Source organism: Nelusetta ayraudi, unplaced genomic scaffold (assembly GCF_046127955.1).
Source record: "Nelusetta ayraudi isolate G7.1 ecotype Tasmania unplaced genomic scaffold, CSIRO-AGI_Nayr_v1 ptg000016l, whole genome shotgun sequence".
In the NCBI taxonomy this organism is placed as follows: domain Eukaryota; kingdom Metazoa; phylum Chordata; class Actinopteri; order Tetraodontiformes; family Monacanthidae; genus Nelusetta; species Nelusetta ayraudi.
The window spans coordinates 1,010,352-1,121,330 of NW_027466066.1; the positions used below are offsets into that span (position 1 = coordinate 1,010,352).

The 110,979-nt window shown below is 45.0% G+C and overlaps 9 protein-coding genes across 11 annotated transcripts in view; 7 read left to right on the forward strand and 2 right to left on the reverse strand.

The window, feature by feature from the left end:
* Positions 1–7,581, forward strand: part of csnk1da (casein kinase 1, delta a) — a 15,648-nt gene extending 8,067 nt beyond the window's left edge. Inside the window, exons 3-9 of the mRNA XM_076023679.1 lie at positions 1,502–1,650; positions 2,393–2,621; positions 2,722–2,892; positions 3,025–3,173; positions 4,231–4,399; positions 4,539–4,651; positions 5,666–7,581. Coding sequence (XP_075879794.1) covers positions 1,502–1,650; positions 2,393–2,621; positions 2,722–2,892; positions 3,025–3,173; positions 4,231–4,399; positions 4,539–4,651; positions 5,666–5,716 — 1,031 coding nt within the window. The 3' untranslated portion in view covers positions 5,717–7,581. The remainder of the gene's footprint in view (positions 1–1,501; positions 1,651–2,392; positions 2,622–2,721; positions 2,893–3,024; positions 3,174–4,230; positions 4,400–4,538; positions 4,652–5,665) is intronic.
* Positions 7,582–19,512: 11,931 nt separating this feature from the next.
* Positions 19,513–26,149, forward strand: slc16a3a (solute carrier family 16 member 3a). The gene is made up of 5 exons (XM_076023680.1): positions 19,513–19,811; positions 21,247–21,390; positions 21,987–22,600; positions 22,709–22,889; positions 23,338–26,149. Exons 1-5 carry the CDS (start codon positions 19,589–19,591, stop codon positions 23,706–23,708), a joined length of 1,533 nt encoding a protein of 510 aa, XP_075879795.1. The 5' UTR covers positions 19,513–19,588; the 3' UTR covers positions 23,709–26,149.
* A 2,018-nt stretch (positions 26,150–28,167) lies between these two features.
* Positions 28,168–34,419, forward strand: dus1l (dihydrouridine synthase 1-like (S. cerevisiae)). Of its 2 annotated transcripts, none has more exons than XM_076023681.1 (14): positions 28,168–28,313; positions 28,945–29,196; positions 29,479–29,587; positions 29,703–29,753; positions 29,854–29,966; positions 30,061–30,143; positions 30,366–30,469; positions 30,591–30,738; positions 31,519–31,615; positions 31,807–31,895; positions 31,993–32,168; positions 32,260–32,297; positions 32,426–32,501; positions 32,974–34,419. In XM_076023681.1, exons 2-14 carry the CDS (start codon positions 28,960–28,962, stop codon positions 33,147–33,149), a joined length of 1,497 nt encoding a protein of 498 aa, XP_075879796.1. In that variant the 5' UTR covers positions 28,168–28,313; positions 28,945–28,959; the 3' UTR covers positions 33,150–34,419. The 2 variants fall into 2 exon arrangements, with proteins under 2 accessions (XP_075879796.1, XP_075879797.1); XM_076023682.1 differs by lacking the exon at positions 28,168–28,313 and adding an exon at positions 28,440–28,737.
* Positions 34,420–35,165: 746 nt separating this feature from the next.
* LOC142886638 (tryptase-2-like) lies at positions 35,166–37,554 on the reverse strand. The gene is made up of 5 exons (XM_076023683.1): positions 37,394–37,554; positions 36,925–37,096; positions 36,409–36,680; positions 35,955–36,094; positions 35,166–35,463 (listed from the first exon to the last, which is right to left on the reverse strand). The coding sequence occupies exons 1-5, from the start codon at positions 37,443–37,445 to the stop codon at positions 35,296–35,298; spliced, it is 804 nt and encodes a 267-aa protein (XP_075879798.1). The 5' UTR covers positions 37,446–37,554; the 3' UTR covers positions 35,166–35,295.
* Positions 37,555–38,258: 704 nt separating this feature from the next.
* cln3 (CLN3 lysosomal/endosomal transmembrane protein, battenin) lies at positions 38,259–46,956 on the forward strand. Its single transcript, XM_076023684.1, has 15 exons — positions 38,259–38,466; positions 38,554–38,590; positions 38,947–39,043; positions 39,198–39,281; positions 39,577–39,656; positions 40,489–40,574; positions 41,127–41,199; positions 42,145–42,288; positions 42,379–42,521; positions 43,377–43,429; positions 43,513–43,581; positions 43,668–43,723; positions 43,817–43,910; positions 44,544–44,684; positions 45,483–46,956. The coding sequence occupies exons 1-15, from the start codon at positions 38,427–38,429 to the stop codon at positions 45,597–45,599; spliced, it is 1,314 nt and encodes a 437-aa protein (XP_075879799.1). The 5' UTR covers positions 38,259–38,426; the 3' UTR covers positions 45,600–46,956.
* Positions 46,957–47,391: 435 nt separating this feature from the next.
* LOC142886641 (serine/threonine-protein phosphatase 4 catalytic subunit B) lies at positions 47,392–53,190 on the forward strand. Its single transcript, XM_076023685.1, has 9 exons — positions 47,392–47,783; positions 48,414–48,698; positions 50,080–50,131; positions 50,214–50,264; positions 50,478–50,579; positions 50,688–50,861; positions 50,978–51,104; positions 51,255–51,444; positions 52,121–53,190. Exons 2-9 carry the CDS (start codon positions 48,589–48,591, stop codon positions 52,248–52,250), a joined length of 936 nt encoding a protein of 311 aa, XP_075879800.1. The 5' UTR covers positions 47,392–47,783; positions 48,414–48,588; the 3' UTR covers positions 52,251–53,190.
* A 1,015-nt stretch (positions 53,191–54,205) lies between these two features.
* aldh3b1 (aldehyde dehydrogenase 3 family, member B1) lies at positions 54,206–60,388 on the forward strand. Of its 2 annotated transcripts, XR_012926439.1 has the most exons (11): positions 54,206–54,443; positions 55,316–55,485; positions 56,087–56,197; positions 56,323–56,443; positions 56,863–56,948; positions 57,026–57,107; positions 57,590–57,982; positions 58,642–58,808; positions 58,906–59,005; positions 59,587–59,826; positions 59,899–60,388. XR_012926439.1 is itself a non-coding variant. In XM_076023687.1 (10 exons), exons 2-10 carry the CDS (start codon positions 55,324–55,326, stop codon positions 59,769–59,771), a joined length of 1,407 nt encoding a protein of 468 aa, XP_075879802.1. In that variant the 5' UTR covers positions 54,207–54,443; positions 55,316–55,323; the 3' UTR covers positions 59,772–60,388. The 2 variants fall into 2 exon arrangements, 1 of the variants encoding a protein (XP_075879802.1); XM_076023687.1 differs by having other exon boundaries at positions 54,207–54,443; positions 59,587–60,388.
* An 837-nt stretch (positions 60,389–61,225) lies between these two features.
* On the reverse strand, positions 61,226–80,533 carry rarab (retinoic acid receptor, alpha b). Its single transcript, XM_076023686.1, has 9 exons — positions 79,404–80,533; positions 69,211–69,365; positions 68,613–68,754; positions 67,452–67,612; positions 67,169–67,345; positions 65,861–66,065; positions 65,360–65,427; positions 65,080–65,170; positions 61,226–64,038 (listed from the first exon to the last, which is right to left on the reverse strand). The coding sequence occupies exons 1-9, from the start codon at positions 79,603–79,605 to the stop codon at positions 63,773–63,775; spliced, it is 1,467 nt and encodes a 488-aa protein (XP_075879801.1). The 5' UTR covers positions 79,606–80,533; the 3' UTR covers positions 61,226–63,772.
* Positions 80,534–105,673: 25,140 nt separating this feature from the next.
* LOC142886644 (scavenger receptor cysteine-rich type 1 protein M130-like) lies at positions 105,674–109,524 on the forward strand. The gene is made up of 5 exons (XM_076023690.1): positions 105,674–106,042; positions 106,152–106,187; positions 106,264–106,557; positions 107,513–107,635; positions 107,731–109,524. The coding sequence occupies exons 1-5, from the start codon at positions 106,000–106,002 to the stop codon at positions 108,078–108,080; spliced, it is 846 nt and encodes a 281-aa protein (XP_075879805.1). The 5' UTR covers positions 105,674–105,999; the 3' UTR covers positions 108,081–109,524.
* Positions 109,525–110,979: the final 1,455 nt, after the last annotated feature.

Consider the following 110,979-nt stretch of genomic DNA (forward strand, 5'->3'; position numbering starts at 1 on the left):
TGTAGAAGGAAATGCCAGATGGTCGCCCCCCGCTGACCCCCCTCCCTCTGGGCCCTCGGCCAATCAGCAGCCACGACTGACTGACCCAGCTGGCTTCAACAGTCGGCCCGCGCCTCCTCGGAACACTGACGCTGTCCAACTGTCCCCGCACCGTCCCGCTATAGTGGGGCTATTTCCACTCTCCGCGGTGTATAGTCCAGCACCGGCCTGCCCCAGACATCTTAAAAAAAAAAAAAAACAGATTATTTTTACACTGACACACAATAACGTTGACATTAAAATAAGCATGTGGAAAAAAATCTTTCCAAGGGAGCTCAAGTGACGATGTTCAGCTGGTAATTCCCCCAAACCATCTTATTCCTGGAGCTGCAGAGAATGACAGGAGATGGAATTAGTGATTAGGCGCTTATGAAATTGAATTGATACTTATTCCTTCTCTAGGACCATTTTAGAGCTCAGTTCTTAAACAAAAAAAAAGAGTTCCTGCACACATGGCCAACTAGCAGAATGTATTGCGACGTTTCAGCACCGGACTTTTGTCAAACAAATGATAAATAGGAGTGGCTGTGTGACACCAGCCAATCACGTTCCCACACGCCTGACTATAGACAACTTAAATATTGAATATCAACAATATCAAAATGCAATCAGTGGAGACAGCAGCAATATACAAACAAAAATACAATGAATATATATATATATATATATATATATATATATATATATATATATATATAAGGAATAAATAAGTCACTTGGATACATTAGGTCCTAATAGAAGGCAATGGCTAATGGTCACAGTCAAAAAAAAAAAAATACGACAGATACAGTGCAGAGCCAAAATAAGAAAATAGAAGAAAGAGGAACTTGCAATAAAAAGATCTGAAACAGTCTGGACAAATCATGCAGGGCCCAGTTCCTGACAGTACGGAAAGGTTGACAAGGTGTAATTCTTAAGTCGGGTTTAATTAAAAAAAAAAATATATATATATATATATATTTGATCTCCCAAATATTAAGCATTTTTTGTTATTAAACTTAATTATTAGAGAAAATTTTGATTGTGCATGTTGCTTTTCAGTTTGTACCCGTATTTCAACACGGGAAATTATGTATACACGCCATTACCAAAGTAGCCACAGTCTTTCCCCGTTGCAGTGGAACTATGTTTTCTAAGACAGTGGGGAACTTAAGAATCTAAGCAATGTCAAAGATGGAGTAAAATAAATAAATAAATAAAAAACTGTACATATAAAGCAAGAAATTTCACAATGACAAGTTTGTCTCCTCCATATGCATCCCTGTTTCATGAATAATCTTTCCTGCCAACAGTGTCTTATTGTGGAGTGCTACATATTAAGCATTTCAAGTCATTTCAAGCATTCTCACTTCTTCCACTTCAGATAACATCTAATCAACTTGTCTAACCGCAACCCAAAAAAACCCCCACATTTCTAAATCGCCAAATTGCGCTAAATAATGCACCTTTTCCTTCCCTCTAGTGGGCATTCCAACCATCAAGTGGTGCGGTGCCGAGGGCGACTACAACGTGATGGTGATGGAGCTGCTGGGCCCCAGCCTGGAGGACCTGTTCAACTTCTGCTCCAGGAAGTTCAGCCTCAAGACGGTGCTGCTGCTGGCCGACCAGATGGTGAGACGTCCGAGGCGGAGGTTGAAACGCAAACGCTTTAAAAGACCATTAGGTTTTGTTATCTTTAGACAGTTGTTCCCCTCCTTTTCCCAGCCTGGAGGCCAGACGGAGCTTTACCAGCTGCTGGTCCACTTTTTCCCTCTGTGTGTGTGTGGTTGTGCGTGTGTGTGTGTGCGCCACGCAGGAGATGAGTCAGATTAATGATCTCGTACTCGTCAACAAAGGGGAATAAGCGGAAACCTTCGTCCACGTTGTAAAACAACGCGGCTGCCGCGTTGAAACATAATCCAAACTCGTGCTTGAGAGTCGCATCGAAACTTAGATGAGTCAATTCAAACTCCAGAGTCTTTTCTCATCCAAGGCCGCGTTCAGACTGCCAGCCAGAATCCGATTTTCAGCCCATCCAGATTGAAACCGGATGGCTCTTTTGTAGTCTGAACAGTCACAAATCACATGAAATCCAATTTTGACAAAAATGGATTAAAACTGCCTTGGGGTGGGCCTCCGCTCCGACGTCATGGGTCAATAATGTGGCCCAGTCTGAACAGAGCCAGATCCCATTTGGACACTTGCGGAAAACAGTGTGGACAGTCGGCCCTTTAAATCGGATTTGAGAATGAATCTGATTTGAATCCGATTGGCCTGCAGTCTGAACGCAGCCCTAAACTCGCGCCTCTACTTCTTCCTCGACTGTTTTCTTTGTGGACTCTGACGTCACCCCCCCGACCTCTCCCCAAACCAGATCAGCCGCATAGAGTACATCCACTCCAAGAACTTCATCCACCGGGACGTCAAGCCCGACAACTTCCTGATGGGCCTGGGCAAGAAGGGCAACCTGGTCTACATCATCGACTTCGGCCTGGCCAAGAAGTACCGCGACGCCCGCACGCACCAGCACATCCCCTACCGCGAGAACAAGAACCTGACCGGCACGGCCCGCTACGCCTCCATCAACACGCACCTGGGCATCGGTGAGTGACCGCTGCTCATGGCGAGGCAGCACCCTAACCCAAACCCCCCCCCCCCACTAGCCTCCTCTCCTGACCTCCTCTCTCTGCTCTGCGTCTACAGAACAGTCCAGACGGGACGACCTGGAGTCGCTGGGCTACGTCCTCATGTACTTCAACCTGGGATCCCTGCCCTGGCAGGGCCTCAAGGCCGCCACCAAGAGGCAGAAGTACGAGCGCATCAGCGAGAAGAAGATGTCCACGCCCATCGAGGTGCTCTGCAAAGGCTACCCATGTAGGTGCAGCGGCTCCCCGGGGGTGTGCATGAGAATCGCAGCAGCAGCAGCAGCAGCAGCGTGATGCACCACTGACTCATCCTCATGACGACTCTGTGAATCACGCCGTCCTCTCCTTCCTTCCCCTCCAGCCGAGTTCGCCACCTACCTGAACTTCTGCCGCTCCCTGCGCTTCGACGACAAGCCTGACTACTCGTACCTGCGCCAGCTCTTCAGGAACCTCTTCCACAGGCAGGGCTTCTCCTACGACTACGTATTCGACTGGAACATGCTCAAATTTGTAAGTTGTTTTTCTTTTTTTTTTCATTGTCGAACTGGAAGAGTTTGCACTGGTTCAGGGGCAAACTGGTGGACCACTATGGGTTCTAAATGTGCAGCTGCAGATGGATGGAGTGTTTTGGTGACCCTCCTCATAGGAGAAAAAAAATATCATGGGATATATGGGAGACGTGCTTTAATGGCAAAATCAGTGCCTGTGAAGCCCCACGATATTTAGCTCTTTATTGAAATGACTCTTAAAACGCAGAAAAAATGGATGAAATGCAGCTATTTTATGACTTGAGTGCTCTTGCAGTGGGCCGGATTTAAAAGTTTCAACAGGCCGAATATGCACGTTGGGCCTTAGTTTGCCCACGCCTGCACTAGTTAGTCGCTACGTGGTAATTACACTAACTTGAGTGTCACAATACAGAACAAATACCGCAGATGGTAACATTCTTGCGAGTTTGAGTGAGTCGAGTTGAACGGCATTCTGGAAACCTGGGGCACGCCGTTCAGACGACGGCCTCAGCACAGCCGCAAGCTCGTTGCGGAAGACAAGCAAATCTATACGCTAAATTTCACACCGAATCAACAGAAATTTCTAAACTCAACCGCTTCACTTGTTTTTTCTTTTATGAGCCGCGTGCTGGCGTGTCACGTGTCGTGTTTCCACTCCTCGTGGCAGCTGTCACAGTCGTATAAAGCGTTATCGTTGGGTCAGTTGACGGTTTTATTGCCACGTGTTTTTTTTTATTATTATTATTATTGTGGATACAATAAAGTCTGGCGTCATTGAAGTGCAGACTTGAAAGTCCTGCAGCCTGTATAGGAAATTGTATATTTTTTTGGAGATTTGACACCAGAAGGAATTTGTTTTGTTCAGTTTTCCTTATTGTTGAAAGTCCACCAATTGTGATACACTAGCAGTGACTAATGAACTCATGATTGGCTTTTCTGAGAGAAAACAAGACACCCCGTCCCCTCCCCACACAGTGTGTGCAATTTGCAATTCAAATTGCATCACGAGACAGACAACAACTGTGTGTGTGTGTGTGTGTGTGTGTGTGTTGCTGCAGGGCGCTAACAGGGCCGTGGAGGACGCCGAGCGGGAGCGCCGGGAGCGCGAGGAGCGGCTGCGGCACAGCAGGAACCCCGGGGCCAGAGGCATGGCCTCGGCATCGGGACGAGCCCGAGCCGCCCAGGATGTCGCCGCCCCCTCCCCCCTCAACCCCTCCTCACACACGGGTGAGCCACCAACACACACACACACACACACACACACACACACACACACGTCCTTACCACAAAATGACCCAAAGACTGAAATTTTCTCATTGTTTGGGTCGTTAAAGGAACCATAATTAACCTCGCTGCTGTCTTGCAGGTCTGGAGAAGGAGAGGAAGGTGAGCATGCGCCTTCACCGCGGCGCGCCCGTCAACATTTCCTCGTCGGACCTGACCGGACGCCAGGACACGTCCCGCATGTCCACCTCACAGGTAGGACACTGAGTCTGTCGCGGAAGTCGCAGCGCATCACAGTCGGTGTAGGGGGCCGGGGGGGGGACAAACCACAAAAAAACGAGCCACTTCCTGTTTCGCTGCTACCGTAGGCGACAGACTTGTTCTTTGTTTGCACTGTACACAAACGTGTCACTGACGGGAAGAAGCCCCGGGGAAACGCAAGAATGTTTTTTCGAGGCGAGTGAGCGAGCGGGTTCGAGAGTCACAGTGGAGCTTCTCCACCGTCCTGCCGCTAAGTGTGGAGCGTGAATGGGAGTCCTCCGCCTGTGTGCTTCATTGTGCCCTTTGTTCCTTTGTCCGTCGTGGGCCTTGTGCTCCCCCATGAGGTCAAAGTGTGCAATAGCCACAAATAGAGCTGCAACGATCAGCTCTCCACTCCTGCAAAGAAAAGACATATTTGACCTGTATTATTATGTCAATATTATGTATGTAACTTGTGAAATAATCCAACTGTCAATATCTTGTTTGATATCTTAAGTCTATAAATATTTTATTTTATTTCTTTGTTTTTAATGAATATAATCTCCATTTTTTTCCATTGCATCCTTGCTTTAATCATGCAAATTTCACCAATATGGGCTAAATAAAGGCTTTTACACATTCATTTATTGAATAAATTAATTTTCTCTTCTGTAGACAAAAAGTTTGAATTTGAGGCCGTTGGAATTATCGGCAGTCATTTCATTTGTTTTCCCCTTTTAATTTGCGGAAGTGAAAAGGACACAAGTCAAAAGACAGCGGGCTGTGAAACTGTCCTGGGCGCACGTCTCCTGACGGAGGTTTTTCCCACTTTTTCTCACTCCGCTGTAGATGCACAGTTCAAGCACAAAGACAGACAAATGTGCTTGCGATGGTTCAATATGCACGACTCAATCGCAGACTCGACTAAACAGTCACGCGCGTCTCCACGTAACCCGTCCTACTTGTTCTAATATTTGTTCTCCACGGTTTCGCCTTCAATCGACGCTGCTCTCTGTCGCCCCCTTGCAGGCTCTGTCCCGGGTCACACCCAGCGGCCTCCAGTCTGCAGCGCCACGGTGAAAAGCCCCTCCATCCACCTGTGCACCACGGAGGCCTGAAGATGCACCACCTGCAGCATACACACACACACACACACACACACACACACACATGCACGCTCGCTCGCTCACAGACACACATACACACGTACGCACACACACACACACACACACACACACACACACACACACACACACACACACAGCGGACTACCGACCTTTGCACAAGAGTCAGGCTGCACTCTTGTTTACCCGACCGTGAGAGAGATGCACAACTGAAAGCGTGTGCGCGTGTGTGTCTGTGTGCGTGCGTGTGTGTGTGTGTGTGTGTGTGTGTTTGTGTGTGTGTGTGTGTGTGTGTGTGCGCGCGTGACGGAGACGGGCGGGTGGAGTACAGCTTGGTTGTCTTGACCAACTCGGGAAAAGTAGCAGCCTCAGCCCTCCGCTCTTCTTCCCCTGGAAGACGTGGACGCACTCCTCGTCCCTACTGTCGATGAAGCCATGGGGTCACTTTTCTCTGGCATTGATTCTCCATTTTATTTTAATGTGTTTTTTTGTTTTGTTTTGTTTTAATCGCGTTTGATTTTACTCCTCTCAGCATTAATCTCGACTCCAGCTCCGCTGGTCGAACTTCACGAGGGGGGTCTGGACAAATAGAGACCGACGAGTCTGTTAGCTGTTGAACGTAGTACGTTTGGGGAGGGTGGGGGTGGGAGGGCAGGGGGGGGGGGGGGACTTTGTGATAGAGGAAGAGGAAATAGCAGGAAGACACGGCGATCCGTCACGCCAGTGAAAGAAAACCCGTTTAGTGTCCGAAAAAGAGTACCTTGTTTCTTTTCTTTTCATTTTTGTTTTTTTTGTTTTTTTTGTGCGTTAGGTGTTTTAGGCTGAAATGTAATATAGACCGGCGGGGGAGGGGAAAGCCTCCTTGTTTTAAAAATGGGACGAAAGGAATTTTAACGTTCTGTTTCCAAGCGTGAACCAGTATAAGTTAAGGTTCTCTCTCTCTCTCTCTCTCTCTCTCTCTCTCTCTCGCTCGCTCTCTCTCTCTCTCTCTTTTTTTTTTCTTTTTCGTTCTCTCTCTCTCAGCCTCCTCAGGTGTGTTGAAGCAGGATGTTGTCTTGAATTTTTAAAGAAAAATGAACCTTGCAGCAGTGAATAGAGTCGCGGTAGGCAATGAGCTCAGCGTTTTCCTGGAGTCACCGTGGTAACCGAGCCGCAAGTCCCAGTCCCCCCCCCCCACCCCCCCGACTCCACGAGAGTGATCGGCCGAGCTGACCGACGGAAAACCCTGCAGATTGTTGTTTTTGTTTTTGTTTTTTTAAATTTCGAAGTAGAAAATTCTCTATGTGGTAGCCTGGTTGCAAAAGTATTGTAGTAAAAAGGGGGAATGGGTTGTAGTGGTTATTTGTACACATTTGTTCTGTTGTTGTGTGTAGGATGCGCCTACTCGACTTGTGAGTACGGAGGGACTGAGAACGCCTCACTCCTTTTTAGAGCTCCCGCGCGTGAAGTTTTCCCTCGAGGAACATCGACTTCACCTCGTGGGGTTAAACAAAAAAAAGTAATCATGGTTTAACTTGTTTGTCTTCACTGATGATGGCTATGATAAATGCAAGTACACTTTACATGGGAGTATAGTTTTATCAGTATGTCATGCCCGCTTCTCAGTTTATTTTTCTTAATTTTGTCTTGATTTTTTGTTTGTTTTGTTTGTTTTTAACTGTGCAGTGGAGGTGGTTTCTCATGGCCCACAATGCAACTCTTACTGTGGATTCATGGGAAATCGTTCTTCCTACTCCCACCTTAAGACTCTTGCTCCTCATTTGTAATGCCACTGTTTTTGTGTATTTTAAAATTGTGTAAATAAATTAATAAGTACTTGTACATACTTTGTATTTTTCATTGACTAGCTGCCTGGGACTGCCAAAGGGTTCTACTATTGGCTATGTGGTTCTATTGCCATGGTGGGCAAACTTGCAATAGAAAAAAATAACTCTTAAAACACAAAAAAAATAAAATAAAGGAAATACAGCTATTTTATACCTTACTTACTATTAATATCATTTCTTGAAATTCGGCGAGCCGGACTTAAAAGCTTAACAGGTCGCATATGGCCCCCGGGCCATAGTTTACCCATACCGGTTCGACTGTCTTCTACTGTCACGGGTTTCTCTAATGTTAGCATCTCCAAGGACACACACACACACACTCACCCACATTATACACAGGAAGAGTCGCAGTGAGCTCCCCTTCTTTTTTCAGAGCCATCGAGTGGTGTTGATGCTGGCGTGTGAAGTGCTGTGCTGTGCTGTGCTGTGCTGTGCTGTGCTGGGCAATCAACCAAAGTTGCATCGTCCTCAGCAAGGCCAGCCAAGCTCTTTGGATTCACCAGGGGAAGCCTCCTTCCTTGATGTAACTCCATGAATTTCTCTCTCAAAGCTTTCTACATAGCAGAGCGGGTGCGGGGAACGTCTCACGTGGCAAACACATTCAAACATGGATGCGAACAGCTGTTTGCGTATATATAGGTTGATGAGACAAAGGAATGTATATATAGGTAGACTTGGTGACTATTATATAGAACTACTAGGTAAACAATTAGGTAGTTTTGTCTAATCTAAACTCTTATTGAACTTTCTTAGTTCTGTCATATTAACAATATATAAAAAAATAAACTAATTGTCTTGAAGATACTCAAGTTATTGGTGAAACAGCTTAGTTAAATGCATAGATGTCAATGAGGAACTCGCGGCTTCCCTGGTTGTGGTTCTGTAGAAAACAGGAAGTGAGCCCTCGAGGGTGGGACTTGATTGATTACGGAGGAGTCAGTGCAGGTCAAGGGAGCCTGGCAGAATGAGACTTTTGATTCAAGAGCTAGAAAAACTGCATACAGTGTGAATTTAAATACACTAGCTGATTCAGAAAAGCTACAGCTGCTGCAGGTTCAAATTGTCGAGGGCTTCAAGTGCAGTTGGACCCGATGACCCTCTCGTTAGATTCAGCTGTTAAGTGCTGGAAAATATTAGCCTTATAAACCAGTTAAACTGCACTTATGTACAGTGTACAAATGTGATGGGGGGAAAAATAAATAAGCAATTTTAAGACACTCTTGAATCTGCGTCGAATCCTCACTATTTGACGTTCTTGTGCGTGGTGTGAATTATTAGCCCGTTTGAGCAAAGGCAACCGCTTATGTACAAAGTTGAAGATGAAACATTGCGTCTACTTAAATGATCAGAGATCATCAGTTTAACTACTTCTGTTGACCTTTAAGCAACATATCATTTCCTCTTTTTTTAGTTTCACTTCAGCTGTTTTTGTCTGATGACGTTTAAAGCTTACTTGAAAAACAAAAAAAACAAAAAAACAAACTTAAATCAAGTCAGAGTTCCCAAACTCTGACTTGATTGATCCCGAGATGATCCTGTACCGAAAATAACGAAATGGGACCCCCGGATATTATGATAGTGATCATATGAATGAATGAATCAGCGCGCTATCGCTCAATCTCTCTGGGCGTATTAGCGTTTGGCCTCCACTGGGTGTCGCTGTGTCACCGCCGCTGCAATGCTTGAGGACAGTTACACAACAGGTCGTGCGTGTTGCCCCTCCCCGCTGGATGTGCCGGGACCCGTGCTCAGGATGGTAGTCACACACAAGAATGAGGGGAAGAACATGACGTAGGGTGCGTACGTGTGTGTGTGTGTGGCAGGGCGGGAGGGGCATTTACGAGACTGTAAATTGGTAATATATAGATATATATACATATGTACATTACATTAGATTACATAATGTAATGTAAGTTATTGGATTTTGACAGTGGAGGCCTAAATACTCAATGCATCTTGTTCCCTTTTAGAAAGTCAAGTGGACCACAGGGGGGAATGTTGAGAGCAGCAAGACCACCACCACCACACTAAGTTCATTTTATTCACCGATTATTAACACTCTGTCAGTCAGCTCGGTGTGTGTGCGCACGCTCGGCGAGGGTGAGATGGAGTGAAATGGAGACGCACAGATGCAGGCAGATGGTCGGGCCCGCACAACGTCATGATCGTGTTCCGGAGATGCTCGTCCACGCTCCGAGATGACAACCTAGATGGAGAGAATGAAAAAACAAACAGAAAAAAACGAAAACATAATAGCTGAAACAGGTCAGGTTGATCTTTACGGAATTTACTCATGTGAAAACAATCGCACATTGACAATGACCCCGCAAAGATCAGCTCCTGAACTCTTGATACCTATTATGAAAATATGGAAAGAACTTGAAAGTAGTAATCATAGTAAAAGCCTTCAAAAATTTCCGCTTATCTATTCCCGGTGTCAAATTATGGAGCAATCTAAGTCCAAACATCAATCAGATCAAACAAAAATACAAAAATATATTGTTTCACAGATACAAGGGATAATGGTTATTTTTGATTTTCTTGCATTATTATTGACATTCTGATGGGAGATGACAGTATGTGAACGTGAGTGTATGTCTATGTGTATATATATTAAGGAGCTGTCTAACAGCAGTAGGGAAGCCTTGTCAAATTTCCATATTTGAAAAAAAAAAAAAACAAACAAACAAAAAACCATGTCTTAAGGCCTGATTGGAACAGGTGGCACGAGGGCCAGGCTCCTCCGTGCTTCACGCATGATCTCAGCGGAACCAGTAGTAAGTGGTCCGCAGACCTTTGCGATATTAATGGGACACAGCCGTAAAAGGTCAAAGAGTTAGACTTGTACATACAGTTGAAGAGGGTGTCGCAGTGGAGGGGGGGGGGGGGGGGGTCTTATAGGAGTAATGTTTAAAGGCAAGCTGTGGCCTTTTGAACCAGCTACGGGGGTGGGGACATTGTGGTTTGTGTGTGACACCAGCGCGAGTGGGCCGAGATGCAGGCACGTAAAACGGCCGGAGCCCTTTCAATTTATCCTCCTGTTCATATGATGGGGGGGATTAACAGCTATCGTGTGTCCTCAGATGTGTGGGAGGCACAGTCAGTGCTCACCCTTTGAATCACCCCGTGAATAGCAGTGGCCGCGGCGCTGAAGCTAAAAGACATGAACGTTAGCATGTTGGCAACAACCTAGTGATGTTTTTAGTTACGAGTGGCAGACTATGAATGACTGTGTACATAAATTGGCTCATAAGAAGGCTTTAGTACAACTGCAATTCAATGCTAGTAGAAGAATAGTTTCATTTTCTGTTTGTTGAATCATTACTAGCATTTTGTTTCCTGTTTTGACAATGGTGAGCCCTAAAAAATAAACAAACAAACAACAAAACAAAACCTTCCAAAACTCAATAATATGGTTGAATTGTTGTTGTGTGATGTCTGTCTTTTCTTTAGTCTTGTCACGGTCGAGGTCCCTACCTTCTGTTGTTTTAGCGCGTAGTTTTGATAGACGAGCAGTTTAGTCGAAGGCTAAATAATATGTACGATGTGCCATCTAATGGTGCGAAAGAGTATTGCAAACCGCATCCCTGGATTTTGTAGCCAGCAGCCCTTTTCCCCACCAGCTGTGATGTCAGGATGAAATTGCAATTGAAAAGTCAAGAGCAGATTTGAGTCACGTGGACCTGCCCTGTATGTTTGTGTAAACAGCTACACAGTCAATGTGAATGAAAACTGTGATTTCTTTCATATCTAAATACATTTGTATGTAACTTCTACCTTGTCGCATGCTGATCCGTTCCTTTAAATGCTACACGTTGGGCCTGAAAGGAGGTGGTCTGACAACAGACGGACCACGTTGGGCTGATCACCTCAGGGGTGGCCGCAGCCAATCGTCTACCTCCGTCTGACCCTCTAAATCCTCTGCATCCTCGTCTCTCACACCAACTGCCTTCGTTGTCCTCTAATTACATGCATAAATCTGCTTTTTATCCTCTTTCTCCACTCCTCCATTCCTCCTGCCACTTTCAGCACCTCAGCATCTCTCCACCCCATAATATTCACTGTGCCTTTCTCTGTCCATGTCCAGACCGTCTCAGTCTGCCCTCTCTGGCTTTATCTCCAAGACATCTAATGTGCTCTGTCCCTGTGATGTGCTTATCCCTGATTCTATCCACCCTGGCCACTCCCACAGAAGAGCTCTACACCTCCATCTCTGCTCCCTCCATCTCCGCCTCCTGCCTCTTCCTTCCGAGCCACTGTCACTCTAAGTATATTGACATATGTGGGGCAAAAACGCAATGTTCCTCATGCGATGATACTCTGACGTTGCTGAAATTAGCAGAGAACTTCACCGTGTTATCGAGCATGCTGCTATTTTTACCCACATCCACTGGGGAGCTGCAGATAGGAAATAGAGGAGTCGACCGATGGGCAAGTCAAGCAATAAAAGTGGGCTCACTTCCTGTGACATCCTGCTCACCACGTCCTTCTCTCGGCTTGTTTTTTGGGTTGAGAAACAATAAGGAGTCGATGACCTTTGCTATGAGGACTTACATCATCCAATTCAATTCCATCCCACCAAGCAGATTCAGACTTGTAGTTTAGGTAAACTCGAAAATTAGAATGAACCTTTGTGAGTCACTTTGCTTAAATTGTCTTGAACGGCGTTTGGAGGTAACAACTGACGACAGTGTTTAGCACTGTGTATTTTGTCTCTCAGAAAAAGCAGTTTGAAACTGCGTAAATGGCAAGACAGGTGATGGATTTGCAGCATCTTGACATTTACTCCCGATACGTTTACGTTTGCGGCCGTCATGGCAATCCCAATCCCTCCAACAAACACATGGTCCAGTCATGCTTTTGTCTTTCTTTTCTTCTAAGCTGTCATGAATTTTTAGCTGAAACATACAAGCAAACTGGACGGTGGAGATTTCTTGGTAACATGAGAAGGAACGGGGAAATGTTTAAATTGTTGAAAAAAACAAACATTTAAAAGCTCTTATTTTTTTTTAAAATAGTCAAATGAGGAACCTGTTATAAGCTACGGATCAACTAATTTCATTAATTTATTTATCAAGGTTCTCACGTTCAAGCACCAGTTTGTGTGGAGGAGCCTTTCCCCTTGAACCATGGGTGCAAGAACAGCATCAAGAATCTTTCTCTAATGTGGTGGGAACAGAACCTCGATTGGTTCCAGTGTAAAGACCCACATTTAAAAACGCTCTGCTTCTGGTCAAAATGACCGCATGCAGTTCAAACAATCTAAAAGCGCGTGGAATCAATAACTGACAGCTGTTAGCTGTGAGCTCCTGGCAGTTTAGCCACAACTGAACACTATTAATCGTCTGCCTGGCTAATGGCTCCAATTCATATATTATTTACAATGAGTCTAAATAAACCCGGAATGATGCAGCATTGCATAATGCACTGGTGGGCCAGTGAGCGCACCGTGTCCCGGGCTAAATGCGAAAGGCTGTCGGGTAAATCCTTTGAAAAGTTCTGCTGCTTTGCCGGACAGTCGAAATAAGGCTGCGATGAGCTGTGCAATTATTAACTGGCAACACTCGGGAGAGAGCGTGTGTCCAACGGCCATGTGAGTGGAGAAACACAACACCAGCTTCACACTGAGCAAACAAAGGACTTTTTTTTTTTTTTTTTTTTGCACACTGAGGCTCGGAGCCAGTTGGCCGGTGGGGTTAAACCAGGTGTTTCCAAAGAAACTTAATGAGATATTTATTCCATTCAGGGTTTAAATAGAAGAGTCCAGCTGCTGCCCTTTTTCTTTTCTTTTTTTTTAATAGAATATTTGATCCTTTCCTTTAATTAAAAAATTATAAAGATTTCTAGAGTTGTGTGTGAACCTCAGACTAGTTCTGAAACGAGGGACCAGACGAGAAAACCAACCAGCGGATAATCACCCATCCTCCCAGTAAGAACACTTCTGTCCTGTTTTGGAATAAATCTCACGGTTAAGGCCAGCTGCTGCTTTTAGACCACTCTGCCGGGAGAATTTCCATCATGCCTCCAAGTTTTGTCTTCCTCTCCCTCCGCTGAGTTCGCTCCATGCTCCTGCCGGTCTGCATCAGTCAACCGTTTGGTTCTGGTCCAGGTTTGCTGGAGTGCCATTAGCAGGCTCCACTGACAGACAGCGGGAAGGTCTCTGCACATGTACCAGATTCTCCGTGTGTGTGTGCGTGTGTGTGTGTGTGTGCGTGCGCGTTGCTATGGCTCTTCACTCTGAGGCACCTTTTCACCGTGTTATCGCAGCAGGGTGTCAACGAGGACAGTTTACAAGCACGACTTTGACTACGGGCAGAATTAGTGCTCAATTTGAATTCACGTGGACGCTACAAAAAAGTCCCAAATGCCACATAATTTAATCTCTGAACTAGCTGGAGCTAGCACAGTGGAAAAAGTCAGCTGTTAAGGCAAATTATGTCAGGTAAAAAACAACAAAAAAAAACACACACAAGGAGAATGGATGTTGCAATCATGGGTGTTCATGGAGCAACGGCAGGAGAGGTGGGAATGTGACCTGAGTGGCAACAGTGAAAGAGATTTTATTGAAAAACAGGATGTCAGGGCTTTTAAAAAAAAACAAAACACAATGACTTTTTTTTTGGCTAGCAACTCCTGTCTGGGAATGAACATGACAAATGTCTGTCAAGAGTGACTCAAAAGTTGCATTGAATAACAATCCTGGTTGTTACCCTGTTCAGAGTGAGGTCGCATTTCAGAACCGAATCAGATCTGTATCGGACTGAGACTGTCTCTAACCTGATTTGAAATGATCACATTCCACGCGATTGCTGCTGTTCACAATGTTATTGACCAGTCATGTCTGAGCCCACTGTGTGAGCCTAGGTTGCAGTCAGTGTTCTGCTCTCTTTGTTGACCGTCCCTTAATTCCCAGAGGCAGCTGCCGTCATTTGCATAAAATTGGGTGGACATTGTACTGGAGTAGAAAAACCAGAATAGTAGAGGACAGAGTTTAGGCAGGACTTTGCAAATGTTGTGTTCACAGAAGCACGTGACAATAGAGAAGCATCAAATATGAAAGGAATTTAGTTCAAGATAAAAGAAAGCCACGGGTGACTTGTCCAGGGTGTCGCCCTGTCTTTGCCTTATGACAGCTGGGAGAGGCACCAGCAGACCCCTGGGAACCTGAGCTCAGGAATAAGCGGGTGTCGAAAATGGATGGATGGATGGATGGATGAAAGAAAGCCATCAACAATTTATGAACAGTGCAAAAACTGCATCTAAAAAATGTGACCAAAGAAATCTACTGAGAAAATGATAATACAAAGGTCATCAGTGTTGTTATTGGAGTAGACTGCCGCCCAATCGATACGAATAAACAAACAAACAAAACAAATAAATTCGCATTTCAGCAGTTTATTTCACACTAATTGTTTATTTCATTGATTTCATTTACAGACTGAGCTTTCTCACTTTTCTCCCATTTCTCCCATTATGTCACAAACGGCTCTCCATCCACTCCACGGCGTTGTACAACGAGTCAGGAGGCGTTAAAAATAGCCGAGCGGGCGGGCGACTTGGTCACGTCCCCAGCGTGACGTTTGATAGGGGAGGCGCTAGGACCCGGCGGAAAAAAACGTAAAGGGCGGTCCCCGCCTGCGAGGGTTCCGCAGGCAGACGTGCGCTTTGAAACGCGGCTCGCTCCCTGCGTTCCAACCGGCAGACCGGAGGCAGGAAGAGGCGACTCTCCTCAGCAGCAGCGGCAGCATCACCCGGTAAGAGACTCAACAGTTTGCCGTTTAGGCCGCTCGTCCATCAGCTCTCGTCTAAAGACCAGTACAGTGTCACTGATAGCTGGGAGGGGAAAGGCGGAAGACGTTTATACAGCCATTTAATAAATATTTGTGTATATATTTTTATAACAAATGTGTACATACGTTGTTGTTTTTTTTTTGTCTTTTAACCTACCTGGGATTTCCGCAACTTCACATGGCGTGATCGGGCTACGTGACGTAGGTTTTCTCGCGTGATGCCAGCAGCCCCCTCGTACCTGGACTCTTCCAACATCCACATCCGATTCACCGTTTGCCTCATCCGAACGCGACACACTTCAATTTCAAACTGCATTTTGATATTAGCCAACAAGAGGCTTAAATAGTAGCCAGAAAGTTAGAGGGGATCAGAAAAAAAGAAAATCTCAAAATCCATAAGTGGCTTTAAAGGAAATGGGGTTTGACAAAGGCTTATTTGTGAAGATTACTTACTTGTACTGTATAACCTGTTATTGTACAACGGTCACATGGTGACTTTGCATAAAGAAACACTTGCGTCTCATTGACATCTTTAGTTGTGCGTTGTAAATGTGCGTCTGCAGCTAAACCACACACACTCACACACGCTGCTCGATTATGTGACGTCCTGGAAAGGAGATAGAAGAAGCCGCTCCATCCTCAACCGTCTTCAGTCACTGTCCAACCTTGTCCAAGTTGAAAACCCAGCTACTTGTGACAGTGACAGCCTTTTTTTTTTTTTTCTTTTTCTGTTTGTTTATTCAACTGATGAAATGTTGGCAGCGTCACGCCATTCATCGTTTCTGGCACACAGTCTAACTTTTGTTAGCCAAGGAGACTCAGAGGGCGTCATAGACATATAAATACGTCGCAGCTCTGAAACTATATTCCCAGTTATGAAATCGTGCTGTCTCCCCGAGTAATATTGCAGCATATTTCCTGGGGGTTCCTGTCTGGCACACACACACACTGGTGGCCTTTGGTCGTTTTTAGGCTGGTCACATCTCGACCTGTCCAGCGTGATGCCTTGAAATGATCATGTTACCCGGAGACTGTGGATTGGCAGCTGACGCGGCCGGAGCCGGTGCTGTGTCGACAGCAAGTGGCCGCTCGGCCACTCGCCCCTCAACAGGTTGTAAATTAGTAATTTCCTCCCTGTGCGAGGGTGAACGCATGTAAGTAGCTGCGTGCGCGAGGTTTGCGAGTCCTGACGGGCGGCTGTGGGGATGAAAAGCCGACCGAAACGCTGATTAAATTGCTCATTAGTAATTCATGCTGGCCAGTGAAAGTGTGGAGATATTAATGGCTTTTTTTTTTTTTTCAATCTAATTTGGACTCAACTGAGATTTCTCTGTTGCTTGTTGTTTTATAAACTCAAGGCAATTTTGTGTGTGTGTGTGTGTGTGTGTGTGTGTGTGTGTGTGTGTGTGCGTGGCAGTGAGACTGATTAAAATGTTTACAGACATTATGAAGCATTTGATGTAATAATTTTGTTCAAATTTGTCTTGCGTGGGACGGGAGCAATGACTAGATTGAAGAGCCAAGTTTAAAGGTCCCATGTTATGCAAAAACAAACTACACCAGTGCCTTCTAGACAAACTGTGTGTCCGCCCTCTCACATCTTCTGACACTTCTCAGAAAGGGGCAAAAGGGCAGATTCTGTCTATCAGCCCTTGGTGATGTTACAATAGGGCACCAGCACCTCTCCAAAGTTGGTGACGACACACCGGGCCGAATGTTTTCTTCTGAGAAACTGCCTTGCATTTCTTTCCAACCGGCCAATTAAGTCAATTATACAACAGTGTTCCTGTTTTTTTTTTATCAGGAAGCTGCAAACAGAGGGCTAAATAGCCTGTTTTCTGGAGATCTGTAATTAACAACACGATCGTCGGAGGTTTGATCAGAAATACAGATGCCTTTCCGTCACCCCGACTACAGGTCGTTGGTTGTTGCTGCACTTGGGAAGAGATGGTTCGCCAGAGAGCGACCTCAATTTCTGTTTGTTCTTCAGTTAACCTGTTCTTCTGCTCGAAGCGACAATTTATTCTTAAGTAACCTAATCCCTTCCAGCATCATAATGTTGCATAGCATATTTATTTAGCAGAAAGAGCAGTCCTCATTGGCACAATTACCCATTAGCTCTACCAAAGACAGGAAACTGTTTTGCTCTTTTCCCAACTTGTAGTCATCGAGGGTCAAGATGCCGCCTTGGGAGCTTCCAGCTTAATGTTTCAGTGAATTAGACACTCCGATGATTATGTTTCTGCATATCTTATTAACCGTCTAACTATGACTGTGAACATTCAACAAATTGTGAAGCGGCTGCTGACCCGCGGCTCACCTACACCGCCTATTCCCGGCGCTCCCCGCGCCTGCTGAGCTCATCAGCGGCATTTGACGGCAGAAATCTAAACAATGTGTTGGCTGTGAAAAACTGGACCTGTGCGAGCCCCTCTGGAGCCCTGCCACCCAACACCTTTCGGCCATCGTGGAAATTCAATAATGGCAGCGCCACTTACAGTAAAGACCAAGTGGAACAGGGCATGAATCATTTTGTTAAATTTAGCTGTTGATATTCAAAAGAATCTCAAAATGTCCAGAGGAAATGTCGGCTACACCGCGAACCCCGAGCTGCTAAGAAAACATGGGGCCCGGTCCAACTCTGTTGGATTTACACTTGCCCTCATCCATCTATTCATTTGAAAGGCTAATGAAAATTATTTAATTATACATGAGCAAGGAATGCCTAGGGAACATCTGCTTTGATATAACTCACACTAGTGATGCAAATTATTGATTAATTCATTAATCGTTTGTTGGTTGATCGTTCGATTAACGATTTATAATGTGTAAGGAACACATTATTTAACCCTCAAATGACGTTGAGGGTCCAGTGTGACCATTTTTTACATTAGAGAACAGAAAAAACACGTCATTTAACAATAAAAAGCCTGTGTAAAAATGTTGAAGTCATTGCGACTAATTTAATTTAATCGATTAAATGTTAACATCCCTAACTCACACCTTCACAGCACACCCTAAACTGGATTTCTGCATCTTCATCAGCTGCATTAGATGATTCAGTGTTAGTAGCAGCACAAAAATGCCCCCACAAGTCACTATTGTGTGAAAACAAGTGTATCATTGTTAAAATATATATCTCGTTCCAACATTCATTTTCTCACTGGTGTCATGCTCTTTTACTAATGTCAGCATACAATGGGGGAAAAAACAAATCTCCCACTTTATGCCATTTTTGCTTCGGTGCTACGTGCTCTTGCCCGTGATGCTGCAACATCGACTCACATCCTGCTGTGACTCAGACCCAGCTTGTGTCAATAACTAGTCCCTGGATACAAGCGTCACACTGTATTTCTGTGTTTCAACAGTATTTCTGTACAATGTACGGTAGTATTGCCTGAAAAAAAGTTGTAGCCTAAAAAGTAACCTAATCTTTGACATCACTCCGTGACTCAGCAAGTTTAACCTACTGTTCTTACCGAGTTTCCACTGCGCTGTTATTACACGGTAATAAAGCCAGGAAGTTTGTTAATGTTTTTGAACATGTAGTTGAGACTCTGAAGTTCATTCATTGACATCATGACTGTCCAAATGGGTTATCGGGGTGCTAGTCTTCATGGTTTTGTAGATATCTCTTTTATTTTTAGCTGCTAGAAAAAAACATTTTTGTCTTTGGGGAAATTCAGAGCCGCAGTTCCCTGGAAGCTGCTGGATACAATGGAAAGCATTATCAAGCTTTCCCCGTACTGTATCAGGTTCTGTTGCATATTCACAGACTGCCCCTCACCCCCTTGTTAGTGTAGCAGACAAGAATAGACACCTACGTGCTTTTCATGTGGTTGGTGGTCAGGGCTGGGCCAGGGGGGTTGATTAGGGGCTGATGTAAAGTTGGATGACATTTAGATGTGGAGGGTTTTCAGGTTGTTTGCAACACTGTTGTCGCCTCTTCTTCTCACTATATGCATTCATCGGACAAGAAAAAGTCTCATTTCATTCTAAATCTTTCGAAAATGTTAATGTTAGCAGCCTTCCTAGACGTTTGCAGCAGCGTAAGAATCAGGGGGCGCTCCAATTCCTGGTGGTCTTTATTGATCCCTGATTGAATTAGACGTCATTATGAGGAAACTCCATCTGACTCCTTGTTTATGCTTTTCCCTGCCTCTTCAGTTTCTCTGTCGGCTTCTCTTGGAGCGCGTCCCTCCCTAGAGCATCATGGGAGGTGTTGCCTTGGACCTGGACGCGGGAGGCGTGAAGGCCCCAGATGGCGGCTGGGGCTGGGCGGTGCTGGCGGGCTCCTTCGTCATCACGGGCTTCTCCTACGCTTTCCCCAAAGCGGTCAGCGTGTTTTTCAAAGAGCTGATCAGGGAGTTCGGCGTGGGATACAGCGACATGGCGTGGGTCTCGTCCATCCTGCTGGCCATGCTCTACGGCACAGGTAGGAGGTTGATTGGTGCACGGCACAATAATGACTCCCCTTCAGTGGCGGCCGCAGCCAATCATCTGCCCAAAAATCCTCTCCATCTTTTTCTTTCACTACATCCATAAAGCTCAATTCTTTTCTAAAGATCCCTATACTGTATATGTGTATGTATATATGTTATATATGTATATGTACATATATATATATATATATATATATATATATATATATATATATATATATATATATATATATATATATATATATATGTACATATACATATATATGTACACGTACACATATACATATCTACATGTATATACTGTATGTGCCCTTTCTGATTCTGATATTTTTCATTCTGGACTTCAGTGGAACTCGGGCAATTATTAAAAGGACAGCAGCATATTTAGCCCTGTGTTTACAGTCTCCTACAAAAACACTAAATTTTGGCTTCCTTTAACAACTGATGCTTCCTGGTGTAGGAAAGGCATACAATCAAGGGTGCAGGAGGTGGAAGAACCACCCAGCCTGGAGTCTTTTTGCTAAACTGGAAGTGTTGTCAGTGCCATTTGTGACATCACAAAGGGCTGGCTTCCAGAACTGCATGCTGTTGATGTGGTTTAGCGAGCCAAAGAAGAAAAAGATTTTTAGTGGGGTTTTCACTGGCATGTTATTGGTGAAGTAAAGTTTTATGCAAAAAGGGCGAGCTTTGTTAAATAAAGATATGTAGCAAGAAATTGCAACATAATACACATTGAATAACACAGACATTCAGCGTTTCTCAATAGCAGCCGGGTTTCAGGGCAGCCATAGAAAATAATGTGTTAATGTGCCGTGGTGTTAACTAGCGTCCTGGTATCATTGCACAATGTTTTCTAAAAAGGTGCTGACTGGATCGCGCATTGTCCAGTTAGACAACGCCTGTAACACGATATCAGAAGTTGCATAACGCCGATTTGTTGCACAAGGCTGGCACACACAGTCATGTATGAGCGAGTGCCGTTGCACAAAGTGAGCACACACGAATCGAGACACGTCGGCATCGCGGTGCACCATATTGCACAGGATTCGCAAACACAGATACGCGAATCCTGTGCAGACTATTGTGACAGTACATGATCGCAGGTACGGCGTGTGCGTGTGAGTTTTTTTGACTGCTACAAAGCTGTGGTAACCTGCGATTGAAAGTTTCTCGCTGCAACACCCTTAGGTGACAGGACAGAGATTGGAGGCCAGGGGTCATTGAAGGGTCGAGGGTCGTTATCGAAGTCGGTTGGCCTTTGTTTAATGGACTCAGAGGAAGCAGTGCCAATCCATAGAAAGCCTTTCTTTTAAAAACAGGATAGCAGTTTTAACATTCAACGGTAATTGAGCAGATCATCCTTTGCAGCAGTTGCTTTATCGAGTACTTTTCGATGGCTGAATGCTGAATTTGCTGCGCTTCGTCTAGGTCCTCTGTGCAGCATACTGGTGAACCGCTTCGGCTGTCGCCCGGTGATGATGGTGGGAGGCCTCTTAGCCTCACTGGGGATGATCCTGGCCTCCTTCTCCACCAGCATCATCCACATCTACCTCACCACTGGAGTGATCACAGGTGAGAGTCTTGGCCCAAAGCCCGCTAAGCTGATATAGTGTCATTAGTAGCCTGGAGCTCAAACGACGCTCGGGATATTGCACCAAGAAATGTTGCAGACTGTGTGTGAAATGAAGTCTCACACGCTGGACTTCACTCCATGTGGAGCCCCAACTATAAAGTTCTGACTTGTGTTGTTTTTGCTGGAAGTGTCCACATTTCAACAATCACGCAATACTGTTTTTAGAGTTCTAATGTTATAGGGATCTATTGGCAATATTAGCATTTTCGGTTAGATAAAGTAGATATTAGTAGTTAGCAATTTGCTTATAATAAAGCTTTAGATTTACATATGGGGCAGCCCAGAATTTAGATCAGCGTATCAGAAAAATATGAGATCAAATGGGATCAAATCAGAATCAAAAATGTTGCCTGCAATACGCTTTCTTGCCACTAGATGCTACCAAATCTCAGACTCTGAGCCTTTAAATGGGATTAGCAGTGACACTGAATAAATAAATAATTGCCCTGTCATTAGAGAGACTTAATCTCACGTTAATATGTTTAGTCAGGACAATTAGCCGCCTAATGAACCGTCCTCCCCCTCGGTCCTTCAGGTCTGGGCTTGGCCCTCAACTTCCAGCCGTCGCTCATCATGCTCAACCGCTACTTCAACGAGAAGCGCCCGCTGGCCAACGGGCTGTCGGCGGCGGGGAGCCCCGTGGCCCTGTGCTGCCTCTCGCCGCTGGGCCAGGTCCTCCAGTACCACTACGGCTGGAGGGGCGGCTTCCTCATCCTGGGCGGCATCCTGCTCAACTGCTGCGTGTGCGCGGCGCTCATGAAGCCCCTGGTCGCCCCGGCCGTGGACCCGGCGAGGAAGAGCGAGGAGGGGGCCAACGGGACGGAGGAGAAGAAGCACAGCAAGCCCAAGCGCAAGCTGCTGGACTTCTCCGTCTTCAAGGACTGCGGCTTCCTCATCTACACGGTGGCGGCGTCCATCATGGTGCTGGGCCTCTTTGTCCCGCCCGTGTTCGTGGTGAGCTACGCCAAGGAGCTGGGCAACGAGGACACCAAGTCGGCCCTCCTGCTCACCTACCTGGGCCTCGTGGACATCTTTGCGCGGCCCATCTGCGGCGTGGTGGCCGGGCTGAAGTGGGTGCGGCCGCACTGCGTCTACCTCTTCAGCTTCGCCATGATCTTCAACGGGACCACCGACCTCATCGGATCGCTGGTATGGCTTCCCCTCCCCCCCACTGACCCGCGTGACCCCTCAGCGCAGGCAGATTCAGAAGCCTGAATGTCTTTTCCATTCCCCCCCCCTACCCCTTTTCGCCTCCAGTCCAAGGACTACAACGCGCTGGTGGTCTTCTGCATCTTCTTCGGCATCTCCTACGGCATGGTGGGCGCGCTGCAGTTCGAAGTCCTCATGGCGATCGTGGGCACTGAGAAGTTCTCCAGCGCCATCGGCCTGGTTCTTCTCATGGAGGCCATTGCCGTGTTGGTGGGACCGCCTGGCGCAGGTCAGCCATCGGGACAATAGCACGTCCAGACCAAATGTCCTTGAAAATCTAAAAATGCGTTTGAGCCCCAGAGCTGTTTGTCACTGCGGCACAAGCAGCACAAGAGGTGGACAGGAAGGCGGCAGAATATCTTTTGGCATTTTTATACACACAAAAACAGCAGCTAAGCACTTTTCTTAGCATTCCATATAGTTCACCATCATCTCCATGAAACCTTTTAATCATTACACCCCCAAAATCTGGTCAGTCTTATATATTATTCTACTAATCATAATACTAATATTAACTAATACTATATATATTGTTAACAATTGCCAGTTAATAATAAATAGCGTGTCCAATGTTACTTTTTCACTGAGTGTCATTTTATTTTGTATGTTTTGGACAAGCAGATCTAATTGTATCCTCTCATCTCTGTTTCTCCCTCTTTTTTTTTTTTCTCACACAGGCCGTCTCCTTGACGCCACAAAGAACTACAAGTACATCTTCCTGTTGGCGGGAAGCGAGGTCTTCCTCGCGGCCCTGGTTCTGGGCATCTCCAACTTCCTGTTCATGAGAAAAAAGTCCCCCCCGACGCCGCTCGAGGACCTGGCGGCCAAGATGGAGATGTGCGGCGAAGCGCTGGAAATGACGACGGAGGACGGCGAGGAAGAGGACGATCAAGGAGCGAAGGATGTGGTGAAGGAGGAGGTCAAGGGAGGGGAGCGCATGGAGGAAGGTGAGGAGGTCGAAGCCGTTGACTCACAGGCAGAGGAGGAGTTCCTGAAAAAGCCCCAGCTAAACGGCGAGGCCTCCTCCAATTGTAAGACGCGTCTGTGAGACTGCGCACCTCCCCACCCCACCCCACCCCCACCCCCACCGCCCCCAGCCTCTACGTACGCAGCGTGACGTGCTCTTCCAGCTGAGGTGTCCCACTGAGCATCGCAGAGTAGCTCTCCCTCTCTCTCTCCCCCTTCCACTGTTGTTCTCTCTCCGCTCCGGTGCTTCTTGCTGTCACGTGGTTGAAGTTGTTCGAATGGTCCGCGTACGTCTAACACGTGTTTCGCTTCACACCCAGCACTGCACTGCCTCCTGTGAACCCGGCTGTACTTAAAACATTTAAAAAGTTTCACTTTAACATGGTCACCAGCAAACTAAGGGGGAGTATTCCAGCGGCGGTCTATAGTCTTGTTGTGAACAAACCCAAGTGGACGAGGACTTGGTCCGAGCTAGTAAATAAAGCTAATTGTTTTTGTGCCTGAAATTATACACACACAAGTGCCACTTTAACTTTGCTTTGTGCGCATATCTTACCCGTACACATCACCGTGCCGCTTGTCCGTCCGTTTCCTACACAGAGGGGTCTCGAAAGCCGCGGTGAGCTAGCGACTGCCGCATGCTAACCACAGGAAGGCCTGCTAGCGAGAAGTGGTGCAACAGCTCACAGTCGCAGCTGCAAATTGTAATAAATTAGTCAAACCACATTCCTCATATTCAGATTGATGAACAAAAAAAAACAACATTTCTGGATCTTACAAACAGAACGTTTTTATTCCATCACTTTCAAGGCTTCACCCCCTTTTCCAAATGCTTTCTATGGGCTTTTCACCAAGTGGACATCCGAAAGGTGCTCCGTCCGTCTGCCGTGCCCACAGTTCACATTACCTTGCAAACGGGTTTGTTCCCAGTGAAAATATAGAATCGTTGCAACTTTATCCTTTTTTAGAACAAAAGGCTGCTTTTGTCCGACACGAGGCTAAACCTCAAGTGGGAACTCATTTTCTTTTCTTTTTTTTTTTAAACGTGAAAAATGCTGTCGTTCAATGTGGAAAAAAAAAAAGCTGAAACGGCTCGCGGCCTCCAGACGAACCACTGCCATACAAGCAAAGCGAAAGTGCGTGCGAGAGTGAGAGCGCGTTCCTGTTGTGTCAGTGTTAAGTGGTCGCTGTCGGACGCTACGTGCTTGGTGGTGTGTCACTGTTGCGGCTGTTTGGGAGGTTGTCGCTGGTCTTGCTGTCGCTTTGTGATCCTTCCTTTGATTGTAAGCAGGGTCCCGATATAAAAAGAAAAACAGTCTAGTGTATGTTGTGGACGTTACATCCGACTGATTTACGACTTCATTTTCTTGAAGCAGCTGTATGTGTGTGTCGGTGGATGCGTTTCCTTATTATTATATTATTATTCTACTCAATTGATGCCCGTCTGTATTTTCAGTTTGTTTTCCATTTCGTTGTCGGGGGGCGGGAGGGGTTGCACAGATTAACACATCGGTTGGTACACTCTCTGTGAAGTACACGAAATGGTTGACCGAGATGAAACTACATCTGCCTTAGCGCCTGGTTCATCCTCCGTTCTTGTTGTGTGTTGTCAGATTTCGAGAGGTTTCAAGTATTAAAAGTACACAGAAATAATATGTGGTGCAATGTTGACTGAAAAGAAACCAAAACAATTGCCAATTTCTAGACATTTGAAATGAAACGAAATGACTTACTACCTGTGCTTGGCACAAAGATAAATTATTGTTTTGTTGATTATATTGTGAAAGTAAAGGAATTTTGGATCCTGATAAGGGAGCTGACAGTTTCTTTTAGTAGCTGGTACTATATTTTTAGTACCATCAGTGTAGCACGGCAAGTAGAATCAAAAGAGAAATCAACACTTTCTATCTTATGTTGTATTTTATTTAAATAGCACTCCAAAAGGTACCCAAACACGCTTGATGTGAGTTAGAGGAATCATTAAAGGAAATAGAAAACATAAAAGCAACCACGTAAAGAACAACGTTTTGTTTTTTTTGTTTTTTTTCATCTTAATTTATTTGACAGCTGACGCGCTGTGCCACCGATTCATTTTCAGGAAAACCAGCGCAGTAACAATTTCCTGCCTCGCTATCCGGTGCGGCAGGAAATTGCACAGTGTTGCAGAGTGAGTGTAGTGAGTGGGACTTTTCTTTTTGAAGTGTCATACAGCGCAGAGAGCCAGCGGGGCGGCTCTGTCGTTATTTTCTCTTGAAAGTGACGTCATTTCCAAATAAATACACAAATAAATAAATAAAACCCTGCCTGCAATAACTGCTGTAAAAAAAACAAAAACAAGAACCTTTATTTTTTTACTGTCTTTTATTTTCAGATGTCGTGGAGTATTTTGTAAGTTAGGAATGTATTAGGCTCAGCATGATGCTGGTCTATGTATTTATTTTTCATTTCCTATTTAAAAAAAAAATGTGATTCACTGTGATTTGAATAGCTGTATCTGTAATAAAACTGTTTCTCTGACAGTCAGTGTTGTCGCTAAAGCGCCTGTATTTTGTGTGTGTGTGTGTGTGTGTGTGTGTGTGTGTGTGTGTGTGTGTGTGTGTGTGTGTGTGTGTGTATGTGTGTTTTGGAGTCGTGGGTGTGTTTCCTTGTCGACCGCTCTTTCACTTTCTTCTAACCCCCAAACGTATTGTCGAACGTCACTTATACGGGACCAGGAAATGACGCGAAGTGAATTTCTGCTCATGGGCTTCACGGACTATTTGGCCAATGTGGGTAATGCAACTGAGGTCAGAGATAAGAGTGGGGCGGTGGAGTGAAGGAACCAGAGGAGAAGAGGCAACAAGGGGCCGGTCATCACGTTGAACAGAGGAAATGCTTGGAGACACACATTGTGGTGAAGGCGCACATAACTGTCAGTGTACAAGATTAAACAGCGCATTCGGGCCATTTTATAAACAGACGATTCGTGATGAGTCACACTGAGGTATGCAAGTAGGAACACCACAGAAGAAGAAATGTTCCCTCACTGAAGTCAGTGTTGTGCGCCCTTTCACTTCTACATTTGACTCACTTCACCATTGATTTACAACAACATCATGTGTCTTCAGCCATTCATTGAAAGCACCCAGAGATGAGAGCAGTCCATCATTATATTGCTCTGCTTCTTCAGAACCCCTGTGTTAAAACAGGGCTCACTGAGTTCATCTTTAGTCCCTTAGTTTTTGCAGGAAGCTGAAACTTTGCAGGAGGTAGTAAACTAAACTTAAGTATGAGTGCACTGGTTTCTGAAGATCTTTATCCTTTCTACTGGACTGGAGCATTTAAAAATAGATGTAATCAAAAAGGGGAGGGATTTATTTTATCATAAGCAAATACTTCTGAAAAGAATTTGGAACTTTTTGAAATGCAAATGAGCTCTACACGTTTGCATCTGTGAGTAAACTCTCAGAAAAATTAAAAGGGGTTAAATGGCAAAGGACAAAAACTCACGAGTGTAAATTTTAAAAAGTACTTGTGTGTTGCAGGATAACGAGAGGAAGCTGATGCAACTTTTCTTGTTTATGAACTTGTTGCATATGAACAAGCAGCCACCATGTCTGAACACTGTACACCACTCCAGTACTTGAGTTGTTATTCTTAGAAATGTGGGAGGAGGCTGTGGGGCCCAGATGATTTAAAACCAGAAGAAAAAAAAAAAACACTGATGGAAATAGAAGGATGTGGTACACTTCCAAAAACCATACATGAACAATTGCAGCTCCAAGAAAAGGTGAGGGAAAGTTCAGCACTGAGGCCAGTCAGGATTTACAAATAATGCTGGAGATAGAACAGAAATGTACGAGGTCAATATGCTCACTTTCAGCACATCCAAAATGATTCATAACAAACTAAATGGTAAGCAACTAAAATATGAGATTTTTTACTCAAGTGAGAGAAGTTGATTAACGGAGAACATGTCATTCATTTTATTACTGTTTCGATTCAGAGTCCCTGTGGAGATGCTTTGAGATCCTTGAAAATCCATTTAAAAAAAAAATCTGTAAATATATCAAATGAAGAGCTAAATGTCTTCCCATATTGTATCTGCATATGTTTTAAGGTTAAGAATATTACAAAAGATATTTTTGTAACAGCACAACTTACTTTTGCAACCTTGCATGACATTGCATCATTCTGTTGCGCCATTCTCCTTTTGCAATGTCATTGAAACCAGGTGGGGGCAGTGTCAAGATGTTTGACAAGGCGTGTATCGTCACTATAATCCTAAAATGTCAATCACAGGCATGTCACTTGCCTTTAGTGAGAGTGCTGGAGTCTTCAGCTTTTTGATAATGGGTGGACTCTCTTTCATTGGAAACTCAATTAATCAATACTAGGGCACGAGGAAGCAGATTGACGAGCATAAATGCTACTTAAAATATTGACTTTAAACGAAGAAAAAGAAGACAAAGTACCAGAGACCAGTTAAAGGAATAAACAACTCAGATTCTAATTCAAATTAATATTCACCCGTTCAAATGGCACAGCGAAGCATTGTGTTTTAACAGTAGGTGGCAGCACTCGCCCAAAGGCCGGGTCTCAGAGAACGGTAAACGCAGACGCGGTTTCCTGTCGGTGCTATTTCAATGTTGCACACGCGTGGAAAACGCTTCGCCAGGGAAACTTCCTACGTTTCGAGCGTTTACAGGTGAAACACACAATGTTTCGTATATAAATTAACAGGAGCAAAGGGATAGTGAACAAAAGTACACGGTTTTTCAAAAAATGTGAAATGGACAGTATTTTATTGTATGTCAAACTTGTTAAGGTCGTGTGCTGCTGCGTCGGTGCATCATGTGCTACACTCGAAACGACTGCAGTTAGCTTGGCTAGCTACATCGCAGGACTGGCACAGCTGGGACAACAGTGCGGGTTGTAGCTTTTAATGCAGAGAATAAGCCGAGACTGGCAGGAGGAGGCTGAAGACAGTAGCAGTCGAATCCATCGGCAACCACGAGTTGCCAGTTTTACTTTTGTTATTGCCAGGAGAGACTGGTTCTGTTGTTCTCGTTAGTCTGTTAAATGTTCAAAAATAGTTCAAGTCAAATTCAAACTTCGAATTCATTCAAGAGGTCAGTATTATTTCAAAGCCTCCTTGTTTATGTTAGTTTGTTCTAACAGCAAGCTTTTCCGACACCCTAACCCTCAGGCTCTAAGGGGAAAATTAGAATAAAGTAAATATATTATCAAATATTACACATAAAAAAGTGAAAATTCATCAAGTGAATGTGTCTGTGTGCCACTTGGAGCTAATCTCTATCCAATCTCTGTTTTTGCAGGTGGAGTCAGCTGCGATGGCCAAACTTCAGGGCTTTGAGTTCTGGAGGAAGACCCTGAAAGGGGCCCGCTTCGTGGTGGCGCCCATGGTGGACCAGAGCGAGCTGGCGTGGCGCCTGCTGAGCCGCCGCCACGGCGCTCACCTCTGCTACACGCCCATGCTGCACGCCCAGGTGTTTGTCCGCGACGTCAACTACAGGAGAGAGAACCTCTACAGCGAGGTGTGCGAGGAGGACAGGCCCCTCATCGCTCAGGTGAGGATGCAGGGGAACCGGCGGTGAACTCCTGACATTTTAGAGATGTTGATTCAATGCGACGGCGCAGATGTTCTCCTGACTTGGGATGCAAATTATGGATTCATTCGTTAATCGTGAGTTGATTGACCTCATCGATCGATTTATGATTAATTGATAAGCGGCGATTTTTCATGGGACCCTAAATTTCACGATGAAAAATGTGTCAGGAATACATTATTTAAGTTCTGTGTGTGTGTGTGTGTGTGTGTGTGTGTGTGCGTGTGCGTGTGTGTGTGCCAGTTCTGTGCCAATGACCCGGAAGTATTCATTCAAGCGGCCCAGCTGGCTCAGGACTACTGCGACGCCATCGACCTCAACCTGGGCTGCCCACAGATGATCGCCAAGAGAGGTGCGTGCTGGGATTCCAACTAAAAACACACAAACCCTTGAAGTAGCAAATGCTGGTATATAGAGGTTGTGAACATTTGCAAGACAGAAAAACTTAGCGGGTCCTTATTTTGAAGGTCACTACGGGGCGTTCCTGCAAGACGAATGGGAGCTGCTGGAGAAGATGAGTGAGTTTCAACTCGAAATGAAAAAACGTTGCCTCACGAGTGCAGCGTCTTTGCGCTCTCCCCCCCCCGCCCCCCTCACGGTCGCCCTCGTTTCCCACAGTCAAGTTGGCCAACGAGAAGCTCTCGGTGCCCATCACGTGCAAGATCCGCGTGTTCACCGAGGTGGAGAAGACGATCCGCTACGCTCAGATGCTGGAGAGAGCCGGCTGCCAGGTGTGACTACACACACAATTTACTTTAAACGCTTGCAAAGTCGACAACATCGCAGAGACGCCGTTAAACGTGGCGCTGTTCTGTCTCGGCCCAGCTGTTGACGGTGCACGGCAGAACCAAGGAGCAGAAGGGAGCCGTGACTGGCATCGCCAGCTGGGAGCACATCAAGGCGGTGCGGTAAGAAGAACTCCACCTCAAGCCACTGATTGAATTGAATTTCCTGTATTGTTGTCATACAAAGTGCACGATGAAATTGCATCCTCAATAAAAAGGTGACACAAAAGCAGCAGTGATTAAAAAGTTTAAGATTCTGTTGGACTTGCAGTGATTCGCAGTTTATTAGTTGCCTCCTTGGAAAAAAACCTCCGGTGTTTTTTTTTGTTTTTCTCTCTGCTGCAGGCAGGCAGTGAACATCCCCGTGTTTGCAAACGGCAACATTCAGCACCTGAGCGACGTGGAGCGCTGCATTCAGGAGACGGGCGTGCACGGAGTGATGAGCGCAGGTTCGGAGCGACCTCGCCGTCGATCTTTCTCTCCTCACTGTTGCCTGAGTTTTTGTTGTGTGTTGTAGTTGTTGTTTGTTGTTGTTGTTTGTTGTTGACTGTGTTGTCGCGCCACGTTCAGAGGGGAACCTCCACAACCCGGCCCTGTTCGAGGGTTGCAGCCCCCCCGTGTGGGAGATGGCGGAGGAGTACCTGGAGGTGGTGAAGCTGCACCCGCCCTGCAGCCTGTCCTTTGTGCGAGCTCACCTCTTCAAACTCTGGCACCACACGTACGTTCCTCTTTCTCTGTTGTCGTTCAAGCAGGCAGGCGTGCATTGGTGCTATTGGTCCACGTTTGTGGGTATTTTTTTAAATCGATTTTTAAATTTTAATTTTTTTATGTTTGTTGCTGAGTCATTTCCCGGTTGTGCGGCATTTTTATTTTTTCTTCAGGCTTTTAATCAAGTCTTTGGGGCTTCTGTTACCACCACTTGGTTTGATGGGCGCTTTGCATCACATTACATGACATTAACATTCCTTACGCCGGTCACACGCAGAGATAATATATGAATATGTTGCGAATACAGGTTGCTGGTTTATGATTGCTATTTGATTTCATTTGAGTTTTGATATGATTTATTTACTTACTTAATTATAAAATATTAAAAATACAAAATTCAAAAGAGAAAAAAAAACAAGAAGATAAGAAAACAAGGTCAAGCAAACAGCCAAAGAGACAGACAACAGATAAGTAAGTATGTTGGAAAGGGTGGAGGAAGAAGTACAAATTTATCTAGGCCTACCAATTTACTGTAATAAATGGATAATAAATATTTAGATACAACATATACAGCCATACTCATTTTGTAGCCAGGCCATCAACAATAAATGATTTGGGCTTTTATTATATTGTAAGCCAAGTGCTGTGCACCCATGCTTTATTTAGGTTTTTTGCAATGCATTATGAAATTGTGTTTTTTCTATTAGATTATTTAACATTTTTTTCTTTTTTGACGTATTGCATGTAATCATGGTTTACGGATGGACTGTGTGTGCGTGTGTGTCCGCAGGCTGCAGATACACCAGGACCTGAGGGACGACTTGGCTAAAGTCAAGACGCTGGAGGCTTTGGCCAACGTCAGTCAGCAGCTGAAGCTGCGTTGCCAGGTAACGGACGCACCAGCGGGGGAAAAGAAAGCAAATGCAAATGCAAAAAAACAAAATTGGCTGCCGTCAGCGTTCATATTTTCAGGGAGGACTTGGAAAAATCTTAGACTGCAGCACATTGTGTGTGTGTGTGTGTGTGTGTGTGTGTGTGTGTGTGTGTGTGTGTGTGTGTGTGTGTTTCCCGCCTGCAGGAGGAGATCGCCAGTGGGGCAGACGCGGAGCGGAAGGAGGGCGGCCTGCCGTTGCCGCACTGGCTCTGTCAGCCGTACGTCAGACCTCCGTGAGTCGCGTCCCTTTGTTTTTTTTCCTCCCCTCCCCCGTTCCGCCTCCCTCGCTCGCCGAGACGCTTTGAAAAACGACTCGCTGGCGTCACACAGGCCGAAGGACCCGGTGGCCAACGGACAGAGCCACGGCGGCTCGGACGGCGCGAAGACGGCGGTGTGCCAGAAGAGGGCGCTGGAGGACCCGGAAGGAGCCGCCGACACGCTCTCCAAGAACAAGCAGAAGAAGCGGTCCCGGAACCCGCACAAGAACTTCTGCTCGGAGCAGAAACGTGAGTCCGGCCGCCGTCTCTCTCGGAGCCGCCGAGCTTCTCGCCAGCGGCCGGGATGTGAACGTGACTCTTTGTCTTTGCCTCCCCGCAGCCAAGTACATCAAGTGCGAACAGTGTGGCAACCCAAAGGTAGGTGCCAGCGGTGGTGGTGGGAGCATTTCCAGTTCATTTGGAAATGCATTTTAAAGGAAAGAAATCTCAGTTTTTCATTCATTCTGTCATTATTATTGATGGTCGCCCTCCCTCCTTGCTTGCAGGGGAATAAATGTGTCTTCAACTTATGTCGAGGTTGCTGTAAGAAAAAGGCCTACAAGGAGGTGGCAGACTGTCCAAGTAAGCACACACACATACACACAGACTTAAGGTTTAATTTTAAAAGGTAAGAAAATATATATTGAAATATTTTGTGCATGTAAGTGGGACTTTCTTTCATGGATTCACTTCACAGTTAAGGCAGCTTAATGTTCCATATTATTCGAGGCCGGATTATTTTACGTTATCAGAGTTTTGATGAATGTGAAGTGAAAAGAAAACCGCTGTGCTCATTTACATTACACAACAACAGGTCATATACTGAAGCTTCTCAATTCTCATACAGTAGCACCCAGGTTGCCAACCTCTTCAGTAAACGGAAATAGAACAGACCAAGCAGCTAAACGCAAGTGAACGTGCTTTTGTCGCAATGTATTGCGACAAAACCCCTACGTTTCAAACATACCAGCGTTAGAAGTCATTTCATTTAGAAAGTAATAATAAAGTAATAGTAATAAAGTAATAAAGTAATAAATCTTTGTTTTGCTTCCAGGCCACGGGCTCAGGTTCAGGACCAAGGCAGAGAAGCAGAGAGCTGAGAAGGAAAACGAGAAGGTGGACAGCGGCACTGGCGGGACCGACAAGGAGAAGAGCAGCGGCTCTCCGCTGCCCCCAGCGGATCAAAGTGGAGAACAGCAGGGTCGCGGCGAGGCCCGGCAGACGCTATGAGTGGAGGGGTTTCACTGCTACTGTGGACAGTGATTAACTTGCAAACGATCCACCTGCTGGACGATGATGATGATGATGATGATGATCGGTGATGACGACGACGATGATGATGAAGAACCTTCTGGTGGAGCTCGGTGTGAACGAGGAAGGGAAGCCAAAGATCACTCTGGACCCACAAGCTGCTCCAACGACGACTACCGTTCTCCAGGAAGAGGCTGAAAGAGAAATGGACGGGCGCTCATCAGCACACCAAAAAACATGCAAAGATATTTTTTGAGGGGAATTGCAACTTTTTTTGTCATTTTTATATTCCTTTAAATTAAACTGTTAAGTTCCTTATTTTATTTTTTTAAGGATTTTTTATTTTTTATTTTAAAGGTCAAACAACATATTTCAGTGGAGCAGATTCACTTGACTAACTAGATCTTGAGAAAACAGCAGACTTAGCCCTTTGTTTGCAGCCTCCCAGCGTAAAGAAGAAAAAAACACTTGCTGCTGAAACGAAAGCTTTGCTGTACCTGCCACACATTTGCTGGTTGACAGAAGAGGCTGATATAAAGGCATGAAACACTCACTAACCTGTGTAAGTGCCCCTTTGTGACATCACAAAAGGGCATTATTGCAGTGAGATGTTTAGCAAGAAGTTGAAATATGTTGTTTTCTCATCTGGGGAATGAATTAACAGTCTTAAAACACAGATTATTGTTGGAAAACAATAGTTAACTGATTCTTGCATTGCTTGGGGACTTTTTTTTTAACAGGGTAATATTAACCAATATTTCCAATCCAAAGTTGTCAATATAGTGAATAGGTACAGTAACTGCAAAACAATGGAGACGCCTCTTTGCTGAAATGCACCAGTTTGCCTATTTATTTTGTTAGGCCTGCACTGCACCGTCCTTGATGTGCCTTCTGATGAGAATCACCACTGCCTACCCTGATGTCGACTGCAGCCGTGTAGGGGCAAAAAAAGAGGGAAAAGGAAAACACGCTGGTGCTCCATCTGCTATTGTTTAAATCCCACTCAGTAACTTATATGGTGCTAACCAACTGAATAAAAGTGTGCACGGCGCAAGAGGAAACTGACATTTGCGGCAAAGCGCTCTCCGATCCCCGAATCAGATAAGCTGCTAATCAAGTTCATCTCTGTGGGAGTCTCGCAAAAGTCGAGCTGTCTTTTGTTTTTGCTGTTGATAATTTAGCTTTGAGCTAAAAGAAAGAAAAAAAAAAGAGCAACATGCAAAGATGAAATAAATACATTTGTGAAAAATTATGATTTATTTATTTATTTATTCATTTATTTATTTATGTATGTATACACTCCTGATCAAAGTCTTAAGACCGGTTAAGAAATTGCAAGAATTTGCATTTTGCACTGTTTGATCTAAAGGAGGTATAAGTAGAGCTTCATATTGCAAAGAGAAGAAATGGGAGCAAGAGAGAAAAAAAATTAACGCGTTATGGATTGTATTTAACTAATTGCGATTAATGCGTTAACGCTGGCAGCCCTAAATAGCACACAACATTTTTGTACGTAGAACAATTTGTTTGATCTTTGAATGCAATTGACTGACAGTTTGCTGCCTTATAAAACAGTATAAGGCTAAAATTAAAGTGACAATGAAAATGCAAGTATGAAACACAAAGACATAAAACTGTCTCCCAGGTTATGTATCGCTTATACAACCACAACGTATTGTTATTGGTAATGAATGGAAATGTTGTACCAGACCGCTTACTAATAATAAGTCTGTTGTGTTTATTTCAAACTCCAGCTTGTGACCATTTTGGGGAGGGGACTTTTTGTGTTTTTTTTTGCATGGGAGGGTGCATGTTTTCAACCACCTAATTGGCAGTCGATCAATCTTAATTCCTCTGAGGACTGGTGTTAAGCGGCAAAGATTTCATTTTTGAAGAAACGCCACGACTGAGAACTTCAGGTCATGGAAGTCTGATGCCTTGAGACACGTTCTCAGTGTTCACGTGATCAGAAAACAAATAATGAGACTTAAAAACTGATGCTGTCAAGCTTTAATGCGTAAGGAGAATTGCACTGAAGATAAGAGACGCCGCGTAGAAGAGCAGAGAGAAGAAGCTGCGGTGGTGGTGGTGTCCTGTGGGTTCACGCCTCATCGGGGGCCACTCTCTATACCTCTCTGGGCTGGTGGATGTAGCTGTTGATAAAGTGAAGGTACTCGGACACTCGGGTGTAGACGCCGGGGCGGTCCCGGGTGTCGCAGCTCCCAAAGCTGATGACGCCCGCCAGGACGAAGGCCCGGTTTCTGCGGCACACGAGCGGACCACCGTAGTCCCCCTGTGGAAGCACACGGCCCTGCTGAATTAACCCCTGTTATTGTTTTATGTGAGTCCCCTTCCATTTTTATCAATATCACTGAATCCACTGCAATTCAGTGATTGTAGTAGGAAATATCACAGTTATTACAACACAGCCATTGTAATAGTCAGAAAGACCACAGTGCTGCAATGACAGATTGTTATCAAGGCTACCAGTAATCCTAGCAACATAGACTTAAAATACAAATAGTTGCTAATAGTAATAGTTACAATTGAAAACATATTAGATGTATTCATTTTTATTATTGGTGTACTTGGATGCATTAATCTTTGACGCAAAAACACTTAAATGAATAAAAAACAGTTCATAATTTTCCAAGGTAATTAACATTGTAACCGATCACACTGCCCTCTCCATTTAAACCTTGCGTCAGCTGTGTGTTAACGCTCAGCGTGTCCGACGGGGTCACGTGATTGTCTGCCGCTGATGGTTGTTGTGTAGACACTCACGTCGCAGGCGTCCCCCTGTCCGATCATGTCGCTCGCGCACAGCATGTCTCTGGTCAGCCCGGGGTACTTGGCCTCGCACGCACTCTGGGGGACCACGGACACCTGCAGCTGCTGGAGGGTTTCTGGATCCCGCAGTGGAACTGGGCGGCCAGAGTGCGGAGGTGTTATCGGCTGCTGTTATTGGTTTGATATTTGTGGTACACTTTTTTTTTTTTTATCTATCCATTTTAAAATACTTATGAACAATTGCTCAGCAGCCTCACATAGATAACTGTGTGTGTATAAACATGTATATATATATATACATATATAAATATTTATGCATATATAGTATATACATAAATATATATTTTATGCAACAATCACACACACACACACACACACACACACACACACACACACACACACACAAAAAAGAATTTTGAGCTCTCTGTTTGCAGTTTTTTGGACATACCGCCCTTGTCCACGTTCCCCCAGCCTGTGATGAAACACTCAGACGAGGGGCCGAAGGTGTCGGTGCTGCTCGGCAGTTTCACTGGCTTGACCATATTGCCGACCTTGGTCTTCAGCCTAACGAGGGCAATGTCGTGCTTGTAGCCGCCGTTCCAGCGCTGGTAGTTGGGGTGAATCATGAAATACTCGATGCCCTTGTAATAGGCCGATGCTTCTTGCAGGTCGTGCGCGCCGAGGAAAGCCATCGATTTCGACGCCGAGGGCACCGGATTCCTGGAAGACACGCAGAGCACAAGCACACACTTGAAACACATTAAAATGCATTACTACAAACATCTGTAACATACCACTAAAGCAACTTGGTCATTTACATTGCTCTCCCATCAGGCCAGTGTTTGGCTCTTTGAAAGTCAAGTGTCACAGATTTCTATCATCATAGGTACCTGTAGAACTTGAGCAGGTTGTAAAACAGTCTGCAAACATCAATTAATAATGAAATATGAAATATATACAATACCTGTCCAAGCAGCCTGCACTGGTCAGCACCCACTCCCTGTTAAGGAGCGTGCCGCCGCAACGGAATTTTTGGGTCCCGTCAGAGATGTTCAGATGCACCATCCAAGGCCAGTCGCCCTTCTTGACATTGTGCCCCGCGACGATGGAGTTCTTCACCTGAGCCCCGAGTAAACCTGGTGACACAAACACAAACACAGTGGAAACGTATCACACAAAAGAGATTGGATTTGTAAATCTTTTTGTTCAAAACGTACCCATATATTTTTGATGATCGAATGGTGATCAATCATTACAGTCCTTACATTTTAGTCTGGCAGCTTTACTTCAGCTTTACTTCAGCTTTAAAATTTAGAATTTTAGTTCCCCTGTCTAATATTTTGAAAAGTTTGAAGGATTGTCCTGTTTAACCAAAAAACAAAAAAACAACAACAACCCATTTGCATTGCTGCTAAATCAACCACACGAGTCACCTGGAGCATGGTGTACCAAGATCAGCACGACAATCAGTTTGTAGAAAGCCATGGCTCCTGCACCTACCTACCAGCAGCTTGGCAGTCTGCCGGCCTAAGCTGCTCATTTATACCATGCAGAGAGGAAATTCTTATCAGTGCCATCGACCTCCTTTCCTAAAATGAGCACGTAGCACATATACGACTTATCTAGCACTTGCATGTTTTTTTCCGCCGGCAAAGTATTAATAAGCTTCTTGAGTAATTATGATGAGATGAGATATGCAAAAATGTATCTACTTCTGATATTGTTATGTAATATGAATACAGCAACATTTTTGTGTATACAACAATTTGTTTGATCTTTGAATGGAATTAACTCATAGTTTGCTGCTGTATCGAACATTATTTTGCCAAGGTTAAAAACACATTTAAAAAACTTTTCTTATCACAAACTCGGAATTGTTGTTCATATACCAGTTATTGGCCGTGAAAATGAAAACCCTTACAGTGTGTGTTTTCATTTCTTTTTTCATAAAAAAATAAAAATAAATCAATAACGTGTTCAAAAAAATACGTTTTGTTCTATTTTTTTGCCATCTCAAAATGACATAGGAGGATCTAAATGCGACTAACTGAATCGGTTGCTATGAAGCTTCTTGCATTTTCTTAGCAAAATGCCACAGAACTGTGCTTTCTGTGAAGAAAACTGTGACTTGACTAAACTGTCAATGTTTTTATTATTATTATTATTATTATTATTATTATTATTATTATTATTATTATTATTATTATTATTATTATTATTATTATTATTATTATTATTATTATTATTATTATCAGGACCTTTACTTTTCATTTACACGGAACGCTCGGGACAGGTCGTTTGTTTCTTGGGACTCTATTTCTCGGGGGCACCACGCAAGCTACGTCGTCAAAGTTTACAATTTGTCGCCTCAGTGTACGACATCTAGTTGACCATGTCTGCGCAGTATTTTAACGGCAGCTGTTAGCTGTACTGTTTTTCATCCCATCATCATCGCCATTCACCATCATGGAGCGGACCGCCAGCGTCAACGCAGATCCCGTCGACGGTGCGTCCTGACATCTACCGCCAGGCACCCTCATTCAAATATTAAAACACTCTGCTACTGTTGGTCTTCTCATGTCTTATTTTGCAGGTCGTTCGACGCAATGTCGCAACTGGACTGGGTTTTGGTGAGTGTCACGTTTTCACGTAGTTTCTACATGAGAAAAGAAAAGTGACACAGTTAGCTTACAGTCGGACAAGTAAACAGCGAAACCAACACGTCCGCAACTTCCTATCTCTTTTACCTACTCTCTATAGCTCCTCTTGTACCTATATATATATCTCTCTCTCTTTTTTGTTTAATCGAAACATATCATATGTGTCATTTTCTTTTTTGCAAATGGAAGTTTATCATGTTTCTATTCGGTTATGTTTTCATATCTTGTGCGTTTGTTATGTTTTCAAGCACTGACCTATAGTTGTGCGTTTTCAATTGGAATCCGCTCATCCTGTTTCTTCTGTCCCCTCCTCGTGTTGCTTTCAGGCTCCTTGGCTTGTGCAACAACTTTGCTTATGTTGTTATGCTCAGCGCCGCCTACGACATCCTACAAAAGCAAGAGTCCACAAACGCAACAGCGTCGGTAACATGCACAACCTTCAGTTCCCCCCCCAACCTCCCTCCCCTCTTCATATTGGCGTCAATGAAGCCCGTGCAGTCCTAATTGACTAAATCACATGATGCTTGTTTCCCCTTTTTTTTTTTTTTTTTTTTTTTTTTTTAATAAAACCATCAAGGCTTCAGTCACGTTGGATGTGGATTTCCAAGGGAGGAACAGCAGTAACAGCAGCCGCTACGACTGCAACCCCGTCTCCACTGCGGTAACTCCGAGTTCAGTCCAACTTTTAGGCTGACAGAAATGTGCAACCTTGGCGAAAGAAATCAGGTGCTAAAATGAAAGTGTCGGTGAAAGCAGAAATGAAAATGCAAGTCTGAAACACACAACAACAACAACAACAACAAAAAGTCTCCCAGGTCATGTATCGCTTGTACAACTGCAGTTATTGTTACTGGTGATAAATGGGATAAATGTTCCCCTACTGAATTTAAACACTTTACTGGTCCTCCTTGATTACTCGTGATGGGCCGTATGTTTTTTTTGTTTTGTCTCCTCAGGCCGTTCTCTTGGCTGACATCCTCCCATCTTTAGCCATCAAGCTGTTTGCTCCCTTCGTGGTCCACAAGTTGCCCTACGGGTAAGGGACACATTATTCATTCGCGCTCCATTGTGGCGACCTTTTACGAGGATTAATTAACCACAAAAACAAAGAAAACATCTAGAGACTTGGAGGCCTCGACGCAGCCTCCCGCACACACGCTTGACTCCGTCTTCCTGTTCAAGCCGGTGCTTTGTTCCGCCTTCACACAAGTTTGGAACTGAGCAAACACAATACTGTCACTGAGTGCTAATGGAATATCTGGCAGAACAAAAACTGTTTTTGTGACGGAACAAAAACATGTTGTCTTCTCACAGTTTGTCGTTCAGCCGCACATGATTATTAGTAGTTAATGTAATGCTTGTGATGTCACATCTATTTTAAAACTAGTGATATTGCAAATGGAACAGTTGTATCATGCAGACTCTTTTCTGAATTTGAACATTTGCACTTTGTCTTTATTGATTATTTGCCAGTAGATGTTGAGAAATCTCCTGTCAAGAAAAAAAGCAAATATTTAGACTTAATATTTTATTGTATTTTATTTCCTTATTTCCTATATTTTAATCGGTGTAATGTCCATTCTTTTTTTTTTTAAATCATATTGTTGCTGTAATTATACAAATTTACCCAATTTAGGATTAATAAAGACTTGAATGAAATGAACGGATGTTACACAGTCTCTGAAAAATGACTGAAAACAGATATTAGTCATAATATATTTGCACAGATATTCTACCTGTATGCTGCATGCCACAGGCTTTGCCATATTTGGAAACTTTCGTTTTGGTAATTTTGTGTTTTATGCACAACATATGGGCTCTCACAGCTCTCTTCCTTGTTTTTTCACTTCGGTTTCGCTGTGTTTCAGCTTTCGAGTGCTGTTCTGTGCCATCATGGCCGCGGTCAGTTTCCTCCTGGTGTCCTTCTCCTCAGCTGTGTGGATGAGCATTCTGGGTAAAGATTCAGTTTTTCTTTAAATTTAAGATGCTGACCAGTTACTGATTTCAGTCTTATCGTGGCTTCTTCTTTTTCTTTTTTTTCCTCTGAAGAAGCGGTAAATGCTTCTTTGAAACTTCCTGCTAGCTTATCTCAAATGCGCAGCGACAGATGGATGGATGGTCTTTCGCTAAGTCATAACTTCTTTTCCTGAGATGTATATCAAAATGTTACCCATACATAATTTATTATCTCTATTATGTTTATGCAAAGATTGATCAATAGAGTGATATTTCATTTGCTGTTTGTTTTTGTAAGGAAATTAGAATGTTTAGAAGTCTTCTTAATTCAGCATTAAGTAGTTAGCACGTCTGAACGCTTGAACCATGAAACGCAGCCCTAGCCGTGCGTTTATTAGCAGAAAGTCGTTATTCTGTTTGTCAGTAACGGAATACTGCAATATTCAGTTTGGCGCAAGATATTTTCTGGGCCTCACTGAGCGCTGCTGTTCCTCTGTAGTCCAGTGCATCATCAGCGATGGATTTGCCATCAAGTCTCTTTGTCTCTTAGGAGTGGTCTTTGCCAGCATCGGCTCGGGACTGGGAGAGCTGTCCTTTCTCTCGCTCACTGTCTTCTACAGCAGGTGAACGTCGCTTTCATTGCCCCTTCCTGTCACCTCATGTAGAACTGATACTATTAACTGTGCTCTCTGGTACGTGGACCAATATCTATCTATCTACATATATATGTATATTTATGTATGCAAACATATATATCTAAATATATATGTATATGTATATATGTATATGTATGTATATATATATGTATATATATATGTATATGTATGTATATATGTATATGTATATATGTCTGTATATGTATATATGTCTGTATATGTATATATGTATATATATATATATGTCTGTATATATATATGTGTATATGTATATATATATGTATATGTATATATATGTATGTATATATATGTGTATATGTATATATATGTATGTATATATATGTAAATGTATATATATGTATATGTGTCTATATGTATATGTATATATATGTAACTGTATATGTATATGTGTGTGTGTGTGTGTATACAGTATATATATATGGAAATATATATATATTATAACATTTTTGTGTATATATACAGTATATATATAGATAGATATAGATATATCTATAAGCTAATTATAATAATAATATAATTATATAATAATTTTTATTTCTGAAGAGTCGTGAACACACATTGCACCAGTCTGCCTCTGCAACATTCTTTCTCACTATTAGATCCTACTCAATCTTTCACACTGGGCCTTTAATTTTAAACGATAGCGGTTAAGACTGAGGGACCATAATAATAATAATAACAATAATAATAATAATTCAGTGGCTTGGCTGCGTCAGCTGATGTTTCTCGGTTGAATGGCCTGAGGTCGGGTTCTGGATGAATCACCGCAACTGAAAACCAGTCGTAAACAAGACTAATCCCTACCAGCGGCATTGCTCTGATAGCTGAAGAAAACATGTATATTTGTTGGGTCTTGCTTTTTAAACCCAAGATACTGCGTCTGCTTTCCAGGGATGTACTGGGAGGATGGGGCTCAGGTACTGGTGGCGCTGGCGTGGCCGGCGCCCTCCTCTACTTGGCCCTCACCCAGGCCGGCCTGTCGCCTCAAACCACTCTTCTCATCATGCTGGTCGTGCCGCTCGGCATGTTGCTCAGGTACGCGCGGAAACATCCGACACCAGCCGCCGCGTTCTCAGCCTCGGCCGAACGCTAAATTAATCCAAGTCGCCCAACTTCCCTCGCCAGCTACTTCCTCCTCCTCGTGCCTCCCGATGCATTTCCCCAGTGGAGCAGCGCGGTAACAGAGGGCGTGCGTGTGCGCTCCGACGACAGGCAGCAGCTGCTGGATGGAACCACAGAGGAAGAGGAGTGGGAGCGAAGGACCCCGGGTAGGTATGGCGTGCTGCGAGTTGTGCGGCGTCACGAAAAAAGGACTAGGATTAAAAACAAAAAAGAAAAGAGAGTCAAAAGTGGTTGTAATTAAGTCACCGCGCTGCAATTTTAGCTAATCCAGCAGCCAATCTTGAGATAAAGATTTAAATTTTGCGGCCAGTCAGAGCGGGCGGCCTGCGGCCAATCGGATGGAGATAAGAAGCCTGGCCGAGCAGAGTCGATCCAAGATTGAATCACGCTGCCGTTTAACATTTAAACATTTGTATTTGCAGTCGGGCTGTGCGATGAATCGATTTTAAATTGAAATTGCATGTATTAGTCAAGATGATGTTAATAGAAGGAAAAAAAATTGGAAAAAAATCTTTAAATCGTTTTTCCTCTCGCGTGCTTCCAGGCTGCGCGCCTCTAAAATGTGAAAGATTTGCATTTTCCACTTCATTCATTCATCGTTGTTCACCGTGATAGAAAAACCTTTTATTTTGAAAGTGACTTTTGGTGAAAGACAGTTAAGGTTGTCACTTTATCCACAGGGGGCCTCATTTGTGTTTGGTTTGAACGTTTTCACTTTATTCCCAAATAAGGGAACTTCACCTTTGTTTGTGCAGAGCCTGTTCATTTGCAAGTGAAAGTGAGGTTCTCACTCCATTCATCCTTGCACTTCACTCCCAATAGGCAAATTTGTTTGCTATTTCTCCTCAAAAATAAAGATAAAATATTTTTGAAATAATGTATTCCATTGTCTTTTGTAGTTTTACCAAGAAATCAAAATCAAAAATCGAGTTTTCAGAGAAAAAAAAAAAAAACGACCACACAGACCAATCAACAGACTGTGTTCTCCCCCCCCCCATCAGCAACGGAGGCCAGCGGACCACTCACCTTCTCTGAGAAACTGCACGTCATGAGAGTGAGCCCCCTTCAGCCCGTCGGACACAGATACGAGTGTTTGTGTATTTTAGCAATGGCGCTAATCCCAGTCTCTGTGAGCAGGGCCTGCTGAAGTTCGTGCTCCCTTTGGGCCTGGTCTACTTCGCCGAGTACTTCATCAACCAAGGCTTGGCAAGTTCTCACCTCCTGCGGTTGACGGCTTCAGCCGTGTCACCGCCCACTCCGGTGTATTTACGTCTGCGTTGATTCTTTTCCAGATGGAGCTCCTGTTTTTCCCCGGCTTCTTCTTGACCCACGCGCAGCAGTACCGCTGGTCAGCTGACTAAAATCCTTCTTCCTTCTGAATCCACCCGCTGCTTGGCGTTGAAATCGGTGTAAAAACGTCAAACTCTCACGTGCAACTCAGGTACCAGACGCTGTACCAGGTCGGCGTGCTGGTGTCTCGCTCCTCGCTGTGCTGTGTGAAGATCAGGAAGCTGTGGGGCCTGGCGTTGCTGCAGGTGAGCAGTAGCAGTGGAAAAACAGTGTTTTTCAACCTTTTTTTTTTGAGCCATGACACAAAAAAATCCCACAGCAAACCAAAAATATTATAGAATCGCGCTTTTTGGTCTAATAATGACAATATAGTGTCTTCATTTATTTATACTCACCCAGATCGAAACCTGTGCCGGTTTAGATTCACACAAAGCTGATATTCTGGGAGGAATTGAGGGAAGAAAACAGGCTCATATTCCTTTTAAAGCAGAGTCACTCCACAGAGATAATGTGTATTTTCGCTCCATGCCGATCGATTGATTTTTTTTCCATTGTTATGCATTGATATTACACATCCAACATGAAAGTGTGCTAAACCGAACCGAAAAGGTTTGCGCGTGCTATCGAGAACATTAGCTTATGCTGACAAAATCCCAGTCACAGGGGAGTGCAGGTAAACATCACTGAGTGAGTGGCTTCATTAATCAATGCGCGAGTCGGCTTTGGGTTGCATATCAGAACAAACTCAAACAACTTGTATTGTTTTTCCCAATTCTTAATAAAGTTTTGTTAAAAAAAAAAAAAAAAAAAAAAAAAAGGTCAACGTTGGGACTTCCTCGCGTTGGCCAAACCTTCAACCTCTTGTGGCGCCTTTGCAGGTGGCGAACGCGACGCTGCTCCTGCTGGCCGTGCGCTTCCTGTTCCTGCCCAGCGCCTGGCTGGTGTTTGTCATCATCCTCTACGAAGGCCTGCTGGGCGGAGCCGCTTACGTCAACACCTTCTACTTCATCAGCAAGGAGGTCAGGTCATCGCAGCCAGCAGTGTTTGGCCGTCATGAATCCCTAACTTTACGACGGCGTTAACACGCCGCGCAGTCATGGGCAAACTACGGCCCGTTAAAGCTTCTTATAGCGTAAAATAGCTGTGTTTTATTCATTCTTCCAGTGTTTTATGAGTCATTTCAATAAAGAGATACACATTTTCATCAGGAAAAATGGCCGCTTATCAATTCATCGTTAATCGATCGACAAGGTCAATCAACTAACCATTAATGAATTAATCGATCATTTGCAACCCCTACTTTGGTTCATTTTCAGTTGACATTAAAGCACATGTTTTCTACTTATCCCATGATTTTTTTTCCTCCTATGAGGTGGGTCACCTAAACACTCCATCCATCTGCTGCTGCTCCGGCCCCTCTGTCAAATTTTACAACCCATTGTGGCCCCCCAGTCAAAGAGTTTGCCCACCGCTTGTGTAGTGTGAGACATCGTCAGTTTTTTTAAGACAGGATTGAGTCATAAAAGATTTTTCCCAATATAGCATTTTCTTCCCCCCCACAACAGTCAAATTGAACTTCCCACTTTCCCAAAACATCGGCTGCTTTTTTAAAAATATTTTCAGCAATTTTTTGGTGTTTTTTTTTTTTTTTTGCCCAGGTGCTGCTCTCAGCAAAACTGTCTTCCCTTTATGAGTCAACACCTGCACCGACGAATGAGTCACGGCAGAAGCTCCAAAGTGTCTGAAAAGCGCGAGTGACAAACGAGAGGTTTCAATTTTTGTTTTTTTTGTTGCTTTTTTGTGATTTGCTGCCACAGACCGGAGACAGACAGAGGGAGTTCGCCATGGCCGCCGCGTCCGTGGGAGACAGCGTGGGCATCGCTCTGGCCGGACTCGTCGCCTTCCCCGTGCACGGATACTTCTGCTCCCTGTGATCCCGCCCCCACACCGTGACGAGCAGGTGAATAAGCAAGACGTGGGCGCGATTCCATCGGAGATCTTTTCCCTTAAAAAAGCGAAACTGAGTCATTTTTGGGTTGTCTGACAAAACCAGACCTTCCTTTAAAAAAAAAAAAAGAAAAAGAGAGAGAGAAGATATTTTCACATTTTGTGAGCGATGCAGGTTTATCACCGGTGAACATCGCACAGTCTTACTAACTATTGTTTACTGCGACTTCATCTTAACAACTGCTGTCTTTTACCGCGTTGGAAGCAACTGGGATCACGTGTGTGTCATGACCAAACATGTTTTTTTTTTGTTTTTTTTTGGTGAAAGATTATTTAATTTGAGAAACACACATTGTTCCACTTAACTGTAGTGCTGTTGACATTTCGTTTTTATTTTTATTTTTTTTAGGTTTTTGCTTGTGGTGTTGGAGAATCTGTTCAATCATTAATCAAAGTTACAATTTTATTTTCCTCCAAATCTAAGACTCACCTGCACAGAGGGAATCGTTTCAATTGTTTTTGAATTTGAATCCTGCTATTTTTTAACTGTACACTTCACCGGTATATTTACAAACTATGCATGTATCCTGTGGCCTGCAGAGGTAATGTGAGCAGTAAACATATTATTGCTTGTTTTGCACACCACTGCTGCACTGGAGTTGTATTCACGCAGAAATCACACTCTGCGAGATTTGACGCTTTGTTTTTAATTGTCTGTTGTTTGTTTGAATTACGGTGCAATGGATCCTGTGGTTTAGTGATGATCACGTGTTTAAACTGAAGGCCTTTTGCCTTGTGTTTAATTCCTCCCTGGAGAGAAGAAGCCAGCAAAACCTGCACGCGGTTACGAAAGGCTTCAGGTGACGATGTTTTATTTCTAATTACAACTGATTGTGAATCTAACTAATTTCTAGTTTGCCTTTCATATAGTTTGATTTTTTTTTTAAAACACAACTAAGTGAATTACACTTAAAGAAGTTTCATCCATCTGATGAAATTGTTTATTTTTTTAACGCTGAAAAGGTAATTGTTTTACTAACTGACGTATGATGTTGCTTTTTGAGATGTTTTGCAGTTTTTTTAAAGTCCTGATTTAAATGACCAAAAAAAATAAACTTATACTTTCTTTTTTTTTTTTTTTTATGTTTGTTTACATTTTAAATGCTGTAGCAGTGTCCAGAATGGCACAACCTCAGGTCATTTTATTTTCAATAGGCACTGCTTTTTTCAAACATGTGACAGTCTGTGTTGACTGCAAAAAGCATGGCTCTGCCAACATGTAAAAGTTTCAGAACGTTTTCATATTATGACATAAAAATAAATATGACACTGCAATGACATTGATTTTACAGTGCATATCGCCTTTGTTCATTAAGTGTTGATTGTTGTTCTGGGGATAGCAACTTCAGCAATTTATATGGGTATTGTAAAAAAAAAAAAAAAAAAGAAGAAGAAAAAGCTCGAAAAACCAAATTCTGTATTTCTATATTACTTGCTCTTAGAGTTATTTGTCAGAAAGACGAGGTACAAACTAGGAAAGAGATTGCTCGAATCAGAATATTTAAACGCAACAGTTTCTATCTAATAAACATTACACATTATATATAATATAATATAATGTAATATAATATAATATAATATAATTACGCTGGACTACTTAGTGATGTAATTGTAAAACGGTTGACCCTTTTCCGCCGTGTGACGTCACGTTGTTACGTCTCATCAAGTCGACATAATTTTTTTGTATGGATCGTTGTTGCCTTTGTGTGGCTCGGTCGTCCGAGTGAACCAACGTGACATAACAATGATGAGTCATTTTTGTCATTTAAAACCGAGACTAAAACTATACCATAGTTTTGTATTACGTCTCTGGCTAAATTGATATTCGCAGTTGAATGTATTAAAACCCTCCCGCTTTCACTCAATTACGTCAATTCTGAGCGCATTTTGTTCAAGTGAACTCCGTGGGTTGCTGGATGATGGCCGCAAACTGAGCAATGCGCGTTCCCCTCACCGGAAGTGGCAGGGAGGTCCTCCTCACTGTTCAGTGTTCATGAGCACGGCTGGAGTGAACCGGCAAAGACGACGCCGGGGGAAGAAGAGAAGCCGGCGGGCGGCCGTTAAACACACGAACCGCCGAACGAGTCGTTGACGTTCGCTCCCCCACAACGGTAAACGACGTTTTTCCCCCCATTTTTTCCGACCGGTTTCGCGTGACTCTGCCGACGTGATTGCGATAGCGTGTGGCTAGTGTGCTTAGCTCGCCGACGAATTAGCCGAGAACCGCTAACCAGTGACAGCCTCGGGTGTCGAGCTAACGTTCACTTAACCGCGTTCTGATGCGAAACGTCTGTCGAGGCGGTTAAGAGAACACATGTAAGTCTTACTTGTCAGCGACTGTTTAAAATCGACTCCAAACCACCGGCGGAATAGTTTGGCTTGTCCCGAAATATCAGAGTAATTGTTTCGCTGACGTAGTTAGCGGTGATGTAAGCTAAAGTGCTAAGGGTTAGCGCACTGATAAAACTACGCCCAATGGGCCTGCTTTTCGTAACCAATTAGTGCTGTTCGTTGAACTTTTTTACCCGTCTTCAGTTCTGCTAAAAGTCCACTAACTTTATACGACCTCTACCGTTTTTCTTCCCGCTGTGTTTTGGGAAACAGTCTAAAGAAAGCGGGGCCATTATCGGCAGGGAACGGAACAAGACTGTCTTGCACCTAGCACAAATACGTTTCTCAAACATGCAAGTGGGCTCTTTACTGGTTCTTTGTGTAATATTGCTGCTTTTCAATCCTCACAGCTCCTCATCCTGCAACATTCCCCGTGCCAAGCCGCGCCAAGGAGCCCCGGTCTTTATCCGAGGGGAGTGCATCTGTCTGCAAGCAAGAGTGCCATCTCCGACAGCCCCCCCCCACCCCCAAAACAGGAGACAGGAGTGTGTGTGTGTCCGTACTGTGTGTGAGCAGTTTCTCCCTATGTGTGTCACAATGGGGGACATCAGTGACCTGGACCGACAGATAGAGCAGCTCAGACGCTGTGAGCTCATTAAGGAGAATGAAGTCAAAGCACTGTGTGCCAAAGCCAGGTAATGACTGAACTTGACCCGCACTGCAGACCCAATAAAAGGGATGTTACCGAAGCTGGATATGAGCGGCTTTATCAATGTACGCTGACTCCTGCCAGATGAGTTCTGAAGTGTTTTCGCGATAACCGTTGAGGACACGTTACACAACTTTGAACTAGTGAAAAGAAAGCGGAACTGAAAATCATTGGAGCACATGGTGTTTACTAACTTGTTGCCCTTTGTCTGCAAATACGATTGGCAACTTCTGATGTGTAACTTGCGCCGTTCCTAACACTGCTGTGGAATGTGGCCATCGCCTGCAGTGAATACATGCAGTCCAACGTGCCTCCATATGTTGGCACGGGGGGGAGCGGCGCATCGTCTGTCTGAAGTCTGACACTCGGAAACAAATAAAGTGAACGATTCCCATCACGCAGCCGTTACATAACAGTCGCAGCATTATGTAAATTATGGCTTTGGATATTTCTTTGGAAGGAGAAGGAGAGTAACGACGGAAACTTGTTCAAAGGGAATTTGAGCAGCTTGAATTTTTTTTTTTTTTTTTTTCCAAGCCGAGGCAGTCGGAGTGCTTTTTGTGACGGAGCCGATGCCTTGTTTGCAACATCTGTGGTATAAGAAAAAGGTTGAATTTATAAAAAATAATAGAGGATTTTTGTTGGAAGTAGTGGGCTGCTGGAAGGTCTTATTACTCATTCATTACTGCATCATTGTTTTGATAAACTTAAAGTATACTGTTTATGCCAGTGTGCAATAGGGGGCCTCCGGTTAGTATGTATTTGGTCTGATGACATGATAGACAGGAGATGTTGATGCTGCGTGTCTCTGTCTGGAGTCCTGGCTTCAACGGTCACTTGCTAATGTCAGTGACTCGATTTAAATGTCACATTTTTTACCAGTTGTTTTGTCATTATTAGGCAGCATTGTGGCCCAATGCTTTTGCATTTGCTGCGTTGAACAACGGCGGCTGCCGCGGCCTTCTCCGAGGAAGAAAAAAACGCTGACTGACCACGTTTTCACAATCTATACTGCAAGCACACAAACAACTCAAAGTCACACTGTTATGTTAATTACATAAGCTGTTTGCTGTGCTTTTTTTTTTTTTTTTTTGAAACGGTGCAAATTTAAATTACAGCATTGTTTGGAGTGACGTGGGTCTAATCTGGAAAATAAGTAAAAACTTTCATAGTGGTTGAGATTATCACTGTACAAAAGTGTTGTAGCCTAAAAGTGAAAACCAGCGAAACACTGAGCTTGTTTTGCAACGTGCAACCAATTCCAGCCCAGAAGAGGGCCGAGCTCTGATACTGACGGATTAGTGTTATGAAAAGGTAATGGGATAATCTCCTAGCTTAAACCAAGCATTTCTGTGTGTTTTTTTCAGAGAAATTCTGGTGGAGGAAAGCAACGTTCAGAGAGTCGACTCTCCTGTCACAGTAAGTAGCGCGTCGTGTCGCGTGGCTCTTGTTCATTTTGAAATTGAAGGTCAACCTAATCACGTCTCCTCTGTCCTCGCAGGTGTGTGGCGATATACACGGTCAATTTTATGACTTGAAAGAACTGTTTAGAGTAAGTTGCTTCATTCCGTCTGAGCACGATTCCATTGTCACGCGTGGTTTGTGGTCGATCCAGTTTAACAGAGTTAATAATCCCAGTGGTCTGAGATTAGAATTCCTAACATTGAAGTGGGTCTAGTGCTTATTTTAGGATTTACACTACTGCTTTAAACGTGTGAAATGTTTGGACCCCTGCTAAACTTGTGTGTCATTCTTCATGTGACAGGTTGGTGGCGATGTCCCAGAGACAAATTACCTCTTCATGGGCGACTTTGTGGACCGAGGCTTCTACAGTGTGGAGACCTTCCTTCTTCTGCTAGCTCTTAAGGTGCGGAATGCGTGGCGCAATTTTCTTTTCGTACCTCTCTGACATTGTTACAACATACAAGCAGCAGCAGCAGCAGCTTATTCCTCACCTGTGCGTGCTGCTCCTCAGGTGCGCTACCCAGACCGGATAACGTTGATCAGGGGGAACCACGAGTCGCGGCAGATCACCCAGGTCTACGGCTTCTACGACGAGTGCCTCCGCAAGTACGGCTCGGTCACCGTGTGGAGATACTGCACCGAGATCTTCGACTACTTGTCCCTCTCCGCCATCATCGACGGCAAGGTAGACCCCACGCGTCGCCATCGGCTTCAGTCCGCACTCGAGAGCCAAGACGTGCGTGTGCTTGCGCTCGTGGCCTCCCCGTGTCAACCTCCGCGTGCTTCTTTGGTTCCTCGTAGATCTTCTGCGTGCACGGCGGCTTGTCCCCGTCCATCCAGACACTGGACCAGATCCGAACCATTGACAGGAAACAGGAAGTGCCTCACGACGGGCCCATGTGTGACCTCCTGTGGTCGGATCCAGAAGGTAAATGGACCTCTCTCTCTCTCTCTCTCTCTCTCTCTCTCTCTCTCTCTCTCTCTCTCTCTCTCTCTCTCCCGGCCATGTTGGAAGTTGTCCGGCTAGTTCTGGGCTGATTGATGATCCTCCTCTCCTCCCTGTCCGTCTGTCCACCAGACACCACTGGCTGGGGGGTGAGTCCCAGGGGCGCCGGCTACCTGTTCGGCAGCGACGTGGTCGCCCAGTTCAACGCTGCCAATGACATCCACATGATCTGTCGGGCTCACCAGCTGGTCATGGAGGGCTACAAGTGGCACTTCAACGAAACCGTGCTCACCGTGTGGTCGGCACCAAACTACTGCTACAGGTGTGTAAAAAAAAATAATAATGCAAAGTCAGGACATTTGTGTTGCACCCTCCAGCTCGCTTTCAATGGTGTCAAGTTTAAGGCACATTGTCGGCAGTTAAACTTATTCATTGAGCGAACGGGAGCCTTGCTCTCGTGTGGAAGAACCACAGACGATCACGGCACAAGTCAGCCCACCTGGTTGTAGTGGTTGCTCTGACGCCCAAGCTGATCACAAAAGCGTCAGAACTTCACCTTCTACCCACTAGAAATCTGGAGGTCCTCAGTGGCTGTGTTTCCGTTAACTCTAGAATTGCGCAAAACCTAAATATCGCAATAAAAAACTGGTAATGGAAACGCCTAAACTTCCAAAAATCTCTCAGATACGGCTAAAAGGTTTTGATGCCTTCATGAGGTGGTTTTCCAGACGTATCTATAAAGAGGTTTATCGCAGAAGTGCCAAGGAAACACTTTTTCCGCATTTACGAAAAATCGTAAAATGTTGCGGGACGAGATTTTACGAGAATTACGGCTTTATGCGCTTCACACCACTCAATGGAAACACCTGCAAATCGCAATTGTACTTTGTTGAAATATTTTAAGAAGTATCGCTTTTATTTTATTTTCACCACTTGCTACACATCCTCACACTGTCCTCCTTTCTAACCACTCATTTCCCCCCCGTCTCCCCGCGCAGGTGTGGCAACGTGGCCGCCATCTTGGAGCTGGACGAGCACCTACAGCGGGAATTCATCATATTCGAAGCGGCGCCGCAAGAGACCAGGGGCATCCCCTCCAAGAAGCCAGTAGCCGACTATTTCCTGTGAAGTCCTCCAGCAGACAGCCATGATGTGTTTGAAAAAAAAGATTTAAAAAAAAAAAATCTCTGGTACCTTTTTTTTTTTTTTTTTTTTTTGTCACCAGCCATCCTCCATCCTGCTACTGGACAGTTCTGTCAGTCTGAACTCAGAGCAGTTGGACAAAAAAAACAAAACACTCAACAACAACAAACAAACTAACATAAAAACATGCCCCGAAACCACGGGAGGCTTCAGCTTCAGCTTCAGCGCTGAAGAGCTGGAAATTCTTTTTTGCCTCGCTGCCCCAGGTCTGACAGAGCGGTGAAAGGTGAAGGGGATGAGGTGGATACTGGGCCCATGACTGTTGTCATCTCTCACCTACTTTTCTTCTCCTCCCCTCAGCCACCTCCTCCTTTTTTTTTTTAACCCCTCCCGCCCCCCCTGAGTTTGTCCTTGTGTCTCACTCTCGCTCTGTAGATACGACACTTTTCCTCCCTGAATTTACCTCTTTCACTCTAGCGTTTTTCTTTTGTGACAGAACTGTCGTTTAGTTTTAGAACTTTTGGAAGGAGTTTTAATTTTTTTTTTGTTCCCCTTTCAGTTTGCAGATGTAGGAAATGTCACTCGATGATTATTACAAGGAATTCCTCCAGGTGCATATGCTGTTTTTTTTTTGTTTTTTTTTTTGATGATTTTCTTTTTGTATAATTTGTCATTTATCAAACCAATACGAGTTGTTTTCCCTTTGTTTTTACATTTCCTCTTTGTTTTACTTGTCACCTCTGTCATTATTTAACACACCCGAGTGCTGCCACTCAGCACCGTCAGACAGAACTATCCGAGATGAAATGACTGGCCAACTGGAGTGAAACACTCTATTGTTTTCTCTCAATTCCTTTTAATCTGCAAATCACTGTAGGTCTGTCATTTTTGATATTGTGAGAATAAAGTTTTGTATCAATGCTTATTTGCTTTTCCGTACTTGGTTGAATGGCTTGAGTTGTTTTGAAATGTTAAATAGTCTTATTTAAAAAAAAAAAAGTGTAAATAATAACTTTTTAAATGTTAACAACATTGAAATGAACGGAGCAAACACTCGTTTCCCTTTGATAATCCTAGAAAAAGTATTTATCTTAACGACGGAGACGTGCTATATTTTTTAACTTTGAGGAGGAAATAAGGCTGTCAGTAGCTTTGGAAGACGGTGCAGTTCTTGTCTTTAAAATGAGTTTAGGTGAAAGTAATTCTTTACAGAAAAAGGCCACCCAGCAAACAAGGAAAGAACTTGAAATGGTCAAATGGACAAAGGATGAAATGAGTGTGTTTAGTGGTGTTTTTGTGCTATATCTGACTCGCTTTACCCTGTCGGTGCACGGGACATTCCAACCGCGGTCATAAGTTATTTCTTAAAATACTAGTTTCTTGAAATGATTAACTTTAGTTCCTGACAGTCATGCATTAGAGGGTAAAGTGATTCCACGCCCCACCTAAGTTCATATACAAGCTGGACAAGGCGTGGGCAAACTGTGGCCCAGGGGCCATATGTGTCCCGTTAAGCTTTTTAATTCATTGATAAAATGATATTAATCATAATAAAATAATAAAATAGCTGTTTTTCATCTTTTTTCCCCCCAGTGTTTCAAGAGTCATTTCAATAAAGAGCTAAATTACACAGGACATAAAACAATGATAACAAAAATACGTAAAAGGGTTTCAAGTGGCAAATAAATGAGCTAAAACATTTTGGCTCATGAATGCATATTAATCCGGAGTTGAGCGATGACACCAGAGGCCACATACTGTATAAACTGTAAAAACATACATACAAACAAACAAACACTGCAAAAAAAAAAAAAAAAAAAAAAAAAAAAGAACTTTGCTCCAGAGGGAAGAAGGGCAGGTGCTCCAGCACCACCTAGTGTCTATTTGTGCACGTTCCCAAAAGAAAGTACCGTAACGAGCAGCGCCACCTTGTGGAGAAGGCGTACTAATGCGCGCGGTAGGGAAGCAGAAGGAGTCTCTCTCCTGCGCTCCGTCTGACGTGACGAGTTTCGGGTCCAGTTTTTCAGGATTTACCAAAACCAGTTGCACATTACGAAAAGCCCGGGCGGGCTGGTGGCTCGAGTCTAACACCCGACTACATATACACTCGCATAGTCTGCGCCGCGTTTCTTCGGCACGGAACCTGCGGAGTTGACGAGCCGGACACAAACACAAAAGGTACGTTTGTGTTTCTTTTTTTTTTTTTTTTTTCCTGAAGCGCTTTCACGGCGCGGCACGAAAGTGTCCGGAAAATCCCACTTTTAACGCTTGTGCGAATAACGCCTGAAATCGATCTATTCCGGTTTATTTTGCAATTTGAACCCCCACTTTCCTGCGTGCGGTCGGCGAAATGCGCTGGCAAACTTCACACGTGTTTGCTTTTGTTGTATTTTTATTCTCACCTGAACAGGGGGTTGTAGTTTTTAACCCTCGAGTCTGACTCCGTGCTTGTCACATGACGCTCAACAGTGTTCGGTGGTCCAGAACCCTCGTGACTGCCATTGTGAAACAACGACTTTAAATTTCACAGCGTCCGCTTTCAGAACACAATGAATGTACCACGCAGTGTGAAACACATTACAGTAAACGAAGAACTTCCGATTAATTCGGCTCACAATTTTTTGTTTGTTTAAAACGTTCTGTCAGAAAACCCATAATTATTTGTATTTTATGAATACATTTCTTTCTTTCTGACATTTTCACCTTTTACCCTGTTCCAGTCCCAGTGTCTTGCTGAGTCATTAGGCCAGCTCCTCTATTAAGGTGTAAGTTAACAAAAGCTACCTGTACAAACACGCAACCATTGACGCAGTCAAGCCCATCATCATTCTTCTATTCTATCTACTGTATCTTCACAGCCTAGATTTGTTTTTTTCTTAACCACTATTGCTTTTCTCTGGGACAAAGGTGCGTTCGACAGATCTGATATTCCGGCAACACGAGGAAGTACTGAATGTGCAGCCAGCGTCTTTATCGACTGCATTTTGATGGTTAAGTAGCTGGAATTCAGGCTAAAACATATGACTTGCGTGTGTGTGTGTGTGTTACAGGTGAAAGCATGGACACCCACAAGCAGGTTGTGGACAGGCTGCGGGCCACGTTCAGGTCGGGGGTCACCGTCCCAGAGGAGTTTCGTCGAGCTCAGCTGACCAAGCTCATGGCCATGATGAAGGAGAACGAGGAGCTCTTTCTGAAAGCACTGCACAAAGACCTGGCAAAGGTGCTCACTGCGACACACATGGGAATTCTGAAAACCACAAACTGCAAAGGGCAGGACACCTGCCATTGATCTCTGACAGGAGTTATGTCTGCTCCTTTTCCCATGGGCAATTGCAGAATTTGCATGTTGCATATTATTGCCGTTTTCAGATCTTTTTTTTTTTTTTAAACGTTTCAACGACTTTGCGGCTTTGCCCAATTTGTTGTCTAAGTTCGAAGTTTGTAGCTGTTCGGCAAACTGTGTTTGACCCCCTTGTGTTCATTTTTAGGTTGAGTTTTTAAGACCACACCATTGCAGACAATGCAAATACATAATTGTCAGAAAAAGGAATTTGCATAAGATGGAGCGTTTAATATCTTATGAAAAAAAACAACATAACTTTGTACTCAGAAAATTGCATCCAAATCATTTTCTCAGAACACAATGTTCAATTTTGATAATTTTGTACGCGTTATTTCACATGTAAATTTAGTCAAGGAAGTCCACATTAATATGGAGCATAAGCCTATGTAGGATGTTGAAGGCGAGGGGGCAAATGGCTTTTCAAACGATTGGTTGACTGCTACATTTTCCTCTCGTTTGTTCCTCTTGCACGCAATAGCCAAAGTTTGAGGCCGTCTTGTCCGAGATCGACATCACCACCAACGAGTTGCACTACGCACTCAGTCACCTCTCCACCTGGATGAAGCCGGAATACGTCGGCAAAAACCTGGTAGGTCGATCACTGGGTTGCTTTAGCGCTGGTTAAGTCTGAAACATTTTGACAGTTTTTTTTGGATTCTTCGCTACTGCTGTTTCTTCTTCTTCTTCTTCTTCTTCTTCTTCTTCTTCTTCTAGGCCACCAAGTTGGACGACTGCTTTGTCCGGAGGGAACCCCTCGGAGTGGTGCTCATCATCGGAGCGTGGAACTACCCGCTGCAGCTTCTCATTATGCCCCTGGTGGCGGCCATCGCCGCAGGTAGCGCTCTCACGCACGGCTAGAAAATACACAGCTGAAAAATAATCACGTAATGATCAAAGATGTGTGAGAAATGAGAGATGTAGCACTCCTGCAGTGCAGCCCATCCAACCTGTTTTGTTTTTGATGTTGCTGTTGTAGCGTTCACCCTGCTGCTGTTTCTGTAAGACGACCTCGTGTAACCCAGTAACCCACTAGGGAGCCTCTCAGTGTTCTGAATATGTGCTCTCATGCCTTTGACACCGGCTGTTTAAAATCTCTGCGATCCAAGTACAATGACCGAGCTTGCTTTTGATTTCCGAACCGAGCCAGGCGAGCGCACGTTCAGACAGGCATACGATGGACTGGAGTGAAGGCCAGATTGAGTCAATTGAGCAGATCAACAACACAGAACCAAAACTTCTGTCATCTCCCACCAGGAAACTGTGCCGTCATCAAGCCCTCGGAGATCAGCTCGGCCACCGACAGCCTGGTCGCAGAACTCATCCCCAAGTATTTGTCTCAGGTAAAGGCAACGGTTTCACTGTGTGCGCGTCTCTGCAACGTAAGGCAAAGTAAGAACCCCCGCTGTCGTCGGTGCAGGACTGCTACACGGTGGTGAGCGGAGGAGCCGAGGAAACCCAGTCTCTTCTGAAGAACCGCTTCGACCACATCTTGTACACCGGTAGGTCGTCACTGGTTGGTTGTGAAGGCCATGGGGCCGACTTGACGTAATTTCACGTGAGGTGGATAAGCGAGGTCACGGTATTCAAGTACCTACGTGGGCAAACTACGGCCCGGGGGCCGTATGTGGCCCGTTAAGCTTTTTAATCCGGCCCCGTTGAACTTGAAGAAATCACATTAATGGTAAGAAAGTAATAAAATAGCTGAATTTCATTGTTTGTTTTTTTTTATCAGTGTTTCAAGACAGAGCTAAATATTGTGGGGCTTCAGAGACAGATGTTTTGTTGTAGCGCTTTTCTACATTTTAAATTTTTTTATCCCATGATATGTTTTTTTGTCCAATGAGGTGGGTCACCAAAACACTCCACCCATCTGCTCCTGCTCCAGCTCCCTCCGTCAAATTTTAGAACCACTTGCGGCCCCACCAGTCGAAAACGGCAGCCGTGTGTGACCTCTGACCTCCAAACCATTTCCTCCTTGCAGGCTCTCAGAACGTGGCCCGCGTCATCCTGCAGGCGGCCGCCGTCCACCTCACCCCGGTCACCCTGGAGCTGGGCGGCAAAAGCCCGTGCCTCATCTTCGGTGGGGTGGACATGGCGGCGGCCGTGCGGCGCCTGTTGTGGGCCAAGTTCTTCAACGCGGGCCAGAGCTGCGTGGCCCCCGACTACGTGCTGTGCTCGCCGGCAACCCGCGACGCCATGATCCCGGCGCTGCGAGAGGCCCTGCAGGACTTCTACACCCAGGAGCCCCAGAGCTCCCCCGACTTCTCCCGCATCGTGTCCCAGCGGCACTGGAGCCGCCTGACGGAGCTGCTCCAGAAGTCCAATGGCAAGGTGGTGATCGGAGGGGAGAGCGACCAGCAGGACAAATACTTTGGTGAGTCTGAGCTTCGGAATCTCTTCATTCATTCAGTTTCAGTTTCAGTTTCAGTTTAGTTTGTTTGATTCAATCAAGGGGAAAAACGCTAGACTTTGCCTGAAGGCTAATTTTCGTCCGTAGTCTGTCGTCAAACATTTTCTCAACCGCTTACATTTCACAAAGATGCAATAAAACACCTATTTATATGTCAATATTATGTAGAAAACTTATATAGTCCAACTTTCCATACCTTGTTTTTTTTTCCTTCCCTTTGCACTATATTGTTGCTCTAAGTATGCATATTTCCCCAATGTGGGATTAAAGGCATGCTTGTCTATTCTAGTCTCTAATATGCAATGTTGGAAAAGAAAAAAAAAAAGAGTAATTTTTTAAGGATAAAACATCAGTAGAGTATAGTGCTAAAATGCTCATTTATAGCTGATCCTTCGGACGGGGGATGTTGTCATGCATTGACATTTTGGGGACCTCAGTCACAGGTCACAGACATATGTATTGTATAGCCATATATATATATATATATATATATATGTATATATATATATATATATATATATATATATATACATATACATATATATAAATATTGCATCACGCTGGAGTTGGAAAGCCGATGCCCTCGCAGCGGCTGCGCACTGATGCACATTGCTCTCCCTCAGCGCCCACGGTGGTGGTGGACGTGGGCGAGGACGACGTGCTGATGCAGGGGGAGATCTTCGGCCCCATCCTACCCATCATCGCCGTGGAGAGCCTGGAGGAGGCCATCGAGTTCGTCAACCGCCAGGAGAAGCCGCTGGCCCTCTACGCCTTCTCGGACGAGTCCTCGGTACGAAACTTAACGAGCGAGCGCTCGACCCGCGAACGTTTCTCACTGAACGCGATGTCGCGCTGACCCAACGGACGATGTGGCTCCTCCCTCAAAGGTGGTGCAGACGGTGCTGGAGAAGACCAGCAGCGGAGGTTTCTGCTCCAACGACGGGATCCTCCACATGTGTCTGCCCAGTTTGCCTTTCGGAGGTGTAGGTAGGTGTCCTCCTCGAGTTAGCAACTCTGCTCAGAATCACTGCTGGAGCCAGAAACCTTTACCTTGGGGTGGCCATGGTGAGATCACGACTCGCGTATAATATTGGGCATTGGGCGTGAGACTCACACATTTGACTTGATTCTCACGCTCTCACGCCACACCTCCGATTTCTCACGCGGGAGGGCTGCATTGGCCATACGGTACCGTCGAAAGCGGTGGAAATAGGTATACTGCCATCTGGTGGCGAGCCTCTGTGCAGTGGTGCTAAAAAGGTTGGGCACCACTGCTATAAACCACCACTAAATCTCACTCCAAGATTTTTGTAAAAGTTGGCAGCTCTGGTGTCAATGGCTGTGTTCAGACTGCAGGTAAATTCTATGCATCAATCAACAAAAGCTACGACTTGATATGCTGTAGTGCAGCGTTGCTTAACTGCCCGGAATTCCACATTGATTACGTCACGAAAACCCGCATCGCACGGGTTAAATGCAAATGCGTGTATTTGTTAAAAAAAAAAAAAAATTTAAAAAACAAACAAGCGAAACAGCTGATTGAGTGTTGGATTAAATGTCTCCACCAGGGAGCAGCGGCTTTGGCAGCTACCACGGTCGCTGGGGCTTCGAGACGTTCAGCCACCGGAGGGCGTGCATGCTGCGCGGCTGGTTCCTGGAGCGGCTCAACGGCCTGCGCTACCCGCCGTACGGGGAGGAGAGGCTGAGCTGGCTGCGCTGGAGCGCCACGCCCAAGAGCTGCTCCATCCTGTGATGTGTGTGTGTGTGTGTGTGTGTGTGTGTGTGTGTGTGTGTGTGTGTGTGTGTGTGTGTGTGTGTGTGTGTGTGTGTGTGTGTGTGAGAGAATGTGCGAGTGAGAGAATGTGCGAGTGCGTGAATAGGTGAGTGCGGTTGTGCTTTTTATTCAGTAATAATGAATGTGAATCATCGCCAGAATAGCCGGGGTGTAGAATTAATCATGAGGTTTTAATCTGCTCTGTGCGTGTACCCTCTTCTCAAGCTAACTAAGAATGCTAAATTGCGTGCCAACTACATTTACTCCTTCCTGTCAACCAAAACTACTTTTAATTAACATTGTTTATTATTTTTGACATCGACACGTTATTGGGCAGTTGTATTAATAACCATGTTAAAAAAAAAAAAGAAAATAGAAGAAAAGGCCTGTTTTTATCTACCTAAAAAATAAAAAAAACCTCACATGGTGAAAGTGATGTCGGTGCATAACGTTACAATGCTAATGAGTCTCTTTTGAATGTTTTTGATTGCTTGATCGATTTCAGTCGGTTTGTTATTTCTCGGTGGAAGTTGTCTGTTTTTTTTTAACGCTGCTGTCTGATTAAAAATGTAAATAAATGTACATTTTTACAAATATTTGACAGTCGACCTCATCGAACTCACACTGGTTCTCAGTTGGCACGTCTTCTCTGACCAGCCTGACCAGCCTGACCAGCCTGTCTGCATAGCTGAATGCTGAACCAGAGCTAGCTTGTACTCACTTTGTGACTGTGCATTATTGACACGTCGGGCCGGCCTGGACGTATGATAGATAGATTGATAGTGTTGCAGCACCACATCAATCCTGGTTGATTCGACACCCGGTACATTTTAATCATTATTCACATTCTTTCTTGTCTGCCGGCGACTGGACCACAGGGTGGAACCAGGAACTTCATTACATTCATTGGACACACCTGTTTCTAACCTGCTAGTCCTGCACCTGTGTGGTGTCGGACCTGTTGCCAGACTAGTCGTCCTTCTTTGCCGCTGTTGCCGCCCTGTCTCAAGTTCCTTTTCCACAAGCCGAGGAGGCGGCCAAAACCTTCTTAGATCACACCCGCTTGCCAAACCCCTGATCAGCCAGGCATCCATTGGCAAGTGACCCTAACTGGATGATTTTTTAAAAACATTTTCCCACCATATCCTAATGAAAAAAATTGAGGAAAAAAAAAAAAGATCCAAGAGTGTCAGGGCTAAAAAAAAAAAAAAAGAAGACCGTGGACTTTATTAAAGCTACAGTTGCCGATTCTGCAAATATGTTTGTAAAAAAAAAAAAGAGCAAACTAAAACTTCCTGGTGATTGGGATCTCACAAAGGGCCCTCTTACCTCAGGTTAGTTTAGTCTCTAAAAAAATATATATCCAGTTTTAAAACAAAACAAAAAGAATCCACCGTAAGCCGTTATTCCACAGAAAGCGTAAATTCAAGACAAAAGAGCAACATTATGGTTTATTATTATCATTTTTTAATTTTTTATTAAACTCTTTCCAGTGAGCTTGGAAAAGGACGACAGCGACACTGATCTCGACCTGACTGACGGAGCGTGTTGTAGTGAGACAGTGACAGTGTGCGTCCACGACGGGGCCGTGACTGTGACAGTTAGTTAGTGGCGGTGACGCTAAAATACAAAATGCAGCTTCGTGCATCCCAAGGAAAAAATCCTGCAAAAAAAAAAAAAAACGCCAAAGAAGACAAACAAACAAACAAACAAAGAATTTCTGCTCCTGCTTTCACTCTGGTTGCAGGCAGGACGACTTACTACGTTTTCACAGTTCTGATGAAACCAGTTGCTGAGGCTGCATCCAAGTTTTACATCGGATCAAAAAAACAAAAAACAAAAACAAAAACAAAAAAAAAAATCATGACGCGTGAAAAAAAAGAAAACCCTCTTGGGTTCTTATTTCTAATTCCAGTGACGCGAGAAACAAAACAAAAGAAGAACTTCTCCCTGATGTGTCTGTGACATCTAAAGCTGAGTTACGTGTGTGCGCGCGTGTGCGTGAACCAAGATACAGTATATACACATGTACAATTAGGAAAATAACCTCTTGTATCATCAGTTCATCAGTCCCGACGACCTTACACCTTTTTTTTTTATATGTACACATTTAAATATATACACACACTAATTTACACACGACGTCCATCACATCCGGTCTCTCTCCTTCGTCGGCTTCGGCGTGGCGTGGCGGCGACTGCGTTCAGAGTCTTTGAAAATACCGTGACGTCTGGTCACATGACCTTGTACCTTCTTTTTTTTTTTTTTTTTTTTTAAATCTCCTGTATTCCCCCCCCCCCCCCCGCAGATAGCAGCTCGTCCGGAACAACAAACAAAAACTGTGACGGTAATTTGCACCAGCAGCGAGACGGGGAAGCAAATGATGAAGGGAAACCATGTGACCGGTTTTTGGGAGGAAGCGAGGAGGATTTCTCATCATGTTTGGGGGGGGGGGGGCGTTAGCGGGGAGGTTCGAGGCCCTAATACGGCCAGAACAACACTGAGCTCGACGGATCGCTGATATTCTGATTTAATACCTTCTTTAAATAACGGCCTCAGTCATTTTTTTTTTGCCCGTGATAAACATGCCTTTGTTTTTGGTTGTACGATATAAATGTACATATTTTTGGTCTATGTCAGCTCTCCTCGAGGCCGACGACCTCCCGTAGAATCCACTCTTCATCCCAGCCTTCCAACAGGTCATGTGATCTTACCCCTGAGGTATGATGGCCAGCGTGGAGAGCACTGCTGTGACTGGTGAATCGCGTGGGAAATACTCCAGAGGCAATCTTGCCCAAGCCAGAGTTCATAAAAAAAAAAAAAAAAAAAATCTAAATCAAACCCAATTCACAAAGGCGTGTTCATAAATTGGCCCGAGTAATTTAATTCTCTTATGTTGCGTAATTGACTAATAGCAATATAATCATGTTAATATTGTATTTACTGTTTGTCAATAGTCCCCTAATTGAGTGAAATGATAGTAAATATAAACTATATGTCAGGGTTTCTCAACTGGTGGGTTGTGACCCAATCAGTGGGTCGCGGCTTCATGGGCCGTGGCTATTGCTTTTGAAAGGGATTTTAAAAAACTAAAAATAATAATAATATATATATATATATGTATATATATATATATATATATATATATATATATATACATACATACATACATACAGAAAATTGCACATTTATTTTGCAGAACACAATTCAATTCAATTCAATAATTGAGTTTTTTTAGTTGAATCAAAAAACTCCAGATTTAGGCCATTATTTAAGAGGGTGTATAGACACACAGTGGTGGAAAAAAGTATTTGGACACCTCGTGCATTGTGTGTGTGTGTGAGTGTGCTGTACCACATTTGGCTAAGAATCAGTCTGAAAGTCTCCGAGTGCAGTTTGTTCCAGTGCAGCTACCAACATGAGTCACTCACGTGCTGCACGTGCACGGCTCCGTCCCGCCCAGGACCGAACGTTTCCGCTAGAAGACGTCCCTCGCAATAGAGTGCAACATTTTTCTTATTTTGCCTTCACAGAAAGAAAGAATTGCCATCCGTTTGTGCCTCTGATGCAGCCAAACCTTTCGAAACACTCGGGGATTTAAAAAAAAATAAAAAAATCTCTGAAATATTTGAAGACGATAATAGAGACTGAGTAAAATTTAAAGGGTGTCCGAAAACTTTTCTCCACCACTGTGTGTGTGTGTGTGTGTGTGTGTCTCGCTTGCCCGCCGCTGCCGTCACAACTGTGGTAATTGGAATGGTGTGTTTGCTTGCAGCGTCAAAGCTTGGAAAAATCAACCTCGCCTCCCTGATGCTGCTGCTGCTGCTGCTGCTGCTGCTGCTGCTGTGATGCTCGCAGCCTGCGTGGAAACACCAGTGTGTGATCAGCAGCTCAGTGAGACATTTCTTCTGAGGAGTCATCCGGTGCGTGAGGGAGGGGTGGGGAGGGGGAGGAGGAAGGGTGGCTGTGGGCGGAGCCACTCAGGTGCCAGGGGATGGGGAGGTGGAGGGGGAGGGCGAGCAGGGGGCGGGGCTCCGGCCGGGCGACCTGGACGATGACGTGCTGGGGCGCCGCCGCCCCCCCGCCTCGGCCTGCTCCTCCTGCTCCTCGCGGCCCCCGGACCCCCGGCCCTTCCCTCCCCCGGCCCCGTGGCCCTCCAGGCCCTCCGAGTTCTCCAGCATCTCCTGGATGAGGGGCGGCATGGAGCCGGGGATCTCCATCTTCAGCGTGATCACCCGCTCGGCACCTGGGAGGCGGGGGGTGGGGGTGGGGGGGAGACAGTGAGAGAGAGAGAGACACGCTAGTCTGTTAGTCTACTGACGACTCGGTTTAAAATCTGATAATCAACTTTTTTTTACATTGGACCAATCAAAGGTCAGTCCGATCAATAATCAATTTAAATGTTCTTTAAAGTTCTTTAAAGTACATTCAATCAGAAGCAGTGTTTGTAAAATTCCGACAAAGTTTCCATTGAATGGTGTGAAGCGTGTGAGGCAGCAATTCTCGTAAAATCTCGAATTACATTTGCGTTCGTTTACTGTCGGGAATCGTTGTTTTATCTTTTGATTACTTGTAAAAAAAATATTCCATCTCTTCCTGTTGACCCCGCACGCCACGTCCGCTGACGTGTAAATGCGAAAAGAATGTTTCTATGACACTTTTGCGATATACCTCTATATCGTTACGTCTGAAAGCCCACCTCGTGAGAACGTAAAAAGGCTTTTAGCTTTATGAAAGGTTTTCTTTCCCGAAATGTAGGTCTTTCCATTAGCAGTTTTTTATTGCGATATTTAGGTTTTGCACAATTCTAGGTTTATGATTTTTACATTGGTAAAAAACTTCATGCAATGCCCATAGATACATTTATTAAAGTGTACAGTCGCAGTACAATCACAGTAATTTTGTTTTGGCACCCTCATGAAGGTTCCTCTATCTATATATAAGAATACACATATAGCAAGTTGGCTAATGTTGCTGTTTCTTCTTCAAAATGTCCAAAATGTTACACACTTGACCTTTAAAACGATGAACATACAGACTGTTAATGGGGAAACGAAACGTGGGGGTGGCCCGCAGCCTGAGTCGGGACCGAACAACAAGAAAATTCTGCAAGTTCGGAAGGCGCACGATCAGATTTCATGACTTTTTCCAAAACTTTTTGTGATTTTTTTTCTTACAAAATTCCATGACTTTCATGACTGTGGGAACACCGTCTGTTGAAATGACCTGTCTGTTAGCGTGTGTGCGTGTGTGTGTGTGTGTGTGTGTGCGCGCGCATGCGTCTCACCCTTGACACTGATGCTCCTGAGGTCGGTGATCTTCATCAGTATCTTGGGGAACATGCAGGGCTTGTCCGGCCTCCTCCTCCTCACGTAGAGCTGCGGAGGACAGAGCAGTGCGAGTTCGTCAGCTGCGTGCGTCTTCTCACATTCCCACTTCCATCCGAGAGGCAGACGCATTAGCGCACGATGCACCCGAGCCTGAAAAGGCCAATGGGGAAGTCGGAGCAACGCTGGCCTGATTCAAATAGAAAGAAATGTACACAGCAAAGTGAAGGAGAGTTTAACCTTCAAGGCTTCCACGATGGGCTCCTGGAGAACGTCCACCTTGTCCGAGTCCTCCAGGTCCTGGCGGTCTGCAAACACACACACACAGACACACACTGTAACACACCTGTGTGGCATTGAGAGCCGCTAGATCAACTTGCACTGCGGCGTGATCGTGGAAAATTAAAACTCTTCAATCAAGCTCAGCCAAACCGCCCACGCAGAGGCTTCGCTCATCTGTCCTGCAAAACTGCAGCGATCGGCCTCTTTTGCAGTTGCGAAAAACAGGAAACAGCTGCGAGCTGCCGAGAACACACACACACACACACACACACACACACACACACACACACACACACACACACACACACACACACACACACACGCTTTTTTTTCTCTGTTCATCAGAAACGGACCACGTTTTCGCATTAAAAAGCGGAATCGAGACGCCGGCACCGAGGGCTTCTCTCTCGTTTCTTTCGCTCTCTGGAGAAAACGCAGGCGGGAAGCGAAGCGCGCTACCTCCACACAGCAGGCAGATGGCGCTGAGCAGGCCCGTCTCGGCGTCGTCCATCTCCAGCGGCAGCAGCTGGTTGGCGAAGGAAAACACCAGGTCGGTGAGCGGCCCGAAGCCGGCGTTGTGCATCTGCGTGCGGTTGAGCGTCAGGCCGTCGGAGAAGGTCATGGTGTCCTGGTCGGGGGTGTAGCGGGTGCAGATCCTCAGGATCTGCCGGGACGCGGAGGAGGAGGAGGGGGAGGAGGAGGAGGAGGAGGAGGAAGAGGTGTGAAAAGGTCTTCCCACCAGGGGTTTGTTCCAGATGGTTGGAAATGATGTTTGGCAAAATAATCAACCAACATGTCGATGATCATGGCCATTTTCTTTGCATGGCTGTTAAGCCCTGAATTACCGTCTTACTGCCTCTTATTTTCTCACTTTATTTGGACAATTCTTGTTTTGCTTTTTGTTTCTTTTTGCAGCAATGTCTTCCCCGCCTGTTACCTTGAGGAGCAAATCACCCAGCCATGAATGATGTTTTTGACTGGCAGGCAATCATATGATGTTATCATAGATTATATTTAATCACAGTAATTAATCAATTATTGCATCATATCTGATAACAATATTTAAAAAATATTATTCAATTCATTCTATTATTTATGTATTTGTATTTTTTCCATCTTCGCTCCAATTGTCTACGGCTCCCCACAGTACCCCCTGGTGGCCACCCAGGGGAACGCAGCCCTCACCATGTAAACCAGTCTTTTTCAACCTTTCTTCAATCATGGCACATTTTTTTACATTAAAAAAAAAAAAAATCACCTGGCACAGCACCAACCAAAATATTATTTGGAAAATATGCTGTAGTCTCTTAACTTGTTTATACTCAGTAAGTGTGAACAGAATAGACTAAGAATGCCTTATTTATCCCACATTGGGGACATCTGTGTAGTTACAGCAGCAAAAACCAGAATAAAAAAGAAAAAGGAAGGAAATAAAGATATATATACCAGTTATCTGCACAACTTAAGATAATGATAGATGCGCACAGAGCTGAGAGCACAGTCACTCCATAATGGAATGATAGTATTCTTTTTTTTTTTTTTTTTAAGCCCTATTAAGTGAAATTGGATCATTTTTCACGGCACAGCGGTTGAGAACCACTGTCCTATATGACAAACCACTTTTATTAGCACGCATCCCTATTTTAATGTTGGGTCATATTCCATGTGGCTATCTTGGATACAATGACTTATTATTTGCTGAATGTATTGATCAGTGTCTAATAAGCCCGCGAGGGGCGGGGCCACCAACCGCGGCGTGCGACTCACCAGTATGTCGAGGCAGGCGGCCTTGAGCAGGGTGATCTGGTCGGCGATGGTCAGCGTGGTGAAGCCCGGCAGCTGCTTGGCGAACTCCACCGTCTTGATGATGCACTTGGTGGACAGCTCACTGAACTTGTCCCACAGGTTGACGTCCAGGGCGACGCGGTGCTCGGCGCTGTTGTTCTGCAGGGTCGGAAGAGGGAGGGGAGAGACGGAGGGAGAGAGAGGGACGGCGTCAGACGGGTTCGGGTTAGTCAGCGACTTCGCAGGCCGGGCGCCGGAGTCTCACCGTGGTGTATTTTCCCAGCTGGCACAGGGACGGGAACGTGTCCTGGTGGGCCCGGCGAACCCGCTCGATCATCTGCTCCGTCTCGGCGGACAGGACGTAGACCTCCACCTCCGCCGGCTTCTTCTCCTCCTTCTTTTTCTTTGTTCTGTCGTTTCTGACCACTGCAGGAGGGTGGCAGAGGCGCCGTTTGAAGTGGGTCAGTGTGTAAGTCAAGAACAGTCCTTGTACCGGTGATAATCCCCTTTCTCTTTCTGACTTATCGTGATTAAAATGGATGTGACCCATAAAAAAAAAAAATAGTTTGAACACGTAAAAAAAATAAATAAATAAAGATAAATTGAACATGTGCGTGCAAGTTCGTTCAAGAAACAAAACCAACCAAATCACATTGACCAAACATAATGGAAGTAGGACAAAATTTGTCGAAAATTTGTAGAGCATGGATGCTTTAGGACATAGATGTAAAACTCTGGTCCGTGGGCCAAAACTGGCCCGCAGTGCAATTATGTTTGGCCCGTGAGGCAATACAAAATCACCACTAAATCACATGTACCGCTAGTACTACAAATCCCAGAATGCTCTGCTGGTTATTTGGTCAATTGGGACAGGATGTTCACTGAAGAATATTATTATTATTACTTAACTGGTTCATTTGTTGTTGTTACTTTATTAATTAAATCGATTTTGCACGTGTGCAATATGAAGTAATGTATTGTTTAGTATTAAGCTTTGCTTTTTCCCTTTTCAGGTTGAGGCAAAACTTGTTTGAGTCATTATTAAAAAGTTCACTATTCTGAAGGAAGATTTTTTTTTTTTTTTAAATTACTATCAATGTTGACCTGTGACTTTGTCCAAGTTTGAAATGTCGGCCGCACTGTGTATTTGAGTTAGACGCCCTTGCTTTAGCTTCAGACGACGCTACCCGAGGGACAGCGACTAGGAAGGAACACTATGCAGTAACTGCTCGAGGCCACCAGATGGCGGAAAAACGTCAAGAATCCGCACTTTGCGTCTCTGTGCCAAAGTTCAAGGGGTGCAAAGGAAAAAAAAAAGAAAAAAAAAAAAGGAGATTATTCTGAAGGGGGGGGGGGGGGGGAAGAGAAGTACCTTTCTTATCAACCTCCCTCAACCGGATTGACTTAGCAATGTGAATTCACTCACGCTCCTTGGACATGCCCACGTCGAGGCACTTCTGCAGCCGGCACGACTGGCAGCGGTTCCTGGTCACCTTGTTGATGACGCACACCTTGTCCCGGTGGCACGTGTACGTCATGTTCTTCTGGATGCTGCGCCGGAAGAAACCCTGGGAGGGGAGGGGAAGCGGAAGGGACGTTGACAGGTGAAAAACGGGAAGGCGGTGCTTCCTGATCGGAGTGGGGGGGAGCGAGGGGGGAGGGGGGTAAACATCTGGAAGAGGAGGGCGCCATCTGCTGCTAATGTGCAGCGAGCGGCGGCGGCGGCGGCTTTACTTTGTGTGTTTTTCAGAGAGCGGCGGTTGATCACAATTGCGCGGATATCGAAGCCGGCACGCTTTGTGTGTGTGTTTGTGTGTGTGTGTTGGGATTAGATGTAGCAAAGAGGCTTAGCGGTCCTGGGAGGAGGTACAAAGGTCACGACCTCTGCGCCCGCACGTTACGCAAATGCTTGGCTAGGAACTATTTTCTGATTCGCGCAGGCCGCTGTACTGTAACCTGTGGACCTAATCCTGTGTGTGTGTGTGTGTGTGTGTGTGTGTGCGCGCGTCGCCCGGCTTGCCTACCTTGCAGCCTTCGCAGGCGCTGACCCCGTAGTGGTATCCCGAGGATTTGTCCTGACACACAAAGCAGGGCTTGTAGACTCGGGGCGGGGGCGGAGGCGACGGGGGGCTGGGGACCAGGAGGTCCTCCCCTGAGCTGGTGCTCTCCGTCTCTATGGCTGGAGGAAGGGATGGCGGGAGGGGGAAAGAAAATAAAAACATTGCTCGCTGAGTGAAAGTGATGAAAGTAGCTGCTTTGGGAACTGGACTCTGGTGTTTGGCCGGAGCCGTTCGGACTCTGAGTGGCAGCTTTTCGACGTCGACGGACGACTGAGTGCCGTCCGGGGCTGCGAGGCGGTGGAGTCGCCTGCGCCACCGCACGTCCGTGCAGCTAAACAGAACGGGGCCATTGTCTTCATTTCATGTATACTTAATTGGGAGTTTTTGTTTCCTTCTATAACAGACGCACACATATTTCAGATGTTCATCCAGAGCAACAGTGGGCAAACTTTTTTGATCACAGTGGTTTCTAAAATTAGACGGAGGGAGCAGGAGCAGGAGCAGACGGATGGAGCGTTTTGGTGACCCACCTCATAGGAGAAATGAAATATATCATGGGATATGTATGTAACATGTGGTATAATGCCAATTGAAAATGAACAATAGTGTTACAACAGAATATGTGTCCTTGAAGCTACATGTAATTTAGCTCTCTATTGAAATGACTCTTAAAACACTGAAAAAACTGGATGAAATACAGCAATTTTATGACTTAGTTGCTATTAATATCACTTCTTCAATTTCGGAGGGCCGGTATATGGCCCCCGGGCCGTGGTTATGCCCACGCCTGGTGTAGACTGCAACAGATTTTCTACTGATGACCTCAACGTCTCGTCTGCCTGTGATTTTATTATAAATACAGCTAACTGAATGGGATTCCCTGTGTCTTCCTTCATTGTATATGATTGCTAGTGTGTTTGTTCTATAACACACACACACACACACACACACACACACACACACACACACACACACACACACACGTTTCAGATGTTCATCTAGATGTTGACGTTTACATCTTGTTGTTTTATGAGGCCCCTCAAACTTTCCGCTGTGAGCAGTGTGATGAACGCCAGAAGTCTGTTCAGCCGGGCTGCTGACTGACTGAAGGCGAGGCAAAGAGTGGTGCTGCTGGTGGCGGCGGCGGAGGTGGAGGAGGAGGAGGGGTTCGTGGAAGGAGGCCGAGGGGAAATAAGAGAGTCAGTCCCCGGTGAGCCGTGACTTGGGCAAAACGCTGAAGTGAACACTTAACGCCGTCCTACGCAGGTGCAACTCCACTTCTGACTGCACGGAAATAGAAAATGACGCGGCGCTTCGCCCGCTGTCAGAGTCGAGGGCGAGGTATGAATGAGCCGTTCTTCAACGTTCCCGTTCAAACTGCTGACCAGCACTGAGCGCTAGAGGGGGCATTCGCTGACAACACGGTGATGTGTGACTGAGGAACAGCCATCGTTGACTGCAAAAAGCAAAATTAACTGTTTAATTAATAATGTGTTAATAACGCTGTAATAACTAGCATAATCTTATACTGAAGTATGTTAAGAAGCATCTTACATGGCTTAATATAAAGTGTTACCCATAATTCTGCAGTCTGCTGGATGCTAGAGTGGTCATGTGACGGGACTTCCCCCCCCTCCGGATGCTTCTGTGATGCATTTTCAGGACTACGGCTATATTTATTTTTCTTGAAAATCTTCCCCTCTGCTTGACCTCCTTCCACTTTTGATCCCAAACACGATAGCGCGTGTGGGACTTCAATGGTCGGTCGGCCGGCCTGCTCGCTGAGTGTCTCGTGCAGCACGTTTATTTGTCCTCCTTCCTCTTTGAAGCCGAAGCAGCATCGGCCGGAAGACTCGCCCATCCAACCGTGTTGGGACGCCACAAAACTATCAAAACTTGCTAAAAATAAAAATCTAATTTCCACCCTGCAGTTTTGCACGATTTTCCATTATTAAGGCTCCTCCCACTTAAAAAAAACAAAAAAAACAACAACTGTATTTCCAGGAAGGAAGTGAGGATTCATGTGACGCACACACTCTTTGCGGGGACTTCCATATGTTTTTGCAGAATCTTGTACAACTCCAGTCTAAATCCTAAACCTTAAAATAGCTTTTTTTCTTCTTCTATGGTCACAATGCGTCCGTCCCCCTTGTAGCCCTCAGATAAGAGCGCTTTGTTTTTCTACCTTTCTATGTTTTTTTTTTTTTATCTTAACCTTATCTCAACCTGAGCCGAAAGCAAACCGCAGTTCATTCCTGGCTAGTAAAACTCACTTTCACAACTTTCACTTCACAAAAGAGGCACTCACAAAGCCCTGTATTTATACACACACACACACACACACACACACACTAATGCATGTTGCAGGTGTGAACACTCCAGAGTGATAGTGGGACCATGCTTGACTCCTCTGACTCCCCCCCCCTCATGTTGCCTTCACTGACAACTCTCTCACACACACACACACACACACACACACACACACACACTTCTCCCTCCCCCTCTTTCATAGCCATACCAGACATTCCACTATGTAGGAGATCCGAATCCCCCTATTGGTCTGCTCTGTTTACATAGAGAGCGAGAGAGAGAGTCACAGAAATAAAGAGGTCCTCCTCCTCCTCCTCCTCCTCCTCCTCCTCCCCTTTCTCCACTGTCCATCCCTGCGTCTGCCCCCTCTCCCCGTTTGCCTTTGCTCTCTTTGCTCTCACCGACACACCAGCCAGCGGCTCCCCTCGCTCAGCACCGTCTGTCTGACCTTCCCTGGCGCATGACTCTCTCCTTCCACTCGGCCCTCCAAGAGCGCCGCTCCGTTTTCAACTCCGTGTTTATAAATCTCATCCCTGCCCTTCCCACACCAGCGCAGGGCGCGCCAATGTCTCCGGCCCTCGGCCACGGTGTTTACACGAGAGAGGCGGAAGGAGGCTACGGCTACTTGATAAATTAGCAGAGGATGAGCTTTTCTCTTCCTCATTTCGTCCAGTTCACGAACTCGTCGTACGTCGTAGATGCAGAATCGTTAGAGAATATTTGCCAAAGTGAATTTTACATATTATGAGACTGGAAAACTGTGTGTGTGCAGTCCTAAAACAGTGCCTAACTACACCCTACAAGCAAACAAGAACAAACTGGAGCATTTTGAGGCATTTGAATAAGGGATGTTAACAATTAGTTAAGAATTTAATTGATTAAATTAAATTAGTCGCAATTAATTTAACATTTTTTTACACAGGGTTTTTTTTGTTAAATGGCGTGGTGTATACCTGTATTCCTAGAACAAGTTACTTTTAAACAACTAAAAAAAAAAAAAAAAGTTGAAATGTGAGCCATTAGAAGTCAACTTAAAGTCAGAGGATAAATGTTTAGGGTGTTTTTACTGTTCTCTAATGTAAAAATGGGTCACATTGGACCCTCAACATTATCCAAGGGTTAAATAATGTCTTCCTTACACATCTTTCATTTAGGTTCTTAGGAAAAGTCGCCGCTTATCAATTAATCATGACTTGACTGATAAGGTCAATCAACTAACGATTAATAATTAATCGATCATTTGCAACCCTTAATTACAAACTATCTACAACAAACGCATATAAACTACTTTGATAGTTTTTGTTGAAACCTGTGAGTGAGTGTAGACGCAAGTTTGACGAGTGAGGTGTTGCTGCACTGGAGAATTTCAACCGAGGCCATGAGGTCAAAGCAAACAAACGTACGTGCCGCTGCTATTAGTTTTCCCGGCGCCGCGTGTTGTCCTAGCGTTAGCGCGCATCGCCGCCTGTTTTTTCGCGCAGCCTCGGCTCAAAGCGCCGCTGCGCAGCCTGCGCCGGCTTCCCCCGTGTTGTATTTAGGCTTATGATGGATCTCCCCGGGCCAGCTGTGTTTGGCCACGGCCGGCCGACCAGCCGGGTGCATCGGCCCTCCGATCGGAGGCCGACTCCTCCGCCGCCTCTTATCACCCCCGCCATCTCTCCCCACCCCCGAACCTCTCGGCTTCCCCAAGGTGAAAGCGAAGCTCAGATTTATTGTCCTTGCGCCGCGCAGGAATGCACAAAGAGATGATTTTTTTTTTTTTATCACAGCTCCATTTTCAGTGAAACCGAAACCCCTGGACACAATACGGCTTGCCTTGCATTTGTCACCAGAGAGAGACAAGACAGAGCGTATGTTAATTTTCAACACGCCATTGTTTTACTAGGGTTACTCAGTTACAGGCTTGGGGGTGGGGTGATGGTGTGATGTATAGGTGGTGACGCTAGTTGTTTAAACTGGGGATTGAAAGAGAGAACTGTGAACCTATCTGACTTTCTTGGAGTGTTGTAGTCAAGACCGCACCAACCAAGACCAAGACCCCATCAAGAGAGCATTGAGACCGAGACAAGACCAAGACCCTTAAAAAGTGATCTGGAGACCAGGACCAATCTTGAGTGCTAAAACACTAATAGAAGCTAAAACATAGACTTACACACAGGGGAATTAGACGATCAAACAACTCGACTGGATTCATGAGATCTCAATTCTGAGATTTCAGTGAAGCACCTCGAGCTCCATTCAGAGTTTCCAGCTGGTCTTAGTGCTCCATAGACAATTAGCTTCCTGCTAGCTGCTGCTAGCTGGAGGACAATAGGGCCTCCAAAATGAAGGCGGGAGCTGTTGCTATCTGGTGCGACCGGCAGTAAAAATCTGATTGGTCCGCTTTGAATGTGGCAAAAAGTTCCTATCATCTTTTGTGTGTTTTCTCCCAATAGTCCACCCCCCCCCCCCATCCCCCTATCCAAATGCTTTCTATGGCTTCTTCTCAAGCTGGATGCGTGGAAACAAATCCAATAGAAGGGTTAGTGAGGCAAGCACTAAATGTGTTTACGCACCGACTTATATACTGATGGAAATGTTATATTTGTGCAAAATACACACAGAAGTAAATCACAAGAAAGAAAATCAGTAGCGAAAACACTTTGATGGGTTTGTCTGTTTTTGACTAATCCAAAGAATTGATGAGTCATAAATCTAATGCAGCAATCTTTGAAGTCCAAAGTTAGCCAGAACAGTTCTTATATGTACTGTATATAAGAATACACATATAGCAAGGGTCTTGTTCCCACTTAGCTGCCATCTTGCACCATCATATTTCTAAGGAAGCCTGGTGTGGACAATCCAGCCCGCTTGACAAGTGCGTATAGAATATAGAATAGAATTTAAGCCTTTGTTAATCACACATTTGCACAATTAAAGCAACAACATAGTGCAATAGAAGGAAAATTATATTAATTACAAAGAAATAAAAAAGTAAAATAAAATATTCATCGAGGGTGAATGCTCACATCCTCAAATAAACCAACAAAGAAGAAGGTGGATGAGGTATCCAGGGTGTGGTTGCAGGCCACCGTAGTTCACTGGCGAGCTCGAGAGAGGGAGGGTACGGCATCCCTAAGGGGACATAAGTAAAAGAGCCATGCAAACCAAAATGCAACGACCGATGTCGCTGTTTCTTCTTAAAAATCTCAGAAAATTACACAATGAACCTTTAATTCAAGGCTAATATTCAGGTTTGACGCCTTGCAAAATCAGCCTGCGTGCTGCATCCGTGCATGACTACTGGATTTAGAGGGGGACGTTATTATCACGGCTCAATCCAGGTCACACGTCACCTATGGGCCGTCTCAATGCACAGAGTGAGACTCTCACCCGGCTTGTTTAAATTCCCGTCAACAGAAGCGCCTTGTGCCGCCTGCAGCGCAGACACTCCCCGACTGTTCCTTATGTAATCAAAAACAATGCCATATTCGGCGGATCTCGGCCAGCTGCGCAGCCGGGCCCTCTTTGTCACATACAGACATGACTCACGGCTCGTTCGCAAGGCACTTACGTTATTAAAATGGAGTATTGTGTTGTTTTACGGGCCGGCCATTGTCTTGCAGAGTGCAACGCAGCACTCCTATTCAATTCAGCGCCTGAAATCGGGTTAGCACCTATTCACTAACAAAAAAAAAAAAGAGGATCCGTTTGTTAAATTATGTAATTTGCCAAATTATCAACTAATGCTTCAAGAATCTGTTTGCAGCACCGTGATTTCAGCCCCGTAATGCGGCCCAGCAGAGTTAAGTCACACTACTGTCTGTGCTCTGAGGCTCCCGCTGTTTATTATATGAGAGTCAATGCACAAAGGTCATGCTGACTGGATGTATTTTGTTTCCTGCGCGCTCACTCTCGGGGACTTGTGTTGCTTGCCGGCGACCGGCGATGAGGACGAGAAAGAGTGAGGTTCGCTGTTGCTTCTCGTGTGCCCAAGTCGACCGATTTCACCGGCAACAAAGGAAAAAACACACACACGGTACCGCCTCCACAGCTGTTGCCCCATACATTAACACTCGGCGCATTAATATTCAATGTCTGAAAATGAGTCGGGAGCAATCGTGTGTTTCCCGGAAGCGAAACGCTGCTGATTTAAGCTGCAATTGTGAAGACGAAAGTTTATTCCAAACATGTTTGTGTTAATCCGACCCCTTCTCCACTTGGTAATCGTCGTTTATGTAATATGCAACCTGTTTTTTTCTTTCTTTTTTCACATACCGTAAACATGGGATGTCGATTAAGAATTTAATCGATTAAATCGATTAAATCAGATTAGTCGCAATTAATTTAACATTCTTTACACAGGTTTTTTTTTTTGGTAAATTGCATGGCGTATACCTGTACACCTAGAACAAGTGACTTAAAAAAAACAAACAAAAAAAACAAATTAAATAAAAAATGCATGTTGAAATGTGACCCATTAGAAGTTAACTTAAAATCAGAGGATACACGGGTGTCACATTGGACCCTCAACATTATTTAAGGGTTATTTAATGTGTTCCTTACACATTTTTCATTGGAAAATTTAGGTTCTCAGGAAAAATTGCCGCTTATCAATTAATCGTTCCATCGATCGATAAGGTCAATCAACTGACGATTAATGAATTAATCGATGATTTGCATCCCTACCGTAAACCAATGCTAATAAGGAAAAATAAATGAAATAACCATGTAAAAACGTGTTAACCCTAGTGCTCTACACACCCTTCTTCTTCCCTGTAACTGGTAAATGCCCCGAGTTTGTACTGCTGTTTAAACAAGCTCATGCTTGGACATTGCCTCACCCCCCCCGACCCCCCCTCTGTCAGTCTGTTCCACAATTTCACTCTACATACTGTAAAGCCGAAAGTTTTTAATTCAAACACGAGGATGTTTGAATTTGTTTGAAAGATTACATTTTTTTCTCCCAACAATCGTTGCCTCTGAAGTCCTCAAAAGTGAGGAAAGTCCATTCGGTGCTTCTTTGTCTTGCAACCGCATGGAGTCCAACCTTTGTTGCTCTCTCCCCCCCCACCCTCCACCCCCCACCCCGCCGGAATCAATCACGGCGTAGTGCTTTTTTTTTTTTTTTTTGCAGGAGGCTGTAAACGTCGGGCTAATTCCGCTGATTTCTGGAGAGTTGTTCAATGTTGGCATGAGAGTGCTCCAAGACACCACAAACTGAGCAAACTTCTTGAAAAAAACCCAAAAAACCCCAAAAACACACACACACACACACACACACACACACACACACACACACACAAAATACTTTTTTTTTTTAAAACATCTAGTTCCTGAATAACATCCGGTTTGAAACTAATTCAGCTCAACGGGGGAACACAATGTCAGGGCAGTGATGAGGATGAACTGCTTGAGCTGAACAGACAGAGCTGCAGGAGGGGGCGGGGGGATCGCCGGAGCGTCTGAGAAAAAAACAGTTTGCGCGACCTGTCGCGTCCAAAATTCTCAACTTTGATTCTGACCAACGCAGGAGAGGAAGACCAAAAAAACAACTAAAAAACTTCAGATACGTCACGCAGAGCCGTTCAACTACTCGAGCAGCATCGTGAGCATTGATCCGACGCAAGTGTGGTCACACGCACGCGTTTGCACACGGGTCAGACGCAGCCAGTGTACCTCCACATTCCCAGACAAGCTGTGACTGTGTGCGCACGTTGGTGTGTGTGCGTGCGCATGTGTGTGTGTGTGTGTGGGTGTGTGTGCGCGCTCCTTCTCCAATGGCAAGGGAGAGAGAGGTCATTCAGTGCAGGGAAGTGATGACTGGGCAGCTGACACAGTGGAGAAAGAGGCAGATAGAAGGAGAAATAAAGAGAGGGAGGGAGGGATGTAGGTCACTTCCCAATTGTCAGTGAGTCATTGCTCTGGATAACACCCAAATGCGCGCGTGCGCGCGCGCACACACACACACACACACACACACACACACACACACACACACACACACACACACACACACACACACCACAGCTGACATGTCGCTAGGGCAGCAGCCCAGTGTGTGTGTGTGTGTGTGTGTGTCTCTCTCTGCATGGCCTTTAACCTTTGAACCTGCTTCATTCAAGTCACTCTCTCTCTCTTTCTCTCCCTCTCTCTCCCACACGTCCCGACGGCTTGGATTTACGAGCGCGCCCCCTCTCGCCTCTATACATCTCTGTTTCTCAGCACAAGGCCAGAGTCCACTCACGCTCTCCCGCTCTCTCTCTCTTTTATGACTCTGCCTCGGTTGTGCAAGAGCCATGTCACAGTGACATCACTGTGTCATCGCCCTTGGGCCGCCGTCTGATTTCCAGAGGAGGTCCCGGGTTTGCCGGTTTATCTTGGTTTATTTGTTTGTCTGTATTATTTTGGTATGGGGAAGAGAACCTGCCCTGATATATTCCCATTTGGAGTGCACTGTTGTTGACGGTCAGTGACATGTTTTCAAAGAACGAGTGCAAAAAAAAAAAGAGCTTGAAAGCAGCCTTTTAACACGTTAGCAAAGGTTGTTTTTTGTTGGAGGCTGGCTCCTGGTGATGCAGGCATTTAATAATTACATTGAGGGATTTAACTCTCTGAGTTAATATAGTGAAGAATTTGAAACAAAACCAACATTTTAATGAAAAAAAAATAGACGTATGGTTTGGCATGAAGACTGTATTATCTTGAAACTATCAAGCGCGAAATTTGATTCGACTTTCCTAGGATCCCAAAGGTAACAAAAACAAATGAAGTAATCACCACTGGAGCTAACATTTTGCTTTTGTCTCCTTCCCAAATATGTAGACACACATTTTGATCACGCAAAATATGTGGTCAATTTGCGAGGGTTCTTAGTAAATCGAATCATTTAATAGTTTAATAATTAACAGTTCTGGTCAACATTGCAAAATTTTATATAAAAAGACAAACAAACAAACAAACAAGTAATTCCTAGAATCGTTGGAATTCGTTACACGTCAATGTCTCGTTAACTTGACGACAATCAGTAACAGGGAAGAAATAGAACGATCTAAACACGTAGAAGCACAAACTACTAACCAGCCAAGACTTATTAACCACTTAAAACGGCTGGGAAGCACTTTGAAGCAGATGCCGCAGCCGATAAACATTGAGGGCTATATTCGTCCCTTGTGTTGATAAGCTGTAAACACTCCTCGGTCTGAGCCTGAGGTCAGGATGGGCTGATTTTGGTAAATGAGTTGCATGCCAGTGCCAGTGACCTACTGAGGGCATCGGAGTCGCTCCCTAACAACAACAACAACAACACAGCAGAAACATACAGTTGCCATATAAACATACTCCTGACTAGATATTATAAAGGCCAACAACAGAACCACCTAAATGAAAAATAAAAATAGAAACATTTCGAATCCTAATTGTGTTTAAAAATGTCCCCCCCAACACACACACACACACACACACACACACACACACAAATGGCAGCGTATGCATATCAAGTGGAAACCCCCTGCAGATGTGCAATTGTCTTACTCTGCAGCCAACGTATGTAAATATGTCGCCGATTCAAACGCCGCTGCAGAGCTCGACAACCTATGCAAGTGACTTCCAGTGTGATAAAACAGCACGTCCCTTTTCAGGCTGCTTAATGTGATGCTAAATAGAGCCCGCGGGGCACCTGAAACAAGAAGACGGGCTCGGCGTGTCCTAGTTGGAACCGGTCAACTCATGCATTCATCCCCCTACTGAGCTGACAACATCTTAAAACACGTCATTTTTGCGATAGTTTAATTTCTGCCTTAAAAAAAAAAAAAAAAAAAAAAAAAAAAAAATCATTTACCAACCGAATACAGTGACAGTGTACTTACAGTGGCTGGAGCCGCTCCAGTGCCTGCTGCTCACCAGCGACCCTCCGAACGGACGCTGGAGTCCTCCGACGCCGGACAGGAGTCCCTTGTCCGGCCCGAGCCCCGGGGGTCTGTGGTAGTAGTCCATGCCGAGGAAGGAGCCGGGACTGGGGCTGCTGGGGCCGCCGGGGCTGAAACCCACAACATCCACGCTTTCGTACATCCCAGAGAGAAGCGCCGCCTGCCTGCCCTGGTGTCTTCTTTTGAAGGCGAAACTGAGAGAAGCAGCCCGTGTGAGGAAGCGGGAGAAGAGGAAGGGGGAGATCAAAGCGTTTTCGAAAGGGGAGAAGAAGGAGGAGGAGGAGGAAGGGAAGAGTTTCACATCTTCCTCGCACACACTGACGGGAGGCGGAGAAGGGGAGGAGAGGGGGCAAGAGAAGAGATATGACCGGCCCCTGTGACCTTTCAGCCCTGTGGAAGGGAGCGTGTCGATTCTAGAGCCGCCGGGACGAGGCGCAAAGCGACGCGGCTCGACGCCGTCTTCTTCTCTTTCTCCTTCTTCTTCGGCGTCAAAAAAAAACCGCTACAAGTGCCGGAGGAAACGACCCTCAGTGACGGAGAGAGAGAGAGAGAGAGAGAGAGAGAGAGAGAGTCGGGCGAACTGCAGGAGGGGAGCCGGAATGTTTTTAGCTCGCTAATCCCCCGCAGTCGACGGAAGGAGCTCACTTGACGCCCGGGCGACGACTCTCCGTTTGGTCGGTCGGTGGGTGTCACGGGCACCGCGGTTCCCTCTCGATATCCATGCGCGGCATCCAGCCCCGCTACCTCGCCGAAAAGTCGCTCCGGTCACAGCGAGCCCAACGAAGCGGGCGCGCGAGCGAGCGAGCAGCCTTGAAATGCCTCCTCGCGGCTAGATAGGACTTTGAATTTGCCGCTGTGTGTCCGAGTGGCGCTAGTATCCCCGAGGTAGAAGCGGCGGCGGTGAGGTAGGAGGAGGTGATCCTGTCCGGGGCGGCTCTGAGCGGCTCTCCGCGCTGCCGAGGTCCGGCAGTAGGCTAGCAGGCAGTGTCCTGTGGTAACCTCTGATCTGTACCCGACGGCCTCTCTCTCTCTCTCTCTCTCTCTCTCTCTCTCTCTCTCTCTCTCTCTCGCTCGCTCGCTCGCTCTCTCACTCTCCGAGTGACACCAGCTGCACGCGAGCTCCACCTATCTACCCCGCACCTTCCTCCACAAGAACATTGAAAAAACAAACAAACAAACAAAAAAAACCCAACATGCAGCCTTAAATTTGCTATAATAGGATACGTAATCGTTTCTCTTTGTCGCTGTAATTCTTCATTTCAAGCTTGGATCTTTCACAGCCTTCACATCATGGTAAAGAGAAGTGAAATTATGTATTGTTATGAGTTGTATTTAATTAGTTTACGTGAGTTAGATTAAAAAAAAAAAAATAAACATAATTTTCTGTATATTATATATATATATATGTTAAACACAGCGTCAAAAGTCAAGTCAAGTGAAATCTGTAACCCAGATATAATAATGATACACTGAATGCCGGTGGCATAAAAGGGGTTTACTTTGTCTGACACAATGTTTGGGTGTGTTTTTTTGGGTCAAAGAACAATCAACATGAATACCACGACCTCGGGGTTTTCCCCCGAAACACTGTAATGTAGCTGAAATCAATGCCAGCCACTTCATCTGACAGTGGCTTTAATGTTGTGGCAGAGCAGCGTACAGCATTGCAAAAATGCTGCAGCTACATGAAGCTTGCGACTTCATCATCCCAACATTCATTACAAAATGTTAGATTTTTTTAGTTTGAAAAAAAAACCTCAAACACGCGCGCACACACACACACACACACACACACACACACACACACACACACACACACACACACACACACACACAGATTTTGTAGACATTTTGCTGGAGATATGAGCTCATGTCCTTGAGAGGTGTCCCACTATTGATTAGCTGCCGGTTAAAATATGGCCAGTGAAAAGGGAAACATCACTTTCCTGGCGGCCTGTTAATCAATTCAGGACATAAAATCTACACAATCTATATGGTCTTTGCAAAAGTGTAAATGCATGAGGTACTGTTGAGCGAGGGGGTTGGGGGTGGGTGGGGAATGATTGAGTCTAAGGGGCCGTTTACACGGAAACAGATTTTTTTTTTGAAACCCCACACTTTCAAAAACACTCTTGAAAAAAAAAAACATGTTTACACCAAGCCGTATTTAAAAAAAGATTCCTGTTTACACAGATACACTGGTAACGACTGAAAATGATGTGGTACCTATGTCAGGCCTGGTGTGGCGCTGCAAGATGGCAACACTGTGACTTGCTTCTCGACAGCAGCTCTGAAGCAATATGAAGTATCTGGTATCTGGTTGCAAAGACGTTTTTAGCAGGATCCAGACATGTTAGTGCCATATAATACCAATTTCAAAATGCTTTATTTGTCATTTTAGACAAAATAGGACGTGGCCTCATTGCGATTAATTGTCCAAACAACTTTCCACAGATCTCCAGAAAACAGCGGAGCCGGCTCAGCTTCGTCTTTCTGCAGAAAAGCTTACATTTTGTGTAACGTTCAGTGGTTGGGATGGGATGTAAACCAGGCAGCTTGGCGTCCTCTCAGTGGGAGGAACTAGAATCAAGCAAGCAGATGGAATAAAGATGGGTTTTTCTCACAACAATTCATAACAGTCAAATCACTGAAACTAACCTTACCTTAAAAAAAAACCTTCACTTCTTAACCAGTTTGTCTGAACTGTTGGCCACAATCACTGAAAGACATTCACTTTGTTTACCTCTACTCTCTGTTACCCCACTCTTCCACTTTCATTCACACACACGTGCCCTACTGACAATGGCTTCTCTGTAAAAAAAAAAAAAAAAAGCCTGCCAAAGACACCACTGAGTTCGACACTCACACTTGATCCTCCATCTGCTCTTTCTCTCTCGTTCTCGCTCTCTAAATTCAACCCAATTCAATCAGCTTCATTGGCACAATAAACATACAATGCCAAAGCAAGCGATACTTACATTCTCTCTCTCACACACACCCGCGCACACAGTGCGTCAACCTCAAAGACAAACCAATTGACAGACAGGCAAACACACGCAGACGCAACAACAATAATTTTTTTTGCACAGGTGGCTGAGCTTGTGGGGTTGTGGTTTTTTCTTTCTTTTTTCAGCTCGATGAGTACAGACAGAATAGGAAGGTGTGAAGAAGGGACAGCAGAGTGTTGTGAAGAGTCTTGCGCATTAATCGACGAGCACGTTAAGCAACTCAATTTGTGCACTTTGTCGGGGAGTAGAATAGTTTTGAAGTGAACCCGGTCACCTTTTACTTGCCCCAGAGGTTTGCTGTCTTGTTGTCGAGCAGGAGTTCAGCTAGTAGGGTTTTAGACGCAGCCCTAGTTATGGGAGTGATCTGTTTTACATTATCATAGTGTGGTTTATGGTAAGGTTTCAAATGCGCCGTCGAAACATAACTTTGCACTTTACAAGGTCATGCTCCGAGGCCGTAATGCGGAGCAGTTGAGTCAATCCGCCATTCCAGCCCTACATCTGCCGGTGGTCGGGGGAGGCGGGCGGATACGGGGAGCAGCACCCCACCAAAGTGGAAGTACAGCAGGGGCTGTGGACTGAATAGAGGCTAAAGGTCAAGATTTGGGTGGGCTGGGGGAAACACGCCCAAAGACGACATGAGTTAAGAACAATATTATGATCAGCCCAAGTTGCGGCCATCCCCGAAGTGAGACGTGGATCCGAGCTGGTGTCGGAGCCGGACGCTGTTTCCACTTGCTGTCTTCAGAAAGTCAAGGACGCCCCTCTCGGAGAGTCATTTTCTCAAAAGTGAAGCTGTACAGGCACTGAAGCCCTGCAGGGAGCACACAATGGAGCAAGCTAGCCTTGTACTTGATGCTTGACAGGCTGCTTTAGACGCATTAACTCAGCCCCTCGAGCTCAAGAGGGCTTTTACCACTTTACCAAAGCTTAAGTCGCGTGCATATGAATAATAGTAATAAAGACCTGAAAACAGGCAGAACTTGGACTTTGTCATGACGGTCTGACTGACGCTTTAACTGACAATGAATCAATTTACTTTAAATTTGAGCACAAACTGGTTGTTGCAAAGGGCCCAAAAGACTGATCAGGCATGAATGAAATGTACAAATTACATTTACAAAAAAACACATTTAAAAATCTAACACGAAACAGAAGATAAGAAGCTGAGTCTGTGGTGGACTATTGATTGAATTCATTTGCCGCATACACGGTTGAGGGGTTTGGGCGACAGGTGACAGCTTCTCCGGCAACCAGCGAGTGGCGAGCATTTGGGAGAAAAGGGTGTGAATGGAGAAGTGTGAAGGGCAGAGGAGTGTAAAGGATGGATGTAGGGCAGGGGAGGGCGGGAGGGGTTGTGTCTGGGTCCCATTATTTACACTTAAAAAGTAGGTGCAAACCGCTGGGGCAGACTGTTTGCCTGGCGCGGCTGGCTGACCGCACCAGTCGGTCGGCGTCGAGACACAGTGAAAGTTTCACCGTGGACATTATGTCACTGCTCAGCATCGCTTCTAGCTTTTCTTTTCTTTTTCTTTTTTCTTTCTAAGTGGTCTCTGAGGGGTGATTTAATGAAACACATCCCTGTGACCCAGGTTTTCCCCTTACACCACCATTACGAAAGAGTTTTATGAAAGATTTTTCACGCTCGGCTCAAGTTTGTTCAAATCCGACCATGTCATGTAATACCTGTGCAAAACAAACTCTCAAATCCAAATTCCATAATTCCGATGATTACAAAAGTATATGCCAGTGGTATACACCACTATTATATACGAGTGGTGTATTTTAAACAATGCAACTGAAATTATATATTCAGTGTTTTTAGACCATTAGTAAAATCCCATGTGTCTATACATTTAACAATACGACAGAGCTAAAATTGCTCAGAGGAACCAAAGCTAAGAACTCTGAGTGTTTTGTGTCTAGACATTGATGTGACGTGCCCACGGCTCCTGCGAGACACATAAAGGTTGTAGAGGGTCAAGATCCGATCAGTCGCTCGAACCTGGACTTTATGAAGGTGGACGTCTGGAACGAAAGAGGCGTTAAAGTGCAAAAATAACGACCATGTAATATTAGAAGATGCCCTGTGGACTAGCCAGTCCAGGGGCCGGGTTTGGTTTATGGCCACAGAGAACACTGTTACACATTAGTTTGGCCTGACGTTGTGGTGTAACCCAGACAGGGTTGGTGGTCTGATTGTGGTGCTTGATTGTGCGAGACTGAGTGTGTTTGTTTGTGGGTTCTTCTTGATCTCAAGGTTGTTCAGAGTAGGAATCAGCCCAGGGCTGTCACATCACAATCCTAACACTCTGACCACCACCACCCAAACTACTACTACCACTACCACTACTATGACTTCCTCAACAAGCAACGATAATATTTGACAACTGAAGTTGCTAAAAACTAAAGACAATAACGTTTAATTGCGAAAATTTGTATTTGGGTAATATCTTTTCTGAAACGTGCAACATTAAAGACGAAAAAACTACTGACTACTATTGGCAGCCAGTAAGAAATCTGTCACGAGGAAATGGTTGAAAGGAGAACCACCCACCATTGATGATTGGATTGACATTGTGTACGAAATACATGTTATGGAGAAGATATCTTAGTCCCTCAAAGTTGAAAAAGAAAAGCTCTACTGGATCTGGTCCAAATGGACTGAGTACGTAAAACCAGTTAGATCTGATTTCATATGAATGTGCCTGTGTCTTGTATGGACCTGTCCTCCTTTCTTATGCGATATTTGGATGTTCTGAGCTGGTTCGCTCCCCAGTTCTGTTCTGTTTTGTTATCATTATTGTTTTCAACTAAAACAAGCGATAGTCCGGAAAGAAAAACAGAAAAGTAACTGCCAAAACAATAGATATTAAGAAACCAACAATGCTGCAGCGCTACAGAGTTGTGTGTTTCTCATTGGTTTAAAGGATTTCAGTTGGCGTATCCTGCGGCATTACAACACGTGCGCTTGTACTACTGTCGACTCTTTAAGATGCCGTCTGTGGGCTTGTTGCTTTTAAGACGTTCCTATGTCTTTTTAATGGCGCTACGCGAGGCCGGGGAAGATGTACATTTCCTGGTACTTGCAGTCCAGGCTTGTGGTCGTTACGGCCTGCTGCTGTCAGCATTACAAGCTGCTCGCGGTCCGCGCCGTGTCTTAATGTGGAAAAGTGTGCGGTTTGCTACCGTTTTTTGCGCCGCGGCAAACAAGCTGCTGCCCTTAAGCCTGCTGCCTCCGCTGGTCTTTTCTCACCATTTCCCTTGATTGCTTTTTTCGTTTAAACGCGTCTTCTTTTTTTTTCCTCACAAGATTTTGAGCCGCTGCTTGAACAAACAATAGCCGCGAGGACTAATCGAGCGCTCCGCTAGACTGGAAAATCAGAGCTCCTCACTGACTACATCATCAGAAAAGCTGCACTCTTTAAAAAAAACAAACATTGATTATAAACTTTTAAAGTTTTTTTTTTAGCTGCTTTTGTGTTGTTTTTGTCTCATTACCGGCAGTATTTCGCCACAATTGCCTGGCTGTGTGTCGTTTTTGTGCTTTTGCATGCAAGGCACCACGCAGCGTGCTGTTATATGCAGTTACAGGCTAACAATGCTAATGACAGGTGTGTCCATTGGGCTTTTCAAGACTTACGACACTGTCATCTTTAAATCGATGCCAGTCCCGGCTCGGAAGTGCAGACTTGTAAGTGGAACACTTGCGTAGTAGCTGTTGGCGCTGAGCCTTGGATGTGCAATTGCACAAATTGTCCTCCTCCAGCTCTCACCTGCCTGATCTGTCTTTTCCAGTTTTGTTGATTTTGGACTGGAACATCAGAAATTGGAGGTTGCGCAAAAAAAAAAAGAAAGGAGGTGAGAATAGAGTTGCGCGGGAAGTCGGAGGGTGAAAGGCAAGCGGGGCTGAGGAAGGCAGCCGAGATCAAAGCAGATCCTCCTGATGGAGACGCTGATAGTAACTGTCTCTCCTCCATTATTCATCAGACAGCTGTGCTGTAAGTAGGTTACACTTTTCAGAGGGAAGGAGAGAGATGAGCGGGGTGAGGGTTGGGGGGAGAGACGGGGATATAGATAGGCTGGAACTGATGGGGTTCTGGAGGGGTGGGGGGCAATAAAGCGAACAAAGTTGACGGACAAGGCAGGATGGAGGGACGAGTGGTATGGTGAGAGAGAGAAAGAAAGAGAGAGAGAGAGTGAAAGATGGACAGACAAACACGGTTAAAAATAGCGAAGGAGAGGAAAGGAGGGGAAAAAGGCAAACAGGCATCATTTGTCAGCACTGTTTTTTTTCTGCTAGCCTTGCGGGGGGGAAGAGAGAAAAAAAAACAGAGGACACACACACACGCCAGCGCTAAGGCACATATGTGGCTGGCATGACTCATAAATTACACGGCAGACTTGATCACGCAATGTGTTGAAGAACGCTGTACAGTACGCAGCCATGTGCCGCGCTCCGCTAATAGCAACGTGGGCGAACGCCGCGCGGGCTCTCCACATTCCTGGCGTATCTGCAGGGCCACCGGGTTCGTCTCCAGGAGGACCAAGCAGGAAGATCCTTGACCGTAGAGGAGGTTTTCATTCGCGAACCTCGAGGAAAGCAATGGGAGGTTCTTGGTCTTGGACGGCGGCTAGCATGTTTCAAAACAAAATCAAATCGGTTTCAGGGATTGTAAGTTCTTGGATATCCGTTGGTATTGGTTTTAAGGAAACCCATTCACTGGGAGCAGCGAAGCGGCCGTGCTCTTCCTGTCGGGCCAGTGAAGCATTACGTTGTTAGAGCCGCTCCAGCAAGGCTCAATTTGTTAATTAAGCCTTTAGGAAGTCGGTGGCAGGAAGTGTTTTCACTGCTGAGTCTCTCGTTAGAATGCCATGATTTTTTTTCTTTTCCCCCTCCTCAATAAATAAAGCCATTTTAACCTTATTCGCTTTCCCCAAAGCAATCCACAATCAATAGGGGTTTCTCTCCAATCCCAGAATTACACCTCACCTTTTTTTTTGTATCTTTATTGTACCTCTGAATGACCAACATCCCAACATGTTCATTTCAGGCGTGCAGCTTTTGAACTCGGCGGCTTTCGCATCTTTCAGGTCTTTTTTTTTTTTTTTTTTTGATTTTCTTTATGGATGCGTTGGAGTCACTCTGCACTGGCAACATGAAAGCACTCACTTCAGAGGATTGCATGTGTGTGTGTGTGTGTGTGTGTGTGCGCGACATATGTGCCACAACTTAAAGCCTCATGCGCGCATATGCTTGAGTGTGCCTGCCTGTGCGATTGTAGAAATGAAATGAAAAGCTGCATTGAAAAAAAGGGGGAAAAAAAAAAATCTGTACGAATGTTTAGCATTGCGTGCTATGTGCATGTTCGAGCCGGTGGAGTGATGCAGGTTTATGTGTTTATGCATGTGTATGTTTATATATAGCACGCCGCGGTGCTCCTCTGATGTGTGTGTGTGTGTGTGTGTGTTAGTGTGTGTGTTTGTGTGTGTGTGTGTGTTCTCTGCCCTGGCGGTGGATATTCCTTTGTACTCGTTATTTACGGGTCAGCGAGAAGCAAATCCCACGTGCGAGAAGTGAAACATGAAACAGGAACACGGTTGAGCCTAAATTTTTAATGACATGAATGCGTAATACATATGGACTCACTGTATGTACAAGATGTACAATTTTAAAAAATACGGACAAGAGAGGGAATAACAGAGCGAGTAATAGCACGGCGTTGGACGGAATAGTGACAGTAAAATAATTATAATGAATGATAATCAGTTTCCACGGTGGTGGCGGATTTTTATTGGCAGTTCAAGTTGTCAGGCCACAAGGTCAATTTTAATTGCGTTCAACTCATCCATGAATTGATCATTTGACACGCTCATTTAGAGATTTCTTCAATCGGAATTAACCACAAACAGTCATCATTATCTCAGTTTGGATATTCATTTGTTTAATGTTGATTCAGGTCTATTTTATTATTTCTTTATTTTTACACCCGAGAGATGGTGTTGAATAAAGATTATCTCAATCTGCGCTGGCAGATGGAAAAAATGCGTCCAACCCCATCTGCAGCACCGCACGCGCGGTGGCGACTTTGAAAAGTGTGCAACGTGTTTCCGTGTCATCGCGTCTGAGCAACCAGACTATAATTCTTCTTAACCGGCAATCGAGCAACATATGAACACTGTTCTAGTTTCTAACGGCGTGACTGCTGCCCCCTTCTTAATCATCTTTGGTTAATCTTTCTTACGTAAGGGCCGAATGGCACCCGGTGAGGCAATTTTCGCCACCAGCAGTTGCAATTATTAAGGAGCCAAATTTAAAAAAAAAAAACCAACAGATTTTCAAGTAGACTCACAGCTGGGATTGGTGGTGACTCTGAAGGCAGGAGAAGCAGTAATGAGAAATGGATGGACGGAAAAACACTCGACAGTTTTGCCCATGTGTTTGAAAAAATAAAGTTGCGAAGAAAGTTTGCAGGTTTCCAAAACCCTAAGGCTGTGTGTCTGAGCATGAGCCAAACCCACTGACCACTGTAATGACAATTATAATTTACCTTTGAGTCATTTTAACCTGTGCTGCCGCTTCTTGGTTGTGTCATCTTGCTGTGCTGCTACTGAACCTGATGTAACTTTGACCTTTTAGTCAAAAAAGTTTGAGGCCACTGAGAATCTGGACTGTTATAGTGTTAGCATATATGGTACACTACAGTATATATGCTACTGAAAAGCATTGAAACTCTCTATACCCTGGTACTGCTATGTCTCATACTGAAGGACCTTTTTTGCAACATATTAGCTCGTATTAAAATTTGGTTGTGTATTATCAGTTTCAATACGTTAAAGCATATTCTATTATTTATGCCTTTTTTTTCAATTTAAAATTTACATGTTCTTGTTTAAAAAAAAAAAAAAAGCCCCCCCAAAAAAAGCTCTTGACTCATTGAAAGCACGTACCTGCATTTTTATCACATTGTCAGAGACTTTATAGCAGACTTAAACATTCTAAGGGACATCATGTCCCCGAACACAGACCTTCATTCTTATCTACACGGGCCCTTTAAGCCACGATAAACAAATGGACGTGAAACCGGTGCAACTACAGGGTTGTGCAGAGTGGAGTGAGCAATGCAGCTTCACTCATACCCGGGGCTACGGAGACAGCAAATATAGAAAGGGGGCAGGAAAAAAAAGAAAAAAAAAAAACGCTTTTATACAACGGAGAGCAGCAGGGCTCTCCGTGACCCCATTACTACAGTAGGTTGTGTGGCCCTGTGTGTGCTTGCGCGCGCGTGTGCGTGTGTATTGTGGGAACACAAAATTTTTGCACGCACGGTGACAAAACTGGGGGGACTTCCCGCGGCGTAAATCACTTAATTGTTAGTCCAGGTTTGGAGGAGGTTGGCGAGACTTGGCCGGACTGGGCGAGCGCGACAGACATACACACACAGTGGCCGGCGAGTCAAACGACGCCTTTGTGTCCGCACGGAGCAGCCAAACGAGGTTATTCCTCCGCCGTCTCAGCACCCCTGAGGTGTTCGTGCTGCCGTCTCTCTGTTTGCTTTTTTTTTTTTTTTTGTCCTCCCCTCAGCTGATTTTTATATTGAGTCAAAGACGTCCCGTGACAATCGAGCCCCTGTGTGCGCCGACACAACACTCGTGTGTCCCTTGGCTCCCGCTCCTGCACATGACGAACGGTGCCGCGTCTGAGCCGCCTCGCCCGTCACTGCCGGCCTCTGTGTAGGTCTCTGGCTCGGGGTGGGGGCGGGGGAGGTTGTCAGGGGAGGATGTAGGGGAATCCCGCCGTGTCACAGCTCCCCCATTGTTTTATTCCCCATCTGCTCCAGGCGTCCAGCTTCCCCTCGCGCAACCCCCTTCCCCCCCGGCCCTTATCTCCATCTATACCTCCCTGCAAGACCGCCTTCGCTTCCTCCACCTCCTGCCTCCTTCTTCTCCTTTCTCCTTTTTTAAAAAAAAAATATTCCAGGCAAGTGTTGTCTAGGTAAAGACACAACGCCCAGCTGCTTGACACTTGTTTATCATCATTGGGGTTGAAGTTTCGTAGCTTGAACTGAACTTCAACTAGTGCGCTGGTGAATGCACAACAGACAGCAGATCAATTTTAAAACATGCCGCTGTGTGTTAGTACTATTTTTAGGCCGGCCAGTCAAAAAGTCCATAGATGTCCAGAAATCAAGGATAGTTAGCCCTCTTTTTGCTGCCTCCTGCCAAAGACTCAGTTTTAAAAACAAATGCTTGCCTCGGGGCGTTGAGATGCCAGTGTCCAGTGTGACATCACAGGGGGCGTCACAATGGCTGGAGAGACATTGTTGTCGGAAAACGTTGGTGAAACAAAATGTTTCGTCATATTGGATCCTCAACATTTCACTTAGAATTCACTTACAACTGCTAATTTGTTTGGGAGCCTTTCATTGAAGTGTCCCATCGATATAACTGTGGAGATATTTTGACAGGGAGGGTGTAGGTTCCCACTTGAATGTTGAGGTCCCAGGGTTTGCCTATCCACGTGCATCGGGCTAACAATCAAAGCTAACCGCTAACAGCCGTCACTTCCGGTCCATAAGAAGCAACGCAAGCGCTCGTCAGCAGCAGCTCTCCTCAGCAAGGAGATTTAAAACCGAGGCGTCTTTCCAATAAGTCCCTGCGAGGAGATTGCACTTCCTCTGCCTTCCACTCACGCCTACAACAGGATATCCTGTGGCATCGGCCCGCATGTGCCTTGTGAAGTCATCAAAGGACGTCGTCTACGCCTCAAACCTTCGGGCAGCGCTTCGGGCAGATCCTCGGTGGTTCCCCTATTTGAGGATCAGCGGCCAGGCATGCGCAGCCCCCCCCCCCCCCAACTCGCAGGAAAATTGACATTAAAAGAGTGGGGGTGAGGGGGAAGCAGGCGCGTAACTTGAATTGTGACCCACTGGCTGATGACGGCAGCGCGCTAAAAGCCCACCAAGGTGATTATCCAGGGTAAAGGCCCCCGGAGGACACATAAAAGCCCACAGCTGAGTGTGCGGTCGGCTGCGCGATAGTGTGCGCGGCTACCTCTGACATGAGCCAATTATTCTGTCGTCTGTATCAGGAGAGAGAAGACGAAAGAGAGACAATATTAAGAAGAAGAAAAAAACCCAACAATTTTCCACCGAAAGTTCCAACACACTTTCATTTCCAGGAATTTGTTTGAAAGAATTACCGCCAGTCCGCGTGGTTTTGCGTCGAAGTTCTGGAAAACGTATTCAAATCAGCGCGGGCGTCCCGCTTGTTAGCGGCTGTTGTGGTCCTTCGGCTTCTCGTAATCCCCGCTTAAGTTTCTTCAGGCGTTCGCAAATCTTTTTCGACGTGGAAACAAATTGAACTCGAGGTTGTTTTTCAGTGGCCGACTGAAAGTCCCGCTGGATTTTGTCGTTGTCGAAGTCAGGGACAGTCAAAACCGCCTGGGCCATCGTCGGCGCAGACCAGTGTCTGGGACGAGTTATGTAATGTATTGGCCAAATAAAGATAAATGTAATCAGTTATATTACTGGAAAAAATGTGCAATTAAATTCCAGTTGGAATTATTCACGATTTCAATTTTAATTACGTCTCACAAATGTTTACAAAAAAGGCTGGACTTTATGTTTGGTGATTTTATTTTTGTGGCTTAGCACGGTTCTCTCGTGCACAGTCTTGGCATGAGCACTTTCTGTTTCTGTTTCCTTCCACAGACAAAATTTTGATCCTATTCTGATGTACTCTCCTGTCAAAAATCACCAAATAGAGATTACACAACACACACATACATTTGTGCAAAAAATGTAGACAGTTGCATTTTAAAGGCGGTTCATTGAGCCCTAAATTAAATGTGAAAGGTTGTCTTCGCAGCCAAGTCTTTGCAAAAATGTGATTTATTTTATTGATTTAATAGATATGACGTAATGGTGCGCTGATGCTGTACCTCAGAATGATCTCACAGTAAAAAGATGGCATTGTTTTGAGTGCTGCTGGAAGCTTGACACTGTCAGTTCTAAAGGGTTGAGAACATTTATGCAAAATTTGGAAAAGTAAACAGAATGTACTTGCACTTGGAAAGTAATCTCCCCGACTCTGGTGTAGTGGAACGCCTGCCTCTCGGCCCCAAAACGAGCCTGCTGCTGCTGCTGCTGTTGATGCTTGTCTCCTCTGGGTCGGCCTCGCACATGCTGAGAACCGGCCGACATGGAAGGAGTTCAAAGCTGCGGAGGGAAGAGAGCTAATGTAACCGCGACCCGAAAACACGTCGTCAGCTGCAGGAGTCCGTGCGCTGTGTCCACGGGCCAGCGCTTTAGCGCAAGCTAACGCACACGCGGGTTGGACCACGTGAGGACTCGAGGGACTCCAAGGGATTCTGGGGTGGAAGAGAACGTTGGGTCAAAGGCTGAACTCCCTCCCTTGTTCTTCTCTTTCTCTGCTCCCCACCTTTTTTTTTCTTCTTTTTTTTCTTGCGTTACACTTGTGCATCAGTCTGTTAAATCTCTCTCATGCACGCGTTGATCAGTGCTGTTATGCAGCAGTCAGTTACATCGGTTCACCCTAGTGTGTGCTGCCATCGCCGTCCTGCAGCAACTCTGAAAAAAGGAAATGATGGGAAAGTGTTTTAATTAATTTAAAACAAATAAAGAAAAAGCGTGCAGCGTTATTAAGAAAACATAAAACAACAACAATGCAAGTGAAATCCATCAGTGAGTTAAAAACGTTTCAGTATTCACTTTAAATGACAGTCTGTTGTAGCTCTTGTCCTTAAATCTTAAAGGGATAGTTCACCCAAAACTGATATTTCAACCATTTGTGACTTCTGGAATTCAGATTTTCGCGACGCTTCCTGATCAATGCAACCATTCTGGAGATTCAAACATGGAAGACATTTCCACCAATGAACAACCGCAGTGGATGTTCATTGAGGTGGCCAGGATCCTTCACTGTAGCGTGAAGCTTTGTTTCAGGTGACATATGGGATGCCTCTGATGTTAGGTGATGAAAGTAAAGCTATATGACACAACAATGACAGCAACTACCACAGCCACTGCTTGGATTCTCAGTTTATTTTGTGTATTTTAATTGTGGTTTTTACACAGAGACTGCCTTCATTGATGCTGTCAAATGTGCGTTTGTGAGAATATGTTGATATAAATAGTCTCTGGAGCCCTGGAGAATGACTTCCTCAACTCTTCCTTTGATTCTTTATCCTTTTTAAGTTTTTGCCCAAGGACGAAGATAAGATTATGGGATCATCCATATCCACCATGTGACAGACATGTGAGGCACCCTGACACAATCACACGAGGGTGGGATTTCTGGTCAAGAAGAAGAAGAAGAAGAAGAAGAAGAAGGAAACAGAGGTGGGAGTTGTTCAGCTATGGATTGATCAACACATCTGTCAACATTTCTTAAAAGAAGGTGGGGCTCTCTTGTGTACATCTCTCTGGCTGCTTGGTTCGAGGTCACACTGGGTTGTGGGAGAAATGACAGAGTGGTTAGGACTGGATGGGTCTATCTATCTATCTATCTATCTGTATGTGTTGTGAGGTTTCTATCTGTGTTTTTTATGGTGGTCATGGTTTGCTTGAGGCGGGAACTGTGTGCCGCTCACACCTGCGCGTCATCAGCTCATCAGCAGCAGCATGAAACGCTTCAGCTTTGATTGACCCGATGTCACAGCGTTCCTGTGAACAGTTGGCAAGCCAACTTTTATTTTTTTTAAGCCTTTCTCATGTCCTGCCCTTTGATTGAATTTCTTTTTTTTTTTCTTCTCCCGCCACCTGAGTGACTTTACACGCTCCTGAGTGCGCGTGTCACCAGCTCCCAGGCTCTTTGTGCCGGCCTCAGTGGCCTCACCTGTCATCACTCCGAACACCACCTATACCTCCTCAGTAAGACCCGTCATTTTCCCCCCCTCCCTTGCTCTCCCTCGACCTGTCGTTTGCTTCTGCCAAAGAACAGAATGAAAAAATAATAACTGAACCAAAATGACGAACAAACAATAAAACACAGACTGGAACCAGCCTGCTAGCTGGTGGCTAAAACAAACTCTTACAGCGATTATGTGGCGTTGTGTAGTTTACTAGTTCACTGCTTACTTTTATCATCCGAAAAATAACATTGTCAACAGGCCATTTATTCATGCAGACAAAGGTCGCAGTCACTGCACTTATCAGTTAAGTCTGAAATATAAATCAATTTTAATTCATTAAAAAAAGATGAAACCTCAAGTACTTGTATTAGTGAAAGTCCCTTAACAGTAACCCTTGTGAATACTGAGTCAAGGTTAAGTCAACACGTCTTAAATCTTCTTCAGCCGCCCAAATTGCAACTTAAGCCTGACTGGGCTGAAGTCATGTGAACTCAGCGCCCACCTCTGGTTCCCAGTGTTGGTAGGGTTAGGGCCGGATTGCCCGGGTGATTAAAAAAGAAGAGAAAAATAGTGAAACAATGTGAAACTGTTATGCTGTGCTTAAAAGAATGCTGTTGAATACTTTTAGGTGCAATAATATTACTTTGCATTACTTTGCGTGTATGTTGGTACATTCAAATGTGGATGTATAAGAATGAGATACATAGTTTACAGGCCACATATTCAGTGCTCCAGCAGTGGAAGTTGGATAGATGAATTACATTTTCTCCCACAGAAACCTCTCAGAATGGCATCGGAATGGCATCTAAATGGACTAGTACCTGTTTATTCTTCCATGTATGATAAAAGATAAATAAATAAATCATCTAGCTTACTGTATCCTTTCATGACAAAACTTCCACCAAATGTGGATTTTGCAGAAGCAGTTTCCGAGTCGATGGACAAACACTGCAACCACCAAGCACATGCCAGATTAAATATTTGATAGATTCATTGGATTAATTCGTCGTTATACATCAATCTGGCAAAGAGGCCATAGAAAATCAGACTTCATCTCTGCTGCTTCATCGACTTGGTAACGGTCCAAGGCTGCCGACCGCTTTGAGAGACTGGCCGCTGGAGTGTTTACCTCAGTGTCAGTCAGGGTTGAGAGGAGCCTCGGCTGCTGCTCTCCTGTTAATGAGCAAATGTTGTCTTTCATTGCGGCATCCACACTGAGGCTGCTGTTGTTTGCGGCAGAGACTCTGACAGGCTCACCGAGGGAGGCTGACCGTCCCTGTTTCACCCACTTTGACAGAAAATGATCCAGCCTGGAGTTTTTAAAGGTGGCGCTCAGGCTGGACCGGTTGCATTTCAACGCACGTTTAATATGTGGGAATCAGCGACGCGGCGAAACCAATCCGAACCATCTGACCTTCACTCTCTCCGTCTTTGCTTTCCTTGTCGCCACCCGCCTCCGCCATGCTGCTGCTTCTCCTTCCTCCTTCTTTCCATCCCTCCCTAATGAGTCTTTGTGAGGGACAGTAGCCTTTTAGCTGGGAGAGGAGTTAATGGCTTTGCTTGATGGCTGCTGCTAATGTCTTCGAGCTAATGGCCTCGGCCTCAGCTGATGATAACCGTGAACTAATAGCACAAATGACAGATCGCCCACTGCTTTCAGATTCATGCTATGTATCGGCGATGGATGGATCGTCTCAGGGGGGCAACTGGGAAGCCAAGTCGCCCCCCAGAATACAGCGATAATACCCAGGGCAGCCATCCTGAATTGGAATTAAACATGAAGGCGATGTCTACTGGTAAAGTGTGCAAAACGTGCTTTGATAGCAGCGGGTTTGCCTCACCAGCTAGCATTGTTGTTTGAAATCAAACAATTGCCTCAGCTGTTTTCCTCTCACACAGTTCAGTGCAGGTTAAAATACAAAAAGAGAGGATGAAGAACATTCAAGATTTCTTTGCATGAAAACAGAGATGAATTAGCAGCAAGCACCGAGTAACGGAATTCAGACTGATTGAAACGGATGAGTAAAATAAAATTGAAAGGTAATTAAAAGCTAACGCTAAAAAATATATTAAAATATGCTGAAGTTGTAGCGTAGCAACAAAACATGGCCGGAGCGCAGCATGTCATAGTGCTTGTCAGAGTGCATCGTTGTCGCTCTTGGCAGCACAGAGGATAAAGTGCTGATGCTGTTCAGCTCAGTATAGGTGAAGTCAGGACAAGCTGCAGCGAAGTGGATTAAAGTGCCAAAAGTGCTGCGGTGGACTGGGATCCTCACGAAGAATTCAAACTCGTCTTAACTGGAATAAAAGCGACTAACAACACGTGCACGTTTTCACCTTTTTTTTTTTTTTTAATTTCGGTGTCTTTTATAGTCAGTTGTACATATGCAAAGATGTGAGCGCTCTCTTTGGTGGTTTCTAGTGCAAATCATTTCAGCGTTTACCGCAATTAAAAAAAAAATCAATTTCATGCTGATGTGCACAGCCTTTGAAATAAACAGAGGTAAACAGACGGCCAAGTTATTTTTGGATGGTGAAGCAGAGCTGCTCCACTGGCTCCCAGGGTGAAGAACATCCAAATAGGTATTAAATGAGAATTTGAAATATATATATTTTTTTATCATATGTAAATTTTATTTTGATAATATCTACTTGAATTTCCTCAAACTTTAACTAGTATTCAAAACTGAAAAAAAATGTTTTCCATTTTAAATCAGTGACTCCTGTGTCTCTTGACCCTACAGTCCTTTCATGGAACAAAGTACACGCTCTTTTCCTAACAAGCTGATTTTTTTTCTTTTAAATGTGAAGACTCTGCAGATAAAGGCCCCACTGCCCCCCGCCCTCCCCCCCTCTATGTTTCTACACCTTGACAGCCCTGAAGACATTCCGGTGAGCGATGCCCAAATAGAATTGCCTCCAGCACGCGAGATACCGAGAACATTAGAGCTAATTGTTCCCAAGTCCTGCGAAAGTGCTTCTCGGAATCTTTCTTCACTTTGATGAGCCATCTGTCCATGGACGAGGCACCTTTTTTTTTTTGAAAGTAGAGGAGGTGTAAAACACACCTGGCACACAGCGAGGAAGGAGCAACCTCTCGCCAGGACGGGACCACTCCCTCCCCTCCGTCTTGAGCCGCTAGCTGAAGGTCACTCGGCGGCGGGGCGAGGACGAGTGGAGGCCAGGGCACGGCGATGGAGAGCCCTGAGCGTCCCGTGGAGGCGGCGGCCACTTGATAGAGACGCGCCATTACGGTGACATAGCGTCATTAGCCAGCTCAGCTCTTTGCTGCCGGGCCCCCAATATGCGGCGCGGCAGTTAGCATTCAGTTTGCGCTAATAGGGTCGTTCCCATTCAGCTGGGATAGCGGCCATATGAACGATGGGCCACATCTATAGTCGACGGGTGTAGCGGCCGCCCAATAATTCCTCCACTCACTCCCGCATTAAATGACACTCAATCTTTGCCAGGAACGCAACCCCCGCTCCTCCATTTTCCCCCTTTGCACTAAATCACACCTCATTGTCTCTCTTACCGACCACAGCCGCTCTCTAAATCATTCCCCCCCACCCATGTTGAGAATCCTCCGGACGCCACTTTCCTGTCTTTTGTCATAAACAACATTAACTTTCTTCCCACATAGCGTCTTTTTTTCCCCCCCAAAGGCCTTTTGGACAGTAGAAACGCTGAAAATGCGAAGAGGAGAAGTTTTATTTGGTCCGTTTTGCTTCATGGCTTTGTTAAGATGCTTTCATTTTCTGTATCTTTGGCCCACAAAACATACATTTACCAAGTGGTTTTCGGTCAAAGTGCGAACAATCACTGGTGCTCGACAGCAGCGGCGGCACGAGGACGTGTGCTCAATGAATTTAAAACGCTTAAGTCGTGATTATCGTGTGCGGAGGTACAATTTTTATGGCCGTAAATGTTTAATTATACATGAGCTCAGCTTGGAAAAAAACAGATTAAAGCAATTTATATGCAAATAATGCAATCTTGGGTCACAGCGTTGCTTGGGGAGAGAGATTTAAAAAAAAAAAAAAAAATACAATAAAAAACTAATATGCTGAGTTGTGCGTCATCTCGGACAAGGCTGTGACTACAGCACAGTCATTTGACCCGAGGTGTTGAAATACTTTTCTGCGTCTACACTTCATGCCAAGGAAGAGGCCATTATTTCGGGAATAATGCAATGCTCGCATGAACGCTGCTCATAACCAGGTCAGAAAGGAAAGCACAATACTGGAAGTGAATCTTAAGTTTCCCTTTTCTGTGAGATCAAGACTTTTTTTTCTTTTAGAACCGCAGCCTGTTTGCCGGCCTGCAAATATATTCCAGTCATTTTTCAGCCAAACGTCAAAAGGAATTTCCATATAGTGCAAAGACTACAGACCATTTTATCATTTATCTTTTCACCCTGTTGGGCGAATGCTAATCCAGTAGACTGGGTTTAGCCTGGAAACAGTTGTAACTTGAATTTGAATAGGACGTACAACAAGACCTTTTACAATTTTAGCCTCAATTTTTTTATTTGTATTTTATTTTTATTTTTTTACAGGGAACTGAACAGCCAAGTGTGTAAAATGTTTGGAAATGTAATCTCTACCCACAAAAATTGCTATCTTTGCAATCAATTGCGACATAACAAGAACAACCTGTGGTGTCCTGACTTCCAGCGGTTAGTCTTGCTGATTTGATCTTAAAGGATTAGATGTTTTAAGGCCATTCTCACATTTAAAGCCCCAATCCAATGCTTGTTTATTTATTTCAACCTGGCATACCATCTGGATCTGCAATTCGTCAAAGTATTTCGTGCATCTGTCACTGGACCCAGAGAGGAAGGCGACACAGCCAACACGAAAATGGATTACAGGACGGTGATTTGACAAACGCTCTGCCAATCACAATCAAAGTTGACCAATCGGATCTGATTCTGGCAGTTGCCGCCCGGGGCTTCTTATTGGGCTTTGATGCACCTCGCTGCCCCGTGGTGAACAGTGAGGCACCACCGTGCTTCGCTCTTAATTAAAGTTTCAACAAAGCAGTTGAGAGTAGAGTGAAGCTTTCACGGCTGTTGATGAAAATCCAGCTTTAATAAAGCTGCAGACTCCACGATTATCTCTGCGGTGGCGGCGGTGGCATCAGCTGCTTTCTGAATTTCTTCTCCTTTCGCTGCGGCTTTTCTATGGCAGTGAGTCGTTGCTTCCCTGTTTCGTTACTACAGAAGGGAAACTGATTGACCGAGCGAAAATGCCTCGCCGTGGCGCTTGGCAAGATGGATGTGCAGACATCTCACAACTGAAGCCGCTTTGGCCTGCTGTCGCCGCTCTTTTCACAGGTGTGCAAACTGCTGGCCGCCGGTCGTTGGCCGTGCAAAAATCTCCTGGTTCTGGTCTCGTCCTGTGTGTCGGAAATACAGCTCGAACGGCGCTTGAGCAGAACTGGATTTCATGTCCTGGTGTGACTCCCTCCAAGCAGCCGCCGTGCTTCTTTGCCAGTGTGTGGCCCAACTGTCGCCCTGATTTCCAACGTGTCTATTTTTGCATTTGCACTCGCCCGTCCGCTGTCTGCCCGCCGTCTTTGTGCTCCCAGCCTGTTGTTGGCTCGAACACACCCTTATCACCCGCCCTGCTAATCCCCCCCTCAACTATTCATCCCCACCTCCGCCCCCTCCACTTTATGTTTTGGGTTTTTCGGCTGCTGTGGACAGAAAGCCCATTTAGACACCGTGTGTGCGTGTGTGTGTGCGTGTGTGTGTGTGTGTGTGCGTGCGCGCAAGTAAAACGGTCCTTCTGTGTCCATTTTGGGAGGCGAGGTGCATCAGAGCGTGAAGGCTAGCTGTCGGTCCGAATTACATTCAGTTGTTGGCCACTCGGAGTATGTTTTTGTGAGTGTGTGTGTGTGTGTGTGCGCATATGTGCGCGGCGCCACAGCCCCAGTGCTGTAAAACCAAAATGAAGGAATCTCTGCTTCTTCTTCTTGCTCTGCGGCTGCAGCCTCCTTAATCACCTCCGATAGACAATCGCGCTCGCACTCCCTTGCAATCCCTCCCCTGCCCCGCAACGCTTTAATGGTCTGTCGGCGTTGCACAAGATGCATGTTTAACCTTTCTGCTCTCATGCTTCACCCGGCTTAACCCACATGCACATGGTTGAGACACACTCGGCTGCCATCCTTACACCTTGCCTTTCTTCCTGTTTTTCAGTTCCGCTCCGCTCAGAACATGACCTGTTGTAACCCCTCGTGGGCATCCTGCTGAGTGTGCGTGCGCAGCGCGCGTGTGCGCGCGCGTGCATCGTCACAACTTGAGAAAGAGATCAAGATAGTGCCGGCGGGGGAGGGGGACGAAGGAAAGAACAAAGTTTTTTTTGCTCAAAGGCGGCTGTGTGTTACGGAAACATCGGGTTACATGACTGCAACCCTGACGCCGTGAGCACAGGTGGATCCTTTTACCCTCACCGTGCGCACACGGATCACCGTGTTGAGCCGCGGAAACCTTTGCTGACTGTTTGCCACACTTTGGTCTTTTATCGAAGGCAAAAAAAGTTTGAAAGGTGACCACAAATCTGATCCTGCGACATTCTTTGATCGGACTCCTCTGCGGTACGAACCTGACGTTCGTCAACGCGTCCGTTGAGGTTTTTGCCGATGAATTATCCGTAACGTCAACACAACACAGCGACAAACATGACTCCACCACCACGTGAATGGACCACTAATATTATTTACATGGAAGCTGGCCGCTCCCTCCACACAACCCTGCCAGCCTTTCATATAACAAGTGAGAACTATATGCTACATTAACTGGATCGGAGCTAACTAGCTCCTATTAATTTCAATGAAGTTGCTCACCAGACGTCTACACCGGAAAAGTCTGACATCTGCAATTGAATATTATTATTATTATTATTATTATTGTTATTATTATTATTATTGTTATTGTTATTAGAGCGTTAGCGCAGTAATGATTCATCTGAATGCATTGGCCAATTGAAACAAGCTGTGACCAAGCTCCAAATGCTTGGGCTGCACACGTACCATGCTCAGAATAAAGTTATTTTCTGGGGATTTTTTGGGACTTTTGGGAAATTAGTTTTAGAAAGATTAAAAGTCCATGGCCTAAAAATGAACAATGGAAAAGGAATAGCGAATAGAAAATTTGTATATTGCAGAAAATTGTCATTTGGGCCGAATGCGATTGATGCAGTACCTTGAGTGGCCACTAGGAAGAAATATCGCCGCGTCACTATAGTGGAAGTGCGGCTTCCAGTCATAATACATCCATGGTGAGAACGCGACCTGTTGGCAGGGAGGAAGTGTTGAAGCGACGGCTCAGGGATGCAGCCGGTCAAATCCAGCTTGTTATGGCAACAGGTTTCTGAATAATACCGTCATTCGACCTTGGCCTTGAGACATCCGAGGGACAGAGAGCGAGTGGTCAGAGATAATGACCAGACACAGGGTGCAGCCCTGCTGTCCGTGAAGCGCAGGATATTTCTTTGTTGGGGCAAAGTGCACGCTTGTTTATGAATATTTATTCCATGAAATAATCAGAAATTAACTTAATACAGTATTAAAAAAAAAGTATATTTATCAGTTTTCAGGAGCCAATACAACCTCCCCGGCTCCACATTCTGTTAAACCAGCTTTCCATAACCTGGAACGCTGCTCTCTGCCAGGGTCCTCAGATGCGGGTGACTGGGTGTGAGCACCCGGCGAGACCCTCGACTGGCAGAGAGGGGCAACAGCTAGAGCTGTGGAGCATGTAGAGCTCCAAACACGCACATCCGTCTATGACACAGCGGCGGCCGAAGATGTCGGTCACTGAGCATTAAGCTCACTCGCACGGCGCCAGCACAGTTGCAGTTTGGGCTCTGCGGGACGGACAGCGGCAAACCTCACAGTGGGGGTGCGTGGAAGGTTTGAGGAGCGGCGGGGGTGGACTGAGCTGTTGGAGAGAATGGGGGATTTGCGTGAAATGAATGATTTCAGCATGAAGCATTATTACATACAATCACTCGAGGCAAGGAGAGGCGTTTGCAATAATGTCCTGATTACAACGACAGCATTATGTAATGCATATCAATACGAGGCCATCCGTCCCACTCTCTCGCTGCTGCAGCTGCAGTCAGGGTCGCCGTGATCGCTGTATCCTACAGTGGTCCCCCCCCAACCTTTTTAGCACCACAGCCCGGCTTAACGTGAGACAATATTTTCACGGACTGGCATGAACGCGTGATCGTTGACGGTGGGTGGGGGTGGCGATCGACACTCATGTTGCTCGCTAGCTTGCTAGCTTGTGGGTTTAATCTCGCAGTAACGAATCAGATTACCGAGACAAGCGCATTGACATGCCTCAAGAGTTGAGCGTCAGATGGATGTCACGGAGAGATTCCGGTCATTTTTCAAAACAAAATTGTTCCGCGCCCCGGTACCAAATGACCCACGGACCGGCACCAGTCCGCGGCCCGGTGGTTGGGGACCACTGTCCTACACCATCCTATCGTCTTAAGCCAGTATGTCACAAGGCCGCATCTAGTCGCACCCTCAATCACAGCCACAGCTAATGTAGACGTGTTTTGAACTGTGAGAGGAACCTGGAATAGGGTTGCAAATTATCGATTCATTCATTTATCGTTGGTTGATTGTCTGATTGATGAGCGGTGATTTTTCCTGAGAACCTAAATTTCACAATGAAAAATGTGTAAGGAAGACATTATTTAACACTTCAACAATGTTAAGGATCCAATGTGACCCAGTTTTACGTTATACAGAACAGAAAAAACACTCTAAACATACATCCTGTGACTTTAAGTTGAATTCTAATGGGTCACATTTCACCTTTTTTATTATTATTTTCTTTAAAAAGGTCTAGGTATATTATGACCATCACAGTATCTACAGGTGAATTGCTATTTCCTGCCACCACACTGTTATAATGGTATTAACTACTCGTGAAAAAAATTTCAATTAATGGCGGCTAATTTGATTTAGTCGATTAAATTCGTAATCAATTAATTGATTATCGATTAATTGTTAACATCCCTAACCAGGACTCCGGAAGACCACGCACAACGAAAGGCCCCAATAAAAGTCCGGGGATAGAACCCACCACCTTACCCTTCTACACAAATTCTATCTATCCATAGCCATCTACGTCCTCAAACTAGCTACACACCGAAACAGTTCCTCAAGTCCAACTGGTCGGTAGACGCCCTGTCTTGCACGAGACATGACACATCTCGCAAAATAAAATAAAAATAAATAAATAAATAAATAAAAAATTAAAAGGTGGCTGCCTTCGATTGAGACACTGCGAGCGATTGAACGTGAACCTGCTGTTTTTGCACCATGCCCGTGAGAATGGGGAAGCCGAGCAGCGCGAGCGGGCTGGAATTGAGTGCAAGAGAGTGTCGGGAGGGTGGGCTGAGTGCACCGCAGGCTCGAGGCGGAGCTGCCACAGGGCTGCGGTGGCAGCGCTCTCACACCACTCACTTCCTCAGCCTTCTCACGCTATGAGGCTCACTGAGCTGTCACTATCGCTCAGCGTGCCCCAGACACTACGAGGCAAGCGCGCCCTCCATGTGTGTTGGGCTGCTTCCGCTTCCTCCGTCTCGTGGGAGGCTTTCGGTTATTTCGTTCGTTTCCCCCATCACAGGTGATTTTGAGGGAACCATTAAAAAAAAAAATATTTTTTTCGTGACATTTCGAGATTGTCAGGAGAATGGGTGGTGTAAAACGAAAGCTGACAACATTTGGTGTAGTTTTACTCGCGATTTCTTTGCAAGTACAATTTATATTTCTCATCTTTATATTACAAAACTAAAATAGCCAAGATGCACACAAATAATCAGCAAAGCCTTTACATATCTGTAGGATTTTTTTTTTTTTGGAAAAAGTTTATTAGACGCATTAAAGGGTTTACAAACGCAGTGCTGGGATGACCCCTAGTGGTTATAGCTCGATACTGCAGCAGTGTCGCAGGGGCGTCGCTATGATAAAGATTTCACAACGTACAAAGACGGTGTGTGTAATACACACAGATTTTAATCAAGAATATTTGATGGGTCATATTTTTGGTATTGGGAAAATGTGTGTTTTTCTCACACCCTGCAGCTGGTCGGCTTGCTTAGCTACTCTGCAGCTTCTTTTTCAAGTCTGTCTAAGGAAAAACTCTGAGGGATGATGGATGTGGATCGCATCTAAAATCTTCAAGGAACGTGTCCACAGTTGAGATTCATGTGAAGGTATGAAACGTGGTCTCTGGCTGACAGTTCCCGTGTTTTTCCTGGAAACGGCAGTCCCAAACGGCACAGAAAGTTCCTGTGTTCTCCCTCCAGAGGTTTAGCAACATGTACGGCGGGTTCCTGTTCTGCCTCAGTCGTTGGATAGACAACAAAGCCCCGGGGATCTTATTTTCATTCTAAAACCTGATTTCCATGGCCAGGACGGTTGAGTTCGGTGAAGTTTTGCATTGCTCTCTCTGTGCTGCTCCTGTCAAGCCTGGCTTCAAAAAAAAAAAAAAAAAAATGAAATAGAATAAATGAATAATAATAATAATAATAATAATAATGATAAAAAAAAGAGAGTAAAAAAAAAAAAAAAATCAATTTCTATCTTTTGCAACCTCTGCTGGAGCTTGATTGTTGATGAAGGAGGTTCGTTCAAGCGATGCAGAGGCTGCAACTGGCCTACCAGGTTGTTGAAAACCAATAAAGTAATCTACAATTTATTGACAGATAGATTTTTTCCACCATCTAGTGGTCACCAGACACCCTGTACAATGGCAAAGGAGATTATCATTGCATTTAAAAATAAATAAATAAATAAATAAATAAAAATCTCCACACAGGAAGTGACAGAAAACCCTCCTCAACAATTGAGCCTGATTGATCAAATTGTTAGGACTACAGTCTGCAAGTGCAATCACCCACATTAACCCCAAGGCCTCATTGGAAAGACTTTATCTCACTAATGGAACTAAAGCAACACATTACTTTAATTGCACCTGCATTTTTGCGTAGCTTCTTGTCTGCATTGCTGTTGTGACAATTTTTTTTTTAATAAATCTTAATTCTCACATCATTCTCCCTCAAAAATCTTTATTTGCGCGTCATTATTACTCATGGAACTTGTCAAATTGAACTCAGCAGGAGCCATGTAGCACTTTTTCACATTGACAGCAGTAAAAAAAAAGCCAAACAAACAAAAAGCCTTGGGTGGTGCCTTCTTGCAATGAGTCACCAACCAAAACATTTGGGGTGGTTTCACAGGCTTTAATAGTTGGTGAGAGGAAGCTGCAAAGGAATACGTAATGTAATACGTGTGTCGTCGCGTCTGATAAGAAGCTCACACATATATAAGTACACACAGTAGTTTTTCTGTTATCACGCCCCTCATTTGCATCCACCCGTTGTGTCGAAAAAAAACCAAAACGCATAGCGCTCAACATTTTGTGCGATTTTTTGTTGTTGTCGCGCACATATTAATAAGTCGGCGACTCTGAGTTTCAGTTCCCCATTTGAAATCACAGAGCGGATTGCAGGAAGAAGGGTCTCTGCGAGAGATGTTTCTGAGCGGCAGTCGCTACACTTTGCTGTCATGCTACCCACCCGTCATTGAGAGATGACGCCGGGGAACCTTCGCGTGAGCCATGGGGAGAACACGAGAAAGAAACCTTCACTTCTTGGCCACAGGTACAATCCGAAAAAATGTACTTTCATTTTACAGAAACAGTTTTGGATAGAACATAACTAAAAAGTCATTGTGTATATATCTTTTTTTTTTTTTTTATCATTTCCCCAGTCTGTATCTTTTGGACATCAACCTTGCTCGCTGCAGGTCAGTCTTCCTACTGATTAACCCACATACGAACGACTGTGTGAGACACTAAAATGGGATTCGGCTTTCTTTCAAGGTGTTGACATCAGACTACATGGGACCATTCGGTGCAGTGGGAGATTAGAAATCAAGCAGGGACAATTGTGGAGGAGTGTCTGCGTGGATGGCTGGGACCTGCCCACTGCTCAGGTGGTGTGCAGGGAGCTGGGCTGTGCTACGGCCCTCAGGGCCTTCAACGTGTCCGGCCGGGCAAATGAAACTGTAAGAATCGAGCTCAGCTGCCCGGAGAAGGAGAAGCCTCTTGGTGAGTGTGAACGACTGGACACAAAGAAGTGTGGACACAGTGAGGATGCCGCTGTGGAGTGTTCAGGTAAGATGTTCTTCATCATATCGCAGCATTTAGGAGGTCCAGCATTTTTACGTGGTGGGTTTTGCGTCAAGTGTTTTTTTAATTTATTTATTTTTTTTGTCTAGCGAACTGTCAGTGACCTCCACAGAAATGGTCTGTCCTGGAAACCTTTTCACAGTGACGTATGTTTTGAATACCAGCCCTGTGTGATGTCACAAAGGGAATTGCTACTTCTCCCACTTCTGTGACAGCTTTCCCAGTTGAGATTAGTAGCATCACGTTTTGGAGGAAGCTAAAGAGTTGTTGTTGTTTTTTTGCAGGAGGCTGTAAACAGAGGGATAAATCAGTTACATTCTAGAGAATTGCTGTTTCTTTTTTCGTATTTTATTGTGCAAGGTTGCTAGGACAAAAAAATTTGATGAAAATCTATAAATATACATAAAATGATGACCCTTTAATGTCTGCTATTGAATCTAAGTGTACTATAGTACCATCATTAAGCTAAGCTAAGCTTAGCTAATGATGTTAATGTTAAGCTAACGCATTTATGTTTTTCTACACAGGTGCAATATACCCATAATTAATCAAATTCTTACCAATACCGATGCTACATTTTAAGGAAATTCGTGGTAAATTGGGGTTTTATTTGGAATGACTCTTGCTTCTGCTAACCACACAATTTTATTTTTTTCCCACATGTATTTGGCAAATGTTGAAGAAATTTCTTAACTGCATTGCAAGTATTCTGGTAAACACACCGAAAAGCGATTAAGGACACGTGTGAATGTCTCACCTCCATGAGTTCGAGTTCCCCTTCAGAACTCCCTAATACGAATTTCAAATTTGAACTGAAACCAGTTTCGATCACACAAACTCCTTGGGGCCGCGGTCACATCCTCTGGTGGCGGCTCATGGCGCTGCGGCTGCAGACGTGTTTGGAAATGGCTCGGTGACGCTCGGCTCTTCTCTCCCTCAGAGCCTCTGCTGCCTCTCATCTCCTTGGCCACCGCTGGCGTCCTGCTGCTGCTGCTGCTGCTCTCCGTGGCCATCTGTCAGGTCTGCAGGAAGAGACGAGCCAAGGGTCGCGTCCCAACTCGATGTGTGTGGCCCCCGCCCTTTTCACATTCCCTCTCCCCAAAAAATACCAATCGGAACCTGTGTGTTCATGCTTCCCTTCTGTCGCTCGTGTTTCAGTTGTCTCCAGAGAGAATAATGAATACCAAAGCGACAAAGAGGAGGAGGACGACGACTACGTGAATGTTATCAACCCAGTCGATTCTGTCAAGAAGCAAAGAGGGGCAGCAAAGGTGGAGGATGGAGACGATTATGAGGAACTGGACAGCGCTGAAGATCACAGTTATGAGGAAGCAACTCCGAGACCAGGTTTCGCGCAGGCTCGACCCGTCCGCTTCCAAGCTGAGAGGAGCGAACAGGAAGAGAGCTCTTCCGACGATGAAGGCGACTATGAAAACGTGTCGCAGCCTCTCGCTGAAACCGAGGTGTGCATTTATTGGAAACAGGAAGATATTTACGAGAATCTCTGATGTGTCACAAGCCAGCAGTGGTTGGAGTTATTAATAGAGCAACATGTGATGTTCTGCTTACTAAGCTCAATGAGAAAAATACTCATGGCATCCAAAAATGAAAAATGACATCACATCCTGCCTTGTCGTTCTGCCGCTCTTTGCTAACCGGCTCGGCAGCCCAAATAGTGCATGTGAAGGCACGTGAGCCTTCCGAACCATGTGACCTTCATCCCGACGCTGGGTCAGTCAATGGCGAACGCAAGTGAAGGGACCCCCAATGCGGATACCAATGATGACCCAGCGTGACAGTATCAAGCACATCCCATGCTGCACTTATTTTACTTATTTTATATCCATTTTGTCCTTGGTGAGTGCATTGCTTTACACAATTTCAATGCACTATACATGTTACATATACTGTAGGACTGACAATAAGGCTACCTTGAACCTTGAACCTTGGAAGTTCAATGTTGTTGGACGTGCAGGGAGCCAGTTTGTTTTTGTGCACAAAACGCAGTGCGACTCTCCCCGTTAGTGGCGTGATATCACAGACAGCCAGGATGGAACGTTATCACTTAAGATGGCTATCGGCACTGTTTTGTTGCTAGTAGAAGGTACCATCAGCCTTCCGCCCCACCCACACCCCCTGGTGGTTAAATACTTGCGACTCTCCAACCTTTTCTCGGAGATGAAGAAGCCTTTTGGATTAGAGGCGAAATGTCTTCAAGGCCACAGGAACAAATCCAGTTGCCCCAACTTAACCCTTCTACTTCAAGATGACCCGGATGACTGGGAACCTTTACAGGCGTACTCCATGGCTATCGGCTTTTTGAGAGAGCTACTGAGCACTGCATGTAAACCATATAAAGGTATATGATGCCGCAAGCGCGGGAATGTCAAGGGCTGGACATGCGATAAGTACAGTTACGCCGCATAATTCCATTTGTCCATTTGTTTGTTGTACAGCTTAACTCCCACTTTCCAAAAAAAAGGGGCGGTTGCTTCTTGCTATTTATAAGGGCGGTTGGGCAACTGTCACGATGGGTGGAAGGAAGTTGAGATTCACACGGCCAACAGGCTGGACGGGCGTTGTAAACAAGAGGATGGAAAGACCTGGAAATCCACGGAGAGACAGAGACGCGATGTGACGCTCTCCCCCAGATAAAATCACACCACTAGAGTTTCACATAACATTTTTTATATTTCCTTTTATCTTACAGTGATCAGTTATTTGGTGAGATAATGCTTAATCAAGCATCCATAGAGCTAACCCGAACCCTAAGATTTGAGAGAACCATTCTACCCTTACGTATGTGTATGTAATAATTACAGTACAGTGCAGTATTTCTGTTGTGTAACAACACTTTTATTTTGTGTTCACAGTTATTTGATTGAACTGTAGCACATCTCTCGATATTCATAACAACTTTACAAATGATCCAAATAAATTATTTTGCTTTGGGCCCGTTTCTGTCTTTATGTGTTTCCACTGTTCACACTGTCATACCTGATGATGTTTGTGACCTCAAACAACAGCTTGGCTTCTGGCTAGCCAGTGTGCTGTCTAATTTAAACAAGTAACTGAATGAACGCCTTATAAAAGTTACAGCAACTAGACCTTGTTTTCAAACTGGAGTTTCATTTGCTCCTTTTTTTCTTTTAAGGCCTAAAAAGGAAGTAGGACAATAACAACAACAACAAATCCCACAGGTGGAGAAAATGCCACAAAAAGCTACAACAAAAACAAAGACATTTTTGAAGAAAAAAACCTTCACCAGCAACTGAAAGCAAAGAAAAATAACACATGTATGGACAATAACCAAACAGTACAAAGCCAAAAATAATTTAATTATCTTTTAAAAAAGAAATTTTGCCATAGTTAAAATGTGATATGTATTTCAAATACACCACTACTGATTTTTCCTTATCTAAAACCAACCAAACCAAAACTGACCCGAGACCCTGTTTGTCTGCAGCTTTGCTCACACTGATCACCCACAAAACTGACCGTATTTTCATTCTAAACGGGATGATGTCAAAGCTCCGTAAATAATATTCAGGCCTGACTGGGTGGTAATAAAAATAACCCGGTAATTTAGAAGTGAGGAGTCCTGAGTCCCGCTGTCTATATGTGTCCCTGGCACTCCCTGGTTCACTGACACACTTGTTTATTTTTTGCCACGGTCCTCTTGATAATGCTAAGCTAGCGAGCTAGCGAGTCAAAATGCCAGGACGTAAATCGGAGGACGTGGAACTTTTATTTGACACGTGATCTCAGTCGAGTCGACCAGCTTTAACTTTAACTCAGAGGATCAAAGTCCATCCATCCATTCATCAGTTTTCAATACCCGCGCCGTCCTCCACTCAGGGTTACGGGGGTCTGCTGGAGCCTCTCCCAGCTGTCATAGGTCAGAGGCAGGGTGACACCCTGGACAAGTCGTCAGTTCAATTTAGAGTTCCCAATTCACCTCACGTGCATGTTTTTGGACTGTGGGAGGAAGCCGGAGAATCCGGACAGAACCCCCGCAGGCACAGGGAGAACGTGTAAACTACATGCAGAAGGCCACCAGGCTGGGAATCAAACCCGCAACCTTCTTGCTGTGAGGCGACAGTGCTAACCGCTGCAAGTGAGCTTGTTTTCTTAAGTTGTCTTGTCCTACACCAGGCTAGTCAGGCCTTCTTGGCCAATTCTTCTCGATACAAGTCATTCTGCGGTGATCTTTTAAAAGCAGGAACTTAGCATGACGCAATCCAACTGCCTACTCGTACTACTAGACTGTTCTGCCCGATCTGCCGTGACACAGCCCTCGATAGTGATTAAAAGGGAAAAAAAAAGGCAGAAATGAGCAGAGACAGGAAAGCAGATGGTCACGGCCAATCAAGCGCGGGCAAGGTAGCACCCGTGAGCCAATGGGGG

Coding starts and splice junctions, on each gene's coding strand:
- LOC142886641 (XM_076023685.1), top strand. CDS start 48,589: ATGTGTGTCACAATGGGGGACATCAGTGACCTGGACCGACAGATAGAG. Junction 50,862..50,977: donor CCGCCATCATCGACGGCAAG/GTAGACCCCACG, acceptor GGTTCCTCGTAG/ATCTTCTGCGTGCACGGCGG. Junction 51,445..52,120: donor GCACCAAACTACTGCTACAG/GTGTGTAAAAAA, acceptor CTCCCCGCGCAG/GTGTGGCAACGTGGCCGCCA.
- aldh3b1 (XM_076023687.1), top strand. CDS start 55,324: ATGGACACCCACAAGCAGGTTGTGGACAGGCTGCGGGCCACGTTCAGG. Junction 55,486..56,086: donor TGCACAAAGACCTGGCAAAG/GTGCTCACTGCG, acceptor TGCACGCAATAG/CCAAAGTTTGAGGCCGTCTT. Junction 56,198..56,322: donor AATACGTCGGCAAAAACCTG/GTAGGTCGATCA, acceptor TTCTTCTTCTAG/GCCACCAAGTTGGACGACTG.
- rarab (XM_076023686.1), bottom strand. CDS start 79,605: ATGTACGAAAGCGTGGATGTTGTGGGTTTCAGCCCCGGCGGCCCCAGC. Junction 68,755..69,210: donor GCGCCTGCGAAGGCTGCAAG/GTAGGCAAGCCG, acceptor CTCCCCTCCCAG/GGTTTCTTCCGGCGCAGCAT. Junction 66,066..67,168: donor CCGCCTGCCTCGACATACTG/GTGAGTCGCACG, acceptor GCGTCCCGGCAG/ATCCTGAGGATCTGCACCCG.
- cln3 (XM_076023684.1), top strand. CDS start 38,427: ATGGAGCGGACCGCCAGCGTCAACGCAGATCCCGTCGACG. Junction 41,200..42,144: donor CTCACTGTCTTCTACAGCAG/GTGAACGTCGCT, acceptor TCTGCTTTCCAG/GGATGTACTGGGAGGATGGG. Junction 42,289..42,378: donor CCGCTCGGCATGTTGCTCAG/GTACGCGCGGAA, acceptor TTCCCTCGCCAG/CTACTTCCTCCTCCTCGTGC.
- dus1l (XM_076023681.1), top strand. CDS start 28,960: ATGGCCAAACTTCAGGGCTTTGAGTTCTGGAGGAAGACCCTGAAAGGG. Junction 29,754..29,853: donor GGAGCTGCTGGAGAAGATGA/GTGAGTTTCAAC, acceptor CGTTTCCCACAG/TCAAGTTGGCCAACGAGAAG. Junction 32,298..32,425: donor AACAGTGTGGCAACCCAAAG/GTAGGTGCCAGC, acceptor CCTTGCTTGCAG/GGGAATAAATGTGTCTTCAA.
- LOC142886644 (XM_076023690.1), top strand. CDS start 106,000: ATGGGGAGAACACGAGAAAGAAACCTTCACTTCTTGGCCACAG. Junction 106,558..107,512: donor TGCCGCTGTGGAGTGTTCAG/GTAAGATGTTCT, acceptor TCTCTCCCTCAG/AGCCTCTGCTGCCTCTCATC. Junction 107,636..107,730: donor GGGTCGCGTCCCAACTCGAT/GTGTGTGGCCCC, acceptor CTCGTGTTTCAG/TTGTCTCCAGAGAGAATAAT.
- slc16a3a (XM_076023680.1), top strand. CDS start 19,589: ATGGGAGGTGTTGCCTTGGACCTGGACGCGGGAGGCGTGAAGGCCCCA. Junction 21,391..21,986: donor CACCACTGGAGTGATCACAG/GTGAGAGTCTTG, acceptor TCGGTCCTTCAG/GTCTGGGCTTGGCCCTCAAC. Junction 22,601..22,708: donor CCGACCTCATCGGATCGCTG/GTATGGCTTCCC, acceptor TTTCGCCTCCAG/TCCAAGGACTACAACGCGCT.
- LOC142886638 (XM_076023683.1), bottom strand. CDS start 37,445: ATGGCTTTCTACAAACTGATTGTCGTGCTGATCTTGGTACACCATGCT. Junction 36,681..36,924: donor AGTGCAGGCTGCTTGGACAG/GTATTGTATATA, acceptor CGTGTCTTCCAG/GAATCCGGTGCCCTCGGCGT. Junction 36,095..36,408: donor GGGGAACGTGGACAAGGGCG/GTATGTCCAAAA, acceptor CTGGCCGCCCAG/TTCCACTGCGGGATCCAGAA.